This window comes from Phalacrocorax aristotelis, chromosome 4 (assembly GCF_949628215.1).
Source record: "Phalacrocorax aristotelis chromosome 4, bGulAri2.1, whole genome shotgun sequence".
NCBI classification, from domain to species: Eukaryota; Metazoa; Chordata; class Aves; order Suliformes; family Phalacrocoracidae; genus Phalacrocorax; species Phalacrocorax aristotelis.
In genome coordinates, this window is record NC_134279.1 from 25,431,210 (window position 1) to 25,545,212 (window position 114,003).

The 114,003-nt window shown below is 44.0% G+C and overlaps 1 protein-coding gene across 4 annotated transcripts; it reads left to right on the top strand.

Moving 5' to 3' along the window:
- Nucleotides 1-977: 977 nt before the first annotated feature.
- On the top strand, nucleotides 978-76,808 carry ELOVL6 (ELOVL fatty acid elongase 6). 4 transcript variants are annotated; one of them, XM_075090652.1, is made up of 5 exons: nucleotides 978-996; nucleotides 1,857-1,918; nucleotides 51,827-51,958; nucleotides 72,234-72,385; nucleotides 74,375-76,808. In XM_075090652.1, exons 1-5 carry the CDS (start codon nucleotides 994-996, stop codon nucleotides 74,797-74,799), a joined length of 774 nt encoding a protein of 257 aa, XP_074946753.1. In that variant the 5' UTR covers nucleotides 978-993; the 3' UTR covers nucleotides 74,800-76,808. The 4 variants fall into 4 exon arrangements, with proteins under 4 accessions (XP_074946753.1, XP_074946754.1, XP_074946752.1 ...); XM_075090653.1 differs by lacking the exon at nucleotides 978-996 and adding an exon at nucleotides 1,615-1,699; XM_075090651.1 differs by lacking the exon at nucleotides 978-996 and having other exon boundaries at nucleotides 1,729-1,918.
- The last annotated feature ends 37,195 nt before the right edge of the window (nucleotides 76,809-114,003 follow it).

Sequence of the window (114,003 nt, forward strand, 5' to 3'; positions counted from 1 at the left end):
CAAGCATTGCAGCTGCGAGGAGCCCTTCAGTCTGTGCTTCATCCAGCCGCGCAATGTCACCTGTGGCTGCGCTGGAAATTCCTCCTTCTGCCTTCTCCCACCTGCCTTCAGATCCCCGTCCGCTGAAACTACCTGCTGGTGGAGATTTGGAAGACTAACATGCACCCTTAGGGGCAGATCTTGCGGAGCAGGAGTGCAAATGAAGAAAGATTTGCCCAAACGCCGCTCCCCTGGCCAGTTCAGTGGCCACTGAAAGCTGATGCGAAGCTGTTTTGAAAACCCTTGCAAGCTCTTTGAGCTTCTTCGTCTGGAAAGCAAGGCTGCGACTGTTTTTCTTCCCCTTCATCTTGTCTATACAGACTGTAATCTCTTTGGGAAGGGGACTATGGGACCTTAATCTGTTGGGGGCCTCTGGGTACAATAGAATTAAATAATAATTTAGCACCGCCTTGCAGTTTCAGTGTGAGCAGCGTGATGCTTGGTGTTTTGCTTAAAACCCACAGTCAGGTGACAATGCAAGAAACTTGGCCCTCATTAGGAAAGAAGAAAAGTTCTAATTGTCAGGAAAAAGGAAAAGCTTGAAAACATGACTATGAAGAGCACAATAGTCAAAATGCAAGCAGGAACACCACGCTGGTCAGCTGTTGATGTCCCACAACTTGAGGGCTCTCTATTTTTCTTGGCGCTTGCGTTTGATGACATTAAGCAGTTCATGTCAGTGAGGACTAACAGCGAGCCCACGACAGTCAAGAGCATGCTGACCTGTGCCGGATCCGCTCACTTGAAAGCCGTTCTCTTGCCTTCAGACTGCAGGCTCAGTGGGGGCTGGGACCGCTTTTTTAGCCCAGTTCGTACTGTAGAGCACGTCCAGGGTGATGCCGGAGTCGGAGGAACTCAGCTGGAGTCATCAGCATGTGGCAGATGAGACGGGAAGGCAAAATTAAGGGTGCATAAACACTGCGTGCCCCAGCTGCGAGAGGAGCTCAGCAGGCGATGGTTGGTAACGCTCGGGGTCCCTGCCCCACGCTCCGCCAGCCCCACCCGGGCCATAACACCGGGAAGCGTGTCCGTGCGGCGTGGGGAGCCTCAGGCTGCCCGTCCGTAGAACGGTGTGTGTGTCCCCCCCCCTCAGCGTAGGGACCCCCAGCTGCAGCCCCCGGCCTTGGGGCGGGCCGGGCCGGGTAGCGGGGGCCGAGGGCCCGCCCGGGGGGTGGCGGCGGTCACAGCAGGTGCACATTGAATTTAAGTGCAAAAAGTAGGGGGGGGCGTAGTGGGTTTGGGGGGGGAGCGCGTGCTCTTCTGGATAAACCTCAGCTTGTGCTTTTTTATTTCCCGGGCGGCCGGGTCGCGGGCGATGCAACGCAGGGGTGGGGGGTCCGTGTTTTTGTAGTTATTTTTGACGGCCTGGGGGGGTTGGGGTGGGTTGGTGTTCCTCTGTGCCAGGCCGAAGCGCAGCCCCGGTGCGGAGCGGCGCCGCCCGCCGGGGAGCGGCGAGGGACGTGCGGGGGTCGGCGGCGGCGGCGGCGGCGGGGCGGGGGGGGGGGCGGCGGGGGGCGGGTGTCCCAGGCGGCGGCGGCGGCAGTAGCGGCGGCGGGCGGGCACTAAGACCGCACCGCCCCCGGGCGCTGCGCGGCGGCCGCAGAAGAGGAGGAGACCGGCGGGCCCGGGAGGAGAGGAGCGGAGCTATGCTAAACCCGGGGTACCGCTGAGGCGGGGCGGGCCAGGCCAGAGGCGGGGGCTCTCCGGCGGCGGGCGCGCAGGGGCCCGGCTCCCGAGGCGGCGGCAGGCAGCATTTCGGCGCGGGGAGCGGCTCCGCAGCCACCGGGCCAATGAACATGTCAGTGTTGACTTTGCAGGAATACGAATTCGAGAAGCAGTTCAACGAGCATGCGGCCATCCAGTGGATGCAGGAGAACTGGTGAGTGCCGCCCGCCCGGATCGGCGGGGAGGCGCTGAGCCCATCCGGCTGCGCGCTGTGTGCGCCCGGCCGGCGCTGCGCTGCGCGGCTGGGCTCTGCGCCGCCGTGCGCGGGCACACGGGCGCTGCCTCCCGCCCGCCCCACCTGCGCGCCCGGGCGGGGGCCGCCCACGCAAGGCCGGGGCATCCCACCGGCAGCGCGGCGCGGTGCGGGCCCCTGGCCCCGCCGCCGCCGGCGGTCCCCCCCGCCGTGCCCCGGCCCTCCGGCTGGCCCGGCGGCGCAGAGCCGCACACGTGCCCCGGCGCTGCCCTCGGTCTGCCCTGCCGCCATCCCTGCCCGCCCCGTCCCTCCGTGCCCGTCTTTGCCCGTCCCGTCCCTCCCGCTCCCCGCGCGGCACAACAAGTTGCGCGTGTGCCTGCGCTCCCCGCGCAGCCCCTTTTCCACCCGCCTCCCCTCCCCCAGCTCCTAATAAAACTTCATTTGCAGCCGTGCGGCTATTAACTTTCCCGGCGTGTGCGTGCGGCCGGGGAGAGCCGAGACGCGGCGGGACCCGCCGTGCCGGGGCGCTGCGCAGGGACCCGGCGGGGCTTCCCGGCCACGCACACGGCCACACGCACGCCCACGGCCCTGCCCGCCGAAGGGGAGCGCTGTGCCGGGAGCCTGCTCGCTGCCCCGCACGCATCCCCGGTCCCGGGCGTGGCCCGCATCGCCTCTCGGGCCTCGGCCGGCAGCGTGGAGGTGAGGGTGGAGGGAGTGCCCCAGCTGCCCCTGCCCCCTCCCGCGGGTCCCCCGGGCTGCCCTCGGGGCCGGGGTCCCCCTCTCCATCATGCCCACCCACACCTTCCACCTGGTGCCCGTCCTGGATTTGCCTGCCTGCGGGGGCCTTGTGTTCGCACCTTGCCTCTCTGCTGCACCATCCCCGGCCGCCCTTGCCTGGTGCCATGTCTTGCCCTTTCTGCTGCTCCCGCGGTCTCCCTCCCCACCTTGCCCCTAACTTTCCCACTGCCCTCATGCCCTCCCCTGGCAGTGCTGCCTGCCCTCTCGGGCTCTCTCATCCCCATGTCTCCCAAGTGAGGACCTTCCCTAGGCCACCCTCTTTTGATGATGGCAGGACAGGACTGTCTCTGGGTCCAAGCTTTGGTGCCTACATTGGCAAGGGGCAATTGTCCCAGGTCCTAGGTGCATCTGAGCCAGGGACTTGTCAGTATCCTCCAGTGATTTGTCTGGGGACTTTTAAGGGCAGTATAACTGGAATGACCATTTAAGTGTGTGTATGTCTCCTTCTGTTCTCCTGCAGGTGAGCTCATGAGCTCTTGCAGGGTGTCTAGTGTCACTCATGTTTCAGGAGAAAGCAGACCATGTACATAGTCTTGGGCTGGAAGTGTTGGATGCTTCTTATTTTGCCCATGTTCCAGAAGAAAACTAGCATCAGAATAGGACGAAGTGGTAAAAGAGGATTGAGGGGGTGATACTTAAGTGTGTATAATAGCCAAATAACCCAGGAGAGATGCAGTTTAGGTTAAAGAACATAACTAGGAAACAGGACTCCTGTGTTTTCTTGGCTCTCCTGCGCTTCATGACGTGACCTTGGGAACGTTACATAACCTCTCCTAGGCCTCAGTTTCCCCAGCAGGGAAAGCCCGGTGGGGGATAATAATGCTGAAATGCCCTCATGAGGCACTTTGATGACTTGGGTAATGTTTGCTGAGTGCCGTGAAGATGTTGGGTACTATATAAATGCTAAGTAGTGTTATTAAAATCTCCCTTGCAGTCTCATGTGCTGCAGAGGCTGCCAGCTGGGACTCCTGTAACACCAGGCTCGCACTTCCCAGGTTCAAAGGAAGAGATCATCAGTTTTATGCTGTTGCTGTACAGCTAAAGAGACATGATGATCCATGCGCACACGCTTTTCGGTCTAGTTTTGCCTTCTCTAAGGGAACTGATGAATTAATGCCTTTGATTCACGTGAAAGTAAAGGAGGTGAGTGATCTGCTTGTGGCCTGGGAACATTTCTGGAAACGAAACGGGGCTGTGCCTGCCGAGGTCTCTGTCGTGGCAGGCTTCTCCTAAAAATGCTGCTGAAGACTCTTCTGAGTTTCAGGTTAAATTGTGTGGTTTTTGTCTTCAGGAAATGCACTCACTTAATGAAACGGGTCCTGTTCCAGCTCTTGAATTTTGCAGGGGAGCTTAACTGGTAAAATACAGGAGTGAAGAGACATACAAGAAGGCTGTTCTGCTTTATATCGGGATGACACGATAAGTTTGCTCACACAGATGTTGGTGGCAGTACGTGGCTTCTCATGCCTTCTTGACTTTGCAGGTATAGCCTTAATGTACACATCATTAGTGTAAGAGCGTCCTAAGATGAGGTTGTTAAGTAGTGGTTTGTAAGGATAAACACGGTTGTTCTTTTTTTGGGCAGGAAGATGGACTAAGTGGACTTGCTTCAGGAAAGACTGTGGCAGGATTTTATGCTGTAATCACCGTTTAAATTAGGAAGCAGTGCTATTACAATGCCTAACATGGAGGTAAACAAATTCTATAGGTGTGGCGTTTGTTACTTTACTTCTATCTTGGAAATATTTCTTTCACAAATATTTGCTTTTACAAAGCAAAAAAAAAAAAAAAAGGCTGTCGGGCGTTGGGGGGGGGTGAAGGGGCTCTGAGGATTTGACCCTGTCTTTTGGATTTTGAGAAGTGTCTTTGGAGTCTGACTGGGTCGCACGTGGAGATGTAGCCCAGTTCGAGGCAGAGCATGAATCCCTTTACATACCCTCTGGGTTCTGAGCTGGTTAAAGCACTGGCAAGCCCTTTTAATTATAACTACGTCAGTCTAAAGCTGGAAAAGCTTGAATGCAAAGCCTAGGGGTAGCGGCATACCCCTTGGTACTGGTAGGGTTGGTCTGGCTGGGTCATGGTGCAAGAAATGAAGTGGCTGGTTCTGTTCAGCCAAGGCTCTCCCCTCCTTTGCCTCTGTCCTCTGAGCCTGCTCCAAGCAACATCACTCCCTGGGGCACGTGCGTGTTCTCTGCACTCACCGATCGCTGACACCCAGGCTTTTTTTCAGCACACCCCCATCGTAGGGTTTGTTTCCTCACTGCCATCTGCCCTAGAAGTTATCCCTCTGAGGCTGGTGTGAATGGAGCCTGTCTGATGGCAAAGTGGACTTGCTGCAGTGAATGAGATCCTCCTTGCTTCGTTCCAGATGTTCCTGCCTCACTTTAGGGAGGGCCTCCATCCTGCAGTGTGCATCGTGCTAGGACATCTTTAGAACCTGGGCCTATATTAGCAGTGCTGTAAAGAGGCTACTGTTTTGACATAGGAAAAATGAATAGTCTGTTCCCTGATACTTATAAGCTGATGGGTTTCATGCCTCCCTGAATGCTTGGCTTTATGTGTATGCATGCCCTTATGGTGTAGCCCCCAGGCTGCCTGGTTTTGCTGCAGGGAGGCATGAACGAGGTTGCAGGCTGCAAAGGCAGACTGCAGCCTGCTGGTGTGTCAGGGCGAGAGCCACCGGATAGTTGCCTTCCCTAAACAAGGGATAACGGGTTTGGAGGATGTTAAAGAGCTAACAGGTCCATTTACTCTCATAAAACTCCTTAAGCTTTATTTTGTAGGAAGGCTGTTGTTGATGTACATTTACGTAGAGTGCCATCGGGTAGGTTGCTTTTGATATAAGATATAGTGTCACTTTGATCTTATCGTGCTCGGACCGTGGGAGGTTTGATTTCAGTAAGACCAGGATTAAGCTAAATGTTTATTAAAATAATGGCTTAAAATGATTTCTCAAACCAAACTCTCCCAGCACCTCCTCCAAACTTCTTCAGAGGGGGAAGAGGGATGAAGTAAATAATCTGCAGAGGATTTTTTTTTTCTCTTAAACTGCTGCATGAGAACTAATGCGGATCTAGTCCTTTTATTTCTTGTGAATAAATATATTACTACTTTTGCAGTAAATCTGCAGTTCAGTCAGACATACAACAAAAAGGGTTGCAGTGCCGACATCCCGATTCCCAGGGGCAGCCAGTGAGGTAGCAAAAACCGGCTGGTGCTTAGGAAGGCAAGAGTGACAGAAACGCATGGACGGAGCGGTGACCGCCGGGGTCCTTCTCCATCGTGCTGCAGCACCAGGTTCGGGCATCAGCACAAAGTGACAGTTGTTCCTGTTATAATTGTCTGGCCAATAATAATTATCTTCAGATGTCTGCTGACGAGGGGCTCGCCAATGGGGAGGCAGGAGGCCTGCGCTGACTGCGCCGAGATATCTGGGCGAGATGACGTCACGTGAGGGCTTGCCTAAAATCACAGAAACTTTTCCTCTGCTGCTCCGCTGGCTGCTGCAGAGCTCCAGCCGTCCCTGCCCCTAGCGCCCTACCCTCCTGCAGGCTGCTGCCTGAGGGCAGGCTCCCCTCCATCCCCTCGCTTTTGCCTCTCCTGTTTTTCTCCCTGAAAAGCCAAGATTTAACCCTTGGCAGCCAGCAGCATGCTTGCAGGTAATAGCAGGAACCAAACTGGAGCGGAGGAGGATGAGCAGGATGAAAGCGGAGCTGGTTATTCCCCAGAGAGGCTGTGGGGCTCCGCTGCAGAAAGTGGCTGGTTTTGTTGATGAGCTTTCAGTAAAGACAGTAGCACCATGTAAGGGCAGCTGGGCATTTTTTGGCTTTAAAGGGCGCTGGCAACTCGAACTGGACTCTGAAATTTACTTTGTAAACCTCAGATGAGTATAAATGTCTGTGTATTTGAAAAAAAGCCATCCTGGTTCAGGAAGTTACTTTTAACCTTTTGTTACCTGAAACCTTTATGTGGTGAGAGACGGAAAGTGCAGCTGATGCTGAGAGAAATTTATTCTTTGTAATTCTCTTTCTGGTCAAACCTGGAGATAGATGTGGAAGAGCAGAGGGTCAACTAATTTGGATTTGAAGGCGTGCTTGCCTTTTAATAATTCACACAAGCATCATCATCCTAGACAGATTTGTTTCTTAAATGCAGAACAAGCTTCCCTCATCCACTTAAGCTACTCTTACTTCGTGCAGAAATCAAGAGTGAGAGGCTGTGTGCGTCTCTCTCCAGGCATACGTGTGTGGCAGCCAAAAACTGATGTAAATTACTTTTTCTCCACACACACCCCCCCCCTCCCCAAGCTCTTGTGAAATGCCAGTGAAGGATGTGGAGGGGACATTGCAGTTACCCTGTCCTTCTCTGTGCCACAGCAAGGACTGAAAGGGAAGATGTATGAGTTGCTCTTTACCATAGAGAGACACTTTTACCTGAGGAAAATTCAGTCGGCCCAAGAATTTAGCCTGCCTCCACATTTCATCCCCCAGAGGGGCTTTCTGCTGCTCTCTTGTGCAAACTGGCCATAAAGCTGACAGGGCCACCAGTGTGTGGCAGCTTTGGTGCTGCAGAGATTAGAGAATACCTGCTCCTTTGCCTTCCCTCCATCCCACAGGCCTTCCTGAGCAAAAGGCTGATGTATTGGAGCATCACAGAGCGTTGGCTCCTTGAAAATAAAAGGATGGAGTCTATGGGGAATAACAGTTCATGTCCTTTCAGAATTCAGGTATTTTCTGCCTGTGTGTGTGCTTTTGGGGCGGGGGGTGGGGGTGGGGAAAGGAAAACATAGTGGCACAAAAATGTCACCCTGAAGATAAATACATCAGCGTCTTCTGGATTCAGCCTAGCACTGAAACATAGGCATTGGCCTTTTGCTCACCCTATCCTTAGAGTATGAACACATCTCTTATCATGTTGCTTCATTAATTTTTAAGTGTCTGAGAGTGAAGACATCTCTTCTACTTTCTGAAACACCATGTGCTTGTAGGAATAATAAACTTGTAAGAATGGAGCAAGAAGTAATTTAGGAGCTGCCATAATTGTCAAAAGTGACTAAGGACATTCAGGAGCATTTTGTTTTGGGCTGAGATGTAGGACACTGAATTGTTTTGGCAGTTCTGAAAAAGTAGCTCTCATCCTCACCTAGGCATACGCCGTGAAAGCAGAGGGGTGTTTGTGCAAGCACAGGCTGAGTAGCAAGTGGTGGCGTGAACCCCTGGAGTCAGGGTGCTTTCTGTGAGTGGGCAAAGGAGCCGTGGGAAGAAGCTTATTTCCTCTGGGATTGGGATGCAGAGCGCCCAGCTGTCTCTTCCTTCTCTGAACACCCTGGCCCTGTTGAGTCACATGGAACTTTTCCCTTGGAATATGGTATTTTCACCTCTGTGGCTATTTCTGCTAACTTGTGGATACAGGCACCCACACCCATCCTGAGACAGGCAGGCAGACTTTATCCTTCACTGGTTAAATCCATGTGGAGTCAGTGGGAGGAGGGACCCTGCACACCGGTCCAACTTCCCAGTCTGCCAAGCTGGAGCTTCCCAAGGATGTGGAGTTAGGGCTGTTGCAATGACATGAGGCAGATAACATTTCGGTTATGAGGTAAAATCTCTACCTGACCAGTCCTGGCAAAAGTGCAACCTGAAATCAACTTCCACAAGGCTCTTCTGCAGCCTGAGCGCAAAGCGCATCTTTGGCCAAGGTCATTGTCCCACAGCGAGAAGACAGCAATTTGTAGGACGGCACATGAGTTGCTGTTGGCTGTTTTGCTGTCAGGTTGCACATGCTTCTAGGCAGTTCCTAGGCACCGCAGCAGCGTTCCTTTCCCCATTGCAACTTTTAATCATACCTTGGTGATGTGCAGTTGTTATGTAGGTTGGTATGGTTTTTCCTCCTGTTCAATTTTCTGAGGTGGACACTATGTGTACATGTCCCTTGCAACCTAGAAATCTTTAAAAGAGTCTTCTTTAAAAGCAGTGAATAAAATTCGCATAGAGACAGCTTCCATAGTCACTTCCTCCCTCAAACAGACACAATCTGGTTGCCCATAATCTGGTAAGAAACACACTGTAGACAGGCTACAATAATTTGTTAGATCCTGGACTTTTAATGAACTCTGTGCTGGTAGATGTTGCCTTTTAATGGGGCTCAGGGTAAGCAGGAGATCAGGGTGTGTAACTCATTGCGTGATTAGGGGTCTTGGTTACTTCGTTTTCTGCAATGCCTAACACAACTGGCCTTTTCCCTGACCCCCCTGCTGAAATGCAGTGAGGAGTCACGTCCAGTACATCTACCACTCTTTAAAAAGTCAAACGTGGTCATGTTCCCGTTGGTCTCAGAAGAGGAAGGTCTAGCTGAGTGTTTAACTCTCAAATTTATGCACTGCGTTTGCTGTCGCTCTCTTCTCCACAGCCGTCTATAGTGGTGCTGGGAATAAAAGGATGTTTTGTACTTTTTCTTCCTTTATGTCATTGCGCAGTCTCTGCCCCTTGCTCAAGAGTCTATCCTAAGCTCTTTTCAGCTGACTTTGATCTGCTGACTCTTAGCAATAAATATAGAGATTAAAAGGGGGAAAAACTTTTAAGGGAAAGGCTGTATTATTTCTGTCTTCATGACTGTGTTAGCCCTGGCAGGCTGCTACCCCTGGTGCGTTGGGAGTCCAGGGAGGGGGGGCAGACTGATGGGGAGTGCAGAGACCCTTCTCTGCAAAGGTATTGTCAGTACAGAGCTGAAGACATTGGAGAGTACAGAGCTGGGGTTTCTTATTTGACTTTGAAGGTAAACTTTTATTAGTGGTTATGGAGCTTTCTGTGGCTTTGAGAATGATTTTGTAGTGCAGGGTCCGCTGGGACTGCACAAGGCAAGATGACGTAAAACGCTTGTTGGAAAGCTTAATCAAGAGATTTTAGATGCTTTTTCTTTTAATGGAAATGGACAGAGGTTAAAACATGTTATTATTTCTAAATGTAAATTAGCATTGGCTAAAATGTAAAATAAACTTTTCACTGACTCAGACTATATCAACGTGTGAGCTATTAGTGTAACCACATTACCCGCATCCTGCTACCCAATGCTTTTTTTTTTTTTTCCTTGCCAACTATTTTGTCAGCCCGCTTGAGCCTTGTCCCAGGTCAGAGTAAGAGCAGAAGGGTTTTGCATTTGCTTGGTTTCTACACAGCACCTAGCACAGTGGTGCCCCATCCCAGACCCGCTGCTAAGACGAGCCATGCTGTTTGCTGGCCGAGGCCGGTGCAGCCTGGTGGGGTGCTCTGCAGGGACACCCAGGTTAGCATTATGCAAGCAGGCAGCAGAATGGGGAATAGCAGGCCTCTGACTGCACCCAGGCTAATTCAGGGAGAAAATTGTGTCACTTCATGTGCAACTTTTGCCAATGTGGTTATTGCTGCTTTCAGATCCAAAGTAGCAACGGTTGATATTGCCGTTTGCTGTGTGCCTTGTACTATACGCTCCACTGCAAACCTTCAACTGCGAGTCTTGTTGACTTTTGTGCAGACCTCTTACGCTTTGATTGCCAAAAGTCTTACTTATGCACCAGGGGCAAGGTGGAAGGACTCCAAAAACATTATGACCTCGGTTTGGCTACAGAAGGGACCCAGATCCTGCAGAGCAGACATGCCACGAAGTGTGCATCTGCTGAGCAGTCCTGACCTGCTGTGGGAAGAAGAGAGGGTGATGCAAGTTAAAAGTTTATCTTATGCCAGGGGACTTGGGGCTTTGCAGAATACATGTAGTGATTTATGCACTACACCGCATGCAGGGGAATGATGGTCAGTACTTCTCCAAGGACATGGGGAGCCTGACTTCAAACTGAATGCAGCCATAGCTGCTTCGTACAAGTCGGGCATCAGTCAGTCAGGCCCAGTTCTTTGGAAAGTGCCTGAGTCCCACCATTTTGATGGAAATCAAGGATCTTTGTAATCTCTGAAAATTGTTCTTTGTGCCTCTGTTCCTCAGCTGTAAAATGGTGAACAATTCCTTTCAGGGATATTCAAAGATGTTTTTTTTACCACGTCACAAAGGTGATCCCGAGGTGGTAAGACATGTATGAGTAACTACATTAAAAGAGTACAGAAATCATAATGGCCTTACAGTATTACTGTGCAGCTCTATACTTGTACTAGTACTGAAGAATCCTTTATTCTCACCAAGGATGTGGGGCAGAGTTTGTCTCCGTGATTGCGGTAACCGAGAAGTAAGAAGAGCTGCTGTAATATCAGAGGCAAGGCAGTTTATTGTTGGTATCATGGGATTAAACTGCAAAGGAACTGTCCTTCAAATAGTCCAATAAAACATCAGACTATTCAACATCTTCTGATGGTAACTTTTAAATAGAATTTTAAAAATTTGTTGGTAATTAGTTTCAGCATATGAAGCCTTTAAACTGAGTGAAAAATGATTTGGACATCATCCATGATTATGAGCTCCTCAAATTGAATGCGTTGGTTTTGATATCTGATGGCCTAAGTTACCCCTGGACATAAAAGTTAAAAGTCTGTCAAGAGCATTATTAAGGTCAAATATCTGCCCTGTATGTCTTGAGCTATATAAATACATGTGGAAAGAGCAATCCCGGGGAGTGTCAATTAACATTTTAAGGGGAAGAAACAATGGGGCAAGTTCATCTCAGTAAAAACACCAGAGTGATATTTTTGCAGAGTCTGATCTTCTGTCTAATAAAATTGTCTGGTTTTCTACCTCTATTTTTTTTCCTCTTTTATTTTTTAGGTAGAACTGTTAAGAGATACTTAAGGTGATCGTAAAATCCTCCGAAGTATAAACAAAAGCATGATGCCAAAGTTGTTGCACTGTTCCTTTCAGATAGTGGATTTATTAACAAATCTTTACAAAGTCTGGCTTTTTCCTTGAGTAATTTTCCTTTTAGCTTTAATTGGGAATTTTCCCTCTAGGTGTCCTGTTGTGCATCTGCTGAATGCAGGTCCTCTGTAAACATTAATTGGGATTTTGTGGTTGCCAACATACGAAATCTCCAGGCAGCTGCAAGTCCTGGGTTTTCTTCCTTTTTGTTCTCCCTGGAGTGGCTGGCTGTCCATCCAACTCCTTTTCCATGTCTTTGCAGGTCACAACCAAGAGAGGCACTGGTTATTAGCAGGAAATTCCCTGGACACCTTACACTTCAATTCCTTACTTCTTTCTTCATCCTCCTTGGCTTCACAGCCAAGCAGAAAACTCCAAGCTATTTTGTACGCCACAATGATGTCTAGATCCTCTTGTCTTCATTACCTGCCTTCACTTTTGCGAAGACTTTTGCTCCATTGACACAGTAACTCTGGGGCTGATGGCTGCTCCGGCCCATGTTAGACCTCAGGGTCTCGTCATCAGTGGGGCTTGTTGGGTCCCCTCTGCTGGGTGTGGATGAGGACCCAGCCCTTGTGAGGGCATCTCCGTGCTCATGAGCAGCTGACCCAAATCCAGCAAAGCCTATGGAGAATTCACTGCATTTCCTAGGTAAAAGCTGAAGCTGTGAGGATGTGCTCAGTGGAACTGCTGATGAGAGTGCACAGCATTGATTGCAGACTCTGATGAAACAGTTGTTTAACAGGTAGAAGTATTCTGAGATACATAATGTTTTCTTTACATTATTTTGTGAGGGCATTGCCCCATTACATTTTTTCATAAGATACTGCTGTTGGCCACTGTCTGAAACAAGGTATTGACCTAGTTCAACCTTTGTCCTGACCTGATCGCTCCTGTGTGCTTAAATACACTTTTTTGATCACATGCCTGGTAAAGAAAATACTATTTTTGGTACCAGTCGCGCCAGAACTGTCTGAAAGTGACCTTCTCTCTTGCAATGGCTCCGTGTACGCAGACCATCAGTTTATTTTCTTAAATCGTTATTTGTTGTCTCAGAACTCTCTAAATCCTGTGGAGTTATATGCATTATTTTTTAAATCTTACTTTGCCAGTTCTGAAAATTCCCAGAAATCCTATGTACTGTGGCATTTCTGGGGGTCTAATGCTAGGTGAGATTCCCCTTGTGCAAGGTGCTGCCCATGGATGCTGTGAAAAATTCTGTCTTGCCCCTAACAGCCTGTGGGTTTAGTTTAAGACTAGTAGTACCCCAGGCAGACAAAATTCATTCTTATTTTTTGAAAGTTTTAGATAAATTATTGCTTGGACTATGAGAGCCAGACCTGTGCAGCTACATTGCCACCGCCTCTGTGACCCAGTGAGGAGTTATGCATCTGTCCCAGCGGAGGGAGGGTGGCTCCAGAGAGCCAAGCACCATGGGTAAAAATAATGTTATACCACTGAAAGGAATCCTCAGTTAATATGTCCGTGTTCACCGACTTCAAGTAGTATGTCTGAAATGTATTTTTTTTCATTTTTAACAATATCCCATAAGCTTTCCAGCATTTTCCAAGAGCTCCCGTCCTACATCAGTGCTTACGTCATGGACAAATTTCAAAATCGAATTTGAAAGGTAGGATCAATGCCAGGTGTTCCTATTGCAACACTTAGAGCCAGACTGTCACAGGGCTGTTGTACCCAGGATGCTCATGCTTGTTAGGAAATGAAAGAAAATGTTTTACTGAAGGAAACATTTTGAAAACCTGGCCCTGGATGTTCATGAGTGGTGGTCCTTATGTAATGGTATAAAGATGGTAGTTACAGTGCACGCTTTTCCCAGATTCCTCCACCTATGTCTTTTCATCCTGCTTGGGAGGTTCACATGTCCGGGATCCTGGTATTTGGTGATTACAGACAGTTTATATTACTGTTCACTCATTCAGTCCTTCAAGCACCCTGCAGACACTGGTGATGGGATTTGTCTGACCACACATAGATGCCTGCTACATAAGGTGTCTGAGTCATCTCATCCTGAAATAGGGAGCTGAGAGAGATAAGTTGCATCCTAAAAAGACTCCCTTCTCTGCACCAAATATAGACTCCAGGGAGCTAACTGGACCATAATTCTTTCCAACCATCCTTCTTCCTTTTTCCCCCACCATGCATTTTCTTCTTTCCCCAGATATCTCTTTGCTTCTTCCTTTTTATCACCCTTTCCCCCTCCCTCTTTCTTTTTCTGTATATCTTTTTCCCATTTAGGAACAGTCAAGCCAGCAGCGCGGGTGGCTGGGGAAGCCCTGTATGCTTATGTGAAACAGCCTGCACAGTGGGAAACAGCTGGGGTGTGTTTTGGTGCTGGGCTGACAGAGCTGGGCAGTGCAGGCCTGGCCCTGAGCTGTCTCCAGATGAACAGAAAAAGTGCTGCACTGGGGCAGTCCCGCTGCCACCTTCTGATGAAGTTGCTTGGTCCTTGATTTCTGGAATAGGGCAATAACAAAAAAGAGTGCTTGCTTTCCGCAACCCCCATCATGTCCTGGTACAAAAGCAGCCTCTCTTTTAAAAGCCACTTGCCAGTCACTAGCTGGAAAAATCCTAAATGAAGTCTACAGTAAAACTTCTCTTGGCTTCAACGTAAGAGATTTAGTTCCTAAACTTGTATGTGCTGGCTAAATGTAACGTAGCATCTGGTATGTAAAATGATTGTGGCAATTCACTTATTTGGAAATGGTCATTACTGTAAGTGGAATAACTGGAAAAGATGATAGAAGAGTATGAAGAGAAAAGAGATTGTGTCTGCGCTTAGGAAAAAATACACACCACGCCGATAATATGGGCAATTCTGAGTTAAGGAGTAGCAGTAATTACAAGAGCTACCACAGCTTTCTACGGTGTGATGAATGAGCAGAGCTCCTCCCTATGCTTTCTGTAGTAACATTCCTTTGTTCGAGAAGAAAAAAAGGACGAAGATAACAAAAAGGGATCTGTTAGTGTCTGTCGTGTATCGGTGTTAAACCTGGGAACGCAGATTTTGACCTCAGGCTTTCCAAATGCTCTTCTTGCCTTAGCAGTCCTCATGACTTCAGCTGTTGTGGTGTCATGGCACATCTTCCCTAATGAAATGCCAGTGGTTTCAGGGTAGGCATGCAAAGTATGTGAGATATTGAGGGTAGTCCTTTGGTTAATCTTGATGAACTCTTGCGAGTACAGTGAGCAGTTTTGAATTGCATCAATTAAAATGGCATATACAATTGAGGGAGGCTTTTGACAGACCACAAGTATCTTGCCTACACTTTTCTTTTACGATTATTTTCCAGCATTTTGTCTTCATAGGCTGGGTCCTGCTGACCTTAATTATGATCTGTATTTATTGCTGGCACGGAGTAGGCCTCTTTCTATTAGACTGGATCGCATTGTATCTGTTTACAGGGGACATGAATTTGCCTTCAGATATCTTTAACCCATTGCCTTGTTTAAGTTTTCATGAATGAGTCTTGACTTGGTGGAACTTCAAGTAGCTCTTGTGGTGTTAAAATAGCTGTATATCTTGAAAGAGGGACACTTGTGTTCACTGTATTACCATGGAGAGTTATGGTTTTTTAGTATCTTTGCCCTTTGCTAAGGTTTAGGCTGAATCGCATAGTCGCATTCTTGGTGAGTTACATGCTTTAATGACAGAAAGCTCTATAATGTAACATTTCTAACAACAGGAGGGATGCCTTGAAAGTGGTGGATCTGCACAGCTCCCAGGGCTGCTCTGAGAGCTGCCTGAAGCCATGCAACTGGAAGTCTTGCCAGATTAGGATGACCAATTTCGCTGACTTTCAGCTGAGATCTCTCTTCTTAGCTCCCATGTCCTATATGACATTAAAAGTAAGCAAGACTGATTCCCAGCTTTTTCGAGAGCTTCCCATTGCACATACAGTAAGCCAAAGCATGTTAGACATAAACTTGGTACTACCACATGCTTTTCCTGGCTGCTGGATGAAATTCTGCCCCTTGAATGTCAGCTAGCCTGTGACCCAGGTTGCACAAGGGGGTGATGCAAAGGTGGATTGCCTTGGGTTTGCTGGCACAGGAGTAGCTTCTCAGGGCTGAACTTTTGCCCCATGCCACACAGATACAACCCCCACGGTAGGTAGGTGAACAGCCGCCTGTGCTAGGGCTGCCTGTCATGACTTCTCCCGGGCCCGTGACCTCCTGTGACAGACTGCCGATGGAGGCAGTAGTTGTCAAGCTGCTCCAGCTGCATTTCCCGGAGGCTGCCTGCATCGCCTTCCTGAAAGCACTCCTGGAAACAGCATGGCGTGGAGGTGATGGTATTTAGCACCCATGAAAGCATGTATGCTGAGGTGCTCGTGGCTGTGTGCCCAAAATATTACACCCATGCGGTCTGAGCCGTTTCCTTCTAGCTGCAAGAGTGGGGACAAATACTCTAGGTTGTCAGTTAGACAAATATCCCTCTCTAACTGGATCCCACAGTCTGCTATAATGCCCTGCAGTCTGGTCCCTAGACTATCCTGCTCAACCTGCTTCATTCAAAGAGTGGGTAAGGCACCCATCCGGAGAACTACAGACTTTCAAGGACCTTCACTATTAAAATTGGTGTCTGGGATTTGTCCAAGTTAGTGGGAGACATGCCTGTGACTTGAATGGGAAAAGGATGTAAATTTTTGTGCATAAGGACATGAGGTGGCTCTAGCGTTAGCTGTAGCTTTGATTCAGACTGAGATATGAGTGCTGCTGAAGGCGGAATAAGCCACCATCCTGCAGGCTTCCTGCAGGAATACTAATGAAGAGGATGTAAACACAGGATGTGGCTATGGAGTAAATGGTAATATGTGGGGGCTCAGTAGAAAGTATGACTATTAAACCGAAAAGGGCTTGTCTGCCAAAGATTGGCTTACTTGCAATCCTCCCTGTGCAAGGGCTCCTCTTCCAGAAGTATTTACCTGTCTCCAGTGTTGAACCAGTTAATCTGGGCAGGGGCTTAGGTTGCCTTCTGCCATGCTTTGGCGTAGCGGCTGTACACTGGAGAAAGCCTTACAGAACAGAAAGGGGAAAGAAGTATCAGTTCGAGTCCAGGTGTGTTGACTCATAGGAGACATTTTGAAGGTTATGGATATATGTTAAGCATGTATTAAATAGCTCTTGCTTTATAAATAACATTTACAAAAGCAAGTATCCTCTTCAGGCCACCAAAGTGTATAAGAATATGAGTTAATTAGAGTCTGCATTTTCAAAGTGGCAGAAAACCAGGATTTAGGTGAGAAAAACTGCAAATAAGTTTGCTGGTGATGTGAAACCGTGTGATTTTTGTAAAACTTCCTGGCCTCGTACTTTGCTTTTTCTTCCTACTCACTGCTCTCTGCAGCTGTGTCCATTGAATTCAGTGTAGTCGCTTGTGATTTGTGTGACCCGAGAGAGGAGAGGTTCAGACCTGCCGTGCGATGGCAGCTTGCAGAGGGGCAGGTCTGCCCGCTGAAGACGGCACGTTGCGGTGGTACTCCAAGGCACTAAGTCACTTGTTTTGCAGAGAAGTGTGGGCTGGCAGGAGGATGAGCCAGACCACAGGCTAATTTGTAAACAGGCTCAGTGGAGCGTTCCACGGCCTGCAAAGTGACCGGGCTGATCCTGGAAACCTGCAGCCTTTATTGTGACACCTGGCGCAGCAGCACCGCTGGCCGCCTCTGCTTTACCAGATTTCCACGCTCACATCTCTGTCTTTCTAAACATGGCACATATTTTTACCTTTCCCAGACTTAAGGCGGGGGGGCGGGGGGTAATGGAAGAAATCTGCAGTAAAGCCTTCCCCAAAACACCATGAAAAAGCAGAGGCCCCCTTGCAAAAGGGAGGGGGCCCTCACACCTAGGTGGTGTGTTGTCCAGGTTATCGGGGATGTGACTTTGTCTGCAGCATGAACAACCTCGCGGCGCGTTCAGAAATGCTCGCCTGACTAACGTATTGCTTACATTTGCTGACTCACTCTTGCACAGCCTTTTTCTTTCTTGTTCCCTGGATGTGTTGATTTTTATCTCTGTTACTAGGGCTGTGCCCCAGACACTGTATAATCAGCGTGTTTGTGTTTGGCTCCTGTGGTGGTGGGAGGTATCTACATTTGGATACAAATGTTAACATAATTCACCCACAAGTGAATAATAGCAACAAAATACAGGGGCCTGAAACCTGCCCCACGTGGGAGGGTAGGCTGCGAAATGCTGCTCTCGGGGCAGGGCCGTCCCCAGCATTGCTGCCGGGGGCTTCCCACCACCAGCTCCGTTTGGTCTTACTGTCTGTTCAGGTCCTGCTCCCCAGTGCTATTTTGACCAATTAATTTAAATTCAGCCTCGTGCTTTCACCTGTAGAAGACACCAACACAGGCAGCCTGTGCCTGAAAGCGCTTTCAGGGTGGGAGCCGTACACGGGCATGGCTGAGAACCACGATGGAGCTGCCGGGTCTCCACCGTTCTGCTTTTCCAGGAGGCATGTGGGTGATCAAAGGCCCTGCTTGCCACCCGCCCTGGTCACAGGGTGCTCCTGGAAGGGCTTCATCTGGCTCCCCCTCTCCGGGTGAGCTGCAGCAGCCCTGCACCCTCGCAGCCCTGCTTGCTTTCCCACTTTGATCTTTCACCCAGAGCCATTAAGCGTCCGTGTCTCTTGCCACTTCAAAGGATGTCTGTTCCTGATGTGTAATGTTTGTGTGCTTATGGAGGTAGGGCTCATTCCCTGCACGTCTTCTCAAATACCCGCGGTCTTAAGTGACGTTCCTAAAATGTTTGGTGATCCTGGTTAGTATCCAAGGAGAATTGTATCTTCAGGTTTTTTCCCTGTACAGGCCAGGCTCCTAAATTTTGTCTATGGTTATCCCAGATGGTTGCAACTATCTTGTTTTCTCAATCTCTTCTGAGTGGGCCTCCATTTATTTTTCCTGTCCAGCTTGCTTAGGGCTAGTTTGAAGCCCGTCTCATTAAGTTGCCGTCACATAATGGTCTTTTCTCTTTTTTTAATCAGATGATGTCCAATGTTTTCCCAGCAGTCCTCATGCAAGGAATGACATTGCATGGCCAATTACCAGGGAACTAATTAGCAGACAACTTCTTCCCTCATGGTTCAAAGAGCATTACACACGCATTCCCAGGAGACTCCAGCGCACAGCGTCACCTTGCAGCAGCATTGCTGTGAAAGAAGCGCGCTTTTTCCCTCCGTACCTTTTCCTGTTCATCAGTTTTGTGTCAGACTGGGAGCAGGCAGGTGGCACTCCCCAACATCACTAAGCAGAATCCAGCATTGACAGTGCCTTCGAAACCTTCCCTGTGTTGAAACTACGCACCCTGAACACCAGTTCTACACAGCAGTGGCAGCTGAAGAGACTCAGCTTTCTGAGTGCCCGGGCACGGTAGCTTTGATTTAAGGAACTTCAACCTGGAAAGGGCTGTCTTTCTGGTTCTTTTAGGCACGATTGATTTTTTTTCAGGCTAACCAGTATTTATGGCACTTCTTATTGCAGGTTTCAATATTCCCGGTTCAGTGAGATCAGTGATATTTAGCATTTGCAAATAGAAATTCTAGGTTTGAAAATCTTGGCATTTTTGATTGTGACTCGAGTAAGTACTGGAGGGCGTTAAACATGCAGCTTCTCTGGTGTCTTCTGTTAGCTGTTTCTTCATCGTGGAAATGACTGTCAGCTTCCTGAACCAAGCTCTGAAAGCCCTCCAGGCGTTTCAGCGGCAATACTAAGGACTTGTGACCAGCTTTGCTCACTTTTGGATTTACATTTTTGTCACAGATTCTGCATACATATTGGACCAAATCATACGCAGACAATATCAGGAGGGGGTGTGCTTGTACTCTCCCCACTTATTTTTACTGATTCTCAGAAGGAGTGCCTGGCATCTTGGACCCATGCAGTGAGGACTAAATGATGAGCAGAGCTGTTTTACATTAAATTAGTCCATCTTCTCTATCCCAGCTTCCTCCTAATTCTTGTTATATTTAATGGCAAAGAGCATCTGGCATTACCTATTTGTAAATCATAAATTTAGATTTATTTTACCCAAGTAAACAAAAACCGGTCCCAGAACAGACAATCATATGAGAGCTTTAAAAAGATGCCTTGTCTCTGTCTCTGTTGAGATCTGCTCTACTGAAATATTTCTTTGTGTTTGTCACCTAAGGTGAGCAATAAGCTTTTTCTTCAGCATGGCATTCTGTCACAGGACAGGGTGAGCAGTGGTACTGGAGCAGACGAAGTCTCCTACACCTCCAGACTGCAGCAGCTGCTCCTGGTAACATTATGTCCCCTTGTGCAGCTGCATGATGACTTTCTGGGATGAATAGCTGCTTCAGTGCAGAGTTTAAAATGGAAACCAGGACTTTGCCACCCAACTTTCAAATCCCCTCTTCTAGAGAGTTGGGGAGGAGGCTTCATTGCCTTACCAGAGTATCCTTGCAGGCTTGGAAGCCTTAAGCCTGCTCCCACCCTCGTTAGCCCCCAAACTGCTGGCCATACAGCTTTGTGCCATATCCCCTCCCCAGCCCAAAACTGGCCACTTGGCTTTTTGTTTAAGATAAGGGAAGAGATTTGTACCGCTGGAAGATGCTTGGGGCTGTGGGCAGAGTCAAGGAAATATCCATATATTAGTTATATGGATAGTTAGGCCAGATTTTCCAGCTGCTTATTTTACAAGCATGTTGAGACATCTCAATGCAGTTAGAGGTTATTAAGTCTAAGTTGTTAAGTTAATTTTAATGTCTTTAATAGACCTGTAGCATTCATGTTTAATCTAGTACTACTTATTGGCCTACATGGTATGTTGATACTTTTTAAAGCTTCAGACTTGGCAGCTCTCTGAACGAGTACTTGTATTTCCCAGATACTTGGATGAATTTCTTTCTGCTGCTGTTAACCAGCGTAGACTTCAGCTCTGCATTTGGACTAAAATTTGAAACCATCTGCAGAAGGGAGCCCGATGTTGTAGTTGTAAGCAGCGTCACTGGCTGACTCTGAAAATGGGGCCTGTATGTGTGTGCCAGGTGGAGGCATCGGGTGGGAGGCATCGGGAGAGAGCGAGAAACAGATTTGGTTTGGCTCAAATGAGGAATAAAACCTTGTATGAGCCAAGGAGGTCTGAGAAGCTGCCCAACAGACCATATAACCTTGTTCACTGAAACGAACCCTAACTCTGGATGCTTCTGGCCTTCTTCAGATCCCCAGGGAGAAACATCCTGCTGGTTACAGCACAACAGGGTAAGTGTCAGCCACCACTTTTTTCTGCGTTGTTTAAACATCTTTTCTTTTGGCATAAGAGTGCTTCTCCGGCAATTCAATTTTAAGTTTCAGAGTCTCTGGACTATATTAACATTTAATCTGCCCTCTTCTAGCTGGCAATTTCTATCCTGATTTGCAGTGATTAAAAATTAATCTAGCTAGGATTTGGTGGTGCTCCAGGATTCAGGCATTTTGCTCTTGTAAATCAGGTTTTAAACTAAATGCACATTACATATACATCTGCTTTATTTAAAAACTAGAATCAGTGTTTCCTCTGTAAAATAAAGATTATTCGTGATTTCTTGGTATATTCAGAATTGCAGGTGTATCAGTGCAGCAAAGCAGTCAGAGAGTATCTTCCAATTGACTGTTCATCCCTTTGGAGGGATACCTTTCTTTTGTGTTTGGTATCAGAAACATGTACAAAAGGAGATTTTAAAATCTGTGTGTGTGACTGCTATGTTTTTGCTGTTGTGTTTCAGCTAGCAAACCTGGCCCTGCCGTGCTTTGCTGAGGCAAAGCTTCCACTAATGCTGTAGGACAAGTTTTCTTTTTCACTATTAGCAGCTGTAAAAGAATGCTAACTTAAAAAAGGAAGAGATTCTAAGCCGTATAAAGACTTGATTCTCTTGCAGAGATAATCCTTGTGTGATTTTCCAAAATATTTTGTCAGTTTTTTTCTGCCTCTTGCTTTCTTAAGTATGCATTGGCACTAAAAGCCTGCTGACCCTCCTTGGATCAGCTTTTATCATCTAATTACTTGAGGTAATGTGTGCAAATCCTGGGATTTACATATTTGACTGATCTATGAGTAAATACCTCTCAGTTTCTGTTTAAATCTGAGTCTAAGGAGGCGCTGGTGTGGATACCCCACAGACATATTGCAGTCATATTGCAGGTACTTGCACATGACAGATTTTGTTCATTAACTCTTCCCCAACTATGACAGAATACGTCTGCACCAAGTGGAAGCACCAGTTCGGGTATTTTCCATCAGATTTGTGCAGTTTTTGTGGAAGTTGTACTAAACCTGTTCTTCTGCAAATATTAACACAATTTTGGGTTTTTTACAAGTATACCACAATCAGTATGCCTCTAAATTCTTCCCAGCAGTCTATTGTGTTAGTTCAGGAAGGGCTACAGCATTTTCACTGGTTAAATTCGGGGGTTAAGGCGTATACGATGAAACCCATCTAACCAAAGTTGGAGTCTTTGGTTCCTGGTGTCAGTGCTCAGTCCATATGACTTTCTTGGCTTGCTCCTCACCTTTTTCAGGTTATGATCTGTTTAGCTTAAAACATCTTTTGATCTTTGGCCTGTAAACAAAAGCAATAAGCACTTCTGTAACGTGTCCAGGGCTATGTGGAGGGAAGTGTCCAGTTATGCCATTAGGTAACTGTTTTGTGAATAGCTTATCCTGGTAGACGCTGAAATGTATTTAAATGGTAATCCTATTTCTAACCTGAGTTAGGTAAATAAGTATGTTTGTATCTGAACTCTTCACCAAAGGTTAGTGCATTATCCAGTAGGCTGCAATCACACTAATGACAAACATTGTTTTATCACCCTTGAGTAGAAAATAGTACCATCCCTGAGTAGCATCATGCAGTGTCTCAATTTTATTGCACTGCTCAAAAGCAAACGTAACGAGCATTGCTTTCTAGAGGGCTTCCCACACCTGCAGTCACTGACATGTGGGGATAAACCCCCATTTCCACTTTGCTATGTGTTGTATATACTCTGTGTTTTACAGTGTCGCATTTTTTTGATACCAGCCTGGACTGTGGTGCTGCGTGAGGTGGTACCCTTTCGCTGACTTCTGGGAGCTGCTTCCAGTTCACCTCAGGATGAAGATCCAGCCAATCTGTATGCACAAAGTGAAAGATTCAGGCCCAGGTTTCAACTGTATTAGAGTTTTTGAATATTGCAAATCTTTGCTTTTGATTCTTATTCATCTCTTACAGTGAATGTGAACTAGATCTAAAACCCCAACAGGTTGTACATTTTAGAGTTCGGATAAATTCAAGAAGGTTTCAAAACTTTCAGGGTCACTTTTTCCAAGAGAAATGTAGAATGACCACTGTTACTGTTATTTTCTATATAATTTGTTCTGTAACTTCTCCAGCAGTACTTTAGGACAGTACATGTTTGGTGTCACTTGTGTTACCATCCCAAGTCCAATAAGAGGTGAATTTGGGAGACGTAAGACAATTCTTAAATCTGTGCCATTGTAGCAATTTGGGCTGGAATACAGTAGCAAAGTTTTCAGCTTTTCACTTTAAGGCTTTTATGCAGGTAGATTCATAAGCCAGGACCAAGTTTTAAGTCAAATAAGTAGGAAATGAAGCATAAGTACAGACTTACAGAAGAAAAAAAGCCGAAGACAATTTCAGGTTTTAATGAGATGTGAAATGTTCTCACCTTGCAGAAAAAGCACTCCAAAGAAATATCGCTGTTGTGGTTTAGCTGGCAACTCAGCCCCACACAGCCGCTCACTCACTCCCCCACCGGTGGGACAGGGGAGAGAATCGGAAGGTCTTTAGGCTATTCTGTGGGTAGAGTTGTGCTTTCTCTACTAATAGCTAATCTCTAATACAATTACTGTTCAGTTTTAAAGTAATCATTTTACTTGGGACACCAAGGCCTTCTCTTGTTTAGTGCTGCTTCTTTTTGCTCTTCACGGATGGGACCATAATAGCTGTGCTAACCATAGAATAGACATAACAGACCAAATTTAGGTGCAGTAGTCTTTTCCCAAAGCAAAGGTTTTCCTACAGATCAAATAAGGTAGAATCAGACATCAGAGTCCCTGAGAGCATTGAAACTTCAACACATAACATGTGGGAATCTGGATGCTCTACATGGGACTTCACATGAGAGTTAAGCGTAGAGACAGACTTAGCTCTTTATTTAAATGGTAACCTTTTAGAATGTGATAAAATCTCATCTCTAGCTTTTACATAAGCTATTCGTCAGTAACGACAGGTGATGCAGTAACCTGCATGGTTTGGTGTGACCAGATGGGAGTAGCCAATACAGAATTACAGTAACACTGTTCTTTACTATCCGTCAGTAAAAGAACGATGGACAACCCCAACTGCAAACTCATGTAGACACTGGGTGCTCTTTCCCCAGTCCCGTGTTTGCAGAACTGCGCAGAGATCCATCTGTTCTTCTCTGCACTTCAATGTCTATGTGGGGAGAGAAAAATCGCAGGTTTGTGATGTTTTTAGGGTCAGTCACAGCTTTCACAAAAGGCGAATTCTGAAGTAATTTTAGATTATCATATTGAATGAATCAGCTGGCTCTGTACTTCTTAATTGTTGCTAGGATGATTACATAATTCTGTGTTAGATTTAGTTCAATTTGGTATAGTTTAGGCAATTAAAATAACTGGAAAATAAGCAGAAAGACTGGAGAATGAGTCCAGGAAAAAAAATATAACCAAAACCTCCTGGTCAACCTCTCAAAGGCTTAGAAAATTAGCTTCTTTGTAAGGGACTTCAAGCCGCCATTTCCTGCAGGGCCACGCGGAATTCATTGTGTTCTGTCTAATCTTTTTGGATCACTCCGCATGGCTCTCAAGTGTAAAGCTATACCTAAATGTGCTTGATGGTCAGTAGAAAAGGGCCTTTTATATTGAAACCTCTTCCTCTGAGTCCAGGGCAGAGAGAATTTGAAAGAGAAGCAGTGGACAGTCTTTGAGGCATAGTATGGACCTCACTCGGGAGACCTGATTAACCTGGGCAGCCCTTAGTAATTGCAGTGTTTGCCTTTATAGGGTTCCTTCAATGCTGGGTTTCATGTAACAGGAAACAATTAGAGAAGAAAGGTGGTGCTATATTTCCATTGCGTTTCCTGTGCAAAACTGAGGGCTGAGCCATCGGGGAATTTTCCCCTTAATTGCACCCTTGGTTGTATGAGGTGTGTTGACTGTCTTTACCTGATGCCCCCACACACCTGCTTGGAACCAGTTCAGGCAACCCACCTCACATAACGAAAAGTATTTCAGCTCGGTTTGCTATTTAAAAATATTGAGGGCTGGATTCAGTGGCTGGTTATGCAAGAGGAGTTGCCGAGAGATTGTGGCCATCTTGCCAGCCACCGGAGGGAGGTGGGACGGTATGGGCTCAGTACTGGGCTCCTTGTAGGCGTTCCCAGAGAAGGATTGGCGTGATTACAGCTTGTGCGGGCTGCAGGTAGTCACACTGCATGGTTGGGGAACCCAAGCTACATGCCCCAGCCCTTTCGTTACGCAGGAGGTTGTGTGTATTGCACAAATAACCATTATCAGGTATAATCCTCTGAGCTCTGCAGGATGAGCTGCTCTGCTTGCCTTGGGGCTCCCTGTTTGTTGCCATGTTGCAGTAGTAATGATGTAGCTCCAAATCAGAAGAAGAAAAGACCACCTGAGGCAGGCGAGGTCTTTGAAAGTTTAATAAGTGCCAATGAAATGAAACTAGGACACCAAGATATCCATAAACCCTTGAAAGTTCAAGGAATTTGTGCATAATTAATAGCAGTAACCAAAACAGAGCAGCAGGTGAATATTGGTCTCAGCTTTCTTTTGGCAACTCCCTGGCAAGTCCATTTTCTTGACTGAGAAGAAGCGAGACCAGAGGCAGGTTTAAATGCTATCAAACTGTACCCAAGATGCCACTGGTAAGTTTTATCACTGGTGAAGATCTCAGAATAGTACCATGCTTTCATTTGGCCTCAGAGGTGCGTTAGCTCTGAGGCATCCAACAGAGGAATTTGACTGCATAGACTCGAGGCTGAAAGCTTCTGGGATTGCCCAAGAGGACTAAGATCTTTCTAGAACTGTGTAGGGCTGATTCAGAACAAGACACAGGTAATGGTTCTCTAAGTCCCACTGTAAGTCTGCAATTAAAAACTATAGGGTTTTGTAATACTTGCTAGATTATTCATGTGGATTGTTCAGCATATGTAGCTGTGATGGATGGATGGATGCATATATGTAAACTTCTGAAAGGCAATCTTTATGGAGAAAAAATGAAGTAACACAGTAGGGAGATTACTGCCAAAAAAATGCTTTGCAAACCACAGAAAGGGAAAGAACAAATAAATACCGTGTTCTTACTCAAAATCAATTTTTTGTTTGTTTGGCTGGTGATTCACGTACTCTTTGCCAAGGTGATTCTTCTCAGTATTATTGAGATACATGTGTGAAGATAATGTGGTGGGGCTTAGAAGTTTCTATGTGAAGTACCACTTTGCTTCTGCCCCATAAATTTTCATTAAAAAGTGTTTTATGATCATCCAACATGAAATATGAGATTGGATTGATAATATATCCACAGCTACAGAAAAGGATGCCTTTCAAATCTATGTGCATGGTGCGGAATTTATCTTTTTACATAGTTGTATTGGAGGGATGGTATTTAAATTACAATGTAGAATAATTACAGGAAAGCAAACAATTACATCTATGCATCTAGCATTTTAGAAGTTCAATTTCTTACATATATTTGCTGAATAAATGTCACCTTGCTGGAACTTGCACAACCAGGTGGTGTGTTCACTTGCACAATCAAGAGCAATTCAAACATGCAAGAGGACAAAGATAAAATTGGTTTTGTAATGATAAAGCCAAAGGCCTTTATTTTTGTGCGATAAAAATTTCACCTCGAAATTGCGTAGTGAGTTGTTTGCACAGCATTTCCTTTGATTCTTCAGCCATCTTACCCCAAGAAGGATACATAAAATGTGTGTTAAGCAGGTGCTAAGCTGCAGTTTGTTTGGGTGCCTTCTGCGCCGTGTTGCTTACTTCTGATGAGGTGGTGGTGAAGGTCTTAGGTTGTGCTTTTGGTTGTAGCCATCCTGAGTTTTTCTTCTTTGGTATTTCTTCCCAAGGGCTGAGAATGACCTCCAGTAAAACATTTGTGGGTAGCTTAACCATTTTTCAGTCTGTCTTGTGCCGCTCAGCCGGTGAGTGCTTCAGTATTTGTTTTTTATAGCCAAGAAGGAAGAAATCTGAGCTTTTCTTGGTGTTTTTAATCTTTGGTAAAGTGCCTTGTAAAGGAAACAAGCACACACAGCCAGCGTTTGTGGGCTTTAATGGTACATACAGGGGTGCTTGGAGGTACTGTGATTTCAAACAGCTTTTTTGGAGGATGTGCCTGTGCATCAGCTGTTACTATTTTAGGCAGGTCAGGTTTTTCCTTCCACAGAACATGCTCAAGTTGATGTCCAAAGAGGCAAACATGGAAGAAAGTAGAAAGATTATTTTGGATGTTGAAAAAAACATTATGCAAATTTCCACATTGACAATGTTATTGGGAAGATTGGAGAAGTTGTGAAAGAGCTCGCAGATGATTCAAGGGCCACTGAAGATGCCCTCTGAGGAAAAAGTTAAGTGTTTATCTGCTGATTTTATCCAAAATCAGCATGTTGGCGCTAAAAAGGAAAAAAATATTGAGCACTAAAGAGCTCTTCCATCTTGAAAAGGGAGCCTGAGCAACGGTCTGTGCCTGGGAGGTGAAGTCCTGTGCACAGCAATTGTGACTAGTAATAAATATGCACTGGAGCAAATTAGTAAGGGAATTGGTGCATTCGTATCTGGATTTCTTCCTCTCAAGAGCAGATGCCTCCCTGGAAGATATGCCTTAGCCAAACCTAGCTGCTTCAGCTCAGTGTAGGAGTTCCTAAGTTAAATGTGAGGGCTTGAGACACTCAGAACGTCAGATGAGATAATGGTCCCTTCTGGCCTTTAAGCTGTGAATAAATGACTGCTTTTGAACTGGAAGTGTTGTCCAGATCACTCTAATATAAACACGCACCAACTGGTTTTGTAAAACACGTGGAAAGCTATGTAATGAGAGTGCTGTAAAAGCTTGTGGCACCTTGGAAGATTTTGCCCTTTCAGCAGTGTTTCCTGTCAGTTCATCCTGAGATAGTCACATCTTTAGAAAAAGCATGTATTCTTTTAAGTCCCTACCTAGAAGCCTTGAATGTTGAGTTTCTGGAATTTCTTGAGTGAAACAAGATTAAAAAATCGTATTAATCTCACTCCCACGTACATTTTCTCATTCATAGTGTTCCATGCTTTATCAGCACTGATGGTGGCATCTCTGGGAGATAAGGCTTGGCGCCACATAAACAACTGCTGGAAACAAGCTGTGTCTCTCTTTGCTCTTACTCACTGTCATTCCTGGGATCAGCTTCAGTGTTTGTTCAGTCTATTACCTACATAATTTTATTACATGCTATGGATGTAACAATGCTTATGGATACCATTGCCTTGCATTTCCTACTGGATTGTCATGTTCATTTACTTATACCTTTGACCAGATTAATCAGATAGAAGGTGAAGCTCTGAAAATGAGGAATTGAAAAATACTGTGGCCATTGAGCTATGGTTATGGATAGCAAACCGTCTTTTCTCTGAAGGCAAAAAGTGATGGCAGCGTATAAAGCCAAAGGATTACATGTTTTTTTGATCAAATACTGCTCCTCAGAGCTGCCATTGGGGCTTCAGAAACCAAATTTTCAGATCTGATAGAACAAAATCATTGAAAAGAGAATTATTAAAGTTTGCATCAACATGCAATTTTCTCGCTGATAGCTTGAACTGAATTGAGCGCTTCCTAGTTTCTTTTCCATAAGGCACCAGTTCTGAGGTTTAATAATAGCAGTTTAAAGGCATCTTTACCGATTCCCCTGCGGGAAAACACAGAGGAGGTAGGTTTTTCCAATTAAATGCCCTCTCAACCCAGTACCTCCTGATATCAATATCTATATAGTGTATATACAGTGTATGTATCCCTTTCGCACAGCGCAAGAGACATAGATGGTCCAGACAGTAAATTCCACAAGCTTATCTTTTCCAAATATGTTAATAAAAAGCCCATTATTGGCTCCTTCTGGAGCAAAGGCAGGAAAGTTTATGGTGGGCAGAGGAGAGGAGCCTGCCTCTTATGTAAAAGATGTTGCCGCAGTCCGGCTCAGCTCTGGGCCGTCCCTGCTGGTGCTCAGATCTGGCAGCAAGTGACCTCATGCTCTCTGCAGGGACGCAGTGACTCAGTAGCAGACAGATCCCATATAAACACCGTAGTGCTGATTGGCGAGCAGTCAAACACAGCAGCCAGCAGGGATTTGAACACAGTGTCTGCTCTTGAGAAAAGGAATCAGAGGCAAAGAAAAAAAAAAACACCTAAATTGCTGGAAACTAAAATAAAAAACCCCACATAAGAACCTTAGCACAACATTGATTTGCTTATTGAGATATCTGTCTCTATCCCTCTTTCTAGTAATCTCATCCATTGTTATTTGATATGTCTGATTTTTGAAAGACTAGGATTTATTTTTAATAAGAAACTAACAATCACAATGTTAATTAGTCAATTGTTGTAGAAGCAGGCTGCTTATTTTAGTTTATTGTAGGAGTAGAATATGCAGTTAGGTCAGCAGAGACTAGCTAAGCCTTGTAAAGCTGCTTATGTTGTATTAGAGAACCTGTAAAGTAAGGGAAGGCTCATTATTTCTTCTTCAAAGTTATTTCAGGAATGTCACAGCGAAGTGCAGAAGATCCCACTTTAGCAGAATCCCAAATTAAAAAAAAAAAAAAAAAAGAAAAGAAATTATCATTGCAAAGAGAAGAGCAAAAATGTCTGTCAATAGGAGAACAGCACCATAGCTTGCTGTTTGAGGAAAAATATAAATACATAATAAAATGCCCCATTTCTAGAGAATCAAAGCGTAGCATTCAAGCAGTGCTATTAAAAGTGCATTTTTTTCCTGTCGAGTCTCTGAATTCAGACAGATTCAGTTTTGCTACATTGAGGTCTTACCTCATACCTATAACCTGTAAAGTTTTGGAAACTGCCATCCAATCTGTTTGGATTAAGTATTAAAGTCAATAAACAAATAATTTCAATGCACTTGTACTTAAGATGACAACATGGACTGACAGCATGGCTTCCTAGATGAGAGTACTAGACACTCATCAAGACACAGTAGTCAGTCAAAGGTTTTTTGGTTTGAGCCTTTTTTAGTGTCTTTAGTGTCTCATCTTTATTGAGACAGGCTGTCCCAGACTGGGTGCAGTCAGGGACTCAAGGGCCCCAGGGGTAACTCCATATCCCAGCTGGAGATGGTCAAGTGAAAGCATGGAGCAGCTGGGTCAAGGTTTCCAAAGTGGTTATAATACCTCTCCAGTAGGTTCCTAGTCAGAGTCTGGTGTGCAAAAAGTACTGAGGAGCTCCACTCTAGAACACAGACTTGCTACAAAGATCTTGGTATCTGAAAACGGCAGGCATGTACAGTCACTGTCCCCTGTGAAATCTAATACAACACTGCTAAATAAATTCTTCTGGGCTGTTTCATGTATTGTCAATGGCTGATGTCCAGTCATATACATGTATATGTATGTATAAATAAATATTTGACAGCTGCCCAGTTTGATGAGTTACTGATTTTTATCCATGCTGCAACCCTTTTTTTTTTTTTAAAAAAAGCTAGAATTACGATGTCATATGATGTCACTCTCAAAAAAATTAGTGCAAAATTGAAACCTAAGTCTTGATCATTGTTTTAAAAATTTCATGGAATACCAGTCCCCTACAAGCATTTTGTTTATGTTACATGTGCATATATGGACATTTCAAGACTGTAGCCCAAAGCTAAGTTTAAAAGAGTGCCCTCATCATAGTGTCAAATCCACACAGGCCTGGGTGCCACTCAGCAGTTTAATTGCATTTTCCACAGCCAAGAGGATGGTGAGGGTTTGTGAGATCTCTCACTGGTGACCTTTTGCAGAAGATAATCTAATCCAAATAAAACTGTATTCTTAGGAGACTAAAGAAGGGGAAAGCCAAGGTAAGCTAGGGAATTGCATTTATTGCATGTATTGCCTATATTTATGGCATATATTGCCTTTTTGTTTCAAAATTGGCACTTCAGGATGGGGCTTGCTCAGGATTCGTTATGTTGTTGTGTTGTGACTTAATGTAAAGCCAGGAGCTGGATGGCAATGCGAAGGAATATGGTGCTGGAAGTATCATCCTCTTAGTGAGACACGCAACCTCGATCGAGCCCATGTGCAGGCACAAGAGAAGGGTTGCCGGCTTGGGTGCAGTGTCTCACTTTCTGTTTGAGTAATTATGTTGTGCCTACCCTTCCTAAAGCTCCCCATGAAAACTTAATCAGTCCGAGTTCCTCCAAGTCCTTGGGCAAATAATTTTGTTGCGTGTCACATTTTACTGTCTGTGAAAAGGTAGCCATAATTTTCAAGGCTTGCACTGGTGTGCTGTCAGGGTGAATTTATGAATTTTGGGATGTGGTTATGTATGGGCTGAATTATATCACTACCCAAACAGAAGAGCATAATTTTTTAGAAGAGTGGATGCAGTGTGTGTTGGCCACCATTGAAGGTCATATATAACCCTTTGGTTCGCTGGAGTGGCAATAGGGAACAGTGTACCAGGAATAACACGGTTCACCCCTGAAACGCTTTTCTGGACCTAATGAGTGACCTAGAAACACCGAGTATGATCTTTTATGGGTTTAGTACTTATTTATTTTTCCAGTTCTCTTCAGAAGTGTGCGAAAAGCAAACAATCTGTGGCAGTGAGTCAGAGAGGCTAATTGTATCTGGCACAAAAAATCCACAAGCTTTTTCAACGCAAATGATTTCTCTTCCACTTTCATTGAATTCATTGCTGGTGAAAGGTGCTTGGTGAACAGTCCTAATGACTGAAATTTTCTGACCACAGCTACATAAAAGTAGCACACTGCAGTGACCTTTCTCCACTTTCCTTTTCTGCTGAGAGCAAATTGTAAGGCTGTTTCTTGCTAAGCATGGGCTTAATGCTACCAACTTGTCTCGCGCAGATTATCAAATAGTCTTCAGGTATTAATGACCTTTGGTCATGGTTGACACGGGCCAGATCTGAACTAACAAACTGTAAAAGGATCTATATATCCCATTACCAAACCACTATCCGGTGTTACTCATTAACATTTTACTGGCAAAAGTTCAAATTAGTTATTTCATTAATAGTCATGAAACTAATTACATTGAAGTGCATCTGTCAGTAGTAAAGGCAACTGACTTCTGTGCTTCTGAATAAATTCAGTCTGCGTTAGGAAATGTTATGCTGCCTCTAAATGAGAGACACACATTACAAATCATGAAGAGGTATTAAGAAGGAGAATGCAGATGTGTCCTAAATGCGATGTGCTTCGTGCTGCAGTTCCCTAATGCAATCAATTAATGACATGAATAATCAGAAGTGTGTTTGAGTAGAGGAAGGGTCTTGGGCAATATTTTGTGCCTTATTTCCTCCCTCAGACACTGAAAATTCTGTAGGATAAAAAAGGTTGGGGGGCATCATTGACTTGGATAAAATCAAACTCAACGCAGTAGCAAGATTAGTTTGGATATGTAGAAATGAAACCTGGGTATATTGAGGAGATCTGACCACCAGACATGTTGCAGGAGACAATGTCTCCAAAGTTTAAGATGACAATTCAGACATCGAAAGTGTCATTATATATATTTGTTTTACATCGAGGCAACTAAACTGGCATACTTCAAGTGACCTACAATGATATTAATGAGGCAGTACGCACATAGGTAACGTACATGCTGTATCCAGTGAGCTGTTGTAAAACAAAGATGAAGCTCAGTTACTTTTGCTCCTAGTATGTTCTGGTTTCATTTCTATTCTTCAGACATATTCTAGAGAAACCTGCACTGGAATAACTATAATGAAGGTGTTAGTGCAGATTCACAACACAGGCAACCTGGCACCAGTGCACATATGGTCGTGTAGCACTGCTGTGAATGCTGATAAAATGAACTGTAATGGGCTCAGCTGTGTTGGACAGGCCAAAAATTAATAGAAAGAGACAATATTTTTTTTTCTTTAGTAGAGAGCACCTTGCTCTCTTCATGTGGAATGGTCCTCAGCAGCCTGGAGTCTTCTCAGCCTGTCTGGAGAGGAAGCTAAGCCATAGTGGGACCAGGGGTGACACCACCTGTGTGCAGTGAGTGAGAGTCACACAAGCATGATCTCCAGGAACCAGGAGGGCAAGCCTGCAGTGATATCTATCCCCTTTTGCTTCCAGCTAACAAGTGTTGTAAGAATGCAGAGGTTTTAAATGGCTTGAATTGACTCTTGTGGTTGACCAAGCCAGGAACACGGGTAGTTCCCCTCTTCAGATAACTTTGTTTAACTCATTCTTGGAAGCTGGGCTGTGTGAATTTTTTAGATGAGGAATAGGTTTTTCAAATGTAGCTTTCACTTAATAAGCGATATAGATATAGTCAACACACCCGCAATAGGGAGTGGCGGTCTTGCCAACCAAGTCAGCAAAGAACAGTATTGAACAGTAGAGGTACTACAAGGAACCCTAGGGAAGTGGAACAGATGTTCAAGGCACCTCTGCCCGTGAAGAGGTCACACAGAAGGAGAGATCACTGAAAGCTGATCTGTCCCATAAGAAAGGTTGCTTAATCAACAAAATATATTGGATGAGGGACTTGGAGGAGTAAGAAATAAAATAAGATTGTTAAAGCTGTCAAGTTTTGCTGTCTGAGTTAGGGATGGCAAGTGAGAAAAACAGTATTCACCAACTAATGTGTACCTTTTCCAAAGTGCTCTAAAATCGTAGGGAATTCTCCATTAATGCCCCTGAGCTCTGGACCAGACCTAAGCGTTTTTCTGGCAGTGGGAGGTGCAATCTCTCCTAGCTTCTATGCAGTTTCACCACGTATTATGGCAGTGTTTGGCCTCCTCACTCTGTTATTTCCCACTGGGTCTGTGCAGATGAAAAGGACAGGATACAAATACGTTTGTTATTTGACAGGCAGTAGAGCAGCTTTGCCGGCAGCAGTTATGTTTGGCTTGGACTTGCTGAGCTGTATTTCCCAGCTGTAGAAATAGATGCTTTCTGCCCGGCTTATGCCCTTAGCAAGGGTTGTTCCCTCCCCTCCCTGCCCAATAAGTTGCAGTAACCTATGCTACTGATATTTTTTCTTGATACATGTGTGGTCACAGCTAGAGAATTATGTGGAAAAGCATAGTGGGCTCACTCACAAAAAGAAAGAATTTACAACCGGGAGCAATCACCAGCTTGGAAGCCCTGTTGGCTTGCCAGGTTGCACTGAGCTGATCCGTGCAGGTCTCTCCACACCACCTCAGCCATGACCTGGGCTGACCTGACCTGGAGTGAAAAAGTGACTCAGTTAATTCCCCTTCAGCCCTTTCGTCGGCCACTGCAGCGGTGGCCGAGACTGCCAAGTACCATCAGTGCAGTGCTGTCCTCTAGGAGGCCTCTTGGGAAGGGGATTGAGACTACCAAAGACTTGTCCGCATCAGTTGGTCAAAACTTTTAGTTACTAAGACTTCCAGCTCAGATAAATACTGTTACTTCTAAGAGACAGGCTCCCTTTCTCGCTCCTTTTGCACGCACAGTGTAGGGCCAAACCCTGAAATCTTTACCCTCTTCTGTGGTGATGCATAACTGATCCAAACCAAGCCAAACAAAAATGTGCCCTTATTACAAGTGACATATTTACTAGAAATGAGCTAGCAAATAATTTCCTGTTGAGCTCCCAGAAATACACTGTTGTCAGCCAAATCAACGCACTGATGCATCAAATCATTTCAGCGAAATAAACAAAAAGAAAGAAGAGGTATCCATGCATGGGCACACCTCGTGAGGTTTTCCAAGTGAGGTGTTTAAACATTTTGCTCTGAGTTGCCTTCTAAACCAGAGCCCTTTAAACTGTTTATGTAGCTACAGGGATGCAGAGTGCTGAGCAAAGCTGGGCTTGACTTGGGGTGGTGTGGGAGCCTGGTCTCGGGTAAACTGCAGTGCTTCATCGTTCTGCCAGCGAGGGAGATGAGTACATGGGGGAAGGGAAGCGCAGGCCAGTGAAGAGGCTACAGTTCTGCTATGAGTCAGCCCCAGTGGAATGTCCATTTTAATTTATTTGTTTTGGTTTGAGCTACCAGCATTTATCGATGCAGCCAGAACCCCGTGGTCTACAGACCACTGTGCTGGAGGTAGGCTCTGTGCCTTGCCAGGGACCGCTTTGGGGTCCCTGCTGCCCCAGCTGCCAGAGCAGCTGCAGCTGGTCCAGCCCATCTCAGGGTCCAGAGTAACGATACATGCCCCAGGCCTCCTCCCAGCTCCTGGGCTCTGTTGGAGTGGTTTAGACAGCCCTGGTCTTCAGGGGCCCTGGGACATAGACCAGCCTTTGCCACTGGGGCTACAGGCATGCAGAAGAGGATATAATGACTGCGATGGGTTGACATTCACTATATGGCTGTGCAAGGGCAGACTTAATCTCTCTGTCCCTTAATGCTTGCAAACTTGCTTTTCCTTTCCTTCCTTCCTTTTCTGAATTTCTTTTCCTTGCAATAACTCTGCTGCTTTCCTCAGGATGCAGTTTGTATGAAGGTGCCTGCACAGAGGATGGCTGTATATTGTTGTTGTTTCTATGCTGTCGTGCTGTGCTGGAGTCTCAGAGTTTCACTGTGTACATCTTACTCAACAAGTCCCAGGCTTGCAGTCTGGGAGGGTTTGTGTTGGCGCTGCAAGTTCCAGAAAGCACGGGAGAAGCTTTTGCAAATTAAAGGTGCCAGGCTTGCATGCTTGTTCTACTCTGTGGTAGGGTAGAGGTGAGACTTCTCTGCCACCTCTGTGCATCACACCCAGCCATACCAAACACCATCGAGCCTTTCCCCTCCTGGATCTGTGTTCCCAGTGACCACTTTCAGTACAGTACAGTCATCCTGGAAGTGATAAGGTGCAGGCAGGAGTGCCCAAGCCCAGTTTTGTTTTGTTAGTGACCTGCAGGGTCATGCAGCCCCTCACCTGGTCGGTCTTTTTTTTTCCACAAACTTGCCAAGCCCCATCTTTGAAGGCAGCAAACCTTTTTGCACTTGCAAAGCAGAGTCTCGCAGAGTTTGGATGTCCTAATGGTTGGGAGTTGTCTTCCTGCCTACGCGTAGTGGTGGCTGGCGTCTGCGGGTTTGTTCTAGTGCCAAGAAAAGTGGAGAGATTATATACCTTCCTCACCTTCCGCCTTGCATGAGAGCAATCTCAACCTGTCCAGTTTTTTTAATAGACATAGAGCAGGGAAGAGCTGTGTGAGCCTATGTAAGGCATCAAGAGACCTTTTTATTTTTTTCAAAAGTGTAAAGCGTGTGTGGTTAGCACACGCTGAGGATCAAGATAGTCTTTCCAACCTCGCAAGATCAGCCACCCGCTGTGTTTGTTGTGATAGATTTGCCCCAGCCTGTGTGCTAGAGACTGTTTCTCACTGTTATTTTGTTAGTGTTTATAATTTAATATGAATGCAGAAATCCTCAGTCATTCAAGACACTCACTCATTCCCCCTCTCCCTCCCAAATTAAACACGGCTGAAAAATAAGACTGTATTTAAGCAGCAGCAGCAGCAGCAGCAAAGCCTTTTCCCAGTCTTAAAAATGGAAATGACTTGTGTAAGGCAGCTGTGGTATTTTTTTTTAATGCAGAGAAGCATGTTTCCTTTTCATTTTTTAATTATAAAAGAAAATTCACCGGGGAAAGTCTCTTTAAACAAGTATGGCATTGAAGGAGAGAAAGAAAGAAAAGAAAAGGACCTGCATTTACTCTATAGCTGGTTGACCCAACTCACAGCCATGATCTGAATTTAGTTTCCTTCAGATTTTTGTTTCCACATTTTTCGTCCATTTTTTTAGTCCCTTCCTGACAGCTTCAGGAAGGATGGCAGAGCCCTGTATTTTGCCCCAGGCACACCATGAAAATGCTGATTTAGAAACTTGTGTGATTTAGAAACGTGTGACATGCACTTGCAGCCCAGGGAGCAGTGGTGGGTGCCCCTTGCTGGCAGGTGGCTGTGGGGACTTTCAGTTCCCAACCTTCGCACTGCCCATCTGCATCCTCTTCCTTAGACCTGTCAGAGCCGACTATTTCCCCAGCCTAGTTTACTTCTTTGTAAATGTTTAATTTGGGGAAAGCAGAGAGGTTTTTTCTAGACACACTAAGAGGCAATGGGGGTTGGAGCATTCGAGCAGTGCTAGATGAGCTGCCCTTGCTCATCTGAAGTCGCTGAAAGGTCTCATGCAGAGTTTTGACTTGCGTGAGAAAAGAACTACAGCTCTTGGTCTAAAATTGTGCCCCCACAGAGGGCATCTGGAGACCTCATGAGTTTTGCTGGGTGACCAACTACCTATCCAGTGAAGGAGCCCTCATTATCTGAAGGAGCCCTGGTCCCATTGGGTTCAGGGAGCCCCACATGTGGAGGGTTTTCCAGGGCTGTTCACACTGTCCAAAATGGACTAGCATGCAAGAACCAGCCTTGCCAGCATCCCTCAGGACATCAAGACTGCATTCTGTCACTTTTCAGTTATATTAGCTGCAGGAAGATTAGGTTTCATGCCAGGGCTTTCACATTTTCATTTTGGCTGCAGGACGTGTGCCAGAAGGCTGCTTAATATGCCACCCCTATGATTTAAACCACTTTAATGCTTCAATATACCACGGTGGGAAAGAGAAGCAGCTGCTTGGGAACCTTTCTCTGTTGCTCTATTGGCTAACTGCAGCCACTAAATTCAGATCGGCCCATCATTGGCAGCCTTTTCTTGGTCCCAAGGAGCTCCGAAACTCTTGCTCATTAGCACCTCCTGTCATCTGTGCATTTTAGGAGGTCTGATAGAACAAATTCATTTCCTCGAGACTTCTCAGGAAGGTGTCAGCCTAGCACAGGCCGTGAGCACCACATTTAGCCAAATAATTTGAATATAGTTTTACAGTCTTTCTGTGAATGCAAATGTAGCAGTGCTTTTGGGTTAAGCTTCAATTACATGAGCCCACATTCTCGCATACTTTTCTGTTTTGTGAGTGAACCCGTTTTCTTCAATTATTATTTAACAGGATCATTTAGCATGTTATCAGTAGTAGTATTATCAGTATTGTTTGGTTTTATCAGTACTATTGGTATTATTCAACAGGATTGAGTGGGAAGTAGAAGTGGGATTTATTCTTCCCGCCATCCAAGCAAACAAGAGCACTTCTGAGACATGAATAAAATGTGTTACAGTACTATAGGGAGTTTGGTATATATCAGCAAAATATTTAAATACACAGACAGAAGAAGAAAGAAGCACAAGCTGATTTAAGTAGTAAGGACTGGTACTGTTGTGACTGAAGTCTAGTTAAGTCCATAATTTTTTCTGTAGCCACGTAACACCCTTGTTTTATTTAGGGGAAAAGCTGCCAGGGGTGGGGCGGGATGGGTGGAGTGGTGGCTATAGCACAGATCCAGCATTTTTCAGAAAAGTGGTTGAGAAGCTCAAAGCCGTATTTATAAGAATTCAATCCCCAAAAGAACAAACTTTTGCAAATGCAGGTTTAATACATCTTTGAACAAGTCACCAGCGTCGTGTGAGATCACTAAACGTTTAAGGCAGGGAGATGCTGATTCTTTTTGCTGATATACCTGGTAGCTAGAGGGATTAAAACATAAACCGTAGGCAGAAAACAAATAATTTGCAATGAATCACAAAACTAAATATGTTTTTGCTTGGCCCAGCTGTCATGCTTGCTAGCCCCTGCTTGGGTGAGGGACGCAGGAGGTCTGCTGGGATTGCGGGTCGGGGTACTGGAGCAGCACACTGGACTCTGCACACTCCGGAGGGGCTCTGCGCCAGCGGGACACTGCACTGCTGACAGGGCTGAAACTGCTGAACTGAAGGGGATTCTGGAACATGTACTTTGTACCTTCTCAGAAAAAGAGAGGGAACGTTTTTTTGTTGGAGACCTCTCTCTGCCACTCCTCCCTCTGCACATGCAGTCACCTCGGTGATTCAGGCTAGTGAGAAGGAGGAAGATGAAGGGCTGCGGTGGAAATTTCCACGTGAGTCGGTGCACCCCTGTACTGTACTGACCACGTGGAGATAGCAGCTTGGAGCCCCAAAGCAGCAAAGCAGAGGTCATGCCCAAGAGCATTACCACTGGCTATCAGCACAGGTACGGGTTGACCCCAACCCAGCAGTACCGTGTCCAGGACGCAGGCGAACGCAGGGGCACATGTCTCTGTTTGTCAGTCATTGTTGGTGCAGGTCAAGGTCTCTACAATATTTTTGTTTTCAATGGGCTGGAGTCCCAGAGAGCTGGAGAAAATAAAGTAGAAAAATACTTGGAATGGAGGAGAATCATTGCCATAGGTCCCTAAAACATGAATAAACTCTTTCCCATTGGCATTCTGAATACAAGACTTGCTGCCTTTTGGAAAACATGCTGGAGTGAAATCTTGGTCCAAACACAGGGTAATTGTGAAACTCTCTGATATGTATTTATAGTGTGCTTACATTCATGAATCTCAAAGCAGGCTACGGCTGAAGGAAAAAAAAAAACACCTGAAAGCAGTAAACATTAGCAAACTTTAATTTGCTCTAGGGTATCATGAAAGTGGAAAAACTTGTTGAATGCACAGTGTTACAACTTTTTCTCTGGGCACTTAGGTTAGCTGGGTGGCAGCTCTGCAGTTGCATTGATCATTACCAACGTCAAAGAGATATCATTTACCTTTCCCAAGTAGTGAGGCTTGTGAAGGCAAGCTACTGTTCATGTGTACTTAATGCACAGAAAGTGGAGTGCCCAGCCTGTGGAGACCATGGTAGGCGCTTGGTTCACGCTGGTTTTAGCAGAAGGCTTCAAGCTGCCCAGCCTCAGCATGTGCGAGTTATGTGACAGGGCAGCTGGGTGCAGGGGCGTGAGGGTGACCGGTGCCGGGGGGTGGGGGTTTCAGTTCAGCTGCTGGCAGAGGCTGTGGTGGGAGCGCTGCAAAGTGCTGGAGCACCTCTCAGCATCTGCTGGGAAAATAGTATCTTTGGGAAGATCACTTTCTTCCACCTCTCTGTTGCCCACCAGATCCTGCGTACAGGTGCCAGGGGACTCATATTCCCTTTGCAAATGGGAGAAGCAACAAAGCATCCCTGAATGAGATACTGATGTAAACAGGTTTGTGTGTAGTTATGACATCTGGTCATAACATGACAGAGACAGTGCGTGGGTGCAAGAGGCAGATTTATTGTTGCTCTTACAACTTCTGCGTGAAAGAAAAGTGGTAGGAATAGGTGACGAGAATTAGACAGTGTTCTACTATACTAGCTCTGTGATACAGCAATTAGTTTAGGAGTAGCCTGGCTTTTTATTAGAACAGATGGGGTTTTTTACCTCTTTATAGGCCAGCCATAAATTAGCAAATCTGCCATGGGGCGAAGTTAGAGCATAATCCACAAGTTATGGAGGTAATCAGAGGTGGACAATCCAATTAAGAAAAAGAATAGCAAAAGGAATATGTTTGGAGATGTAAAACAAATTTTGGTTATGTGACCTTTGGAAAAAAACAAAGGTCAGATCATTTATTTAATTTCTCTACCTTCATGGGAGGCTACTTTCTGTTTAAAAAAAAAATCTAAAACTGTATTGCTGACATGCTAACAGGCTTTCCTGTCCATTTGCAGTAATCTTGTTCTCCCTTTTGCCCCTTAACCACCATGACAATTAAGTTCTGATGGTTGTTGTATTTGAATTGTTTAAAAACATACTTGTTTCCTTCTTTTGCTCCATTTGTCTGCCTGTCCAGATCTGAATGTCAATTACTGCTTGCTCCTAGTAATGCTCCTTTTCCTTCTCATGGTGTCAGACATACAGCCACATCCAGCATAGTCCAGATCCATTGCCTTGTTTGTCAGTGGGTTCTTTGCTTTTGGCATCTCCTATCTTTTAACCAGCCCCCTGTGACCAAGATTTAGCAGACACTAGGACAGGCAACTCTCTGCGTATATATAACACTGTAATGTTATACTTGCTAATCCTTTAGTAACCTGGTCCCTTTATACCACGATGGAAAGTGAAGTACTACTAAGCAGTTTAGTATCCCATCTAATTAGGTGAGGGGGTGGCTAAGGGCAGGACGCAGTCAGCCGAGCCCTCGTGGCTGCAGGCAAAAAGAGAGACCCAGACTCTCTAGTTCAGGAGAGCTGGCGGGTCCTGCCACCTCGAGAGAGAGACAAGGGTGACCATGCCAAGTAGGCAGGGGTGGAAAGCCAGGACAAGCTGTTACAAACATACTGCTGACAGGACAGAGATAAGCTACATTAATGCGGTGTACTTTGTACTGCCTTGTGCCACTCCTGCTAGTTTATTCTGATTGTTTTGGGCTGGTTCAGGACTGCAAGTGGGATGTCTGCAGGAAACGCCCAAAAAACGGCCAGGCTGTGCTATTTAGGTGAGGAACAGGTGCCAAGTGCTGGTGATTGTACAATGTTTGCTATGTTCCTCTGTCCCATCTTCATTTCCACTACAGGTTTAGGAATGCCATCCTGCCTCTTAAATTTTGTCCACATCAGATCCTGAAAACTCTGACAGTAGTTAGAAAATTACTTCTACTGGTTTATCTCTCATGGTATTTCCCACAGTGTTTTATGTTCTCTCCTCAAAAAATTTTAGATTCAGGCCAGTTTGCCTCTTCCTTTATCTTTCAAAGGGTCTGCTTTAAAGGTGCTGCCTTGACTGATTTCAAGTAGAGCAATTCTGGATTTAAGGAAGAAGCTATAGGTCAAGGCCAATGACATGGGAATCGTGACAGATTGAAAGTACTGGGAAATTTATTAGCAGATTAGTCTGGGAACTGAAGCCTCCACTGGGAATGAAAAACATAAAATTCTTATGTAAGTAGTGGTGAGGTTTCGTTCATGAAGATGCCATTTGATAATGATAACGTAGCCAGCTACTGCACAGGGCTACCGTCTCTGCTGGTGGATGTGTTGGGCAAGCTGTAAAGCATCATGTTGTAAGGAGGTAGCAGCATGTAAACCTGCCCCCTAGCTACTCCGAACTGCTCCCTGTTGTAAGTCTCAAGCACTGCTGAAGCACCTTTGTATTTGTCCCGACCTGCTTCCCAGTTGGTTAAGATGGAAAATGGCTGTTTGGTAGGGCTCTTTGTTCTGGAGAAGTGGTTGAAAAGATTACGGCAAGATTGCCCCATTTTTTTTTCCTGGATTTTGCTGGTTTCCTGTCACTCAAGGGTTAGGTCCAGGTTTGCTGCAGCATTTCCATTAGTATCCTTTGTCACTTGATCTCTCAACACTAGACAAAGGTCAGATGCCCTTGAAGATTTTATTAGATACATCAAGCAGTCCTTGACATCATGTATCAAAAAGTACTGCAGGACTAGTCAGAGCAGGCAGTGGCTCTCCAGATGACCTGATTTTTCTTCACTAAGGGATGCTGGAAAATACTCTTTCATTTGCTTCTCTACCAAAATGTCCTTTTTTATGAGCTCCATTCACTGCCTTCTCTTCCACAGGGCATGTGAGCATTTACAGGGTTTGAAAGCAAGACGTTTTATTCTGCAGTTCCATTACTGCAATGTCACTGGTACCAGTATCCCATTTTAATCAGACCTAGGCCACAGAATGTCATTGCTGGCTTGCTCCAATCTGTCTATATAGTTTTAGGTCTTTAGATGGGGAGGATAAGGGTGGTAAGTGTATACTCTAATTTATTATGCTTTTCAGACAACCCCTCAGTTTGGTTTCCTCCAGGTTAATTTAATGTTTTACGGCACTGAAAAAGATACGAAGTGATCCTGTCCGTAAGGTGGTCGCCAAGCCCTAGCTGTAAGGACTTATTTGTACAAGGCTTTTGGGTGCCCTGTTTCTAAGGTTGTTCTCTGCTCCACAGGAGAATCTTGCATGTCTTTTTTGGATGGGAATGCTCTCAGGAAAATCAGAATGGTTTTTGTTCGTTTGTGTTTTGCAATCCTCTGGCAGTTGCAGCAATATCATTTTCTGAGGTCATATTGGAGAAGGCTGGAAGGGAGCAATGTCTGCTGGAATGTCTTTTAGGGCGGATAGACAGAAAAACAGTACACTGCTCGCTTTCAGTCCCTGCGTTTTCCATGTTTCATTTTTAATAACTGCTTTTCTCCTACTTAAATATTTTTTTTAGATCAAACAGACATTATTTCCTAGACTGTTTACAAGTTGCATTTGCATTAGCAGAGAGACCTGACCATGCCACTGTGGCTTTCCTGCAGACGCAGGGGCAAAGGTAGCTTTCGTAAAGCATTCTTATCGATGTGTTACTTGCAGTGTTGTCTTGTGCACTGTTAAATAAACATCTATCCCCCAAGCAGTGAAAAAAGCAGCACTTGTCAATATAAATAACATTTGCGAGTTGCTTCAGGGATCTTCCTGGATCTGAAGGCCTTATATTGATGTACTCCTTTAAGTGTAAACATTAAATGTCATAACCGTTGATTGATTTGATCAGATAAAACAGATCAAATAAGTAAGGCAGTATGGAGATCCAGTAATTTTCTTGTTATGCCTATATGACATATCTCCACTAGCATCTTCATTAACCACTTTCAGGTGAGACATGGGTACAAACAGAATGACTTCAGCTGGAGAGATGTAGGTTAGTAGTCCCCAAGTTCAGTTGCAGTTGTGTTTGATAGCTCCAGGTTTTTACTGTGGAGGCCAGAGGTTTCAATTTACATTGATGAAATTAAAAGTGAAAGTACTGCTGCTTTTCATCAGAACTGCAGTGCCCATGACCTACATTAGCTTCCTTGCTCTCTGCCATCTCTCTACCAACTGCCTGAAAGTCCCAGCAAAGCCTGGAGAAACCCACGGTGGGTCCAAGGGGACACTGGGACGCCCTACTTTGTTACCTGTTATAACCCCAAGTCTTTGTATTAAGAACTAGGTATGTTGTCAGTGTGATACAGGTGGATTTAGGAGAGGGTCCCAGTAGAGGAGGAGTTTCCCTGACTACACTGACCTCCTATGAAGACTATTAACAGGGACAGAGAGGGTCATCATTTTGCCTATAGGCTCCTATGACTATTCTGGGGCTAGATTCAGTTCTTAGCACTGGTGACATAAATCTTGGGGGGGGTGTGCGAAAATGGTTGTTACTTATGATCAGCGTCAGTAAGTGAGGTCAGATGCTGGCCCATCCCTGGGGAGGAGTGGAGGCATCAAAGATGGGGTGACCCAGGCTTCAGTGCAGGCTGAACAGTGTCACGTGGGACGCCAGCTGGGTAGGAGGGTACGATGGGGCTCACCCCAGCAATCCAGCCCAGCGGGCTGCAACTTCCACAGTTGTCCGTGCAAGGTGGAAACTCAGGGATGGCTGCCTGACTGCAACCACACTATCACCTGCCATGTCCACTGGGTGGGTCCCCATTCAAAGCGTAATTTAAAAGTGGAGGAAAGGTGGGGCAGAGCCAGAGATTAAGCTGATTTGCCTTCAAAGGTAACAAAATTTTGGCAAGCTGCTTTCAAAACCCAAAGTTTTGGAGGTTGTTTTGTTTTTTTTCTGAAGTGCTTTCCATTTGAGGGGTAGTTTTCTGTTGTGACATTGCTTATATTTGGGACTGTAGCTTATGGAGTTTTAAGGGTTTATGGTTTTTTCCATTAAGCCTGTATGAAGCTTAGAAAGAACAAGGGACTTCATATACTTCAGAGCTGAGTTCGCCTTTTCTATCTGAAAAATAAATTGTCCCTGAATTTTAACTTCATTTTCTCACCCTTACACTTCTCTTACATTTTACCACTACAACGGGAAAGCAAGAAAAATTTGCTGCTGCTGTTTTCATCCCTAACTGCACACATTTTGGTTTATGGCTAATACTCTGTAACACATATATTCTACAAGCATGAGTGTGACAAACTATGGGCAAACATATTTCGACAACACAAATGCAGCGATCAGGAGGTGCAGGACATGAGCCACCTTCCCCTGTGCCTCCACACTGCTGTGCCCTTGTTTCTCCTGTCTGTAATTTTAGGGCTATTGCCTGCCCTGCCAACAGCATGGCCTGGGAGTGCTTTCCTGCTCCTGGGTCTCGTTGAATGCAATGTGGGAGGAGGCTTGTGTGGGCACAGCCCCCTGCTCCCCGGGGAGGATGCCCATGCAGGTTGGCTTGTGGGGAACTGGGGCTTTCTGCAGCCAGGCCTCTGGCTGGACCACAGCAGGCCATGACCTGGTGATAGAGCACAAAAAAATAGTTGCTATACTCTTTAGAGACAGCTGGCCCTGCAGCTCTCCAACCTGGGCAGTGGCGGACCTGGGCTTCAGGCTATGCCTCGGCTCAGCTGTTAGCTCTGGTGGAGCTAGGAGTGCCCACGCAAGTCCTTCTCCTCTATCCTTTTCAGCCCAGTCGAGGCTGGGACAGTTCCCACAGAACTGCCCCTCTGGCAGCCTCCCAGCACCATGTTTCCTTCCTTTCCATGGGTTAAGGAGCTGAGCTGATGATACAGGTACTCTCTGTCAGTAATGACATGAATTGGGTGCTGGAAACAGGACCCCAGAGAAGAGACAAATGTGGGGGAATAGCAGTCCCTGACTGCAATGTGTTCCTGGAGCCCTGACTCCTCTTCCTTTGCGCCCAGCCAGGAGAGGCGTGCCTGGGGAGCTGCCATGGCCTTGCGGGGAGCACAGACCTGTGCATACGACAGTATCTGTCACAAGGAGGCTGGTCTTTTGGGAGGCAGGCTTTAGAAATCAAGGGATCAGATGATTGGTATGAGATACGTCCCTGTTTACTCTCTGATAGCCTGTTTCGTCAAAGACCATCATCAGTGAGTCACCTACCCATGTGTGGGACTGTCGTCATTGCTGCTCTAAATATAAATGTCAAAGGATATTGAGCTGTAGGAATAAATCAGGCTGTGTTGGCATGCATGTATCAGACAGGTCTTCCTCTTCTGCATGTCCTTCTCTCTCCGTTGTTAAGGCTGGTATGGCCAATGGGAAACAGCTGCAGAAACTCAGAGCCAGGAGTACAGGTTATATTTTCATATGCAGATACGGCATATCCACACATTGGATCTTTTCTTGCTGGTTCTGTCAAAATTATATCTGGTAAGAGAGAGAGAAAGGTTTGCTTTGACAGTATTTCTGAGGTAGAAACACTGAGAGACTGAGAAGCGTTTTCACACCCTTTTTTATACATACAGAACGTGCGATTTTTAAATAAGCAGGTTTTCTCACCCTTTATACATACAGAATGTGTGATTTTTAGATAAGCATCAGAGAGAAAGTAGCTTTGCCAAGGCTACCAACCACTGCTTGTGAGCCATGGACACGGGTATGCTGTGTGATTTACACTGGTTCAGGTTAAAGCACTTTAATTAGACTCTCAAGTTATGAGTTTCAATTATAAACAGGAGTGGTAGTATTTTTCTGTTGAAAGCTGGGAGAAACTGGTACTAAAAGTCCCTTATCTTTCATCTTACCGAGCATCCTTTTTTTTCTTTTTTTTCAATAAGATCTATTTTTTTAAGTCAATAAAATGGCGATGAAGCCAAAAGAAAAACAAGAAACCTGGCATTGCCCGTTTACTTGCCAGAAGCACTCTGCTCTGGCAACTGCAGTGGGGTTTGGTTTTTTTTTTTCACCTGTTTTGCTCCTTTAGAACATATGAAGAAGTGGTAATGAATTTAAGAATAAGCTCTGCCTGTGCAAAGTAAATACATCCTGATTAAAAAAAAAAAAAGGTTTTAAAACCCTATAGAATGTAAATAGAGGGGGCTAACACTGCTTTACTTTACTACTTGCCTACTGAACACTGTTATGAGGATAATCCTGCATTACATGATATAGTCAAAAGATCTATGGTAAGGTTGTCCTTTGTGCGTTTCTATAAGGATTTTCCTTAATGATTAAAGAAAGTCCTATGGAAATATTGAATTTTGTAGCAGATATATATATCTGTTTCAGTTTACTCATTAACATCAGAGAACTCTACAATAATGACTCAGGCTGCTATTTTCAGTAGAAAAATGACAACAGTGCATCTGGGCTGAAACCGCCTCCTTCAGCAGCGCTGCAAAATTCAGGGCTATTTCACTTTGCATCAGAGACGCCAGGATGTCTCACGCTGCTGTGCATGAGGCTCACCCTCAGGCTTTGGCCCCTTGTTTTAGAATACTGTGTATAATTCTTAATTATATTATATTCTTAAGTATAATTATACTGTGTATAATTCTTATACTTTCAGTATTTTATAAATCATCTGCTTTTGGGGGAGTCAGGACTTCTTACTCCTTAGCCATCAGTTTACCTTTGCTTTCCTCTTTGGATTATTTGCTGCTCCTTTCCGTGTTGTGTTTTCCTGCCTGAGGCTGGATGGCTGATCTCTCCCGGTCAATCCTTGGTGCCCGAGTGGACTTTCCTGGGTGGGACTCCTTGGCTGCGAACGAGGAGAAGCTTTGTTCCTGGTAGAATGGCTTTCCTCTGTCTTCCTTTATCAGCCCCAGTTTCTGCCCCCTCTTCTCAGTTATACTTCTTTTCATTTTCTTCTTTCCTGTCTCTATTCCTCTGCCATAGGGCAGACGTAATAACTGATTCCAGTTTCTAAAAAGCACATCAATGCCCAAACCTTCATCCATCCTCGATAAAAACATCACCTGCCTAGGGTTTACACAGTGCAGAGGGACAAGCAGAACCCATGGGCTGTAGACCAGGGGATGACAATACCACCTGTCGCTGTTGTAGGATTTTTGCGGGAGTGACTGAAGCTCTGTGTTCAGCGTGGGTGCCCTGAGCCCATTGGTGTGCCCATGGGTGCAACAAGCATCCCTCCAGAGGCTTCAGCAGAGAGAGGCCTTGAGGCCTCCTTCCCTTCCATACTGTCCCAGCATCATGTCCATCTCTTGGCTGCCAGCTCCCATCATTTGCTGCCATACTTACCAATCATCCTTTCTTTTCTGTTTTTCCCATCGTGTCAGCTGCTTCTGCCTTTCCCCTTGCCTTGTGATATGGCCACCTCTGTGCTAGTGTCCTGGAAGATCTGCCTCACATCTTCAGCCTGTAGTCCCAAACTCTTGCCTCCCTTTCTTGTAGTATGCCCCAGCCCGAGCACATTTTCTCCAGAAAATTCCCCTGCTTCCCTTTTGGGGGAAAGAGCTGGCAACTTTCGATGGGGAAACATGGAGTTGTATTCAGTAGAGATAGTACTTAGTCCCTGAAGTCTGAAAATGTAGGAAGGTGGGAGACAACTGTGAGAAACAGAAATGCCAGAAAAATGTGGAGGATTTGGCAGCCCTGTCTTTATGTCTACTGTGTTACCCTGCAGAACAGAATTGAAGACAAACATATGAATGTGCTAACGTTGAAGTTATTGGATGTGAGTCTGCTACTGAATTACTTTGGGGGATTTTTGATTATTTTTTTTTTAGTTTCAAGGTTCTGCTCTATTTAGTTTCTCTTCTGATAATAGTAATGGAAAGTTACAGTCCTCCACAACAACTCCAAAACTCTGTCTTTAAAAATGCTCAGTTGATATTAGCCTCCTTTGGCTAAAACCATATCTGATATAATTGAATGCTGTCAGATTGCCATTGCTTTATGTCACCAGCCCAGGAAACAGACGGTAGTCATGAACCATTCAGGAAAATGCATCATAAAAACACTGTTAGGAAATTGATTAATGCCAGTCTAATGCAGTTAAACAGATTATCTTAAAAGTACATACCTCTGCAACCCCTGTATATCTCCTGGACCACCCAGTCCCTTTAACCATTATTATGCTGCAAAGAGGGGAAAAATTCAAAGTCCTTTGGATGCAAAAAGTTATCAAAAGTTGTCAGCAGGTGTCAAAATAGAGACATGATTTCAAAACCAGCCTAATCGTTATTCAGTATTGTGCTTACCTCTGACAGGAGATAATACTACTGTGTCCCTCCTTGTCTGAAACTGCTTACGGCTGCTCTGTGCAGTTCACATCACGCGTACAGTCAAATCTTCTCGTGTCTGCCACTGCTGATACAAAGCTGTATACTGCGGGAATACCATTTACCATGATTGCAAATAATGCTGAACTCATTACAAAGCTGTTAAAAGTGACCTAAAATTTATCTGTTCTAATTAGTATAAGGTAGCTGTTGACCTCAATAGAGTGACTGAACTCTCAAAAAAATAATTTCAGTAATAAGAAGCAAAATGAAATGTTTCTTGGTGTAAATATATAAGGTATCTTGCCCAGGAAGGAGGAAGTCAAACACAGCACAGACCTGAGCTGCTAACTCATTCAGCCTGGTCTTTTTTTCTTGAGTTGGAACTTAAGTCGAACCATTACTTTGAAGTCTTGTCTGTATTTGTTCCAGAACTGAACTGCTTCCTGCCTGCCTACCTTCCCACGAAGTATCTCTAGCTACTTCTCTTAAATCCTGACCTCCTCCCGTGCCAGCCCCCGAGGCCCACATCCTGTTGGCAGCTGCATGGCAGCACTGTCATGCAGCTCTTTTCCTCTGCACCGAGGTATTTTCCTGCACTGCTCTTGGTTGCTTTGGAGCATCATGCATGGATCGGTGCAGGGCAGACCTTTCTGGCCTCTGGCGTGAGGGACTCCCACCGCAGTGTGCTGTAAGGTGGAGGTTTTGTACCTCCCTTGTGGTGTGGGGCTGCAGGGTCCCTCTGCGGGGCACGTGACCTGGCTTAAGTGGCCATACGTGTGTATGCATATCTCCATACTTCGTTGTGTGCATTGCTGTCTGTCTGCACTGAGCGCTGTAAGCCCAGACTTTTGTGGACTGAAAGGGCAGAAGCATGCAGAGTGGACGTCTCTCCTGATGTCCTGGGGCAGCCAGGACAACACTGCAGACTGTGGTACAGCCCGTCACACTCCCTCTGCCTTCCCTAACCCATGCCCAGGCTGGCGATGGGCTGCTCTGCACACCGCTGCTGAAGAGGCTGCAGAGGGAAGGAGATGGGAATGCGGTCCAACCTCACACAGAGAATCTGCTCCTGTCCCATAACCCATAAATCTTCTCTTCAGTTAGGTTGTTAGGTTTGAGCAGGTTTGAGGTGGTTCATCACTACCCAAGCTGGTTAACAAACATTTACTGACCTCCAGCCAAGCTAAACTACAATCATGCTATCAAATGTGGTAATTCTGCCCCCTCCCCGACTGTGAAATTCAAGATCATAGAAGTGAAAATTAATGCTTTTTTTCTTTGCTATGAGATGAGTAAGGGCTGAGGCTTTGTGGTTTTCAAAACCTGGTTGATAAACATTGCCATGGCAATTAGACCATCTCAGTGTGCAGGGTGAGAAGGCATTAGCTCTGTGGTCATCCCAGTCTTCCTGGGGCTTGTTGCCAGTGCAGATGTTAAAGCTCACCCAGGGGACTGCAGTCACTGGCTCCTCCCTTCTCAGTGCAGCGCACCAGTCGCATTTTCATGCAGTTACCCATGGTTTGCAACACAGAGCTATAAGCATGACAATAGAAAGAGAGGAGTTCCTAGGTGGGCAGAAATGGCATGCCGCTGGAGGCATACTGATATGCCTCTGTCTCTTTGGACTTCCCTTTTACTTAGCTTTCAAACTCCCATAAAACTCATTTATCTCCAATGAAGGCTGCATGTGTGTTCTTCATACTTCCAATCAGATGTGCTGCTACAGCTTTTCTGAGTTTTCATGGACCTCATGGGAGGACCCTTGTCCATCGAGGAGCTCATGATCCATGTACCAGTTGCCTTGAGCAGGCACAGACACGTGCTGTGCTGCGCCCTACTGTGCTGCATGTAGTGCTCAGCCTTCAGGACCGTGCTGTGATGCCTATATCCCTTGCCATGGGGTACCCTCAGCCGGCTAATCATAATGGAAGAGCCTGCAGGTGGCACCTACTTGGCACCAGTGGTGACACTACGAGCACATCCTTGCATTTATCTTGAGGTGAAGCAACATGCTTTCATATAAACATCCAATTGAAAATCCTATAAAAACTGTAAAGACCACAATGCAGGTGAACCTTGCCCCCGCGGGGAGTCGGAGCAGCAGGCCGTGCCCTGATCGCAGGTCTGTCTGATGCTGCATCATCTCGGGGTTCCAATGTCAGATGGAACGTAAGATCTTGTAGCTTGCTGCCACCTTTTTCTGGGATATTAATGGAAGTAGTTACCTTTCGTGTGAGTGTTTGTCTGTCTTTTTTGGAGTCCAAAAAGAACCAGATCCTCTTAGTGCAAAGCCGTAGTCTGCTGATATTCGTGAATATAATCATAGATTTTGTAGGGGAAAATACGTTCCTAAATATATGCCCATCCAGTTAGGCCACCATTAATGCTGTACTTCATTAAGTCTTAGTCAGTGTAATATTGTGCTATGTGGGAAGGAATCCCAGGCTGAATCTATTTTTGACCTCTGATGGTTGATTTACAATGAGTTATAGTAGCAGAGTTTAAGTGTTTGCTGATTATTGCTGAGCTGGACTACTATCAGGCAATTTTAAAAATAAAACTTGCAATTCTAAGAGTATCATTGAAGTTCCTTAACAGAGCCCTGCTTGACCTTTCAGCAAATTCACTGGATTTCCTTTACTGGCACTCACAGACAGGGCTTATGCAGCAGGGCGATGCCACCCAGCACGGTCACTGCTTAATGGGGCTGTTGACCTCTTCTTGTCGGTTCTCCGCTTTTCATGAGGCTCTTCATGTTGTGTTGCAGTGCCTAAGATCTTTAAGTGTCTTCTTGGAGGAAACAATGGGAAACTAAATTGCCAGGTAGCAAGAAGCCTGCAGGAGACAAAAATTCATATGAAAATGATAAATGAGCCACAAAATGTGATCACCTGGTTCAAGCAGCAACTGTGTTGTGCTTGCAGAAGTGTCTGCAATATCTGTTCTGTTCCTCACAGAAGTTCAGTCTTCAGAAACTGGGGAAGAATGGGAGGCAAATTTGGCTGTCCTTTTTCAGAACCTCCCCAGGGTCAGTTTTGCCTGCACCTGGACCTGGCCCTGTGTGCAGGCCTGTAGGTTCATACGCTAGAGATAATCTCAATGGGCTGCAGGAGTGTCTTCAAAAGTTTCCTTTCAAGGAATGCACAAGCCCTTGGCAGTTATGTCCAGGTGTGACTCTGCTGCGTATCTAATACTAATTAATTACTTGACAGGGTTTTTTGTTTTGTTTTGTTTTGCAGGAAGAAATCATTCCTGTTTTCAGCTCTGTATGCTGCCTTTATATTTGGTGGTCGGCACCTAATGAACAAACGAGCAAAATTCGAGCTGAGGAAACCACTAGTGCTCTGGTCCCTGAGCCTTGCCGTCTTCAGGTAGGCATTTCTTCACACCGACTGCCTTTGACAGTACTCCATAAAGAGGGTTTGGGGTTCTTCACGTACAACAGCACTTCTAATGTGGCAACAAGCTCACCCAGAAATGGCATTTCTTTAGTTCTGCTATTTCAGGTCATGTCCTGATCCACTTCTCACCATTGATATGATCCCCTTTGACTTGCCAGATCATACGGGATTTGGGAAGGAGAGAAATCAATAACCCTCTTGAAGAGCAAAGGTGAAAATAAAGAGAGGACACAAGAAAAAGCGCTTATCATTGCAATAAACTTACCATGCAAGCTACAAATGGAAATAAACATGTTAAGATGTTAGTCTTGTTCTCACTTACTGGTTAGTATTACATTTATATGGGTGCATGTATGGAATATTTAGTCAAGGCTCTGAGCTCCATTACAGTGAGGTAAACCAAAAGTCACTGCTTTGATGATGGTTAAATTAGGCCACTGTAACTGAAGTCAGAATCTCGCTTCTGGTTATTCCATCACAAAGAGGTTGTGAATGTAGCGAAAGGGTGGCTCCACAGGGAAAGACTATTTTTTAGCGATGTGCATCTCTCTAGCTGTGTGTTCACTCTGTATCATCAAGAATGGGGAAAGTCAGGTTCAGATTCTTGGTAGTTGCTGAAGTCAGGAGTAAAACTGACCAACATGAATTCCACTTTATCTGCTTAATGTGCTAATTTTTAATGAGGCTGAAGGTAAACAAATGAATGAACAAATGCTTATAAAACTAGCCTTTACAAGCACAGAAACCTTTGGTACAATCTACTAATAAGTGTACACACAAGACCTGAGGATTAGCCTTCATTTCAGTGCCTGATGGGAGTGTAAGTTATAGTTCACTCAACAGCATAGAGACCATTTGCAAATCATTACCAAACATTGATACCTGTATCTTTTTTCTAATATCAATATAATAATTACTGATTATATTAGTTCACAAGTATATAGACAAGGTTTGCGTAGTGAGCAGCTGTGAATGGTTCATGATTTTTCACATGATGGGAATAGCTTGAGCTGAGAGTTTCTACAGAGTAAAATAAAGCAGGAATGGAGAAGTTTGCTTTCTTTCGTGGCTTGTCCTTTCTTCCTCCAAAATTTTTCTGTCACATTGACACTTTCTAAAACTCTGACAGGGGAAAATGAATTGTATTTCTAAGTTGTCTTATCCAGCTAGGATATGCTAACAGAAGAACTTTATGTTCGCCTGATTTTAATAATTCATCAATACCTTTTAAAAAAATATCCGGGTGCAGACAAAACTGTGCAGTCTGGATAACTTTAAGATAAGTTCTAACACTGTGAAAATTTATAATTTCCATCTGATTGCATTTGGCGCTGTACTTCTGGCTGTGTGTCTAACATAGTTTTGCTGTTAGGGTCCTTTAAGCAATTGTCATTGTTTGTTCCAGAAATGGCTCAATTTCAGCAGCTGTTGAATCGGTTCCTAGATGGCATGTCATTTGTGGATCACTTTGTGAAGTGATTTGTAGCCAGCAGAATCCCAAAATGCATATTTCAATTACACTTTCATATTGAATGTAGACACTAGCTAAGTAAGTAAGTAGCTGACTTATGCAAAACATTTGTAGTTTAATTCCCAAGCTGTGGGGAGGAATGATTGCAGAATTTGCAGCAAAGACAAGACACCTTTGCAGAAGGTGTCTAGGATGAATTTTAAAATCACATTTCAGTTTGAGAGGGATTCACCACTGCCGGGTTTGCTTCCTCCATCAGCTCCAATAGCACTGTTCAGGGACAAGTGTTCCCCAAGCACCGCAGAACTCACCCTTTCCTCTGCACATTGGGAAATGAGACAGCAGGGTGGAGAGCGGAGGGATGAACAGGAGTGTGAGATGTTTGGACTACCCAGGAGCACTGAGCGCATAAGCTGCTGGATTTGCTAGTGGGGACCAGTTGATTATGAAAATTATATGGCTATGCTTAGAAAGCTTTGCTCTTCCGAAGTGCTAAGTTGTATGCAGAAGAGTGAAGTAGGGAAGGGGAAAAACGACCCAAAATATTTGCAGTAAGACAGAGCATGAGACCTCTGTATCTTCCATAGTAACATGCAATCCGATACATAATGAACCCAAACACAAAAACCGTTGACTTCTTGCCTGGAAAACAGAGGAAATGCAGAATATTCATTAAAACCTGAGATGCAGACTTCCTATAAAGTGTTAATTGGAACATCCATTTCCTGGTGTTTCAACAGCACTGTCCTTTCTAGGGCCATTGGTCACTCACAACCGTATTGACTTTCTTAGCAAGCTGCACTAGACTTTGAATGCTCTAAACTTTCCAAGTAACTTGGATTTTTTTGCCTGGCTCCTTGCATAGCTAGGTGTTTCATTTACATACACTTGGCCTGAAAGACATTTCTGTATCCTATGAAGGTGAATTCAGATAGATTTAGATGCTAGTGTTCTGCCTGTAGGCTTACTATGGATCCAGAAAAATGCTCCTTAACTCTAAAAAGACTTCCTCTTTGGATTTCTGGGATGCTATGACTTTTACATTACCTTGCAGAAATTCTAAGTAATGTATTTTTCTACCATGAGTGGTTGGACTGAGGAAGAAAAACCTGTCTGGAGAGCCCTCAGTATTCTGCCTCAAGGTCAGCGTGAGGCTTTTTTCTGGAGTCCTTGTTTATCTCCCTTCTAGCACTCCTACCATTTTACCTGCTTGAAATATCCTCAGAAATAGTAACACTTAGCAGAGGCTGGAGAGATGTGTTTTGGGCTTAAAAAAAAAGGGAAATTGCCTGCCAGGCAATGACATGGTCCTTCTTCAGAACGTAACCTGTATGCCTTGCTCTTGCCAAGATCATTTAAATGTGGTAGCAGCTACAGTAGGAAACTTGCCACGCTTATAAATAAACAAAACAACTACAACACCCTACTGAGCTTGCTGAGCATTCAGGAGCTCGGTCAAGAGTGAGTTTTGTGTCAACACTGGCAGCCAGCAGGATTTCTGAGGCAGAAAAGCAGCTTTATTTCCCTTTGGAAGCATCGACTAGCTTTGAACATTTTTGTCTCTGGAATAAGGTTACCACTTCCAAGTGAAAACTTCTGTAGAAGCAATGACAGTAAATCTTGCTTTTCACTTGGAAACCACTGTGAACACATGATCTTCTGAAATCTTTTGCTGAGAAATTAGTTTGGGATTAATTAATTTGGGAACTCAAGTTTTTGGGTTGTTGGGTTGGGTTTTTTTTTTTCTCCCTAGCAGGTTTTTTTACTTATTTCAAGCATTGAAGATTTATTGTTGTCGGAAACGTTTTCAGTCTTTTCTTTTGTTTTGCACACTTTAATTGTTTCCACCCAGGCTGGTTATGTACTGAGGTCCTGGGGGAACAGCTCTGTGCTGCTCCCTATCAACAGGAACCCTCTGTTAGGAAGCTGACACAAGTTCATTTTTCAGTCTCATAAGACCCCAAGGAAACCGTTGTTGATTCACCTGCACATCAAAGTGACAGTCAGCCCTGTACTTCTGAATATTTCCTGGGGTTAAAAAATCTGCAAAAACACATCGAATCTTGAGTTGCCAGTTTTATATTCATGCCACTTTGAACATAAAGTTAGGGTCATTCATTGAATTTTTTGCTTGGAGTATATGAAAAGCGTCATGCTGGCATCTCTAGGAATCAGCAGAGCTGAAACCAGGACTCTCACAGAAGGATACAAAGTCATTAATTCACATTTTCATTACATCTCAGCTGGATTTTTGTAATTCCTTTTATAGGCTGTAGAGTCTGTGTATGGGTAGCATTGCTATCAAGGAGCTTAAACATATATTTGATCACCTCATCTTCACACAGGACAGCAGCATGGCACCATTTTCACTTGCTCTCCATCCTTAAGGGGCTGCCAACAGAAGTCTCGGGGTCAAGGCACTAACTATTAGTAGTAAAAGGTTGTCTCCCCTAAGCAATACTGTCACGAAGTATGGGGTGGGGACGACGAAGAAGCTAAAACATCCAACGTGATGCAATAATTTGTAGGCAGAGGCTAAGCCTGACCATGACTGGTGCAGTCAGAGGAGGGATTTCTTTTTGTCTAGCCAAACCACACAACCATAATGCTATTTTCCTCACCTGAGATCACTTAGATTCTAATTCAGATGCAGCTATGCTTTGTAGCAGTGGTGGGAATCAGCTGATGTCAATACAGGGTTTTCAGATATCTGTATTCCTGGGAAACGCTTCCTCACGAACTAGAAGGAACGGTATCAAAAGTAGCTGAAGGGTCACTAGCTGCTTGCCACAAAGCTAACCAGAGCCTCAAAAGCGAAGTATCCCAACAGCAACAGATCTTATATTTGAAAGACAAAACCAAAAAGGCTCGCTGGAAGAAGGAGACTCAGTTTGCTTTTATAAGACTGGTGTAATTGATTTGTTAGTGCAAGCACAGCAACATTTTGTAGAAGGATTTGCACTTGTTCCGCAGAGAGCTCCTGACAAGGCAGTCTGAAACACGTCTTTATGTGAGAAACTCAGTCCTGAGCTGAACTGAACAGAAAAGACTAAACATAAGTTTAAAGAAAGGATTTCAATTGCTTGGATTTGTGGCTCTGAAATACATTCTAGTTATTATGCTTATAAGTAGGAAGATTGATGAAAAATCATTCAAATTTATGTCCTATCTCAAGAGCTGCCATTCACAGATACTTGCCATGGAGATTAAAACACACTTAATTTCATATGTTGCTGAGCAACGCATCAAAATCTTAAAATACTCCAAAATTTTATAAAGGTCTTGACAGTACATTCAGACAGAAAATTAATTACTGAAAAAAACAATGTTTACCAAATAACATTAAAAATGAATAAGCAGAATTTAAGGTTAATTAATAATCTGCTCTCATAAATTTAAAAGCAAGTGAATTCCATGTGAAACATTCCTTATATTTGTAAAGCATTAATGCATGTTCTCAGTAGGACATTTCTCAGAACCCAAATTACTAAAATGCTTAATAATTTATTTCTATGGGACAATGTTCATCTTTATACCGTTACCTGATTTTCCTATATAACAGATATTGGAAACATCTTTTAATCAGCATTTTGGAGCAAAAGTTGAAAGTTGGGTGAACACAAGGAATTCAAAATGGTGTTAATCCCTTGGATGAGATTTAAGAGTTTAACAAGAAAAAATTATTTTCTGTGAGCTGAGCTGTAATCCCAATAGAGAAATACTAGCGGTGCTGTGTAGGGTGAATTCATACATTGCAAAACAAATGCTAGCTGGCATTAAAAAAACAGTGTAGAGGTGATAAAAATATACAGACTAAGAGCAATAAAGCACTGTCAAGATGTATCTCCAATATGTACCTTATTTATTCTAAGTAAGAAAAGCATCCCATGACAAATATCTTTATTCCCAGAATTGTAATGGATGCCATGTGACAAAATGTTGTGCCCATCCTCTTCTGAAATATCACCTCTTCGTTCACTCTGCTGTGACTGCTGTGGACTCTGTTGCGTCCATCAAAGTCATTTTGGACGTTATCTGGTTTTACTCTTTTTACCTAATCAGGCCTAATTAAAAGTAAGCCAAGAAATCACAGTGAGACCTGGCTGAAGTTACTTTACAGGAGATATGGATGGGCCTGGCTAAAAATTCCTACAAAAATACCTTTTTTCAGTGCTATGCTGGGCCTCCTTTCTTTAAAAACTTTTTTCTCTGATTGTTTACGTGCTTGTTTGTCTTTATTGCTGGAAAACGGAACATCTTAGCAAAGTGAATTCAATACATTATTTGGAAAGCAGCTGTTGCACTCATTTTGCCCCTATTCCCTCCCCACTCTCACAATCAATGAGAGCATTGACACTCAGTTTGTCACTATGATTTATACCTTTCTCATGAGATCACCCTGTCCCAGCCCAAGGGAGCCCTCGCAGGCCACCACTCAGCATGAATGTCGTACTCAAAGCAGAGCCCCCTGGGAGTGAGACTTTTCCTCTCCATTTTAAATGGGGAGCAGACTGAAAAGTGTATTTGATGAATAAAGAACATCTGTCTGGTGGCTTAAGAAGGGAACTGTAGATAATTCATTCAAAAGAAATCAAACCACCCATCTGTCCCCCTGCGGCAGCACTTCTGCATTTCACTCAGCCTCAGTACTTGGTTCATGTGCCTGCTTAAAGGTGTCCCCCCCTGCAGAAATCCCTGGGGAACAGAAATCTCCGTGTATTTTCTTCTGAGTAAGTCCCCCAACAGCTTGTGCTTGTTTGAGACAGTGGGAATAAAACACTGAGAGGTGTTAACTTGCACGACCTCTCAAATCCAGCATTGCACCTGCGGACGAGCGTGTTAACACTGCCAGAACAAGCAGTGTTCACACACAGGGTTGCAGACAGGCGTCGAGCCGTGGTTTAGCAAAATCACTGTTCTGTGATGAGTTTAACCTCTAAAAAAATGTGCATCTTCGTGCCTGTACCATTCAGCATCTTCCCTAGCTTGCTGAATAAACAAAATATATTTATTATTTACCAACTGTAGGAGAGTCCCTGAGATCTGAACTTCTCTAGACGCTTGCAGGAGCAGTGCCCCAGGGAGGACAGACTGAAAAAGGAAGATCGATGGTCCAGGGCTGTAATTGCCATTAAATTTATGGATCTGAGCAGCTCATTACAGCTGTATTATAACTTTTAGCTTCTTTAAGCCTCCTTTATTCTGTCAAATACTAGTCTTTTCCTGTAACTTAGATTTTGCTTACTTTGTTATCTGCCTGTTTTACAGCGTTAGTGGTGGCTGGCTCCATTGGTTGGCTTGATTCTCTGCTAAATCTTTTACTTTATTACTTTTTGGCTTTATTTGCCTAGGATAATTTCAAACTCCTGAATACATACATTACAGTGCTATACACGACAGTTACTCTACCAACTTGATACGTTTGATCCTGTAAGTATCTTTAATTTATCCTGCAGAAATAGATGTGCCACTTTTTTCGGATTATCATTTAAATCACTGCAATATTACAGTTATTCTAAAATTTTCTTGAGCTAATGTTGGATGCTGAGAATAATTTCCATAATGACACAGGAACAAGTGCAAATGCCCCTGAAGCATTCATAAGGACTACTTAAGAGGTACACTGTGCTTATGAATCCTCATGGGCTACTTTAGAATTACTTAGATAGATTCCTTAATTCTTACGAGATTTTGCACCAAACACAGGGCTTAAGTTGCAAATTGATTTTTTTTTTCTTTTTAGTAATTTAGCCACAGTCCAAACTTGCTGAAATAAATATCTAAGAACCGGGAAATGTTTCCTGACAGAAAAACATCTCACCGAGTATACAGCCTTCACAGGCTGCCAGGGATCTTCAGCTGCAACAAAGGTCCAATTTCTATTTAGTGATGGAAGAGTGAGTTATTGCTCGAGAAATAACAGCTTTCATCAAGAAATATTGTTCCTGCTAGTTGCTGCCCTCCATGTGCCAGATCATCAGGGAGCAGTGTCAGGTAACAGCACACTGAGGAGGGCAAGACTGGATGATAGGTAATTACTATTGATTAGCTTGTAACTGAGTCTTTGGAAGTCAGACAAGAGGTGCAGGGATGTGTGGGTAGAGCTGAAAAATTATTTTTCATTAATTGAAAGAAAACAGTTGTGTGTTTTTCAGCAGTGTATGGTTACATGGGTGTCTTGTAAGCAGCTTGTGCTATTCTCTCATGTTCCTAGGGTAATGATTGAGTGCAACTGCCCTTCAGCCTGACCATTGCTCCTTGTTTATCTCTACCAAAACCCAGAGGGCCTTGTATAGCCACTGAGTGCTCTGTGTAAGACTCTCCATGCGAGTATAACCCTTTTTACCTCCACCAGTTATCTTCTCCTCTGTTGCAAAGACCACTTGTGGGAATCTGGCCCTGGCATTTGTTTTTCTGCTATGGTTCATAAGCAGTGCAGGTTCTTCCACTGGCTCACAGAGCTTTGCTTTATTGATTATTTTTGTACTCTGCTCCTCAGGATTGTCTGAATATAGCTAATCCCAATCATAAAGAAGGCAGTTCTGGGGGATCAAATTGCATTTCCTGGAGAGGGAATTCAGGTTCCGTGAGGAGGGACTGGAAGACGGTAGCTGTGGTGGATTGATTTTTATCCACACATATAAATAAGCCTTCCGAGTACTAGTTGCAGTAATTGGCAGAAGTGTTGAGCTTGCCACTTTAGCAAGGGAGAATCAGATGGATTTTACTCTGCTGTGGTGTTAATGTGATTAAAATCTCCAGATGACAGTGTCCATTGATCCAGAGCCCTGCAGAGATGTCACTGTTCAGGTGTGCTTAATGAGGTCCCTGGAGAGGGAAGGAAATAAGTTAAGCCTAGCTTTCTTTCCAGTTTGGTCAATAAAAAGGACAAAGAAATGGTTTTTGGGAGCCAGGTGAGTTGTGACTAGGAAATCTGTTGATGAGAGGGAAGGGTTGAAGGGAGTGGCTCCATGTCGAGTGGTTATTTGCCGAGGAGAAAATGAAGACTGATGCAAGGAGCACAGTATCTGCCCTCACTTGAAAACCACAGAGTGAGCTGTCATTTTAATATACCTCATTTCTCTCCCCAGAATTTATCACACGGGAAAGTAATAACCACCCAGGCATGTATGTATGTTCTTATGGGTATATAAACCTGCACAAATGATATATTATTTCTTAGAGCCATGTAAAATATTTGCACAATTTTAAAATCACTCTGAGCTGGCCTGGTTTCAGGTTTTGGACCCAACTGAAAACTCAAATGGTTTGGACTGAAAAGCTTGCTGGAGAGACATCTGGATCAGATACAGTAGAAAGGTCCAAAAAGCAGGTCTTGTGTGTTTGGTTTAGCGATAGGAGGTTTTTTTGGAGACGGAAGGAGAATTCTCTCAAATTTTGCTTTGGGATTTTGATAGGACTGAACCCAAACCTCAAAGTATGCGTGAACTTATGCAAAGAAAACTCTTCTGCCAAAAAGAGTGAAAAAACCTGCAAAGATCAGCACAACTTTTGCTCACACACATGGTGCTGAGACCTAGAGCACCCTATTATAAAACACTTCCAGTACTGCTGACCTCCAGGCTTTAGGGTAAGTGAGCACCACACTGAGAAAAGCACATGTTCTTTTTCATCTCCCCCTTTTCTTACCTTTTTCTTAACAATGCTGTGGCTTGCACTCCACCCTGAATGGGGCTCCATCACCTTCATGGAGGGCGAGGGAGGACTCTGCAGGTGAGCCGCAAGGCCCATCTGTTCTCCTTCTCGGTCAGGAGGCGGGCAGGGAGAGAGGCTGAGGAGCAGCTGAGCGGCAAGACAGTAGAAGGAAGGATTTTGCTGTTGGGGCATGTTAAATTCTTGGTGTTCTCATGCCCTTGCAGAGGTGGTAACTATTCTAGTAAGTATGTTTTGGAGGCACCCAATTCTGTTATTCAGAGCAGCGGGTTATAGAGAGAGAATATGTACCAAGCATATATAATGGGCATGGTGCTTAATACAGCGTCGGTACGGTTCCTGCAACATTCTCAACCATATCCTGAGTGTGTTTCTGAGCTTTTGAGTCCGTCCTGGGATTTTTTGTCACCCTCTAAAGGAACCGTATTTGAAACAAGATCCAGCAGAGAGATGCAAACCAGTGTTTTAAATGCCTTTTCAATGACTTCCCAGAGCAGAGTAGCTGCTCAGAGCACAGCACCACATTTTGAACGCTGTAGAGCCACGAATGGCTGGAAAGACTGCCTTCCCTGGTCTTTGTTTTCCCGGCTGTGACTGAGAGCAATGAAATCATGTCATTAAAAAAAAAAAAAAAGTGGAGGAGAGACTATTTTAGCTGCATCATTCACCAGTCCAGTTAAACGGCACAGCCATGCAACCAGCCAACCCAGCACGATCGGGCAGGCAGCAGCGAAGTGGAGGCAGCAGCCTGCCTGCGGAGCGAGTGCTGGAGTAGCCCCAGTGCAGGAGGACCAGCAGAGCTCACTGTGGGACGCGCAGGGACGAGACCTCAAAGCAGAGGAGCCGCAGAGAGTGCCCATCACTAGTTATCACATACACCTCCCTGAACAAAATGAACGTTTTTCAAATAATGCGTTCCCTCAGTTGAGGAGGTAAAGTTGCAAGCGGGAACAAAAGTGTTAGTCATGTCAAGCTTTCAGGGAGTTTGGGAAGCTAAAAACATTTCTTAGTCTAAAACATTTGTGAAAACTGTGCTTTTAATGACAATAGTTTATAGTCATTACGAAGAATATAGATACCTTATGGCCCTTCGGACACGTAGGCTGAAGGGGGTGAGTTCTGTGTTCTTTTTAAAGAATGAGATTAACATAAGTGCTGTTAAAAGACTCTTATGTTAATTTTTGAAAATGTGCTTTTAAAGATGTTCAGTTACCATATGAAAAAAGGTAAATCATGGGACCAGGGCACTTTTTCCTTATTTTTCTCTTGTTCCTGCCCATTGTAGGAGAATAAATAATGGTCCCAAATAATGCTATCAATAGGCTAGGCCTTGGAGGACACAGGCGCACAAGGGAGTTACTGTGCTTCAGTTACCTGCCAGCAACTGAATTGTGTAACTGAGCACATGATTGTTTACGCAGAACTACAAAGGAGTAAACTATGGTAGCACAAACCTCCTTCTCTGATATTACAGTTTTACAATAAAATTGCCTTAGACAGAATGAGCTTGTAAATAGTTACCATAGTTCATTAGTACCACAAAAGACTTGGTAGCATGTTTTCACACCTGTGCCCAAAGTTAGTTTTGTTAAAGGAAAATACAGGAAAATGATAACCAGAGTGATTTTTTTCCCCAGTGAAATGGAAACAATATAGGGCAAAAAGGAGTTCAGCTTAGGTGCACAGTATCATCATGATAGTCCTAAATCCCAAACAATCAAAAAACAAGGATTGCAGCCTTCTGCAAGACTGACTTTGAAATAATGAGATTTTCATTTTACAGTGAGAGTCTGGGGTTCTGTTTTTGTCCGTGGTTGACTCACTGGTTATGTCTTCAGGCTTTTCCTTCATAGACTTGGGTAAATAAAAGCCTTTTAAAATTAACTTCCCACAGAACCAGTTGCTGTTGTTCAGGATTACAACCTGCATTTTTGTAGTTTTATCAACTGAGGGCATTAGTAAAGGAAAACAGGAGTTTTTAAAAACATTGGCATTGAATTTTCCACCTCACTAGCGTGTTTTTTCTACCTGCCTATGCCACAAGGAGTTAGGCGTTTAAAGCCACCTGCCACCACCGATTCTGATCCATACCTGCTTCTCTTTTGGAGATGACTGGTGCAATTAAGGGGATCAGGAGGGAGCATTAATACAAAGGAACTACAATAGTTAGAACAACTGCAGAACTTCCATGGGGGAGAAGAATCCAAGTATTTTCTTCCATGGCAAGGTCGGCTGGTGCAGTCCAGTCCTATGTAAATTCAAGGGGTGGGACAGTGGAGGGGAGATAGAAGCAGGAATGCTCTTAAAAACTCACTTTGTAGGTTCACATTCTCTGAGACTTGTGTCCAGCTATGTCAGGCCAAATCCACATTGGTATTTGCCTAATACATCAAGGGCAAACAGAGGGAAAGCAAGAGTCTGACTGCATCTGTGGAAGGCACATATTGCTCTTGTCTGGTCTTTCCAGCTAGGTCAGGAAGTTTTCAGCTGTTTGTTTTTCTAGGACAGCACAGCTTTGTAGACTTGCACTACATCTCTCTGCACATCGCTCTGTATTTTTAGGTCTTGAAAGCATGCTGCCTAAATATCAGATGCGCAGACAATAAAAGTGTGGTATTAAGAGGTGTAACAACAGCTTTTTTTCCTAGAAACTATTTCTCTTTAAAGATATAGGTGTACCTTGGGTAATTAAGATGGAGGGTTTGGGACTTGAAAGTTTAGAGAGTAACTTTAGAAACAGAAAAGAAAATCTATAGTAGGTCGAAGGACCTTCTGAAGAAAATTCCTCCTACTGGAGTGAGTTTACTGTTAATTCAATAATGCTGTTTTCATTGATACAGAGTGAGGTCAGACCCCTTTCTGCTAACATCAAATGGATCTCATGGGTAGGGCACTGAACCACAACTCATGATGTTGCACATCATTTCTTACCCCGGCTCAGACCCAGATTTTGGACAGGACACGTAAATATCAGTTTGCCTCACCTCTCTGTCTTTGAAATGGGTCTTATGGTTAGCCACCTTACAAGGCTGTCACAAGAGTAAAGGCCATTAAGGGCTGTGAAATATTCACAAATACAGTGCTAAGGGCCTTGGAGGTGCCAACACCAGCAGAAGTCTGAAGGAAGTGAGGTCTGAACCTGAAGAGACCCGAACTTACAGACAGCTTTGTACTTAGCAGTTCTTTACACAGGGACGTCTGACCTAAAGCAGGTGCTGGTCTGAGGCACTGGTAATTCTGGGAACAGCCCGAGCTGGAGGTGGTAGGTCACTTGGCTGTTGGAAAGCAGACAAGACCAAAATTTTGGTACAGCAACAGGAAGGTCTGCTCTGTGGTGAGAATGGAGATATCCTTCTCATCACAAGGGGATTCCATGAGGAGACAAGGTCTTCCTGGGGCGTAAAACAGGTGCTCTACAAGTGTTGTACAAGAACAGTTTTTCTGCAGGATCAGGTTCCTTCTCTCCAATACTAACCTTGGCATTGCTTGAAAGCACTTCAGAAATGCTGAAGGATGATGAAACAACAGCCTAATTACATTAAATTTCTTTGCCATTTCTTATAAAATTAACAGTTGGGCTAAGTTCATCAGCCGTAATTTGATCAAGTGTCTCTCTAGGATTTCAAGGTAACTCACTATTAAGAAGTCCTCTCTTTTAAATGCTTGTAAAATGCCTCATAAATGTTACATTTAGAGTTGAGAGAGACCAAATCCAGTCAGTACTGTTCTTTGTCAAACTTTTTTATCACTTAGATGAACACCATATCCTTCACTTACCAAGAAGCTGATTCATTTCTTTTGGAAAATGTAACCCTCAGTTTCACAAACCCAGCAAAATATTTTTAATCACCAGGTGCAGACTTACAAAGCTGGTTCTTCTAGTCAGTTATTAATATATATAAAAATTTCATACAGGCTGTCCTTGTGTCACATTGACCAGTTAGGATGTTGGGTGCCAGATCCTTTTCTAGGCTGCTTTTCAGTGAGATTAGAAGACATGTCATACTGCACTGCCTTACCCACAGCTCTCATTAACTCCTTGAAATCAGAATAAGATCCATTAATTCCATGTAGGTCACTGAAAAACAGCCAAATGGTATCTTTCTGTCACTGCCCTCATTTCAGTTGTACTTAATGATTGGTTTCTTAGTGTATGGTTTCTCACTGTACAGTAAAAATACCATGATTTTGCAATCAAAGATTAGCCTAAAGCAACCTTATTGTTTCTACGTATGTTCAAATTAAAAAACCAGGATTTGATGGAACTGTGTTTGAATATAGTCAAGGCAAACTACACCAGGAGTCACATCTGAGATAACATTTAAGTAGTCTGATGACCTTCTAGTGAAACTATATGTTAAAATTGTCATAGGATTAATTACTTCCTTCTCTCATTTGGAGGATGTATTCTATCTGGAAAATCCAGCATTTTCAAAATATTGCACCATCACACATTGCACGCTGCCCATGAAGGTAGCACTGCTCCTTCCTTCCCCCAGCAAAGCTGCCCAGATGTGGATGAATGTGCACAGCACTGGGAAAAAAACAAACAAAAAACATTAAAAGAATTAAGAGGTGATTCATTTTTTTTAAAATGGAAGGGGAGGAACAGCTGCAATGAAATCTAGCCAGTCCACAAACACCGAAGAGCAGCTTGGGTGTCAGAAAGCAGGGGAAAGCAATTGCGAATTCTGGTGTTGTGCTGCTCCTTTGCTACGTTCTTGCACTTGTCCACCCTCCAGAAGGGGGTCCCACAGGACCTGTGTTCGCTCTCTGTGATAGCCTGTGAACATGTGCCTGTGGACTTTTAAGGAAACTTAATTAACCAGGAAATGTATTTCTCATGCACCCTTTACTTCCATATGCTGGAAGGCTGGTGTGTGATGGCAGGTCTCACCAGTCCCCTCCCTGCAGTGGAATGAATGCCATCTCTGTCGGGCAGGCTCTTGGGAAGGCTACTCTCATGGTTTTAATTCTTCCCCCAGCCTTGAAAAAGCCTGGCATGTCTACCCACAAAAGGATTTTTGGAACAATAGGCTTCAAATAAGCACCCAGACACGAGTAGAAGTCGGTAGGAGTAAGCTGTTCGTTCATAATTCTGGTCAGCATAAACCAGACCCTAATATCCTTTCCTCATTTGACACCATCCAGGTAACCACCTTAACCTGGACATTCCTTTGTATTTCAGCTCAACTTTAAAAACAAATTACCCTGACTACAGCAATATCCTGGAAAAAAATGCAGTTCCTTTTTTTTCTTCTTTTTTTTTTTTTTTTAACAGTTGAGGGCAGACCCCACTAAACCTCCTGATTTAGCTACTAAAGTTTTGTTTGACAGTCTTCTCTTCTTGACAGAAAGGTTAGCGGTTTCCCAGAGTACCCTGCTCCTGCGGGACCTGAAGCCACCGCAAAATGTAAGCATGAATTTTAGGTTGGGAGCAGGCCAACAGTTCATTAAATCTTCCGTCTTTCCCGCTGGTTTGTTAGTATAATCACCACAGCAATAGCAAAGCAGCAAGCACACGGTGATCTGACATACAAATGCATGTTCCCAGAACTCCTGCCCTGTTTGCTAGGACCCATCCTTGTGTTCTCCCTCCCAGGAGAGGGCCATTTCCCCAGCACTGGTCTGCCAACTTTATCTGAAGTCACCTAGGAAAAAGAATTCTGCATCAACCTTGGAAAAAGACCTTCCCTCTCTTGGGTTGCAAGACAAGCAGTCCCTTCAACACCTGCATCCTCTGGAGGCATCTGTATTTTTCTAGGTAGCCAAATCTACTGTTCTTCTCACATGGCTGAAGCAGGGTTCTGTGTGAGACAGATAGAAGACTCCTACAGTTTAATTTCTGGCAACAAAATCCATCACTTTTTTAACAAAGCCATCACCCAGCCCTTTTGCCTCATCCACTTGGTGCATATCCTTGATGGACTGGTACTCCCAGCGTGTGTTTCAGGAGACGGCAGAAGGTAAGAGTGATTTGAAAGAAGCTCGTCTTTACCAGCCGGAGAAGAAAGCCTCTACAAATACTTCCAAAGAACTACAAAACAAACCTACTGGTCATGTTGCAACATTGCTTTGTTACAAACTTATTTTTAGGAATTAATCAAAAGAACACAGCGAGCAAATGGCTGAAAGATATTCATATGGAGATTCACCCACCTTGGCACCTGCTGCTTGGTAAAACCAGGAGTTTCTGAGTTTCTTTACTGCCTTGAGGGTAACTGCCCAGTTAGGGCGTTCAGAGCTGTCTGATGAAGGTGGCTTCAGCTGCACTTCTTTTCAAGAAACTTAGTTCACAGAGTTGTTTCTCTTATAGATGCTTTCTCCGTGCATTTTGCCAGTATCAGTCCATATTTCACACGTTTTCTGTTGCTTGGCTAAGCACAGAAATACTCTGTTGCCCTTTTCCAGTAAGTGCTTTCTCTAGGCGTGCCCTCAGACTACCCTGCTGCTCTGACCTGTCAGACTGACCACATGCTTTCCGCCACCTCCCTGTGCTCCTGGGGCACAGGCTCACCTGATGGGACTTGCTGGAGTCGCCATGTACACAGGTCGGGGCAGAATTAAGATTTCTTCTTTCCTCCAGCCAGGCCCTGGGCTGGGAGCTGGAAGCTGGAGCCAGCCCCATGGGAGCTCTAGCTGGGTGCCCGGCCAGCTCGGTGCCAGACTAGCCCAGCACACCTACGGCAGGAGGTAGTCTGACACCACGGAGACTGGTCAAACCAGCCGGGCACCCGTGGTTTGGGCCATGTTGAACAGCCTGTGGGCCTGGGAAAGGAGATCGCTGCTTGAACTCCCTACCAGGCCTTAATCTTGTGCAGCACAGCTGGGTCTTGCTGTGTGAGGCCTCCCTGCTGCTCTCTGCTGGTGCTGCGTACGCAGGATGGCATGCTTCAAAAATAAAGACACTCCACTTTTGACATGTAGCTTGTAGCTAACATATTTTACATTCACCTTAGCCGTGGTTGACCTGTTATTCCATTCAGTGCCATCTTTACCTAGTTCTGTGGATACAGTCTGCATGGTGTGTTTGGTTAGTTTAAGGGTTTTTTTAAGATGCAGACCAGAGCAGAGAATTTCTGCTCTGTGGTTATCACAGCAATAAAATCCTTTAGGAAATGTTGCTATATTTTGTGCAAAACTTTTAAGGTTTTTTTTTACGTGGAAGTCACATTCTCTGCTCAATTCTGCAGTGTTGATCCTGGACCGGGATGTCCAGAGGTGTCAGGAACCAAGTGCAGTGATGGGTCTGCATAGAAAGCAGCCCTAGCAAAAATGGGCAGTGTCGTCCTTGCTGCGAGGAGGAGCTGAGCCTGTTACAAGGTCAGCAGGGGTTGAACTGGAGGCTTGAGCTACCAGCTGCCCCCTCAGGCTTTTGAGAAACAAGTTCTTCACTCCCTCCTGGTAAGTAGGATGGAGGGAACAGAAAGTGGTAATAGGCTAACTAACGCCTGCATTGTCCTCCCATCAGCTACCTTTCCTTAATGCTGTGCCTAGCCCACGGGAGCACGGGATGTGTTTTGAGGCCCTTGTTTGAAAACAAGTTTGTGAGGGAAAAGTATTAGTTTTTATTTTATTCATGGATATGTTTTGATCATATTATGGGCAGTAGAGTATCAGTTGGGCACTTGTTAATCTACCAGAGAAGTCACTGCCTGAAGGGAGGAGAATGTAGGACATTTTGAGTCTGAATAGATGAGAAAGCTGCATTAGCTGGTGCAGTTTGTTTCTGCTTAGTCTCTCTAGTTGCACAAGGCTGTAATTGTACAGTAATTCACTGCTACCTTATTTCTAAAATCCCTGCAGATGATTCCCACCAGACAGACTGCTTTGGTAAGCAGTTCATTTCAATATCTCACAAAAGCTATAGCAGAGAGCATGGCAAGGACAAAATGAAGCAGAAGTGATTTACTGAGCAAGCAATGTCATCACTCTGCTGCACATCATGTCTTTGCAAGACAGAAATTTGTTGGTTGATCTTACCTTACAGAGCAACCAAGATTAAGTGGCAGAGGCACAAAAAGCAGTCGTGGCTCTCTGGGTCCAAGGCACATTTGCAGGCATGCATTAGATATTTTTCTGTCTCCGGTGGCGTGTGCTTGTTGGCAAGATAGTGTTTTGGCATGCAGCACCTCTCATAAACAGCTACCTGCTCATGGTGTCTATTTAGGTAATTGAATCAGTTACTTCCAGTTTGCCATCCTCCTTACTTATAAAGCCTTCCCTTGTGAGTTGTGCAAAAATGTGATTTGGTTTTTACTGATGAAAAATTCAGAGTAGACTAACTCACACCATGTAGAGCAGCAGCTGGCATCACTTCTAGAGTCATGGAACCAGAGGAAGCCACTGTGCTGCGAAATCATAGAAAAGTAAGTGTGTGAGTGTGAGTGCGCACACGTGTGTGTGTGTGTGCTCACGTGCTCCAAGGAGAGCTCTGCAGTATTTGCTAAATGGAAAGATAGGAAGAATTACATTGTTATAATCTCAAGGACAGCAAAGTGAAACCCTGTAATCCCCACAGCTCAAGTACCCTTTGGCTCTGTTATCAGTCCAGATGAAATCTCTGGGTGTCCATACTCAATCACTTACAGTTAAGTCAACATTTGCCTGTTGCCCGAACAAGAACTCTTCTCATCTGTGTTTGTGTTCATGGCACAGAATTCTCTTTGGTTTTAAAACGTTAATAATAAATGATATTTTAGAAAAGCAATACAGCTTCTGTACCAGGAAAGGCATGTTGCTTGTAGCTATTTGATTTAATCATTTAAAATTTCCCTTTTTTCCCCCATTTTAATGTCAGAACTGAGGTATTTGCTCATAGGATAACCAGCATATCATTAGATATTCTGCCTGATCTTCCTCCACCCAGTTTTGCCACCACCCAAAACATAGGAGCAAGCAGCAGCCTGCCCTGGCTAGCTTGAGGAGTTCACTGCCTCAGGAAGTGATCAGATCACATCTCTGTCAGGATCTCCTGTCTCCTTGGGAATGAGAAATGGAACTGTTGAGAAAAAAAAATGGCATGTGTTAAACACCAGAGAGAAGACAGAACGAGTTGCACCTCATTTCAAAACTCCTCCTGCAGGCTTCGGCACACTCTGCCAAATTAAAAGGACCGATCCCCAAAAGATGTGAGAAAAGCACGCTGAGAGCATTTCTGGGAGGGAACAATCCTACACGGGCTGTGTGGATGCTAAGAATACTGCACTTTCTTCCACATGCAGGGGTGGATGAACATGAGAGACTGCAATGGCTGTCTTGCCTAAGCCTGGGAATATGTGCATTGCTTTGGGCAGTGCTAGTGGGAAACCCAAACACAGCCAAACTTCTTCAGTACACCTGTACCGCAGCAGGATGGTGTTCCGTTTGCACAGAGCACTGGAGGACTCATCTGGCAGTAGAGCCCATGAGCAAATACCACCATACAAATAACAGATAATAATAGTAGCTTCTTCGGTGCTCACTGTTGTCTGAATTTCCTGATGGCCCAGTGAGACCTCAGGCATCAAAATGTAATGGTGCAGGAGCTGGGATGTAACACATCTCCCTGGGCGTGGGCTGGCTGTAGCGCCCAATCTGTGATGCCACTGACAGAAACCGAAGAGCACTGGGTAGCGTTGCACTCCGCTTGGTTGCAGAGTGCATGCAGTGAACAGGGGAGAGCAAGGTGCATTGCTCCTTAGCAGCAGGCAGGTTTGACTGAGTATATCAATGCGGCAGATTTGGAAATCCAACTACTTTGTCCAAAAATTATAAAAACTTAGGTTAACAGTTTTTATGCTCAGTGGGCTTACTTGACCCATCTAGTCTAACCAAGTGTCATAGAATTGCCATAGACCTCGACTTTTTAGGCTGCCTTGATGATTTTAAAACACATTTTTAAAGAACACTGACTTCACAAGACAAGGACAAGTAACAGAGAATCCATAACTTCAGATGAACTGTACCTTATTTCACACATTTGGCATAAATGGTAGCTTGCATTGCCCACATGTGTCTACACATCAATTTTAGGTAGCTTGGTTTGCTTGCTGTCAGGCGATAGTCATGAAAGACACCCAGGCAGAGCAGGAACCAGAGGATTCATGAGTAGGACAAGGTCACAGAGAAGTTAGAGGTGAGATAAGATGGAGCTGGGTAGCGGCATAAAGTAAGGTATACTCAACCCCAAAGGAGATTGGGCCTTTCTTTGCTCCATTTTTCTAAAAGCTGCTTGTTTCATCCAGTATTATCACAGCTTTTGAAGGACCAACAAACTACAATGTTAGACAATGGGCAAGCATGTTCTTGCCATGAGGCAATTCCTTCTGCAGAGCTCCTCGCTGCTGAGACAGAAGCCTTTGTTCCTCATATCAGCTGGATGTCTTTTGTTGCCTGAACCTATCCCCTCTGTAACTGCACTAATTAATACCTTCGCAAGTCTCTTGATGTTTCTTATTTACAGAACACCGTTACCTTGCACCTCACTTTGATGAGGTGAGGGTGAATCTGCTGTTTACAACTTGATTCAATGAGTCGATTCGTCTGTTAGCAATGACCTGTTAAGAGATGAAATATGGAGTCGGCACGTGCACCAAAACACCAGCCCTCACTGAGACCCCCCATCAAAATCTGCACACCCTACCTGGGTTTGTCTGTGCTCAGAGCTCCTGTGGGTATAACAAACATAGGGAGAGACAAGGGGAAGCTCTGAGGAAATCAGAAGGGGGAATTGGTCCTGATTATGTTGATGACAGCTCTTTTTCAACTCATTTCTTGTAGTCTCCCAGCCGTCAACATCAAAACTCTGCACGTTGTTTTCACCTGAAGTAGGTGTCTCCCACTGCTCCTGAAAACTGAAGGATCATTCCTGTAGTAATGAAATAAAAACCATTGATGTTATCATTCCAGAGTTTCACCAGGGGATACAGCTGCAGTCCAGTTTACAAATCTGAGTTCAGAATAACTTCCCGGAAGCCAGCAGAGTTGCTCCACCTTTAAGGCTGTCTCAAACTTCTTATTTCAGCACATTTATGTCCTTTTTCTCATATTGATTTGAAGTGATGGCACATAGGTTTCAAGTGTCCACTCAACTTTCTTAATTTTCTTTTTGTTTTAAAGTATATTCGGTGCTGTTCGAACTGGTGCTTATATGCTGTACATTTTGATGACCAAAGGCCTGAAGCAGTCAGTATGTGACCAGAGTTTTTACATTGGACCTGTCAGCAAATTCTGGGCATATGCATTTGTGCTAAGCAAAGCACCCGAACTAGGTGAGTACCCTCTCTCCCTTTCTCTCCCTGTGCATATTTAGAGCAGAAATATCTGTGCAGGAAGCACAAGAAGGTTGTCGATGCTGTCAAAATCTCATCTTAGTCTTAGAAAAACTAAGTAAACAAAACCAAGCCCAAACTCTGCATGTTTTAGTCTCTAGAGATTAAGTCCCGCTTGGCTGAAGTTAGAGCAGTGTGCAGTTGAATAAGACCATTCCCAGCCCAGGAAAAAACTGCAGTGATTATACACAGCAGGGAAGTCAAGAGGTAAGAGCAATCTGGTCCATACCTCTTCCTTAGCTACGCGTAGGCAAATACAAGTAGCATAATTGGTAGTCGCTCACCTGGTGGGTACAGAAGTGAAGGGTGGGCTGCAGCAGCTGTGTCAGCAAGAAGCTTTGAGGCAGGTTCTGCCTCCATTCTGCAGCGTTCATCCTTAAATACACATGTAGGCGTACAATTATGAACAGTAGTATGCTTCCTCCCTAAACATTGAAAGCTGTGGCTGTCTGCTTCCTCCAAATAGAAACCAACTTCCCATAATACCACTTGCTTTTCCAGTCCTGATTCTTATAAAATCCTGACTCTCCAGCAATTTTTTTTTAGTAAGGATACTTACGATATAGATGCCAAAGCCAACTTAATAGCCAGTCTGCATGTGTTCTCATCCCATGGCTTATAAGCGTAAGAAATGATTGGTTTAATGGGAAGGAGGAGACGGCGAGTTAGCAACCCGCCAGCTTTAATTTCAGAGGATGCCCTTACTAAACCTCAAAGGGCTGCAGCACTCACTGTGTTCAGGTATACAGCAAAAACAAGTCTTTTCAGCAGAGAATTTGATTCAGCAAATTACAGGACAGCAATTCATCAGCATAAAAACTGGAAAGAGACAGACAACACTTGCCTTGCTGTGTCAGAATCCCTTGGTTTCCTGCTGCTTAAATTACTGCAAAACCACAGAAATGTAGTTGTTAAAACTAGAAAACATCAGCTAGAACAGCACAGCAACAATAAATTGAATATATGATTACTTATGAAAATGTGAGTGAACATCTTGCAGCTAATGATGTAAATAGTAGCATTATGGCTTATTACAGACCTTGTGCAGACAGCGCAGTTTTGGTTCCACCCATCACTAATGTTCATGATTTGGATTTCCTGGGGTACATATACGTAGAAATAAGTCCCCAGATTCAAATCTCAGGGATCTTTTTGGAAACACCATGTCTATAACAATAGAAAGCAAGTAGCATACCTATATACATAGATCTAATCCAGATGTTCAGGGTAATCATGAGAAGCAGAAGGAAATAAAAAGCAGGAAAGAGAAATAAAATTTACTTTTCTACAATAGCACCATAAATTTGCAGAAAAAATTGTGCATTTCAGCATAAACCAAATTCCTGTCTAGAAGCACTTTTTTTTCTGGCAATTACGTACCTTTCAGTATTGTAGGTTGCATATGCAATAGCTTTTTGCATATTAGCTCAAAAGGGTCTACTGAGTTTAACTAGGTTCAGTTTGCACGTAGGCATTTGAATCAGAGGACACTGTGCTGCTTCCCCTTTGGTTTTTCTGCTCTCTGTTGAGCTGCATTTCTCTTCTAGTCCCGGTATATAATGGACAGTCTCACAGTCAGGGATGATACACAGACATCCACCTACCTCACCTCAGACTTTCACGGATTATGTTTGCAGCAAAGGGCTACCAGGTAAACCTAGGGTGTTCTCAAACAGGTTATCCACACAGGAAAATGTGGATACGTTGGTTTTCCGAAGACTGTGTAGAGATTAGGAGCCAAGCTGGCTGTCAGATTAGACAGGCGCTCAGATCTAAAGCTGAGGTGCTTTTTTATGCTCCAAAATATCATATACTCCAGCAACAGCAAAGGGAAGAGAGCACTGCAGTAATTATGGAATTGTTCAATGTGTTTCTCATTTCCTCCCCTCCTTTTTTTTTCCTTTTTTTTTTTTTGTTGTTTTGTTACAGGTGATACAATATTCATTATTCTTAGGAAACAGAAGCTCATCTTCTTACACTGGTACCATCACATTACTGTGTTACTTTATTCTTGGTATTCCTACAAAGACATGGTGGCTGGCGGTGGCTGGTTCATGACGATGAACTATGGAGTACACGCCGTTATGTACTCTTACTATGCGTTGCGGGCTGCTGGCTTCAGAGTCTCACGCAAGTTTGCCATGTTCATCACCTTGTCGCAGATTACTCAGATGTTGATCGGTTGTGTGATCAATTACCTGGTCTTCTCCTGGATGCAGCAGGGCCAGTGCCATTCCCACGTGCAGAACATCATCTGGTCCTCTCTCATGTACCTCAGCTACTTTGTGCTCTTCTGCCATTTTTTCTTTGAGGCCTATATCGGCAAAACCAGAAAAGAAAGGAAGGTTGACTAGTGGTAGAAATGAGACAGAAGCCATAGCTCAGGGTCATCAAGAAAAACAAAATTATAAGAAAAGAAAATGGCACAAGGAAACACATATATGTATGTATATGGTGCAGCTAAAACTTGGCAGCTTAGGGAAAGTTAGCTTGGTTTAACCCAGTAAGTTTATGATCCTATCGTGGTGAGGACTCGCTGAATTCTACTCTATCTCAAAGGACTGCTGATGAAAGACAACTTCCTTCTTTTACCTGTCTGCTCTAGAAAAGAAAGGAGAAAAGAAAGAAGAGAAAAAAGGAAAGAAAAAAGAGAAGAAAAGAGAAGAAAAGAGAAAAGGAATAATGTTGAGGGGGAAAAAAGTACATTAAATAAGCAGTGTGTTTCCCCAGGGTGGAGGGGAGACTTTTATTTTTAAAAAAAAAAAGTTTCTAAATCCTTTCTAATAATTTTTCAGCGTTAAACTTGAACAAAACAAGGCAGAGAGGTGACAAAAAAAATCTGTCTATGATACAGTAAGATTGCAAAATTAAAATCTTTTCCATAGAAAGTTGATACCTTTAGCCAAAATGAAACCCAAAAGGATGTTTGCTGCATGGAAGGTGGCTGAACTCCACACTGTGGTCATGAATGGAAAAGAGAAGAGATTGATTTCTCTGCTGTGTACTCTGCTGGGGGAGCAGATCTGGGGCGCAGAGTCGCCTCCCTCGGAAGGTGGAAAGGAGCAGTAGTTTTAAGAGTTTAACATGAAAAGGAGCACTTTTGCAATACGTATCTCAGAGAGTGCATTTTTCAGTTAAAGGCAAGGAATTTCTGCAGCAGGATAAGTCATAGAGGGTTAAATCAATCAATATTTGCTAAATTACCACGGGCTAATAGCAGAGGGATGTTCAGGAAGGAGAGGGAGACAACTCTCCTCAAGTGATTTTTAGGAATTATCTGTTAATCTCAATTTAACCCGCAGCAACACTGAATTAAATGGGGGAAATCAGAAGAAATCCTAGTTAGCAAGAAGAGAGTGATATATCTGCCCACTGTTCTCAGAACAGAGCCCTGTGGTACAATACGGATTCTGTATTTTTGTGGACGCAAGGATACCTGCCTGGGCAGGAAGAGGTGGCAGGACTGTGTGACATTGGGTAACACTGTGCTTTTGCATCTGCCCCCTGGGCAATGCAGAGATGTTCAAAGTGCCCTCCTCTGGTCATGTGGAGATACTACTACAAAACATACTCGGAATAGGTTTTTCTTGAGGTTTGTGTAGAAGAAAATTAGTCTAAATGGAGTAATTTTGCTGCAACAGCTTAACTCTAAAGTCCAGAGAGAATTATCCTTCATAAAATATATATCTCTCTCTCTGCAGAATCTGTACTGTAACATCAGACTGACCACTTTAGAAGACACTATTTCCTCTCTGAAGTCAGCTACAGATATAAGGAGAAACGTATTTCACTCTGAACCTTAGAGTGTTAGTTGAGAACAGCCATATTCTTTCAAAGACAAGTAGATTGCATTATCTGTGGTATTCCAGTCCTTACAAAGCCAAATAAAATGTGTAAAAGTTCCTAGTATTTCAAAGACGCAAGTATGTAAACTTGATGTTAAATGTGTTAATGTAGTATTCTAAATTGTATCAGTTAGGTAGTTTAACTAAACAATTAGAAGAACTAGATCAACAAAATAGGGACTGCTGTTCTGCATAGGATATACACACACCTATAACCACACCCATATGCACATTCTGTGAATTGTCAACGAGAAAAAAAAAGCCCAGTGGCAGAGAATCATGATTCCTGGCTAATGCAAAAGATTGTCATTATCTTTCTTGCTTTAATTTGAGATTGTACAGTACAAAGGTTTTGGTTTTGTTTTGGTTTGGTTTTTTTTTTAAATTATGATTTTTAGCTTTAATTGTGCTGTCATTCATGAAACAGAGCTGCTTTAGTATCCTGTTAAGAGATGACAAGGGCTTTTGGTGTCTCATTATATACAAAAGAAAAACAAATAAAGTTACATTCCATGTTATGTGAATGGTCTTACAAATCAAAAAGCCTTTGCAGGCTAAAATCATAATTATAATGAGCAGAAAATGAGTTTACATTTGTGTTATTTAAGTTATTGATGTGCTGACGTTATTTTATGGTACACAACAAATAGCAAAATGTGATATGCAGTAATGAAGCTATGATACTCATTAATAGGACTACTGTATACGTGGAAATATTAGACAAAACCAATTAAATGTGTAAACCATTTTGTTATACAGCTTGGGAGTAGATAATTGTGATGCTGAATAAGCCTTTTTCCTCATGCTTAATTTTGCCCTAGCTAAGAAGCTGGTTAAGAAGACCAGTTAAGAGTGGCAAAGGCAAAATTAAAGTCAACTGCAATTAGATGAGAAGCACTGGTAGAAGCCCACCATCGTGCCATTTAGATCCTTAGTCCTGTGTGTCTTAGGTCTCTCCAGTAAAGCAAGAGGGGGTGGAAGTGGTCTGGGGTCTGAAGCTGGAGCCGAAAGCTTGGACCCTGTGAAGTCAGTGGAGGCTTTGCTTTGCTTTGGTCAGAGCCAGTGTGTCCGACTGCCTTTTATCTGAGCCGAGGGGAAAGAACCGCACATATCTTCTGCTAATTCGAGGCTTACAGCTAATGACTTAAAAGCCCCATAAACTTTATCAATAAGAAGCAACACTACAGCAAGGCAAGGACTCGCAGCCTAAGTTTAACACAGGTAGAAAACAGGGTGGGTTGCAAACAACCTACCGTGTTTCATATACTGTTTTCCTTAATTGCATAAGAGAAAAGAACCACACCTGCCCATGCTGGATGGCAATGCTGGCAATGCCAACACTGACTTCAGCGGAGCAAGAATTTCACCCGCTCTTACCCCATCCTCCCAAAGCCCTCGCAGGTACCTCTGCACTGTTCCCAGTGCCTGCTCCCCAGTGTGCCCACCACCCCACCAGCTGGGGCCGGGCAGGCGAGGCCGCCTCCTTTACTGCCTGGGAAGCACTTCCAGTGCAGAAACCAGCCCAAGCAACCGCCTCAAAATGCAGCGCAGGTGTATCCCTGGCGAGCAGGGGAAACTCAGTGCTGAATTCAGTGGGCACCCTGGCAGGCGACTAGGCTGGAGGCAAGCATATGTGTACGGAAGGAGCCCCAAGATCAAGCATGTAAGGGACAGTGGAAAATTAGGGTATATACATCGACACACTGGAAATTGGCTGTCACAGTGTCATTTGCTTTAGGAGATGATGCATCTCGCATTTACACAGGTCCTATAGCCCTACTGTGTCGTTGGGCTTTTCCTCTGAGGGTTTCCACTGGAGTCAAATGTGGTAACTGGCGTTAAAGAAATCGAGGATAAGACCAAAACCAACTTACACTGTTTTTCTTTTTTTTTTTCCTTCTTAAAACATGCACACGTGATATTTAGACATCACATTTAACCCACTCGCATGTACTTAAACACTGAGCCAGTCAACCCTAATGTAAAGACACCTCAACAATACTCCAGCTGTACCGGCGTATGAGCCACACGACATAAACGCAGATAATTGAGTCCTATTTATTTCCCCTGGTTTGAGCCTTGGGGTCACACTTTCAAATTTTTCTGTCCACTGTCAGAACACTTTTTTTCCTGATTATTTTCAAGAAAGTTGTAATTCTGCTGCATTCCCACAGACCATGAGGAACTCAAATGTTACATAAATTACACCTGTGACAACCACCACAGATGCTGGAAATGCTGTTATTGGATTCACTGTTAAAGTCAGGAAAGTTACACTGGTGATAAGATCAGTCTGCCAGGGTCAAAGTCTGTGGTTTATGTTTTGACACATTAATCCAATGTACTGAAATAAAACCAGAAAGGTTGGTATGGATTTATGGTTAGGCAGCTGCAAGCAGAATTTGTCTCTTTCTGAACACCTCTGTCCAGTGAACACTTCAAGGAAAATATCTTCAACTAGTTAGTGGAAGAACAAAAACTTGGATAACTCTTTAAATAGTGCCTGTGTGAGAAAGAAACCCCTCGTGCTTACACACCTTCTGTAACTCGGAGTCACAAATTATTTATGGCTGGGCTCACTGATAACACCCAATTACGAGGGCTGGCTCCAAAAGAAACATCTCAGCAGAATCTCACAGTAAGCTAATGTAAGCTTTTACTTACAAAATAAGGGCCAAAGCATGCAAAATAAATAATTCAAAAGAGCCAAGCTGGGTAGTGGGTATAAAGTATTGAGCACAAGTTGCAGGAGAGACATGGAGGGAGAAGACCTATTCCATATGCCGGGAGAGAGTATTTCCATGCTCACTCCTTCCCAAGATGAGGAGAGGCAAAGCGAGAGGAGGGTGGGCTGCATAATGCCAGGTGCCCGGGATGGGGTGGCTGGTGGCATAAGGCTTGCATGAAGGGGTCCCTCCTGCAGAAGTTAATTATGCATGGCTTCCTGAGTGCAACCGTGGGTCTGTGGATTTGTTTGGAGGAACATCGGTGGTCTAACAGCTTGTGAACTTCAAGACCTGGGTGCATTTAATTTGTCTCTCCTGAAAGTAAAAATCTGGGACAATGTTTTAGTTGAGAGCAGGGATCGATATTCAGGTGGTTTTCAGGCAACAAAGAACACAAGAGACCAATTTTTGTGACTGAAACAGCAGCCTTCATAAGTAGGGCCAGATATATTAGCACAGTAATATCTCTAGTAGTTGTAGTCTATCCTGTACTTCAGAACCAGTAACAGAAGTATAACATGTTTATATACAAATCATAAATACAGACAATGGGTTTGATAAAGGAAGAAATCAAAGCAAATTGCAGACCATACTGCATAATTCAGGGTTTGGTCCAATGCCTACTGAAAGTGAGATTGTGGGTGAGATGTCCAGTGACTTCGGGGAGGAGCATTGCTTCAGCTCACTGCAGCCCAGTTGCAGAGGGCAATGCAAGACCTAAATTCCCTTGTTTACTGAGTGGTGACATGACCTGCTCAGGGCATCGTTCAGGCCTTGACGTGGGTCTTCAGTCGTATTATCCAGCCTAGCATCAATGAGCCCTCTAAAAGGGAAGAATTATAATTCAGAATTATCGGTGGGTTTCTACTGTTTTATTTCAATACATTTTCCATTCCATTTATTTTATTAAAAGTAAGCTAAAGGACAAGTGCCTGATCCTGCAATTTTAAACGCCCAGTTGCAGTCAGCGCAGCTATACATGGGCACAGAAACCTACTGCTTACAGGGGCAAAGGCAGGATCAGTGCCTTGTTACAGACTTATTTTCTAGCAGAGCAAACACCACAGGGTAGGGTTTGATTTCTTAAATTAAACCAACTCTACCAACACAAATAAGATTGGATCTGCACAGAAACTCAACAGCTAAGGAGAACCAGGGACCTCCCCAGTGCATCATAAAGCTCAATAAAATGCTGCATGAAGTGGGGTTGGAGTGTATTTCCCAATGGGTATAAGATAATACTCCCCTGAAACAGTGACCCTCCTGAGAAGTCTCACTTCTGTCCAGTCCTGGACAGCTTCAAACAGGCCTGTCTGCTGAAAAAACACAGCTCTGATTGACTTATCTGCTTTCTCAAAAGAGCCACTACATGCTTTGGGCTTTTTGGAGCCTTAAAGCTCAAGTTAGATTTATATTCAGGAAAAAAACAACCTTAAATATGTGTACAATATCTAGGAGAGAATAATATGAGAAATATCTTTATTTTACCATTTTCAAATGGCTATTTCACTACATAAAAGGAAGTTTTTATTTTTATTTTTTTGGGGTATATTGATATTCCAAATAAAATTTTAACTTTTGGTTCAAAATAAAACCTGTCTCTTTGTTTTATTAATCGGTAATGTCCATTTTGTTCACTATACTGCCACCAAGTCCAGCTATTGAAAAAGACAAGTGGTTCTCCAGCTATGAAACTACAGCAAATCTCTATCAGGTTCATATTTTTGTGTACCACATAGAAGCATTATATGTTTTTGTTTTATATATGCAGGCACATGCATCTGTATGATATGGGTGCACTTCATACAGATAATCAGTGCTTGAGTGTCTTGTTTCTACACACTTACACTTTGGAAATCCTAATCTCTGCATCTCTGGTAAGAAACAAAATCCCTTTCCATCATGATACCTTCTGAGCAGGGGACCACACAAACACAGCCGTACTCGCCAGCAAGCCCAGCCAGCACTGTCATACAGCTCCCGATGGCACTGTCTGCTCTGTAGCATTTCTGCACCAGGCTTTTTCTGAATGATCACATGTCCTTTGCTCCCTGAACATTACTTTTACCCATCCCTCTGCCTGCAGCACAACTATGCAGAGAAGCACCCATAATGAATGATGGGCATAGCCATCCCCGCTCTCCACAGCAAGAGCATTTCAGGGCTTGTTTTCCTCTTATTATTTTGTAGTTAAACCAAAGCAGTCTACAAAGGAAAATAAAAGCTTTGTTGTCCCATATACACAAATCGATAAGGTGACTTGCACCTACCAGCAGGACTAGCCAAAGACTGTGGCAGGACCCAAAGTGTACATGTTTGGGCTGCAGCATGTCCCTGCTGAAACCCCACCGCTCTCCCCCTCGAAAGGTTTCCAGCATCACAACAGATTTCTGAGCAAAGGCAGCATGAGCTGGAGGTGGAGGAAGGAGTAAGAGTGGGAAGCCCACGATGGGTAGTGATGGGGCTGTGGGAGACCCTGGTGACCTTCCTGAGGACTGGTTTGGGAACCAGCCCAAGGAGCAGCCTGGAAGTGGAGCAGCAAGAAGAGGGAATTGGATATACGGACCGGGAAGTGCTGCCTACCATCTTCACGATTATCACAGGGAGAGTGGAAGAGCAAATGTAGCAGAGCAGAGGAAGATTTCCAAGGTAGGTGCAGCTCTCCTGTTGGGAAGAACTCTAACAATAACTGGGGGGGAAAAAAAAATAGGATGTGGGCAGTATAGGATTTTTTCAGGCTTATGGCAGAAACAACATTTCCTTGGCGCCACTACCCACCTATCTATGCTTCTGACAGCTGCCTGTGACCCAGGCTGGATTACAGCTGTATTTGAGGTAGGAGCAGAGATGAAACATGTAAGTCCTTCTTTTATAAAGATTTTGAGGAAAGCAAAAGGGTACAGACTACACACCTGCCAGTACCTTTGGCAAGGCTATGGGTAGGGTGTGTCATCCTTTATACTCTCCTTTCTAGTTTCCTCTGTCAAGCCGCCATGACTTGCAATGACCTTGTGCTGAAAGTCCCCAGCAGAGTCAGTCATGCTGACGTCCCGCCAAATGTGGGCTGCCAATTACCCAGAAAGATAATAGCAGGACAAAAGGAATTGCATCATGCTTGTCCTTTAGCACTGCGTGGCCAGGCAGGTATCCATCATCATGTGGCTGTAGCAGCACTATGTTGCAATCCCTGCAAGAACAAACGTTTTCTGGCCTGGAGCAGATGCCAGGCATGAACGACTGAAGCTTACCCTGTGCGGGAGCCCAGCCACAGCAGAAGGGAGCCTCAGGGCCGTAGCTGCTGCTCTCCCGCCTGCTTGTCCAAGAGCACAGTGCAGCCTTGCCTCCAGCTATGCTTTGCCCCTCATGCGTAGCAATTGCCTCAACAACAAAGCTGAAATGTTTCACAAAGCTGCTGGTAAGTCCATGCAAGCAAACACAGATTCACGGTGATGCTGGGCTTGGCCAAGCGGTTTCTGGAGGCTTTGCCACATCACTTAATGTGAAAACACTGAATAAACATTCTTCATCTGTTCTCCTCCAAGTGGCTTGGTGCCCTCTGTACTGCCTCAGAGTGATGTGTCCACAAAATCCCTTGAGGAAAAACCCACATAATCACCTTCAGCTGCACCTGCTCTGCCACCTTCCAGCCCTTCAGAGGCCTAAGGGCTTGGCAAGGGAGCAAACCCTTGCTGCTGCTCTGTCACAAGCTCACCAGAGAAGGCTTAAAAGGAGTTATTTATAACATCTTTCACAGCAAGAGAGTAGGCTGTGTTGCTTAAATTACTGATCTGGGGAAGACAGGTGAAGCCAGATGAACTCTGCTGGGGTACAGTGCTCTCTCTTGCCTCTCATCTGCACTGCTCTTCAGCTTCCCTCTCCATGCTATGCATTGAGCCTAAAGACAGCCCTGGGCCCTTCTGCTTCAAGGATACTGACGGTCTGCCTTTTCAGTCCAGGCTGAGCTCCACTGCTTTGCTCAATAGATTTGTCTTCATTCCTGAGCTGCCCTGAGCTAGCTGCATAGGAGGACTTTTCCGTCTACGTGGGAGGGTACCAGCTTCAGTCCCCATCCCGCTATCACCCACTGCAGTTCCTTTAATTGCATTTGCAGTTCAATGCTCAAGTCCTTTCTGCCACTGCGGTCACTGTAATTCTTCATGCCCCAGCAGTGCAGCTCAGCTGCTGCCACCCAGCACCGCTGGCACCTCCATCAACCCACAGTGCAGTGAAAATTGCACTAAGCTTCTCCACATCCTATTTTGCACCTCCAGTAGGAATGAAACTGCAGAGCATGGTGTCACCTGTTCAGATCATGCTGGTTTAGGGATGTTAATGCGATTCACCATTAATAGAAGTACTGCATGTCAGTGCAAACTTATTACTGAAGTACCAACACATAACTGTGTCAGCTGCAGCATCAAATGTTGCAGATATTCACTTTCATCTGCTAAAAATGAGCCACGTGGCTTCTTGTGTATTTTACATCTAATCATAGAAATGGTAGTAGATGAAGTTATAATAAAGGAAACAGTAATAGAAAATATTGATTTTGGAATGTGTTATATAGAATAATTTATTTTTGCTAAAAGAACCTTAAAGGTCACACATAAAGACAATTTTTTTTGCGGTCAGTATTTTTCCTTTTAAATTTTACTAGAAATACCAGGGATCCTAGGTTTGGTCAGTACAGTGCTGGCACTTACACCTGAATGGTGGCACTGGAACTGCTAAGGGTGTTCAAATCCTTTTTCCCAAGTATTCATTAGACAGACAGCTAAATACATTTAACAAAGACTTCACTGTTCACCTCTTGTGCTTTCTCACCAAAGCTTTTCTTTCAACATGACTTTATCTATATAAGATAAACTGAGCACACGTAAGCTGATGACCATTCAAGCTATCTGTCTGTAAGGTCACAACAGTTTGGGGGAGTGCTGTTTGCTTAGGAACATTTTTTCTCTTGTGTAACAGAGGTTAGGTCTGCGGAGAAAAAAGCAGTTTGGGCCTGTTATCACCTAAGAGGGTTATGCATTTCGTTAAAGCAACTCTGTGCCATTTCAGAGTTTAATTCATGACCACCAAAGCCTGTGGAGTTTTAGGCTGGAAGGACGTTACATCACCTGTTGCTTCAGGTGGAGCTTTTTGCAAGCCCCAAGTAAATATCACCTCGTTTGCCCCACATCTTGCAACCAGCATCATGCAAGTGTGGGGCTTGGAGCCACACACAAAAGCTAGAGAGAGTGCACCTGCAGGAGATGTGCTGGGCCTAGCATCCCGCAGTTGTGAGAAATACCCATCCCAGCGGGTCCCTGGCCCCAGTTATGGGCAATGACTCCCCAACAGAGGGGGAGGCAGGTGCTTCCAGGGAGTCTGGAGAAAACCTAGCCAGCCTTGGCCGGTGAGCTGATCACGAGGTATGGTCTGGAGGCTGCTTTTGGTGGGACTTCTGCCCCTCGGCTTGCCCCATGCAGCCGTTTTTTTAGGTTGGCAGAAGATGACCTTGACCCACCCACACAGAATGACTGCAGCTGTAAGATGCAATTTGAGTGTGTGGCTGCTAACGCTGGTAGTATGTTGAGGACAGTGTAGATGGCCATATTCCTCACAGGGCTTTTTTAAACAGGAAAGGAGGGTACATATAGGCAACTTGGCTTCTCAGCTGAGGGGCATCCAAGAGAAAACTGGGAAAACTAGAAAGACTCCAGCCTAAGGCCTTGGTTCTAGCTGAGTTTCTCTGTGAACTCCCACCCCACTTTCCACTACTGTAGCCAGCCTTGTCACTACAAAACCATCCAGTGCGACACATCTTGTGAGGCAGGAGGAAAATGTGTGAGTTAAACATTTTTAAGTATGACTTATGACTACACCCAGTGAACAAACTTCCAGAATATCTGCTCCTGTGCAACATATAACTCTTCAAGAGGACACCTTTGAGCTTATATTTTCTTTGATTGATCTTAGATTTGTTTGAATTAAATCAGGCAAAACCTGTTCCTTCAAGCAAAAGAAGAATACAAGAAATGAGATGTGGCAGTTGGCCAGGATCATTGCATGTGGTGTATAATGTTGGTGGCTTGTATGGATTTACGTAGTGGCTGGGAACTCCTGGCTTGCTCAGTGTAAGCAGATCAGATAGAAATCCCTGGCAGACAGCTACGGAGGACTCACACGGCCTTGGCATCAGGTTGCTTTCTTCCCTGCAGCTGTAAGCAGCTTTGACCTTCCTTTGCTAAATTGCACGTCCCTGCTGTGGTAGGAGGTGGTGGGCAACATGCAGTACCACCATAGCACCCAGGGGCTGCTCGCTTCTTGCGCTGCCTTGACAAAATATAACTTGCCGCTGCTGTGCAACTTCAAGATGTGACCCCTCTCTCTGCATCAGTGAGTGAGGCAAAGGGCTTTGCCCTGAGCAGAAGAGATGATTGATTTATAGCTATGAAGGAGGTGGCTGCTGTGTTAAAGTTGTGTACTGTCCTGGAGAGCAGCAGGAGAGCTGGTGGCAGGCCCTGTGCACTGCCTGTGGGACTGCTAGGGGCTCCCAGGCCGCGTGCATAAAACAGCACAGCTCAGAGAAAAAAAGCTTGGCAAGGAAATACTGCACAGGAGCCTCAGAAACAAAGACATCTCTGTCTCCTAGCATCATACAACACCCTAGGGAGGGTCTAGTGAAGGAGCCGTCAAAAACTGGGCAAGAAAAGGCCTCCTTTCCCTTCCACCTCCCTCAGAAGAGCAGTGCTAATGAGCTTGAGGGTCTTACTCTGGGAAATAAAAGCACTAAACTGCTGAAAAAACTAAATGATGTCAGGTGTAAAACAGAAAAAAAATAAGTTGCTGGTATTTGGAAGAGGACAAACAAGTTGTCGTTGTTACCCAGACAGTCTTTCCTGAGCCTGCCTTTTTATAATTGCAGCTACAGCAAATCTGACCAAAAGTCTCTGTCGCAGCATGGGAAACCAGCACGTGCTGCGGTGTCCCCAGCACTCGGCATCGGTACAGCCGGAGTCGCCTGCTCCCCTGCGCGCCCAGGGGAGGCTCCTACGCCGGGCCCTCCGGCCACCTGGGGCTGCTGCCCACCAGGGCCTGCCGGTGTGTATCGCTCCTCCATGGGGAGAGGTTTCCCGTCTTTTAAAGCAGTGAACTTCAACTGCACACAGCTTCAGTAAGTCCAAGCTGTATGAGGGTCTCTAGGAGACGCCCTTAATTGCTCTCAACTGTGTGGGGTTTTTTTATTTTCTTTCTTTTTTTTCACTTTCTTGTCCACCTTTGTGTAAGACAGCGAGTGTACAAGGCACCAGGAGCTAACTTTACTGCTCAAATTCTGTAAAAATCTAGAAAAATCATCAGAAGTATGTGTGCATTTATATATAAAAATACTGATATTTAACTGCAAAGATCTCATAGGTGTATATATGATGTACAGAAGGTTTTGGAGTAATTTTCTTAAAAGGTAGCAACTGAGTTTGTTCTTAAAATCAGGAAATTTTTAAAGGAACATATAACTTTGAAAGGCAGCTCACTGCTTGAAAATATCCCTTGCAAATTTTAAATTTGCAAGTGTTGCAAGCAGAGCTGTGCAATGGCAACCAAAGTATAAAGTAAGTTTACAGAGTACGGTTTTGTGCCTGATGCTGCCTTCAAAAAGGGTTTGTATAACTCTGTATGCAGCATGCACTTGCCTCTCCTCCACGAATTCACTCTCCCAGTGGGAAAGGCCTCAATAGTTAAAAACCCACAGCGCCAGTCAGCTGCCTGCAGAGTGAAGTGTGTTCATCAGACATCAACAACTTGGTTTCTTTGCAGCTGTCACTTTTTTAAAGTTAAACAATAATGGCATTTTAAAAGAAAAAGTCCAGGCTATTGCTTCAAGTAAACTGTTCTTCACTCCTACTGATAAACTTAATGTTACGCTATGGCAGACACTCCAGGTTTATCTGTATTACACTTATGTAGACTTTCCTTTGAAAACTCGTACCCAGTGTAATTCTACACATGACCTCCTGTTCCTGAGTCATCCCCTGCTGAAGAGGAGTGAAGCACACAGGGTTCATCTGGCATTGTGTCTATTACTTTGATCAAATGTCTCTCCAGTCTAGTTCCTCTATAACACACTGGCAAGTCTAAAAAAGGGGAAAAAGGGGAAAGGAAATGAGTTGTTTTTCCAGATGATGCCTGATGAAAGAGTAAAAGGGTCACCTGAACTTGCTTCACATGTCTGAGGGGGTGATGTACGGAGGCTGCTCATGGTCACTTCGTTGCCACCGGGAGATCTGAAATGGGACATCCATGTCTTCAGAGCAGGTGCCCCAACTGCTCAATGCCCTGGGCTGGCTGGGCACTTGTATCCTCTCTGCTGTGAGGAGTTCGAAAAAGTGAGTCTGAGGCATGTCCCCAGACAAAACACAGAAATGAAAGTACTAAGAATAACAAGAAGCAAAGGCTTTGCACGTGCTGTAGCCTACAGAGCTGTGACGGTGGCACTGCAACGTACTGAACCAGTTCATTTACCAGACTGGATGTAGGATTATTTATATGCATGGCTTAATGACTCTGTCTTCTTGATGAGATGTGTATAAGTGCTAAGTGCTTGTAGCTGGTCAGTTGTGAGCTTGCTGTTAGCCATAATATGTTTGTTAATAGATTATTTTTAATTTTTTTCTTCCTGATAACACTGGGCTCAAATGCAGTTATTGATGAGCTTTCAACACTGATGGCCCCATTTATATCAGTGTACCAAACCCAGTTATCTTTACCCTCACAATCAGTGTTAATTACACAGGTTAAACACTTCAGACTTTGTAGTTTTTACTGAAATTGCCTAGATAAGACAGACACAATCTGTGTAAGGCAGTGGTTGTAATTCTCTGGGTCTCCAGAGCTTAAACTACTTATTTAACTTTTCCCTCAAAGTTCTGCCCGGGTATCTACAAGCTACTTCTTTATTTCACCATTTGCTCTTTGTTGGTATTCTCCATTTAGATGACTTTCACTGGTTCCAAAAAGTAAGATAATATTGTCCACTGACTTTCATAATTCTTTATAAGACCTGCAAGCGTGAAACTTCAGGCCTGCTTGCTGTTTGATTGAGGTATTCCAAGTCACACTTCCCTGTACCTACTGCTGTCCATGGCAGTAGTCATAAACTGTGCGAGAGTAGTACAAAGAGGCCTTCTTGAATTCATAGAGACTGTTCATAGTGTTACGTAATATATACCTTGCCAGGATTATAACTCTGTACAGGGAGTTAGAATAACAAAGTCAAGTTAAACTATAAAACTTTTACTTTAGAAAGTAACATTCACTGAAGAGTGACTCATAAGTTCGTTCTTTAAGCATCTTCCACAGTTGCAGTTTGAGCTGAGTACACTCATAATTATTATTAACTGGGGAAGCTTTCACAGCCAATATATGGAAAGACCCAGAAGAAAATATTTTGGTATTTTAACTAAAGCTAATCTCTCCATTGGTTATGTAAAGGTAGAGTGGGAACCAATGTTTTCCTTAAAAAAGAAAAGATATTTCACCAGCTGGGCTTATTTATGAATCCTAAACTTTGGAGTAACTATTGCATCAGCACTTCTTAAACTTGTTTTCAAAGACACAAAATGAAGATCTTGATGTCTCAATTAAAGGGTAGTACAAAATTACTGTATTTGTGCCACCTACTCATGAAGCATAAACCCTCTTCTAAGAAAGTTGTTGCCGCTCATTCCTTAAGTTTCACTTGAACATGGCTGTCCTCACTTAGCCTGACAGCTCTCTATTTGGAGGCCAGCTAGAAGATGTGCACAAGAAATGCCTTAAAGAACCTTTCCTGGTTTATAAGAGACCAGACTGGTATTACCAGTCTCTGCTCTGCAGTGCAAAATTACACAGATACACAGTACATATGTAGGCTTTCTACTGACCTGCCTTTCTTTCTCTATTCCTTCCAGTCCCTCCAAAAATGGGATTTGAGAGTGTCCTGGTTTTGGCTGGGATAGAATTAGTTTTCTTCCTAGCAGCTGGCATAGTGCTGTGTTCTGGATTTAGGATGGGAATAACGTTGATAACACACTGATGTTGTTGCTAAGTAGTGCTTACACTGGTCAAGGACTTTTCAGCTTCTCATGCCCTGCCAGCAAGAAGCTGGGAGGGACCACAGCTGGGACAGCTGGCCCAAACTGGCCAAAGGGATATCCCATACCATGTGATGTCATGCTGAGTTTATAAACTGGGGGGAGTTGGCCAGGGGGTGGCAACCAGGGCTCAGGAGCTGGCGGGCCACCGGTCAGTGGATGGTGAGCTATTGCATTGTGCATCACACATTTTGCATACGCTTTTACCATTATTATTATTAGTAGTAGTAGTATTAGTATTAGTATTATTTTCCCTTCCCTTTCTGGCTTATTAAACTGTCTTTATATCAACCAATTAATTTTACCTTTTTTTTTTTTTATTGTCTCCCATCCCACTGAGGGAGGTGGGGGGACAGGGAGTGAGCAATCAGCCATGCAGTGTTTAGCTGCTTGCCAGGCTAAACCACAACAGAGAGGCAAAGGCACTGGATATATTGCAATCTGCATGTTCGTGTGCTGAGCATAAAGGGAGAGTGGGCTCTGCAATGGCCTGCATTCCTACATCTGTGTTGTACCTGGCTGACCAGTGACTGTTGCTCTTCACAAGTTCCTTCCCTCCAGAGATGGTATTTTGGGGAATGAGGGGGTATTTAACTTCCTTCTGCCAGCTGGACACAGAAACTGTAATAGCATTTTTTTTCCGTCTTAAAAAAATTCTGGAATCTCCCATTTCAAGAAAAATACTTCACAGCAATCATCGCAAGCTTGGATCCTAAGCTACTTTCAACTTTCTGGGCTTGAACTTTAAGGCAAGCTTAGTTTTGTTCTTGTGCTAACTCCTCTTCCCATTCCTCTGGCACCAGGATTTAAGAGAAACTCTGAAAAAATCATTGTCGTTTAGGTTTGAAAGGAAAACAATCTCTATTCCTGCTTGGGACAAACTTTTTCTTCCCTTGGAGGAAGTCATCAGGTAGCTGCTAGGTCATGATTGGGTGAGCAGCTAGCAAGTGGGGTGACAGACCTGCTGGCAGAGATGCTTCCTTCAGACATAAAGTGTGTGGAAATTGCTGGTCAACATGAATACATGCCTTGGCATTTGAAAAGTCTTGCTTCTCGCTGCCAAGGCATTGCATGTCGGAGACCATCCATTGCCTGCAAGCAGAGACCACGTCACTGAGTCCCTGAGCAAAGAGGAGCAGTAGCAGCGGCGCAGCTCGTAGCAGTGAGGACTGCTGCAGGCTGGAAAAGCAGCCCTCAGTTTCAGCAGCCAGTACTTTTTCCTTCCTAGAAATACATTTTGCTACTGAACTCTTGGCTAAAAGCAGAGGGCGCCGATCCTAAAATCACAGAGTGCCTAGGCTTTTGCTATCGCAGCTCGGGAGGAGAGGAAGCAAGCACTCCAGCCAAACTCCCGAGGTAGTTATTTTGGAGGAGCCAGGAGGCCCGGGTTTGCTACTGCAGGGGGAAATTAATAGCTTAGGCAGGCCAGCCTGCAAGAGGAGAGCAAGCAAGCCAGTGCACAAGCCTCTAGAGGGCTTTAATTTCCCTGCCCTGATGGCATGTCATACTCTGTCTCATGATACTCAGTTACAGGATGGAGGAAGAAATACTTCTTCAGGTTCTGGAAAGGGATTGTTTTATTTTTGCGTTTGTATGAGCTTTCAAGTATATAAAGGGATATTCATCTGGAAAGTTAGCCCTGATGGAAGGAAACACACAGGTACTCAGTGGGGACATGGCAGGGAGGAAAGATTGTTTTCTCTTACATATTCCTTTTCTTCCTTCACACATAAGCCTATTTGAGGTTTCCTGGACAGAAGTTGAAGGAAAGTAAAAGAAGCAAGTTTCCATCAGGAGCACTGTGTTATAATGAACCTGTACTGTGGAGGGTGTGGATGAGAGGTAATTCTGAGCATGCTTCCACCATGCAGCATGGCACTCTGTGATCCCTGAGCAAAGCCTACAGTTAGGTAATGTGCAAAAGCCAGGAGGGAAAATGTCTGGGACAGTACCTGACTGCTAACAGCTGCATAGCTTCCAGAGGAAAAATACCTGTTCGACAACCCTCTCAGGCAATCTAATAAGGGGGAAAAACTTCCATTCCCCAAAATTCCTGCTTTATAGGCAAGAGAGCTGAAATCAGGTGGGAGCTAAGACGTGACTGCAAATGAGTGAATAACAAATACCTGTGCCAACACATGTGTCATCAGAAGAAAGTGAATGTCTCTGTTGCCTTCTTTCACCATCCAGGTACATACCACTTAAGAGGAGGAGAGCAGACAACTTGGGAGGGAAGGAATCTTTATTTTATCTTGCTGTGGAAATTAAAAATGAAAACCAATGGATGCTTTGTGAAGGAGGGATGGCTGCCCCCTTCAGAAGGAAGGTGGGAGGCACCCATCTAAGCTGTGAGTCCCCATAATGACACAGATGCTCACAGGTGGTGCAGCCACAGCCCTGCATCAGTAATATGACCTGCCATGGACCCAGCCCGCACAGGGTGCTTGGTGCCTGCCCAGCTGATGGTTGGACAAAGCTGGGCTGCAGCCCTGCTCTTTCATAGCAGTATGCTCAGTCATGCTATGTAATACTGAGACATGCCATAGAAATCTCAACAATAATTTGGATGCTCCATGGGACACCAGCCTGAGTGCAAAGACCCTGCTAAAAGCAATGTGGGGCTGGAAAGTGACAGCTGCCCTGTTTTCCTTTTGCATGAGTGAAGGCAAGTCTCCTGAATATGCTAATCAGCCTACTTCACTAGCTAGTAAAAAGTTGGTCCCTTGAAGAAAAATTTAGTCTTCAAATTTAAAAGAAGCTATGTTTCTCCTTCTGCCTGCAGACTTTTCTCAACGGAGTTCTCTGAAATTCTGCTGGAAAAAAAGGTTAACTAAACTGATTTTCCTCTCTAAATCCTCACGCAGCAGGACAAGGTGACAGGCACTAAATGTGACAAATCCAGAGAAAGGGAACCAAGTAAGTACTGGCTCAGTGCCACTTGCCCCACAGCTTCCCCAAGCATTTTTCAGTTCCATTTTTTTACAGTCATTAAATAGCTGCTTTCCTGCTAGATAGTTAAAATTTGTTGCTTGGAAGACCAGATAGAGTTTGCAATGGAGTGGCTCACTTGATGGCCCGGCAAATCTGGTTTTCCTGTGTAAATGACCATAGTTCACATAAATATATTTTGTATATAAAAGAGAAGGACTTTGTATGCAGAAGCTGTGAAGAAAATCTGCTCTGCTCAGTCTCTCTTCAATTAGTAGCCTGGGGGTTTTCCTGATTGATGAATAATGCCTTTTCTTACCAAGTCTTATATGAATGAAGCAGAGTGGGGTCTGGCAGCATCATTTCCCATACCTCTGGGAAAGCCCTGCCTGACAGCCGTGCTGTCTCACTCCTGCTCTCACCCTGCCTTTGGCAGGCAGAGCGGATGGGCAGGAGGACCAGGAATTTCTCTCAGCTGGTGCCTCTGAGAGGCTGGATCACCCAGTAGGGCTCTGGCAGTGGGAAGCACCCCTAGTGCCTCCTGCCAGCATCCTTCCCCATTAAGGAAAAGGGCAGTAGGACACAGACGCGATTGTTGGCTGCTTGCACATAAGGGGATGGACAAAACCATTCTCCAGTGACAATCATGACTTTACAATTTCTTTGGCAATGTTCAGAGCACCAGAGAGAAAACTGCAATCCTGGGAAATTTGCTTCAGCTTAGAGCTGACAGCATGGTGGAAATGTTCTCAGCTGATACGCCAGTGTGTCAGGGTCAGGTCCCTCTCTGACTCCTACTAAGACTGCATTTCAGGTGAACATCCTCGCTCCCACCTCTCGCCCCTTTCATCCTAGCTCCCTTCTTACTCCTCCCGTTTGTTGCTCCAAGCAAGCAGACCAGGAGGAGATTCCATGGTAGATGGGTCAACTCAGTGGTTCTCTACTCTGATCTGATGCACAAAACAACATTTCAGTCCCAGACATCACTCATGCTTTTGGGTTAGTCCTCAACACCTATGAAGTAAAAACAAGTATGAGCTAGCACCAGGGTTTTCTCTATGTTAAATGTGGTGTCTATGTGATTTGGTGGAGTGCGTAACGGAGTAGGAGGTACTCACATAAGCTTGTAGGTTAGCAAGCCAGTGCAACCGGCTAATAACATCAAAGCAATGGACTTGATCCCTATAGCTAGGGCCAGCGGCTAACCCAAAAGAGAGAAGGCAAGGCTAACAAATTTTTTCCTCACGTTGCATAAATAACACAGGTCAGCTGGCAAATCAGTGGGGAACTACTCACCCAGTGCAAAATGGCAAAGATGACAGCATCCCCTTGAGAAGATTCAGGAAATTACATTGAGGGAAAAAGGTTCTTATACAAGTTTCTTCCCATTCACTTAAGCGCTCCAGCCTCAGTTTTCCTCTTAAAAGTTTTTTCAAGCAAAACCTCTTGATATTTCATAGATTAATATTACATACTGCTGTTACTAATGTCCTGTTAAACTTTGCCCTTGAAGGAGCTACCCAGAAAGCCAGCAGCCCAAGGGGACAGACGAGCCCTTAGGAAATGATAAAGACAGAATTGGGATTAATCCTCTAAGGGTGTAACCCCACTCACCCAGAGTCAAAACAGATGCATGAGACTGGAATAAATGTGGAGAAGGACAGCATGAAAAGCAAACAGAGGCTCTAATTAGAACTGTGCCTTCAAGCGAGCATGAGTTCATCTCACAGCATGGGACCAGCTACCACAAATTGCTATCCACCACTTCACATCCCTTTCCATATCTCATCTCTTCTGTGTTCTTCCCTTTTTCCTACTGAAGCAGTGGGAAATTTCTAGCAGAGCTTCCCAAGAGAGGATGAAGGGGTGTTGCTTTTGGATTTTTTGTGCAATGTTGTGCAATGTTGTAAGGAATTTTAGCAGGAACAAGACATTTTTTTCTGAATTCAGGGAGTAATCTTTGATCCTTCCCTCCCAGAAAGGACTAGTACAAGCCAGGTAAAGTCTCTGCAGAGTAGCATGAATAGCATGCATTGCTGTTAGGACAGCTCAGTGCACATGGCAATACATCAGCCAAGAGACCAGATTCCTGAGATGTTAAACACATGGTTTCTGTAGGTTTGTGCTTTGCCACCAGAAGTGTCAGAATCAAATTTCTTTGCTTCAACTCACAGCGCCAGGAGAACTTTGAGAATTTTACTTTCTTCTTATTTTCTTTTTTCTCTGTTACGAGAAGTCTTTGTATTGCTGTGACAGATGCACTCGACCCCTTAACCAGTCTAGCAGTAGTTTGGTAAAGGTAGGTAAAGGCCTGAGCCGTAGCCAGGCCAAGAACTCCTCTAGTTTCAATCTGTACTCTGACAGCCCACAAAAGAACTGAGTGACACAGTGAGCATTGACACATATGAGCTTGGAATACCAGTCATGCCAGTAACACATGAATAGGAGGTGGCTTTTCCAAGACTCATTTATCAAGGAACAAAGTTGTTGGTACAAGAAACCCCGTGCATACCTTTGCCATTGCATGTAATTGACTATAAGCCAACCATTTTATTCCATAAATATGACAGCCTAAGTGAGCCTTCTTTGAGCTCTCCCTGCTAGGTAGCATGGCTGCATGGAGGTGGTCTCCTCTTGGGCTGGGATACCCCTCAAGGTTTCTGCTCAAGGCAGAGACACCTTTTACCACGAGAAGATCTTTGGAAAGTGACCAATATAGAATCATAGAATCATAAAGGTTGGAAAAGACCTCTAAAATCATCAAGTCCAACTGTCAGCCCAACACCACCAGGCCTCCTAAACCATGCCCTGAAATGCCATGTCTACACATTTTTTCGAACACCTCCAGAGATGGTGACTCCAACACTTCTCTAGGCAGCCTGTCCCAGTGCTTGACAGCCCTTTTGGTAAAGACTTTTTTCCCTCATTTCCAATCTAAACCTTCCACGGTACAACCTCTCGTCCTATCACTTGTTACGTGGGAGAAGAGACTGAACCCCGCCTCGCTACAACCTCCTTTCAGGTAGTTGTAGAGAGCAATAAAGTCACCTCTCAGCCTTCTTTTTAAGCCAGGCTAAACAACCCCAGTTCCCTCAGCCGCTCCTCATCAGACTTTTTCTCCAGACCCTTCACCAGCTTTGTTGGCCTTCTCTGGACACACTCCAGCAACTCGATATTCTTGTGTATCTCGCATAATCTTGTAGTATGGTAATTTTGATTTGTGTCTTGGTAGTTTTGAATCATTGTTCAAATGATTGTGCCGTAAAGTGATAGAGTGAGCCTTGTCGTCGAACTTTGTTAAGTTGCACTTTTACAACATCATATTTAAATGACTTTTGCTAATACCTTTGCAGTGGTTCTTTAGCAATCTAAATCATGCATTTGTGACAGTTGCACAGCTTGCAAAGTCATTAAGGCCGGAACAAAGTAGAGCAAATCAATCATTTTTTCATCTTTAATGAAGTGATCAAAGAAAGAATGAACATACACACTAAAAGTGAAGTGGATGCTCAGAGGTTTCAACAAAACAGACTCATTTGGGAATAGAAACCACTATTTTTCTTTCTTATGATGCAGTTATTTATGTTCTGGGAATCTGACATAAAGTATACTGAAGCAAATATATCTTTCCTAATAGCTTGACTACCACATGGAATTTCAGCAGCTGTATTAAAAAAAAAGCTATATTATTGATCAAAAAAGACAGCTTAAATGGCAATGCTAAAACATGAGGAAGGAATCCTTTTTCTAAGATATCATTCAATTACTGTTAAGACTGTAATGATCTTGCAAATGGAGAAGATCAAAGAGCATCACTAGAGTTAAGTTCATAGCATTAACTACAATATCTGTGTGTAAAACACAGCAAATTAGAGGTGGTTTATTTGCCCGTGCCCAAAACCCTTCTGCAGGAATAAAGCAGCATTGCTCATCCTTCTATTTTTAATCCAGAGAAAAAGAATGAGGAAGAGGAGGAGATCTGACTCCTGGGCCTATCTACTAACTTGCTAATATCCCTAGCAATACCTAGGGGTATTGCAGCACACTGCTGTAGGAGCTTAGCGGGTAAACAGGGACTTCTCCTTGGTTTTAATCCCTCCAGGCAGTACAACTGCAGCAATGGTACACAGCAGGACTGTACCAGCTCAGTCAGGCTCTGGGCATGTATTTGGCAGTTGAAGTTCATCCTCCTCCAGTTTCTTTGCTCTCGGTGCCAGACTGGTGGAGTTTTAGTCAGTAAGATCTTTCTGGCCATGCTCTGCCCAGAAAACCGTGAGGTGCTGAAGGTGCTTCCTGCATGTCTGTGCAGTAAACCTCTGTGTTGAATTAGCAGTTGCAAGCCTCACCTAAGCTGCTAGGCCAGTTGGGCTTTGCCATGAGACAGACAAGTCCTAAGTTAGTTGCCCACTGCCCAAAAGTAGGCTGTCTGTTTTTATGTCAAATTTTGATGGTAGGCTCTTCTGAGAGTTGTATACCAGATATGCTTTGAACGTATTTTCCCCCCCGTCAGTGTACCAAGCCATAATGCAGGCTGACCTCTTCTGTAAATTCACAGAAGTATAATTTTTCCCTTTGAGTATCAAACCACAAAAACAGCTTAGAGAAAATCTTGGCAAAAGTTACTCCCATTTATCCAAACACAGCAACTATTCAGTGTGATAAAGAACAAACAAGGATCAGAGGTTTGCTTCTATTCCTAAGTTACAGACAGGAACTCGATCATTAGCTATTTATGTATCAGCTGAGATCTGATTTTTTTTTCCTAGTGGTCTCCGTCCTTTACCTTAATGCCTTATAAAGGCATCCTAAGGATAGGTGGAAATTTTGCAGAGGCAGCGGCAGTTTTTAAAATATTACAGTGGCTTTCAGTCAAAATGATTAAACACTGTGGGACATCTTGTTCTCTGCTGTTGAGTCATTTTGCAACTTTGTGAAATATCACTTGTGGAGCTTCTTCTGAACCTTGCAAACCACAAAGCAGCTCCCTCTCTGGAGATGAATAGGAAACTAATTCTGTTTTCAAACATACACATTCACATATATGCATGTTACAATGCTATTTTTCATATCACAGGATGTATAAAGGCTTTTCTTTTGGGGACATTTTTCACTACTCACAGTCATGTTGTCATTTGCTAAAGCGAAATCAAGTTTCTTGATCATAGTCCTGATTATTCTTAAAACAGAAAGCCCCGACAATTTCAGTGACGCTGGTTTTGCAAAACTGCCATTTTGAGCAAGGTTAATTAGAAGGTTTTGTGAAACAGACAGATAGTTTGACCTTTTCAGGCTTATCTATTGTATTTCAAAGCACCCATGGAATGAGTGAAGGATTTATAGCACACACTTAAGGTTAGACATAGGGTAGTGGTAAGACGTAAGAGAAGTTTGCAGTGGATTGATTGTACGGCAAGGTTGTGGTGTGGTGTTTCCATCACTGGAGGTACTGAAGAATGTATTTGGAAGATATAATAACAGAATACAATATTATTATAAAGGTAATTGGCCTTATCCTGGAGCTGGAAGAACCAGGCAATCTATTGGATTGCCTTTCAGCCCTGAGCTTTTTCTTATATTTTTTATTGCAACCCTCAATGGGTTTTCCTGGCATTTTTTTTTTCCAAGCTAGAGCTATACAAAGCATTTACTAAGAAACATAAAACTCGTGATTCCAAGTTTTATGCTTGGTAATAAAGCTACAAAAGTTCACTTTCTGAAAATGAACAGACAGGTTTTATTCCAGAGGGTCAGACATGACCAAGAAAGTGTACTTGCAGAAAATGGCCAAAAGAAACCCTCAAGCAGCTACTAGGTAAAACATTATTAAAAGCATAATCAAACTATATGTCATATATGAAATCAATAGCAAATCATAGCGAAAAAACAGCAGCTCTATAAAGCAACTGGTATTTCTCCAATAGTCACCCTGGGCCAGTGGTTGTGGCAGAATTTATATGGATTTTCAGTAGCAAGCGTTAATGTATTCTGTGCTAGGTATAAGACTAGGTGTCTTTTTTTTATTTTTTAACATAATGAGGTATCTTGTGTCTTCCTACTGAGTTTCAGCATGGAGACCAAGGATTAAACCACTAGCACAACTTAGCACAGGACTACACCTGAAGAATAGGGTCTGACATTAAATTACAATGCATGGTCTTTGTGCATCACCGAAGACTTGCAATATTAAAATAACATGTTTATTTAGCTTGTTTACTTACTTACTTGCAGAGGAAGTTTTGGTGTTTTGCTACTTGCTGCTGGACATGCCTCAGTAGGAGGAAAAAAAACTGAGTCAGAAAAAAAAGAAGCTGAGAGAAGCACTGTCAGATTTGGATTAGTTGAACAAACTACGCTGTGCTAACTTGTTATTCTTTGTGGCTGTGCTATAATTCATACAAATATAGATTCCACTCTGTCACAGGGAGTCAAATGCTTAAAAGGGAGGAAGGGGTGGCAAAAAATTCACACTGTTCAAACGCTTTTCCCAAGCAAGTGCATTCCATCTTGGTTCCAACATTGTGTCCTTTCTCCACTGTGGAGACAGCTCACAAAAATAACCTATTTCACCTGCCTTCCCTTGTATAAATGCCTCTGCCTTGCAGAATCCTGGGTCCAAAGACTTAGATAGTTTCCTGGATTTTTCCGTCAGTATAAGGACTTCCTGATTAAAATTTTTGCCAAACTGATAATAAACACAATGCAAAGAAATGTTCAGGAAAAAATTATCACTCTGAAAGTGAGTTGCAGGAGGAAGTTCTCATGAAATGCAGATTTCACCTTCCTATCAACTATTCCATTGCAGCAGCCATGGCCTTCCTACAATGCTTTCAGTAAGGATTTAAGGATGTCCAACACCGTTGCCCTTTGCCCTTTGCCCCCCACTTTGTTGCTGAAATACATTTTTCTTCACATTTGTCTGTTAAATCATACTTTCTTCTTGCTGAATGTTATTTGACAATAGCCTACCTGAGGAGCCAGTGCCAAGAAATGTGCAGGCTGCAAACCAGTTCAAATGAAATCCTGCATTTAGAGCAAGAAAAAAAAACAACCCAAAACCAAAAACACCCCCCCCCAGCAAGTATAAAAAAAATTAACCCAATTAAGACGTTAAGATGAGTCTGCCCAGAATGCTTACCCCTGTATATGCAGCAGTATGTAGAAATCTTAGAAGATGAATGGCTTGCAAGCAGCAGCAGATTAAAATATACATTTCACAGGGACATAAAAAGCCAGTGAGAGTCACGTCTGGATTTCAATAGCTAGGGTCACTCCACAGTCGAAGCCACCTTAGCTGAACTGTCATTTCTCACTCTGCATCTAAAATTAACTACACCGAACTTTCAGTCATCCTGAGAACATCTGAAAATATATTAATTTTTTTTGTTCATAACTCAGCTCTGCCTCTGCATGAAAAAATAGCCTCTTTTAATTAATTTATTTATTTATCAGTGGATGAATTTCTAAAGGCCAGTCATGCCCAAGGAAAAGTTTGCCCATGGCTCTGCACAGGGACTGGCTAACTAGAGGAGGAGCCATGAAGTGCTGTAAAGCGGGTGTATTTGCAGGTCTGGCACATGATTTTGGGGGTGTATGAATGAAATCTGAAGAAGGCAACACGCCCACAGTGGGGCTGGCTGCAAGGAGTGGGGTTTCGTGGTCAAAACCAAGGTCATAATCTTCTCTTATTCACTGCTTGCACAAATGACCAATTTTCATTCCATGGGGTTTTAATTTTCCATGAGTAGGCAACTAGCTTAAAAATCAAACAAGACTATTCAGAGCAATAAATAAAGCTTATTCTATGTTATAGACAGTCAGTTCCAGGTGCTGCATAAATTTAATTCTAAAATCTTTTGAGGTTTTAGATCGTTACTTCCTCCAAGATCATATCACTGCTGCTACATTTCAACATGAGCATATTTTATAGCAGTTATTGAAACACCTTATGATTGGGAAGGTGGTGTGACAACGGGGGAACATTTTGTTATCAAAAATAACAATATTGTATCAGTCATCTTCAGGTGACTGGTCCAAGCACAAATAAGAAATGCCAAATGCCTCCTGCATCACAAATTTAATCTAATAAACCCACCACTGTGTTTACATACTAAGTGCTGTAAGTGAATTCTGGTCAGACTGCTGTTTCCTGCTGCAGGAGCACTTGCACCTGGGTGTCAGGAACTGCACACAAAAAACCTGTCTCTCCTCTGTGTAAAAGCCCCCTCTGCTGGGCCAGCCTGACATGTAAGCAATACAAAAAACTACCAGATCATCCCCTAAAAAATGGACAAGTCGGTGAAACAATTCTCCATCAGCTGCCCCTTCTGTAAGGAGCCCTTTTCCTGACCAATGCAACATGAGTCACGGAAGTGGCCAGGTTTTCTAAAACGCAGCATGCTCTGATGAACACACATCTTACCTATCCTACGCCTGAGGTGAGCAGAGGACCTTTTCACCAAATTTCGGAGGACTCCCAAGGTTCAGGCTGTTTCCTGATGTCCCACTCCATGGCAAGGAGGTTTTGATCTGGCCAAGGGAGATGCCATTCCCCAAGAGACATTTTGTATTATCAATCCTTTTAACTTTGTGAAGATGATCCTCCAAACACTGAGGAATGTCTAAACTGGGCAAGATGTCAGGAAGTTGTAGAATAAAATCAGCATGTCCCAGTGAATTGAGTGTGCTGCTCTGCCACCTTGAAATCACTCAGCATCAGAGAAGACCTAGAGTAAAAGTAAAGATTATTATTTTCCTAAACGTGAGGTTAAAGAGTCATTTACTGTGTTCAAAGAGAGATATGGAGAAATAAATCTGTAGCATTACAGCCTCCTTGCTCTGTTTTAGCTCAGTGCTGTGTGTGTCCCCTTTACCCAAGAGCCTCTGAAGCCAAAACACCTCCCTGGTTACATTTGAAAGGTCCCCACGGCTATCCGATTCTTTAGACAAGCACCACCATTACAGGTTGCCTTCTTTCAGCAGGATCTTGACTCCAAGGAAAGATTCCCAATTGCCCCTTCTCCTTGCTGGGCACCCAGCCAGTATCTAAGCTGCACCCAGGGATGACTCCTGTCCAGGTGCTCAGTAATGCATTAGGACACCAGTTAATACAGCTCTTTTCAATGAGCTGCTGTCTACAGCATGGGTAGCTTTTAACATGTAAGAAGTGGGTGCTTGCTGGACAAAACTGGATGCCTTTACTACCTGACTTGATAGTAAGCCAAGTTATGTTCTACTGTCAGTGTGAATTTTCCTGGCAGGCACTTCTGCTTAAGCAGTTAACGATGATACAAACCTATGAGGTCAGCATCTAGCCTGGCCATAACAAAGTCATTTATACAACCTATGTGAGGTTCTTCCTGATGGCTGATGAGAGGATTTTCATGTTTCAGAATTAACAAAATGGATTATCTTCACCATGCAATGTTTTATAACACACCCTGAAAACTACATTTAACACAGGCCTGTAAGAGAGAGCCAGTGATGCAGCCACTGACTCTGACTTGACAGAGACTAAACACGACAGCAACTCAAATAAACACAGGGACTGTTAGTTTGCAATAAATCCCTCCCACTCGTGGCTTGCTGGAGCTGTGTGACAGCATCTCACAAAGGCAAAAGAGGAAGCATCCCCAGTGAGCAAAGGGAAGAACTGGAGAGGAAAGGCCCAAAACCATGTATGTTGAATGTAAAGGTGCATGTAAAAAGCAGCTGAAACATATGATTAAGGAGAAAGGAGACCGTAATTTTGTGAGGACTTAAGTGAAAAGAATGTGAGGCAAGGTACTCAAGGAAAGGCTTACAACTATAGTTTTGCATATGGAGTCATTAGTAGAGGAAGAAATTTAACAAACATTTTCAGCACAGTTTAAAATGGGAAAGGGGTATCAAGATATGGGAGAAGAGAGAGACTGATCATTGTAGAAGAGGTGGCGCAGTTTCACAGAAGAGCATTACAGGGTTGGAGGAGGAGCAGTCCATACAGCTGTCCAAACTATTTGCTGTGAACCATCACACCTGGAAACCAGTGAAAATAAATAATGTCCCTTTCCTTTGGCAAACACATTATAAATAAGTATATTAATCCGAGTCCTCAAATGACTTATTTTCCGAAACATGCATTCCATGTGGGCAAAACGTGAGACAATGAGACTAAGCTTTCTGCCTCAAATATGCTTTTGTGAAAGTGGGCAAAAGTTACTCTTTCTCTTCCTGACTCCCCCACCTGTAAAATGAGAATAATAGTTCTATCCTGCTTTATCAGACCTTCACAAGGATAAATACTCTGAGATTGTGAGGGTACAGCAGTATCCTGAAAGAGGTGACTACAGAGCACTCTTAGCAGGGCTTCTGCTCCAAAAATGAACATCCACCCCTCTAAGACAAAAGAAAAGGCACTGTTTTCCATTTTGGTGTAGTAGTCAATATCTCTCTCCACCAGCCGATCTGAGCCCAGGTGGAAATCAAACAGATCAGTAAACCCCACTTCAAAGTGTACTTTTAAAGCTCACCAACTTTTTGACCAAAAAGCCCTCACAAGTCTGGGTCAGCAGTGTTAGCTAACATGACATTTCCCAAGTTCCTTCTTTAAATTCCTTAAAACGGGATACAAAAGAAAAATCAAGCAGAAGAAAGTATGACCAAAGCTTTCACAACTCAACCTCTTGGCCTCCAAAGCATTCGCTGAAGTCTGAAACAGTGCAGCTAACTTTACCCTTTTGTATTTGCCTTCTCCCTGTGCACTCTACAAATTTTGCTCTTTCATTCCCTCCAAGCAATTTCTTGCTTGGACCAAGACTGTGTCAAAGGGATCTCATCCCAAGTCGTTATCTCAGTTCAGCCATGTGGCAATAGCTCTTTTTCACTTCTGAACTTTCACCTACTTGAATTTTAAACCTCACAGTTATGGCTCTGTGTAATTTTTAATCAGTTTAAATTCTGTCTTTCATCCACAGTTGGAGACGGAACAACTCGTTCTCAACAAATAACACATCCCTTGATGTCAGAGTCTCTTTCCATGTGCAGAATATTTGAGAACAATTGTAATTTCCTCAAATGTATTCTTGTTCTACCACTGCCGAAAGAATTATTTTGTTCTGTAAAGTTTCAGTTTTAAATGAACATCCTGTAAACATCTATGCAACTGTTTAATTTAGCAATTATTTCAATAAGTATATGTATAATTATCTACCAAATCAGCTTGTAAATAAACACTTAACGTTCCAGACTGAGGCTTGCTCAGCTGTTATTGGTCATGCTTGGAACTGGTTCCAGCCCTTGACTGACAGAGTAAAAATGATTGTGTGGTTATATGTATTTCTGTTTTGCTAAATACTTTTGCATTTGAGTTTGAATTTAACTCTTCTCAGTATTTTCCCAATAAAGTTTTTTACCAGACAACAGACAAAACCAGACATAAAACTAGCTGCCAAAATTCACTCAAATGTTAATTCGTGGCAAACATATTTTTCAATACCCACTTTCAAGCATATGGCTATACACCCTCAGCCAGCAACAAGGCCTCTCATTGATACTGCTAAGGTCAAAATCTTTATGATTAAATCACAGTGTTTATACCAGCCTCCTTCAGAGAGAATAGGAAGGCTTGTTAACAGATTCATAAATCCAGGTGAAAAGATTAACCCAGGCATGTATGTTAACCTGAATATATATGTTTTTAGAACATGGTAAATAACCAGATCTGTGTTTACTGTTATGTGCTGAACGCAGATTGGAGTGCCTGTTTCCCTCTGTATAGGATATATATCTTAGATCCTGAATACCTATCAGCATTATACTTCAATATAGCATTTATTCTACTCGGTCAGGTTAAGCAGCTCCTGGATTCCTGATTGTATCAAGTAGTGAGCAGAAGCAACACATGAAGAAAATAGCTCTCCATGTTAGCACGCTACAGAACTTGCCGTCGCACTTATCTGAAGTGACAGCTCCTCTCAGTATATGCTCATTGCTCTCCTGTCTTTAAATGCTACGGCTTCTTTAAATATACTTACTTTTGTATGGAAGACTAAACAATGGCTGTTATATCCTAATTTAATCTGTGTAAAACCTCGCATTTAGTTTAGTCAATAAAATGAAAGATGTTAGCACTAAAGACAAATGCCCCAAACCAAACCCCAGCACACAATTCTCTTACAAATAAAAACTACATGACATGCCTCCAACAGAGCTTAGAGACAAGTTCCTGGCCCCTCTGCAAGATACACACACTGAAATCTTGAGAGGCACTGAACCCCTTGGCAAACTAAACAGCTAGTTTTACCAGAGATAAAGTTAACTCCTGGCTGTCCATGGACAGATTATCCAGGTTGCTGCTCAGTGGGGTCCTACTTTCCCAAAAAAGCCTTTAGCCACCACTCAGAGCCCAGCATTTGACACAGTCACCATGCTGCCTCTTGCAGTTTATAGAGGCTCTTGATATCTAGCCAAATCTCTTCATAAGGTTTTTAAACCTTATAAAGGTTTACCCACTTGTTTTCCTATTAGTCCATAGGATTAAGAACTGGCTGTGGCTGAACACTTTTTTAATGTTTTGAACACAAATCTTCAAATTTTCCTGTAAGAAAAAGAACTTATTTCTAAACCCAACCCCTAAAATCCTCTTGGTTTTTTTCTGCAGTTACACATTTCAAGAGAGAAATTAAATCAGTTCTTTACCTCTTCACCTTCATACCTGCCACATTAAAACAACAGCTCTAGTTTCTATACCTCTTGTGCACATTTAATCAAATTTCTTCCCAATTGATAATTTGGGGAGAATATAACACAAAAAAAAAAATGCTGTAAATACCTCCTTTCCCTCCTTTCCCAAAAAGGAAAAAAATCTCTGCATGAATTCCCGAACACGTTCAGGGCTGTTACTATGAATTTGCTCAAATGTATGTCAAATTGCCAAATTCTCCCAACACTTCCCCAAAGGTTTGATATGAGCTTTGGGAGAAACACTGCATGGGTTTTAAAGTGATATGAATTAGTTCACATCTCTGTTTAACAGCAATATCTGGCAGCAGTACAGGTTGGGGCTTTTAATAATACCTTATTTTACAGATTCAAAGGGAAAGTTCCAGTGTTTTGCAAGCTGAATTTGTGCATTTTGACATGCTAGTTGTTAATACCAGGAATGCTTATTGCTTGGGAAAAAAAATGAAGGAGAAAACAAGGTAGGAAACAGTTTGCAGTGTAAAGCCAATGTGAAACACCTGAGGTGTCACTACCTTTACAGCGATCCATCTGGCTGCTGACTCACAGCAATCTTTCTGATGCTCCGGCTGTGTTGCAGATGCAGAAGATTTAGAGGGTAACCCAGAAACCAGGAACAGGATTTAGAAAAGAAATAGCCACCTTTCCAATAACAGTGGTTTACAAATAATTTCTCTGCTGATTCCCTGAGCTCACAGAAAACCACCTGCTGCAAGAGAGCCTGTGCCATTCCCTTGCTAAACAGTCACTCACAGGCGGTGATCCTGCCATGCCTCACTTAGACAAGCCCTTGAGCTTCCTCAGATACGCATCAAACAGATGAAAAAGAAACCAGAGGCCTGGAGAACTACATTCAGATTCAGCGAGTTGCTGCTGAATGACTCTCTGACTATGCTTGTTCCCTCTGGCAGATGTGCCACTCGCGTGGCCCAGGGTCATGTTGCCCTGATGATCTACGCAGGGACCTGGCTGAGGCTTCTGCAGCTCCTTTCTCTCCTGTGCACCTTCTGTCGCTCAGAAACCAGGTTTCCAGGAGCATGGGTGCATGCAGGTCTCACTGAGAGATGCTGACAGGTTTGGCCAAGGCAAGCAGGAGACCTAGGAGCTGGGAAGTGCTTCTGGTTTAGTCACAACTCCCAGTATCATAAGTGACTTTTTTTTCTGTCATGTGTAGCTGTTTGTAGAAGCTCCAGCCCAACCAGAAACCACTGAAAGCAATGAAAATGCACCATGAAATCTGCAGAAGCAGCAAGATATTTGAAAGGGCTTGCCATTTGTACTTTAGGTGTGAGAGCACTGAGGACAAGGACAGAAGGACAGAGGAGGGTTAATGCCAATATGATCCATGAGTGCGCTGTCGAGCCACAGGCAGATTTTAGAAGCCACCCAGCTTTAGTCAATGCAGCCACAAAGAAAAGCACATTGTATAGGCTGGATGTTAGGGCCTTTCTGCTAGTGCTGTAGGAGAATTCAATCTTTCAAGAGTTGGGGGGAAGAACTATTCTAGTCCCTGCGTCCAGGCACAAGCTACAGCTCCCTTCCTGTAATCCTTGCTGTCTGGTTGCCCCCAAGGGGCCTCTCCCACACCAGCGGAGACTGATGTGCTGTGGGAGGCTCCAGGGAGAGGGGTATGAGTGCTGGGTGAGGCCTTCTCACAGCAGCCTCCTGGTTCCTGTTTTGGGATGTGCAACAGGCTTAATGCATTAACTCACACAAATAACTCACTCTCTCCATGCCTCCATGCCCTGTTCATATATACAAATAATGTTTCTCTCCAGCCAGGATTCATTAACATCAGTTAAGCACTTAAGAGTTCGGATGGAAGTGTTTTCTCTATAAATATAAATCTAGGCCAATAATATTGCACACTGAGCTACCACTCCTTTAAGAAACATAACTGAAATGCATTTAGTGAAGTAGAAAGTTTTCTGGGGGATCCACATGCTTCCAGAAATTTCAAAAGGGCTCACAGAGCAAAGGCTGTGAGCTGGCTCTGCTCCATTAATGTAAGCCCTGCTCCATTAATTTTGGTTTCACTTTAATTGGGCAAGTTATCAGATACAATTTTTCCAAGACAGCACTGGACACCTAAACCAAACTTTTCCTTTCTGAACGTTAACAACAGTCCCTTTTGCCAGAAGCCCTTTACAAACACACACTAGAGAAAACAGCAGCAGCAAATTTAAAAGGGCTGTTAGACAAGTCGTAATATTAATTAGCATTTTATAGCTCTTTGTATGTTGAAACCAACTTGCATGAATTACACAGTTAATCTGAGCTGCTCAGGATTCTCCTGCTCCATTGCACCAGCCAGCTCTGTGCCCGGCTGCACAGCCCAGGACCCTGTGCCAGGAGGAAGATGCATGGTACAAACTTGTGTATGCTGGCCAGCTACCTTGAGCCCACCCGGCCACTGGCCAGAGGAAGAGCCTATGGTATTCAGTCAAGCCAAAGACCACCTTTTCTAGCAAGCTTTTCCATGCACGGCCACTTACCAGAAGCCATCCCTTCCAGGGCTGTAAAACACTGCAGTTGCCTTGTGTGCTGGGCAAAGCCAGACATCAGCTTGCATGACCCTCATGGCATTCACCAGCCCTTGGAGCAGGGAGGAAGCCAAAGCATGACATTGCAAGCACAAAAGACATGGCCCCAGAGGAAAGGCAAGCCCTTGTCCAAGCCTCAGATCCAGCAAGTAGGGCAGGATGGGGTTGTCCCCCCACCAGTACCCTATCCCCAAGAGCCAAAGAGCAAGGTGTCCCCACATGCTCAAAGCACAGTGGCAGGGGAGCCCCTGGTTCCCTCCAAGTCACTCAGGGCATCACTGTGGATAGGAGACCCCTGAACCTTCAGCAAAGTACAATTCGAAATTCAGACCCTCCAAGACCACACAGTCTCCCCAAAGTTTTGCCACTCATACCTGCCCCGAAACATAAATTTTCCTTTCCTAATGCAAAATACAATTACAAACAGGCTAAGCCAAACAAAGTTCACATGTCGCCTCCTCTCGTTTGGGGAAAGGGAAAGAGAGCGCTTTTCTCCCTTCTTTCAAGAAACAGATGCATCTGGGCAGTTAAATGGGTTAATACACACGGCTGAACCACAGGGACCATCCACATGGGGAAAGTAAAGCAAAAGCTTTTAGCCTAAGCCTCAGCAAAGGAGATTTGTCCTGTCAATGAAAACTTTGATGAATGTGCCTTACTATCTTTCCTCAGTCCCCCATTTCCCTGATCTCTGGTTGGCTCTCTGCGTTGAATACACACATAGAGCTACAGAAAATTATTTTTTTAAAAAAAATTAAAATTATTTAAATAACTGAAATGATAGCCTATCAGGGCCAAATTACCTTTTTTAACAGGATCAGGCTTTCACAGCATGATACGTATTAATCCAGGATAAACTCACATGTTTTAATGACGGAGATTAGCTGAAGTAGGAGGAGCTTATCTCAGATCTGTAAAGATTCCTTAAATATGGGTCCCCATATCCCTCTTTTGTGGGTTCTCACGTTAGATCACTGTGATACTTTACCTACCTCTGCTTTAATCTTATGACAGTCAGTGTTAGTGCAGAACTGCAGGGTTTCGGGGTGGGAAGTTGTCACTGTTCGGGCTTTTTAATCAAATCTAAATAAACTTTAACTGTAGCACAATCTAGGAATGTTTAGCAAAGGCATTTAAATATCCTTTTTTTGCAGACTACTCAAGCTGCACCAAATTCAGACCCTACACCAACTCAAATCCTGAAAGCTTCCTGGAGCAGTTTCAGTTGTGATTCCAGCTCTGTAACCTGGGTCACAGAGCAGATCCCAAATTCAAAGGTGTATTTTCTGTGTATCAGCATATACCGCTTGCTAACAGCACCCCAAATGCCCTGCACACAGGATTCAGAAGCGAACCCAAAGCCTCATGCAGGTTCAGTGACATGCTGCCCAAATCACAGAAGGATCAGATGATGTCCCTTAGTCCAGCTCCAGAAGTAATGACATTAGGTGAGTTGCACAAACTCCTTTTGAACAGGTAGACTGAAGACAATAAATGTGCGTACAACTGGAGTATTTTAAATGGTTTTTACACTTTTACTTAGTTTTTTAAAAAAATCAGTGCTTATGCAAGCAGTTTAACATCCTCTACTGTACTTTTTTTCCCAAACCAGCAGGACAGAATTTGATATAAAATTTTAAAAAAAGGGGTCACATTTTCTCTTGCTTATGGAAGAGCTACACTGTTGCACTCTTGTTCTGACTCTGCATTTTCACCTCTTGACAGTGACTTTTTCTGAATGTACAAACATGTAGGCTGGCTGTTTAAGAAAGCAAAATTAAATACTCTGTTTTTGTCTTTCTCTCTCTTTTCCTCATTCTGTCTTCTCAATAAACCAAACCCAAACCCCTCAGCTCAAGGCTCTGATCCTTCCTGCAGTGCTACCCAAGAAACCACTGTCAGTGCACAGAGTTGAACACCTACATAAGCCTCTCCAAGGCTGGGGACTGAGCCCTCTCTGGCTCCTAGTCTTCTATGTTTTGGCACGGCATTGATGGTAGGAGACAGGGCGAGTGACAAATGGAGGCTGACAGGAGCACCGCTCAGTCACTCTGCTGGGGGCTGTGCACTGGTTTCAGCCAGGGCCCTAGCAGGGCTTTTTCTGCCAGTCAGGAGCCTCCCTGCTGAACCACACTCGGTTCTTGACAGGGCCTCACATGTAATACTAGAAAGTGCCTGTCAGCCCTCGCCTCAGTCAAAGCGTTTTGTGCCTCACGCTTTCCTTGAGGACATTTCTTACTCCTTGCTGCTGGTGGGAGGTGCAGCCCCATCAGGTCAAGAGGTTGTTTACCAGACACCATAGGGCAGACTAGAGGAAAAAAATGAAAAATGGATTTTTGTAGCTCAAAAGCAGGTCTGTCCAACTAAAGCCTGACAGTAGATTTGCCTACTAGGCAGTGCAAGAGCTTTTCGTTGCAAATGTATATGCAATGTGACACCATGCTCACCTGTGGTTTCCCTCCAGTACACTCTTTTCTGTTGCCACAGACCTTTGCAAAGCAGAAAGGATGCAGGGGTGGGGTCAGACCTGCAGGCACCATCCTGGTGTAACAGGACCAAATCTGGTCAGCAGGACTTGACTGTTTACAGCAAGTCTACACCAACACAAGGAAACTTAGCCTGCCTCTGGCTGCTCTGCATATGATCTATAGATACACATTATATGTGCCTGATCCCTGATCATGCTTACAACAGCTTCATATTCATTATTCAGTGAAATATAATTTTTTTTAAAACCTATTAAATCTTCACTATCTGCAATTATTCCCCGGGGCACAATACACATTGAGCCAGCAGGCACAGATTTAATTATCAGTTTTTACTGTAAGATGATGATGTTTATTGGTATCACTATCAGACAGACACTGAAATGAATCAGATGTTAATCTGAGGTTAAGCTCCAGGAGGCGCCTAGCAGTCTGACCAAAGGGACTGATGTTCATCTGATAATAAAAGAAGAGACCTCCCTCCCTTCCTCCCTCCCTCCGGAGGCCTGCACAGAGCTCACAGAAGCACAGAAGCCTTGTTTTGCAAATTTCTCCTCGCACCATTCCCAACCCTTCCAACAGGCAGCTTGCCCCTTAACGCAGAGCTTTCAGTTGGTTCTACCAGACTGTTTAACCTAACGTCCTATTTTGCTTACATAGGTACTTAATGGTTGGGTTTGGTTTATTTTACCCCAGCAGACCCTAAAGGATCACACCAGAGAAGATGAAAACAGAAGTGAAGTTGTCACAAAGTTGCTGTGGCGTCACTGTTGTGAGCAGAAAGTCTGTCACTGATTCCCATCCCATCAACCTCTGCTTTAAGTAAATCCACATCAAGGCAAAACACTGCTCTCCAGTTCAAATGATACAATGTAAAGGAAAGGAACCTTCAGTGGGGAAGGAGAGGATGACAAAATAACAGCAACTTTCTATGTTTCTCAGTCTGACATCACTTTCTAGTCTTGAGAGCAATCATGTGGCATCCTAGACACTAATAAAAAATATGCTGGCCGCTGACACTCACTGAAATATGTTAATGTTTAACATTAGAACTTGCAACAGGACTAGTGAGCTGGTACAAATGATAACTAAGATGGGTAGTTTTCATAGCTATTTCAGTGGTACACTTTTTTCCTAGTTCCAGTGGAAGACGAGTTAAAAAAGAAAAGTGCTATTTTCTATATAATCACTGGTGCTACATCCTACAGCAACACCACGCATTTTATTTTTATCATCAGATCAGCTAGGGCATTTTGAAGCCATACCATGTTGCTGCACCATCATCCAGGCTCCCCAGGTCTGCTCCCAACCCAACAGTGGCATGGCCTGGCCCTGTGCCCAGCCTGCCGCACCAACAGGGTGCTGTTGCTCTGGCCCTGGTTCAGGTAGACCTGGGCAAGTTTTGGGCAGAGCACTGCAGGGCACGACGTAAGTAGGCTTTGCACAGGAGTATAGTCCCATGAACTGAAAGAACCAGCTGTCTCAAGAGGTACAGACAAAGCAGAGAAAAGAGACACAGGTAAAGCACAGCATTGTCCATCATCAAAGAGCAGTTAAGTGGCAAACCTGGGACCAGAACAGAAAGTTGCTGGATTACATAGGTTCATGCAGTCCCTTAGGCCATATATTTCTCTGTTACGGTCAAAGTCAGAAAGAATTTGACAGAACGTGAAGATCCCCTCCTTGAGGTCCTGTTCTTACCACCACCCCCATCTTGACACCTGGACACAGGACCCTCAACAAGCTGATGGTGTATGTTCAAAATGATGTAAAATGATTGCTTTAAACTACTAGGAAGAGAAACTTAATACCACTGGAGAGCAGCAGAGTTAATGAAGTGGGGGAGCAATGATCCTTTTTTCCAATTAAAAGAAGAAAAAGAAGGAGAGAGACCAACCTTTTGAACTTCAATGTGCAAGAGCAGAGCAGATCGATTCCACAAGAGCCATGCTCAACCTCTGTGACTAGCTGAAGGGAATTTGTGGTTTCATTTCAGGCCCTTTTGGACTGTTTTTCATGTCAAAATTACATATTTGCTATAATTTGTCTCTCTTCCAAGATTTACTGAAACAAAGGAAACATTTGAATGAGATTTGAGACAACTTCTTTCTCACCTGTCAGGAAGGTAATCCCCAACAGTCAGATAAATGCGGGCATGTGGTTTCCAGTATTCTCACTCCATATGTCTTCACAAACACCAAATAGATCTAATGCGAGAGGACAGGGTTTTTTTCCCCCATAGATCAAAAGGTTACAGTGATGGACCTTGCCCAGGATGATCCAGAGTTTCATCCATATAATGCCTTCATTTGCACTCCCTATAGAAACTCAGACTCCCTAGCACAGAAATCAGGAGACAGGTTGAAGGCACCAACCCATTCCCGCACTTTCCGTCTCAGCCATATCAGCTGTAAAGTGGAACAAAAGCATAATGCCCAGTTTAGGAATTGAGCTTTACAGGTGAACAACTGCATTTTGGCTGCTGTAACTCTGAAATGAGGAAGACACGTCATGGCGATGTTTTGTCCTGACTGTCACTCCTAAAGAATAATGGTGTGTGATGCTTTGTGTCGGCTCTCTTCTTCCAATATTTTGTAGTAAACGCTATAGCTCTTAAATCTGCTTCTTCCATGTTACCCTGATTGTGGGTTTGAAATCTGCCTTCATATTCCCTTGTTCATATTGAGCTTGGAGAAACAGCAATGCAAGCAGAGGGAGCGGCTTCTGCAAAAGAGCAAAAACGAAAGGTGGGCAAGGGAAAGCCAGGTTTGCACCGCACCTCACTGCCGGCCTCACTTAAATGAAAGTTTAATTTGCATGTATGCATTTACATGAGGAATTTTTGCCAGTAAAGCTGTTTCAGTCACAAACCACACCTCATGGCACTCAGACCCCTGTTTGTACAGTAGGTCCAGCCCTTGCCTTACCCTAGAGGCAACAGTTTCCTCTGCTATAAAATACAATGTAGGGTGAAAACGCCACACACCAAGCTCAAGCAGCCTTGACACAAACAAAGCCTCCTTATTTCCTATATGAGCCACTGGGTCTGGCACTGGCATGAACCGGTCAAGCAGGCGACCGGCAACTGGACTGACACCTGCCAGGCTGGCTCCACCGTTTATTGGCTGGGAGCGCATCTCTCAATGCTCTTGCTTTTCCTGCTACATGGCTGGATGCCTTCCCAGAGCAGGGAGACAAGGGAAAAGAAAGAAAGAAAAAAAGAAAAAGTGCTTTACATGGGATTTTCCCATTGGAGAAGGATGTGGATGTGCAATTAATTCTTTCCAAGAAAGCAAATATTGAGCTAGGCAAGATTTTCTTCAAAATCCCGTTTACACACCAATGCAACATAGAAAAGTCTGTGTGACACACTGTGGTGTTTCTTTCTGCCATAAATGGACAGAAGTTATACATAATGCAAAACCATAAATGCTGACAGACTTTTGCAAGAATGTCTACATTTATTTTTCATAGCCCCGAGAAATTGATCTGCAAAGACATCCCATAAGAGACCGTGTTTGGCCCTGAAATATTGTCCTGAGAGACTGTGTTGCTCTCTTCCACCTGACACATTTTACAGAGGGTATCAGCGTATGGATTTGCGCCTCAGCTGTGTCATGAGCAAAGAACTGCTATTGTTTTAATATGCTATGCTGGGACATTTAAACATCGATATTGTCAGGTACTACTTCACAATTCCCGTCAGATTTGTCGTAAAGCACATATTTATGAAACAAAATATTGCTGTATTCACCCGTAAAACTCTGTGTTATAACAGGACCAAGCATCTGGTTTTAATCAGAAGTCAGGAAATTCACAGTTCAAGCTGGAGCTCCATCCTTTCCTATGCTCATTGTGTTTAACTTCTGCAACTCAGATGTGAACAGGTTCTACAAAAGTCTCATTGCCCTACTGAAAGCTAAGCACAACAGGCATGCAGGTTTGGAGTTAGGTGACATATCAGGGGCAATTCCAGTTTTTGATGCTTCCTGATAGAGCAGCTTGAACAGCAAAAGTAAAGCAGGACAAAGAGACAGCACAGAACATCATTGCTGACAGTTTACACAACGGTGTTAGTGTTGCCAAGCAGGCACGTTTGAACTCAACTTTCAAGTCCAAGCTCTATCTGAAAATGGTTGAATGCTTTCTAAGATTCTGTTTATATGAGTTTAACACTTCCTTTCTCTAAAACCACAAT

Coding starts and splice junctions, on each gene's coding strand:
- ELOVL6 (XM_075090651.1), top strand. CDS start 1,830: ATGAACATGTCAGTGTTGACTTTGCAGGAATACGAATTCGAGAAGCAG. Junction 1,919..51,826: donor CAGTGGATGCAGGAGAACTG/GTGAGTGCCGCC, acceptor TTTGTTTTGCAG/GAAGAAATCATTCCTGTTTT. Junction 51,959..72,233: donor CTGAGCCTTGCCGTCTTCAG/GTAGGCATTTCT, acceptor TTTGTTTTAAAG/TATATTCGGTGCTGTTCGAA.